Source organism: Salmo salar, chromosome 17 (genome assembly GCF_965601325.2).
Source record: "Salmo salar chromosome 17, fSalSal1, whole genome shotgun sequence".
NCBI classification, from domain to species: Eukaryota; Metazoa; Chordata; class Actinopteri; order Salmoniformes; family Salmonidae; genus Salmo; species Salmo salar.
The window spans coordinates 30,507,404-30,616,902 of record NC_138307.1 but is presented as its reverse complement, the minus strand read 5'-3'; the positions used below and the strand labels follow the sequence as shown (position 1 = coordinate 30,616,902).

At 42.1% G+C, this 109,499-nt stretch overlaps 5 protein-coding genes and 1 pseudogene across 11 annotated transcripts; 5 read left to right on the top strand and 1 right to left on the bottom strand.

The window, feature by feature from the left end:
• Positions 1-1,557: 1,557 nt before the first annotated feature.
• Positions 1,558-7,028, bottom strand: LOC145861468 (uncharacterized). Of its 2 annotated transcripts, XM_082964442.1 has the most exons (10): positions 6,448-7,026; positions 5,783-5,858; positions 5,541-5,648; positions 5,275-5,337; positions 5,085-5,174; positions 4,726-4,834; positions 4,263-4,426; positions 4,017-4,141; positions 3,755-3,850; positions 1,558-2,293 (listed from the first exon to the last, which is right to left on the bottom strand). In XM_082964442.1, exons 2-7 carry the CDS (start codon positions 5,786-5,788, stop codon positions 4,410-4,412), a joined length of 393 nt encoding a protein of 130 aa, XP_082820568.1. In that variant the 5' UTR covers positions 5,789-5,858; positions 6,448-7,026; the 3' UTR covers positions 1,558-2,293; positions 3,755-3,850; positions 4,017-4,141; positions 4,263-4,409. The 2 variants fall into 2 exon arrangements, with proteins under 2 accessions (XP_082820568.1, XP_082820569.1); XM_082964443.1 differs by lacking the exon at positions 5,085-5,174 and having other exon boundaries at positions 6,448-7,028.
• Positions 7,029-7,549: 521 nt separating this feature from the next.
• LOC106600652 (uncharacterized) lies at positions 7,550-29,081 on the top strand. 2 transcript variants are annotated; one of them, XM_082964430.1, is made up of 6 exons: positions 7,568-7,684; positions 8,623-8,856; positions 12,345-12,584; positions 27,809-28,057; positions 28,341-28,486; positions 28,854-29,081. In XM_082964430.1, exons 2-6 carry the CDS (start codon positions 8,754-8,756, stop codon positions 28,968-28,970), a joined length of 855 nt encoding a protein of 284 aa, XP_082820556.1. In that variant the 5' UTR covers positions 7,568-7,684; positions 8,623-8,753; the 3' UTR covers positions 28,971-29,081. The 2 variants fall into 2 exon arrangements, with proteins under 2 accessions (XP_082820557.1, XP_082820556.1); XM_082964431.1 differs by lacking the exon at positions 28,341-28,486 and having other exon boundaries at positions 7,550-7,684; positions 27,809-28,067; positions 28,854-28,990.
• A 152-nt stretch (positions 29,082-29,233) lies between these two features.
• LOC145861466 (uncharacterized) lies at positions 29,234-32,280 on the top strand. The gene has a single exon (XM_082964434.1). It carries the CDS (start codon positions 29,294-29,296, stop codon positions 30,113-30,115), a length of 822 nt encoding a protein of 273 aa, XP_082820560.1. The 5' UTR covers positions 29,234-29,293; the 3' UTR covers positions 30,116-32,280.
• Positions 32,281-47,548: 15,268 nt separating this feature from the next.
• Positions 47,549-66,343, top strand: LOC145861467 (uncharacterized). Of its 4 annotated transcripts, none has more exons than XM_082964440.1 (6): positions 47,555-47,657; positions 48,699-48,796; positions 49,165-49,394; positions 56,225-56,473; positions 60,022-60,105; positions 64,222-66,343. In XM_082964440.1, exons 3-6 carry the CDS (start codon positions 49,292-49,294, stop codon positions 64,347-64,349), a joined length of 564 nt encoding a protein of 187 aa, XP_082820566.1. In that variant the 5' UTR covers positions 47,555-47,657; positions 48,699-48,796; positions 49,165-49,291; the 3' UTR covers positions 64,350-66,343. The 4 variants fall into 4 exon arrangements, with proteins under 4 accessions (XP_082820564.1, XP_082820567.1, XP_082820566.1 ...); XM_082964439.1 differs by having other exon boundaries at positions 48,699-48,822; XM_082964438.1 differs by lacking the exon at positions 48,699-48,796 and having other exon boundaries at positions 47,549-47,657.
• LOC145850313 (uncharacterized) lies at positions 60,111-66,173 on the top strand (the record flags this gene model as incomplete). The annotated part of the gene is made up of 1 exon (XM_082964367.1): positions 60,111-66,173. A coding segment is annotated over one exon (1,083 nt), but the record flags the coding sequence as incomplete, so codon positions are not given.
• Positions 66,344-81,633: 15,290 nt separating the features above from the next.
• On the top strand, positions 81,634-86,382 carry LOC145861463 (uncharacterized; annotated as a pseudogene). The gene is made up of 2 exons (XR_014381278.1): positions 81,634-82,162; positions 85,221-86,382. The product of XR_014381278.1 is annotated as an uncharacterized LOC145861463 (transcript).
• The last annotated feature ends 23,117 nt before the right edge of the window (positions 86,383-109,499 follow it).

The following is a 109,499-nucleotide window of genomic DNA, read 5'->3' as shown; positions in this document are numbered from 1 at the left end:
TGGGTATTGGGAAAATTAGAGTATCATGTAGTAGCCTAAACCTGTCGATGTTACATTGAGCTGGGTGAATGGCATATGAATGATAGTCATCCAATATGCTGTTATAGAAATAAGGCCATGCTCATAAAAAAAAAAAGACCTGTCCTCCCTTGTCTTAAAGGCACAGACCGCCACTGGCATTTACTAATGGGCTTCTGAAACCGGAACTAGCAAGATGTCAGCCACCTTGAACAGGCGTATGCAACCGTGAGTAGATAAAGTTCAAAACAACGGTCGGCCATCTTGGAGGCTGTCTCTCGTTCTTATTATAACTCAATGCATTGCTGGCTTCCACCATTTTAATGTAGTCAACTGGGTGGGACTTCCATCTACATTGGCTGATCCCTCCTGACCCTGTTGGAGTCATCTCCAGCTGGCTCATCAGTAGGGATTATGCTGAGCCACGGGGCACCGGTCTATGGCCCGTGATGTAAACGGTGAACAGGCAAATGTGGCATGTGGCAAGGGCCCTTCACAAATAGCAACAGTAATCTGCACCTTTCGGTCATTTTGTCAACAAGGCAGCATGGTGCATCATCCAGAAACATCTCTTTTCCATCAAATATTTGTTTGAATTTCTTAAACCAGGTTTCATTGGGAAGGCAGATAAAGCTCTTTATCAAAATCAATAACTTTTTCATGTGAAAACACAGAATCCTACTCATTACTCCAAGTGCTAAATTACATCACTTTTGTTTGGAGCCAACTTAGCTGTGGGCTTTGAATGTGGCACCTGGCCAAAAACAAAACGAATGCCCTCAAATGTCACCCCATGCAAAACACGCCTATCTGGATCCCAGGCCAGATTAATCGAATCTCCTCAATGCCGCTGCGCATTCTGTCACAGACGCTAAAATGACACAGATACAAAGATGAGTCCTCTATCTATCTTTATGGCCGAGCACCATTGTTCAGAATCTGTGCTGTGAAGACGATGCTTTTTGTCTCCGCTTCTATTCATTACTACAGGTAGGTAATAGCACGTTTAAACTATCTAAAATCGACATAACATGTCATAACATGATAGGTTACAAATCCTTCAAGGGATTGCCAGGTTTCTTATGTTAAATATGTGTCGTGATGAAAACGATATTACAAGTCATATAGCTTGATATTTTGGGTTTGTCTGACTCAAGGTACACCATTTCGTCAAGGTAATATAAAAACATTCAATTTATTTGAGATTTCTGAGTTCGTTTTATGTTATTGGTTTTGTGTATTTAAAAAAAGTATCACGAGCTGGTAAAATGGCGGCGCCCGCTGTCTGCGTTTTAAAGTACAAATAGAAGACAATGGACCGATCATATATTTATGTAGTTGGTGCAGTATTTTAACTAATATACATGGATTCTAACTTGAACCATTATATATTTGTTTACAATTGTACAATTTATGCTCCCCGCATATATAAACCACTAACACAAGCTCGTAATTTTGATGACACCTGGGGAGCTTACTGCCTACTGTACATAGTAAAATGGTGCGCACCAAATTGTAGTTCACATTTTGCTGTGGAAAACGGCTGTGAGGATCTTTCTTCAATATTCATCAGATATGAACACAATTACAATCTTTAAAGAATACAAATCTCATTTAATCAATTGCATGTGGAAAAACGTTATCAAGCCAGCAGCAGATGAAACAGAACAAAACGAAGTCAAGTTCACTTATTTTGCCAGCTAGAAAGAAACGGACACAAATTTATTCAGAATCGGAGCAAGCAGCTCACCCAGCAAACTGTCTTTAAAAAGACGTTGAAAAGACGACTATGCCCGTTCGGTTTTGGTTGAAAGTGAAGGTTGAAAGTTGAAAATATGTATTTTTCATGTCGTTGAAAAGACGTCCATCTAGGCCCGTTTTGGTTGAAAGTTGAAATAAGTGTTTTTCAGGTCGTTCTTTTAACGACTTGCAAAGAACATAATTTAAATGTACTTGTAGCCGATACACATGGACGCAGTAACCCAAAAATGGTCAATCACACTACTCATTACATTACTCCAGTATTTGCACAAAACATTCAGTCAAAGAATACTATCTAGTACAGTGATAAGACAAAATACAGTTAAGTTCAAATTAATATAATTAATTATATCCATCAAAATGATAGATATATTTCGCTGCGTTAGCAACGACCCTATGTGATGGTGACGTGGAAACCATCACCTCAGGCTCTACCAGGAGCATGCTTGAGGTGGTCTGCCACAGCTCCGAACATCATGGTCAGTGGCCTTGCTGTTCCATTTCTTCACTGCAGCTGTAACACCAAAATAAACACAGTAAGTTATAGAAAATACTAATAGATATGGAGCATCTTACAGGTTCCCCACGGCACCTAAATCAGCATTCAGAGCTCATACCACCGGTTTATCACTAACCAATGGTGGCTATTTTGTGTTGTGCAGTAATAATGATCATTTATTACATTTATTCAGAATAATTTAGAAGTGGATAAATGTGTTTGCTTTTCCGTGTCTGTCAAAGACAAAAAGCAATTTACAAGATAAGTTTGGTTAAAGTTGTCCTTCTCAGGGGCTGATAGTTGATTATGGCCGGGCTCAAACTTGCACGCAGTGTAGAAAAGACGAGTGTAACCAATGTGAAACGGCTAGCTAGTCAGTGGTGGCGCGCGCGTACAACGTTTCAATCGGTGACGTCACTCGCTCTGAGACCTGAAGTAGTTGTTCCCCTTGCCCTGCAAGGGCCGCGGCTTTTGTAGCGCGATGGGTAACGATGCTTCGTGGGATTTGTTTATGTGTGCAGAGGGTCCTTGGTTCGAGCACAGGCTGGGGCGAGGAGAGGGACGGAAGTTAAACTGTTACACGAGGGCCTGTTTGAATGGCGCAAGTTGTCTCTTTCACTCCTCCCTAATAGACTATTATAATCACTTTTATTGGTATGCAGAGATCGCAAGTCTATTTTTTTTACTTGAAATGGGGGAATGTTTAGCCGACTGGTCGCTCAGGAGATAAAGGCAATGTCTGACGTATGGAAGACATTTCACTTGCGCTCATAGAAAGAGGAAGGAGCCAGCGCTGCATGTGCCAAACAAGTGCTGTATTCTGCTATATATATATATATATATATATATATATATATATATATATATATATAATTATTTTTTTGTCTTATTGCTTGGTACAGTGTAAACAACACAAAATTGTTGCTGTACCAGAGAGTTGATCTGTACTAATGAAAAAAAATGATAAAGCCTTTATTATTAAAGGCCATGGTATACTGTAGGCTAATTATTCAAGAGAATGCTTGACTGCATTTAAAATGCAGGACTAGTAGGCTGTGGCCAGAAAGCTGAACAAAACCAGCATAATGACATACTAGAGAGTCTAATGAAGAAAAATACATGGTAAAGCATTTATTAGGGCTAAAGCATAGCAAAATAAATAAAAACAGAATTTGATAAAATGTCAAGTTGGGCAGACCATTATACATTTTTAGAACTTGCTAGTCAATAGGTTAAAAGGCCATTGAGGTCACATGATCACCTCATTCAAAATTGCCAACCTCCTAAAACCATTCTTCTCAAAAAGAGACCACACAAATTACCACCATTCAAATGAATAATTGGTTTACAAGACAAAATAAGAATCTAGCCTATTAAAACAGACAGAGCAGGTCATTTTGATTGTGTGACCAGGGCTCAAACCACCCAGTTATTAATACAAAATATACTACAGAATAATGACATGTTTGTAGGTACCGTTGACAACAGAGTACACAGTTGTGTTTCCTTAGTCCCTGCTTTGCGTGATGGCCGTTGAAGTTGAACAAGGACATCAGGCCATTGGTAAAGAGCCTAAAAGTCAAGCACACATAGGATGTTCTTTGTGAATTGAACACTTTCAAACTGCTGAGGAGATAAGGCTCTTGGATTTACTGTATTTGTTGCAGACAGTTTGTATCACTAACGATACCTTTAAAATTACTTTCTTATTGGATCCATTCTAAAAGATATGACATACCTGTCCATGACCTTGTGGGCACAGTCCTTTGTGTCCTTACCACCAATTTTGCTTGACCTTCCAATCTGTGTCAAGAGACTGTTTGAAACCCTGGAAGTTATGCAGTAACCTCTGTCTCAGTAGGACTAATTAAAAAATAAAAATAAATCACAGGCATTGCTTGTAAGAGTGGAATTAACTAATTGTATCGCTTTAGGTAGTGTGAAAAATGTGTAAATGAAATGTCAAAATAAATGTCAATTTCACCATCAGATTCTATGCATCCACACTTTGGAGCTGCTTCTCTTGTTGCTCAAAGTCTTGCTCTGTCTCCATCATCTTGACATGGAACTCAAAGGGTCTTGGGGCTCTGATCTCCCAACACGTTTCACTTCCTCCAATATCTCCACCAATTTAGTTAGGACACACTTCTGAAATGAGAACATTTTGTTGACACTGTGGAAATATGGGGTTGTCACACGCAAGAGGATCCTGACAGACAAGTTGATTGCAAATAAAAGTGAAATTTTACTTGCAATAATACATGTAGTTCAACATTTCAATAATATTCTATATTCTAATAGATTCAGTGTTTAACTTTAACACAAGTTTCAATTTTGTAGTACATTTTGAGTCAGTCCACAAAATAGGTACCTTTTGAATTAGTGCATCACTTATACATAAAATATCAGAGAATCAAAAGGCACATTTCGTGGAACAATCCACTTACTGGCATTATTCATGGGAAAACAGCTCTGGTCTAGCAGAGGGAATGGGAGGGTGAGAGCTGCGATGCTCTTGGCTCCGTTGGGACTGGCAAATAGAAGTCCTGGATGAATCTGCAGAATTCAAAGCCAACTCAGTGTCAACCCAGAGGTAAACAGCAAAAATAAAAAGTAATTGATTTTTGTAAACCTACACACTACAATACATATTTTAAGGATAGTTTTAATCTTCAGTTATCAAGACTGAACATGATGTGTATAATTTCTGCTCATTGTAAAGAAACTAACACTGATGAGCGAATGTGTCCCAGTCGTGTGCATATTGTCTGTGTGTGCTCTTTAGTTACTACATAACTGCTCTCACGTTGTCTGGTTGAGTAACAGGATGGATATGGAAAACGTCTGTGCTCTCTGCTCTGGAGGTGGGACTGACTAGTAGAAGCCCTGGATAGTTCTGTAACATTGAAAACCAATGAATAAACCTTCCTTAGTAGTTGACTGGTTAGCTGATTAAGATTTCTGGACTTGTCTGGCAAGCTGTACTCTTGACCCACCGTGTGTGAAGTGAGATGGGGAAGGAGAGCATTTAGAACAGCCAGCTGAATCCCTGGATTGCCCTGAAACACAAATAAAAACCCAATTTGGGTGTGATCAGGACAACTTAAAAGCAAGGATTTGGATAGGAAAATGTACATGTACTGTATATCATGTGTGAACAATGATCCTGATAGGCAGAGATGCTTGACCCAATAAGGAAAATCACATTACGCTACCATGTGAAAGGTTTGACATTTCCCACTGACTCTTCAGTTTCTCTTACCCCGTCTTCGTGTGTCCCCGTTAAATTCATCCTGGGCTGGGGTAGAGGGAGAACAAGACCGGCTTTTCTGCCTTTTTTGGGACTGCCCAGGTGAACTTCTGGATAGTCCTGCAACAAACATTTAAGCACATGACACATACAGTAAATCATGCATGCAATGTTAGACGCATATCAAAACCCATAATGTATACATAAAATATCAGAGAATCAAAAGCACACATTTTGTGGAACAATCCACTTACTGGCATTATTCATGGGAAACAGCTCTGGTCTTGATCAGTTGTGGATGGATAATTATAATCTTCACTCTGTCATTTTCTGAAAAAAGTTCATAAAGGTAAATAGTAAAATTGTAGTAATGAATATAGTGAGAGCAAGTTTAACTACAGTTTGACCGGCTTCTTAGCTAGTTAATTTTGGTCAATTAATTTTGCAGTCATTCTCCTGTCTTATTTGTAACATATTCACGCCCTCTCTCCTGTGAGCTAACGTTCTTAGCTAGCTAGCTAACCCATACTACAGTTAGTTAGCAAACCAACCAGCTTCACGGTAGGTACCCAGAGAGTAACGTTGATGTTGGACTCTAGCTAGTTAATAAAAAAAAATGTTCTGTCAAAAAACAATGACTCCACACCGGTTACCAGAAAACATAGCTAACCGTAGTTAGCTAAACCGATACAGTAAGCTAGCTGTCAGTACAACTATTATATATGTTAGCCCTGCTTTCCTATCTAATTAACTAGTTAGCTAGCAACTAAGTTAGTGTTAACGTTAGCTAGCTAGCATGCAAGTATCCAGGCAGAGTTTCTTATGTTAGCATAAAGACAATAATAGTTTGCGACAGAAACTGATAATTAATATAACAACCTTATCAGATTACAAACGTTTTCAGAAATGTTGAACTTACAATTATCCGCGTGTCGTTGTGTTACAGTCTTGAGGAACAAACGTCGGGTGAATGACTCGCTCTTTCTGCTTCTCCCAGTTTTGAGGCATGACGGTTATACATTGTAATAAATTCCATTGTGATATTGTAAACTAAAGATTTGAAATTACAGGTCATGTTCAGTCATTCTGTCTATATCAGAACATCTAACAAGCCATTTTATTTTATTTTAAATCAATATATTTCATTACATTGTGTATATAAAAAAAAAGAATCAAACTTATACTACATTCAATATTGTATTCGTGTATCATGCATTTCAATGAGTACAAGCTGATCAGGCTGACTTTCGGCTATATTTGGATCAAAACAGACGGACAATTTTGGGCGAAATAAAGTCTATGATGAACGTCGCCACTGATGCCATGGAAAAACCAGCGTGAAATTTCCCTTTAACCTGTAGTTGTTGGCTTTATTCAATGCAGGATTCTACATGCAGGAGTTAGTCCGTAGCGGGGTGTGTCTGGTTTTAGGTAGGACATATAGCGAAGCGGAAGTGCTGTTCGAGTCTTATGGCTCCCAGTTGAGTAAAGTTGGTAAGATTGAATGGAAGACGGAGACAACGAAAAATGGAGCAAACAGACCAAAAGTTGTAAACAAACATTGGTTTCTTTTGGAGCGCGATTCATCAACAATTGTGTATTTTGGGAGATAATATGAGGTCAGGAAGATGGCAAAGGAGGCATGAGCAAAGGTTGAGTCAGTCAGAGTGACCAGTAGTGGTTTTGATTTGATTTCATGCGTCTCAGAAGAGTAGAAGGAGAGAGCATTGTTTTTCGGAGCAGGGCACCGATAAAATGTGTTATATCTGGAGTTTCGTTGGAAGAGTTTAGAGTGTCTGCCTACTCATGTGATGCTGTAAGATATGCATTGACAGCTATTGTGAATAAACCACAGCAGTTATGACATTGATAAAATAATGGCCATGTTTCAAGTGTGGTATTTATTAGGATCCCCATTAGCCGCTGCAAAAGTATCAGAATTGTTCACTTCTCTCATTGAATTCTCAAACCACGGCTTGGTCTGTTTTACAGGCGTTCTCTGAAGTCTCGCGTTGTTACGTCTCTGGGTTTAGAAACTGGTAGTGAGGAGAAGGCAGTTCCGCGCAGGCGCGCATCATTCTTCAGAATAAAGGATACGTCAGAATTGTGCAGTCGAAACGACAACTTCTGTGTCCATTTCAAATGTATTACTACTGGTATGTAATAGCACGTTCTAATACCGAAAGAACATGTCATAACATGCTAGGTAACAAATACGTCAAATATTATCACGTTTGGTAAAGGTTGTATGTGCTATTTTGTGTCAAATCGCGTGAGTGAACGTGATACCTTTTTTATTTACAAGTCACATAGAGACTTGGGGTTAGTCTGACTGGATGTATATCATTTCATTAAGGATACATTTATTTTCGATTTCTGGGTTCGTTTTACATGTCGTTTTTGGTTTTGTGTAAAATTCACGAGATGGTAAAATGGCGGTTCCCCCTCGGTCTGCATCAACGTACTTCAGTGCAGGCAGTGAGGGTGCAGCAGAGAGACAATTTTACGGCTGCACTACTGTTTTGGAGCTAAATGTAATGTTTATCAATTTTCTACATGTGTAATAATATTCAGAGACATTCAGTTTCTGTCTATCAATAAATGTTACTATGGTGTTAACGGAAATACTATTGGTTTTTGATTGGAATAATACAGTGAAGACAAGGTTATTCAGGAAAATAGTACATATTTCTTCATAAAACATACTGAAACCTTGTACTAAATGTTTTTTTGAGGCATTTATGTGAATTCAGGAGATCTACTATAGATTAAGTTCATTTAGAGTTGTGTAGCCTAATTTAAAGTGTATACTTGGTACTCTGCTCCAGTGAGCTCCTGTCCAAGTCAAGCACAGATCTCATTTCAGTAGATCTGGTAGCTAAGTATTGACAAAACATTAATTAATTCACATTAGACAGTCACCTCAAGTTTCTACTGTTTGAGCTCATGTTCGTCATATAGAATATTATCTCAACAGTATTGTGGAGCTCCTGCACCTAAATATAAACCATATTTTTAGAGAATAAAGAAAATCTTGACAGTTCTGGCACTAACTTTTGTGTCTGTTTCTCTTTATTAATACTGGCCGACTCAGATTAAGTCTGAGGCCGGTAACATCAACATCAACAAACCCAGCCTGCCTCTCTCCTTCCACACTGAGTCCAAACCTAGTCACTGGGTCCTGATTGTGACAGTGGAGCCCAGTTTGCACTGCAGGATCCAGAGATGGCATCAGTGAAGCTGGAAGACTGCAGTCAAACACTGGAGCTGAATGTCAACATTAAAGATGAAGAAGAGGAGGAGAAGATTGGGACATCTGTTTCTCATGGTAAGCACAGGTTCTATCTAACTAAGTTTGTGTTTTTCATTCCAACTTCCCACTGTGCATGAAAAGTTACTGTAGAACTGTTTTATTTATTTTATTTCACCTTTATTTAACCAGGTAGGCCAGTTGAGAACAAGTTATCATTTACTACTGCAACCTGGCCAAGATGAAGCAAAGCAGTGTGACAAAAACAACAGAGTTACACATGGGATAAACAAACGTACAGTCAATAACACAATAGAGAAATCTATATGCAGTGTGTGCAAATGTAGTAAGATTAGGGAGGTAAGGCAATAAATAGGCCGTAGTGGCGAAATAATTACAATTTAGCATTAACACTGGAGTGATAGATGTGCAAGTCGAGATACCGGGGTGCAAAAGAGCAAAAATAAATAACAATATGGGGATGAAGAAGTTGGGTGGGCTATTTACAGATGGGCTGTGTACAGGAGTGTCGTGGAAAATTGTCTTAAGAATAACACTTCTTACAAGAACTTGTAAATTCAATATAGACTTTAATACAGAGTAGTAAAGCCGAGCCGGTCCGCGGAACAACAACTGGCTTCCTTAGGCCCCGGCTCTGCTTTTATGCATATACAATACATAGGTCCATCCTTTATGTAAATGAAGTAAAACCCCCTATGCATTCTGCCACCTTTTTCTTTCAACCCAATTGATAACGCCCTCATCTGCTTTTAGCTCTAACATTGTAGTGGCTGGATAACGCCCATATCTGCTTTTAGCTCTAACATAGTAGGGGCTAGACTCTCCTCATATGGATATGAAAATAATGCATGCATTGCAGGCATACAGCTTGCCTGGCCTTTGCGTGGTTCCTGCTTGGGGATGTATAGCCATCTGTTATTTCCACTCAGGGCCTGCTGTCAGTCTCCTCTTTCGCTAGCTAATGTATTTCTATCTTTCTTTCCTCAGCAAGTCTACCTTTCTCCCACAGGAGCAGTAAGCTGCTCTGACAGCTGATGCTTAAAGTTAGTGAGGGAGATATGTCTCCAGCTTCAGTGATTTTTGCAATTCGTTCCAGTCATTGGCAGCATAGAACTGGAAGGACAGGTGGCCAAATGAGGAGTTGGCTTTGGGGATGACCAGTGAAATATACCTGCTGGAGCGCTTGCTACGGGTGGGTGTTGCTATGGTGACCAGTGAGCTGAGATAAGGTGGGGCTTTACCTAGCAAAGACTTATAGATGACCTGGAGCCAGTGGGTTTGGTGACCAATATGAAGCGAGGGTCAGCCAACGAGAGCATACAGGTCGCAGTGGTGGGTAGTATATGGGGCTTTGGTGACAAAACAGATGGCACTGTGATAGACTACATCCAATTTGCTGAGTAGAGTATTGGAGGCTATTTTGTAAATGACATCGCCGAAGTCAAGGATCGATAGGATAGTCAGTTTTACAAGGGTATGTTCGACAGTATGAGTGAAGGAGGCTTTGTTGCGAAATAGGAAGCCGACTCTAGATTTAATTTTGGTTTGGAGATGCTTAATGTGAGTCTAGAAGAAGAGTTTACAGTCTAACCAGACACCTAAAGTATTTGTAGTTGTCCACATATTCTAAGTCAGAACCGTCCAGTTGCACTACTGTTTTGATGCTAAATGTAATGATTATCGGTTTTCTACGTGTGTAATGATATTGACACATTCAGTTTGTCTTTATCTATAAACGTTACTATGGTGTGAACAGGAAATACAATTGTTTTTAAGTTAAACAGTGAATAAAAGGTTATTAACGAAAATAGCACATAGTGATGCCTAAAACAAACTGTAACCTTGTACTAAATGGTTTTTGAGTAATTTATGCATTTTTCTTCTATAGGTTAAATATTAGCTCAAAAGTATTGTGGAGCTCCTGCACCTAAATATAAACCATACTGGCACCCAAAATGTTTATCGGCAACTATTTCAGTCCAAGTCAAGCACTGAATTAGATAATTGAACAACAAAAAATATAATATATTTAACTTCTTGGGGCTATGTGGGACGCTAGCGTGCCACCCGTGGTGCACCCTATCAACAGCAGGTGCATTTCAAGAGCGGCAAATTTGAAACCAAATAAATGTCAAAATTCAAATTTTTCAAACATACAACTATCTTACACCCTTTGAAAGATCAACATCTCCTTAATCTAACCACGTTGTCCGATTTCAAAAAGGTTTTACGGCGAAAGCATAAAGTTAGATTATGTTAGGAGAGTACATTGACAATAGCTGTGTGTAATGTTTTGTCAATTCAAAGACAGGGTCACCAAAACCATAAAACCAGCTAAAATGATGCACTAACCTTTTACAATCTCCATCAGATGACACTCCTAGGACATTATGTTAGACAATGCATGCATTTTTAGTTCTATCAAGTTCATATTTATATCCAAAAACAGCGTTTTACTATGGCATTGATGTTGAGGAAATCGTTTCCCTCCAATAACCGGCAGTCAAGTCAGCACCACAAATTAAATAATTAAAATTAGAAAACATTGGTAAAATATTATATTGTCATTTAAAGAATTATAGATTTACATCTCTTGAACGCAATCAACTTGCCAGATTTAAAAATAACCTTACTGGGAAATCACACTTTGCAATAATCTGAGCACTGCGCCCAGAAAAATATGCTTTGCTATACAGACAAACGGCCATGTTGGAGAGATCTAAAATCGAAAATACTATGTAAATAATCCATTACCTTTGATTCTCTTCATCAGATGTCACTTCCCGGAATCCCAGGTCCATAACGAATGTAGTTTTGTTCAAAAAAGCTCATCATTTATATCCAAAAAGATCCGTGTTGTTAGCACATGATCTAAGCCAGCCGGACTTCTCGTCATGAACGAGGGGAAAAAATATATTTACGTTCGTTCAAACGTCAAACGTTGTATAGCATAAATCATTAGTGCCTTTTTTAACCAGAACATGAATAATATTCAAGGTGGACGAATGCATTCTCTTTTATAACGTATTGGAACGAGGGTACCCAACATGAACTCGCGCGCCAGAGTCTAATCGGCCATCACCGTTCCATGGCTCTTGTTCGGTCAGATCTCACAGTAAAAGACTCAAAACACTTTGTAAAGGCTGGTGACATCTAGTGGAAGCAATAGGAAGTGCCAAAACATTAATCAACCCCTGTGTGTTTCAATGGCATAGGCTTAAAGGTAATTCAACACATCAGGTATCCACTTCCTGTCAGAAAATGTCTCAGGGTTTTGCCTGCCAAATGAGTTCTGTTATACTCACAGACACCATTCAAACTGTTTTAGAAACTTTAGGGTGTTTTCTATCCATATATAATAAGTATATGCATATTCTAGTTACTGGGTAGGATTAGTAACCAGATTAAATCGGGTACGTTTTTTTATCCAGCCGTGAAAATACTGCCCCCTAGCCCCAACAGGTTAATAGAGAATAAAGACCTTTCCAGAACTGTCAAGAAAATAACTTTTGTGTCTGTTTCTCTTGTACTACTTGCCGACTCAGGTATGAGGACGGTCACATCAATAGTGAGGACAAACCCAGCCTGCCTCTCTCCTTCCACACTGACTCCAAACCTACAGTCACTGGGTCCTGATTGTGACAGTGGAGCCCAGTTTGCACTGCAGGATCTAGAGATGGCATCAGTGAAGCTGGAAGACTGCAGTCAAACACTAGAGCTGAATGTCAACATTAAAGATGATGAAGAAGAGGAGGAGGAGAAGATTGGGAAATCTGTTTCTCATGGTAAGAGCAGGTTCTATCTAAGTTTGTTGTTCATTCCAACTTCCCACTGTGCATGAAAAGTTGCAGTGGAACTGTTTCAATGAGAAGGTAGATGTTATTTCATGCTACTGACACTTGCATGGTTTGACACCAGTATTGCCAGCATTTGTTTTATTCACTGGGCTGTCTGGAGTGATCAGAGAGTAGACTAAAGAAGTGAAGTAAAACAGACAGTTTTTGGAAAGTTCTATGAAATTAGTCTGTAGTTACTAACCCTTGTGATAGTGAGTGGAGGATGATTTAGGTCATAATTATCTTTACTTATGAGATACTTTTAGAATAGTTTTATACTCCTTTTTGTATTGCACAGCCTACTTATATGAATAGGTACAGGTAGCCTAGTGGTTAAAGCGTTGGGACAGTAATCGAAAGGTTGCTGGATCGAATCCCTGAGCTGACAAGGTAAAAATAAACTTGGCAAAGAAAGAGACGACCTCTTACTGTCAACTGCGTTTATTTTCAGCAAACTTAACCTGTAAATATTTGTATGTAAAATAACAAGATTCAACAACTGAGACATAAACTGAACAAGTTCCACAGACATGTGACTAACAGAAATGTAATAATGTGTCCCTGAACAAGGCGGGGGGGGGGGGTCAAAATCAAAACCTTTAACCTCTATGGGCTATGTGCAAGCGTCCCACCCCTGGTACACCCTATCAACAACAGGTGAAATATCAAGAGCGCCAAATTTGAAAACAATTAAATGTCATAATTCAAATTTCTCAAACATACAACTATCTTACACCCTTTGAAAGATAAACATCTCCTTAATCTAACCACGTTGTCCGATTTCAAAAAGGCTTTACGGCGAAAGCATAAAGTTAGATTATGTTAGGAGAGTACATTGACAATAGCTGTGTGTAATGTTTTGTCAATTCAAAGACAGGCGTCACCAAAAGCAGAAAACCAGCTAAAATTATGCACTAACCTTTGACAATCTCCATCAGATGACACTCCTAGGACATTATGTTAGACAATACATGCATTTTTTGTTCTATCAAGTTCATATTTATATCCAAAAACAGCGTTTTACTATGGCGTTGATGTTGAGGAAATCGTTTCCCTCCAATAACCGCCAGTCAAGCAGCACAACAAATTAAATAATTACTATTCGAAAACATTGGTAAAATATTATATTGTCATTCAAAGAATTATAGATTTACATCTCTTGAACGCAACCGGATTGCCAGATTTAAAAATAACCTTACTGGGAAATCACACTTTGCAATAATCTGAGCACTGCGCCCAGAAAAATACGCTTTGCAATACAGACTAACCGCCATGTTGGAGAGATCGAAAATACTATGTAAATAATCCATTACCTTTGATTCTCTTCATCAGATGTCACTTCCAGGAATCCCAGGTCCATAACAAATGTAGTTTTGTTCGAAAAAGCGCATAATTTATGTCCAAAAAGCTCCGTGTTGTTAGCACATGATCTATGCCCGCCGGACTTCTCTTCATGAACGAGGGGGGAAAAAATATTTACGTTCGTTCAAACATGTCAAACGTTGTATAGCATAAATCATTAGTGCCTTTTTTAACCAGAACATGAATAATATTCAAGGCGGACGGTTGCATTCTCTTTTAAAACGTATTGGAACGAGAGTACCCAACATGAACTCGCGCGCCAGAGTCTAATCAGCCACCACCGTTCCAAGGCTCTTGTTCGGTCAGATCTCACAGTATAAGACTCAAAACACTTTAAAGACTGGTGACATCTAGTGGAAGCCATAGGAAGTGCTCAACAATTAATAAGCCCCTGTGTGTTTCAATGGCATAGGCTTAAAGGTAATTCAACACATCAGGTATCCACTTCCTGTCAGAATTTGTCTCAGGGTTTTGACTGCCATATGAGTTCTGTTATACTTACAGACACCATTCAAACAGTTTTAGAAAATTCAGAGTGTTTTCTATCCAAACCTGAACAATAATATGCATATTCTAGCTTCTGAGTTGGTGTAGGAGGCAGTTAAAAATGGGCACATATTTTTTTCAAAATTCTCAATACTGCCCCCTAGCCCCAAGAGGTTAACAGAGAAAATATATTATTTTGCAAGCGTTTCAAGGAACTGAAGCCGGTGGAAAGTTGGCTGCTGTAGAAAAGCTGGGGGCCTGCAAGAGGTGCTTGGTCTGTCATGGAGAAGATGATGAATGCAAAGAGACATACCTGTGCAGGAACAGAAAATGTAAAAAAGATCACCATTTCTTTCTATGCCTGACGGGAGACTTCAAGAGGAGTGACTCAGAAAGAAGACAATTCAATGTGAGAAGGCATACGCAGACTGAGGAGCAGGAGGAGTTTGTATCTATACTCTCCCCAGAGATGGCGGACAAATTCAAGAGAGCGTTCACCAACATCACCGCAAAGACAAACTGTGTTGAAAATATCCAGCTTGGAGAGATTGTGTCAAGTGCAGTAGAATAATTGCCAGTTATTCTAATGCTGCTCGAGGTAACTGCCAATGCAGGACAAAAAATTGGAACCCTGGTCGACTTGGCATCGGGCACAAATTATATCACCCACAGAGCTGCCAGGAGATTAAATCTTCGAAGTGAAAACATCACTTTAGTCGTACATGGAGTTGGGGGGGATGGCCATGAAGGTTAAAACCAGAAGATATCTCCTCAGAGTGAGGATCAAAATGCCTAGAGGCACAGAAAGAGCCCATGAGCTTGTCTGCTATGGTTTGAATGAAATTGCCAACATCCACAGAGTCATCAAACCTGAGCAACTCAAGAAGTTCTTCCCAGAAGTCAGTCTAGGAGATCTGAGGAGACCGGAGAGCATTGAGCTACTGATAAGCCACCGCGAAGGAAGACTTGCTCCGCAAAGAGTGAAGGTGATTGGAGGCCTTGTCTTATGGGAGAGCCCGCTAGGAAAGATTGTTGGTGGAGCACATCCAGATCTGTTTGAAGAAGTCGATATGGCCGCGCACAGGTCTGGAACGCACTTTGCTCGATCCATGAGAGCAACCGCTGTCAAGTATCAAGAGATAACAACTAAAACACAAGAGTTCACAGCTGAAACCAAAAGCACAGCTGCTCGCAGAGAGTTCTTGGATTGGTGGAAATGAGATAGCATTGGAGCAGCTTGCGAACCGAAGTGTGGAGGATGCCGGTGTGGCAATTGTCAACCAGGAGGCAAGGAAATGACTCTGAGTGAGGAAAGGGAGCTGGAGATCATAAGGAAAGGCCTCACCTACATCGAAGCAGATGCTCACAGCGATGAACCGCACTGGGACATAAAATACCCCTGGATTCGAGATCCAAGTTCCCTTCCCTACAACAGGAGTGGGGTTGAAGCCACCTTAAGAACAGAAAAACAACTCAAAAAAGAGCCAGAGTGGAAAATAGCATACACAGCTCAAGTGCATGAAATGGTGGAGAGAAGAGCAGCAAAGAAACTCACCAAGGAGATGATCGCCAGCTGGAAAGGACCAGTATGGTATGTCAGCCACTTGGTGGCGCCAAACCCACACTCTGTCACAACACCTGTGCGACTGGTATGGAACAGCAGCCAGAAGTTTAAAGGGGTCAGCATGAATGACCTGCTGCTGAAAGGGCCTGATGTCCTCAATCCCATCCGAGCAGTACTACTCAGGTTCAGAAGAGGTGTCCATGCTCCTCTTGGCGACATCAGGAAGATGTACAATTCGGTGTGGTTAGAAAACCTGGAGATGCATCTCCACAGATTTCTCTGGAGAAACACTTAGGAGGAAGAGATTGAAGAGTATGCCATCACCAGAGTCAACATTGGCGATCAACCAGCAGGGTGCATTGCACAACTGGCCATGATAGAGACAGCAAAACTGCCCATGTTCGCTCACCTGGAGGAGGAACATAGGATCCTTGAAGAGGATGCCTATGTCGATGACATCCTGACTTCCCATAATGACTTACAAAAGCTGGACAAGGACACCAAAAGAGTTGAAGAGATCCTGAGGACAGGCAGATTCTTCCTCAAACCCTGGGTCCGGTCAGGCCAAAGTGCGAGGCAGGAGATCGTACCAGGAGAACAAGGAGAGGTGTCAGGCACAGTACTTATTCTCCCAAACCAGATGAGGAAAGGAGACAATAAAGCCCTTGGAGTTGGATACCTTGTTGAAGAGGACAAACTGTAACTTATGACTTCAATCAATTTCTCAAGGAGGAAAAAGAAGATGAGTCGGATAAAATCTCCTTGAAGAAGAGGTGAGAGGGAAAACTCCAAACCCACTGACGAGAAGAGAACTGCTAAGCCAAGTAGCTAGCCTGTATGACCCAATAGGTCTCGTCGCCCCTGCCAAACAAAAGGGTGCCATTCTTGTCAGAAAGGCGTTTCAAGAAGCTGGAGGCAAAACTCTGACCCGAAACACGTGGGACAAACCTCTGTCTGAACAATTGAGAGAAGAAGCCATCAAACTGTTTGAGGAGTACACACGTCTTGGCCAAATCACCTTCCACAGAAGCCTCACACCAGTCAACTGGATTGGTAAACCTTGGGGAATAACATTCTCTGACAGAAGTGAGAATAGCTATGGAGCCAAAGTGTACTTCAGATGGGAAACCGAGCAAGGCATCCAAGTCAGGTTGGTTGAGTCCAAAGCAAAAGTCATACCTTTGGACCAAAAGGGGGAGGCAGTGAAAGCTGAAATCTGCGGTGCTGTCTGCGCAGCACGACTTCGAAAGTACGTTGAAAAACACAGTCGTATAGAAATTGAACGATGGCTCCATCTGCTGGACAGTCAAACTGTGGTGGGAGCTATCCAGAAAGACAGTTATGGGTATCAATCTTTCTTCGCGAACAGAGTTGGAGAGATCCAGAAATCCACATCCGTCGAAGACTGGTGGTGGATCCCGGGAGGCCTGAACAGTGCTGACATCATAACAAGAGGGGCAGCCCCGGAAGACCTCCAAGAAGATTCCATGTGGCAGAATGGACCAGCGTTCCTGCGGCAACCTGTGGAAGAGTGGCCACAGAAGTCAGCCAAAGAAATTGCAGCTAATGCCAAGGAAGGCATAAACAAACTTCAAAGAAAATATTTCTCTGCAGCACTGACCAGAGCGCAGGCCAAGAGAAACAAGAATGATGTACTTCCTGAAGTGGGAGATCAGAAGGAAAGTCAGAGTGATGCACAGCAAAGCAGGCAAAATAACCCAGATGAACCTAAGACTAAGATCCGAAGACCACCAGCTGGCTCTGCGGTAACAAAACTGATTGACATCAGGAAATTCAGCAGCCTGACCAGGCTGATCCGAGTCACTGCCTGGGTTTGGAGAGCTGCAACGAAATGGAAAGAAGTGTTGACCAAGAATTCAGCCTCAGATAAACCAAAGTGGGAGGACATTTTTTCAACAAACTGGAAGTCCAGAGGCAAACGAGCTGTACTCACTGGTGAGGAGTGTGAAGATGCACTAAGAGACCTGTTCCTTGCAGCTCAAGAAGGTATAACCTTTCAAGACACCACTCTCAACAGACTCGCTGTTTACAGAGAGGAAGAGACTGGGCTCTTGGTTTGTGGAGGGAGGTTCAAGGTCTTTGATGAGGACGAGTCTGCTGTACCAATTCTACCATATGAGGCATGGATATCCACTCTCCTAGCTCAAGAGGCCCATGATGCAAACCATAAAGAAATAGCAGGTACACTCCTCCGGATGAGGAAGAAAGCCTGGGTGATAAAAGGCCGGAAGCTGGCTAAAAAGAGAGTTGACAACTGTGTGGTGTGCAGAAAGGCTAGGGCCAGAAAGTGCCAACAGATCATGAGTGACCTTCCACCTGAGCGTATAACACCAGCCAGACCATTTGAGTACACAACAGTGGACTTAGTTGGACCATATGAAGTCAAGGATGAGGTGAGAAAGAAAGTCAAGCTCAAGATGTGGGGAATTGTCTTCTGCTGTATGGCATCCAGAGCTATACACACAGATGTTGTCAGTGACCAGTCAACTGAAGGCTTCTTACTGGCCTACCAAAGATTCACTTCACTGAGAGGGCATCCAAAGAAACTGTGGTCAGATCCTGGAAAGAACTTTGTGGGTGCCAGACCTGCCCTCAAAGAGCTCTACCACTTCCTGGATCAACAAATTACATCTGAGCTTGAAAATGAAGCTTCAAAGCATGGAACAGAGTGGAGCTGGAAGATCCACCCAGCAGACTCCCCTCACAGGAATGGTGCTGCAGAAGCAGCTGTTCGCACTGTGAAGCGGGCCTTGCACAATATGAGAGGAGAAGGACTCTTCACATGGAGTGAGTTTCAAACATTTATGTTCATGGCTGCTAACCTTGCCAATGAAAGGCCCATAGATGCCAGGACTCAGAGCAGGGAGGATTGCATAGAATACATCAGCCCTAATTCTCTTCTGCTTGGAAGGACTGGACCTAGGGGAGACTTAGGAAGCTTTGAGTTTGAAGACTACTCCTACAAACGGTTAAGAGTCATTCAAGCGGAAGTTAACTGGTTCTGGAGGAAGTGGAGTCAGTTGGCTGGACCTAACCTGTTTGTGAGGAGTAAGTGGCACACAAAGCAGCGAAACGTGACCGTTGGAGACGTCGTCTGGCTTGCAGACCAGAACGCTTTGAGGAGTCAGTATAAGCTTGGTAGGGTCGTCAATGTCAACGCTGACAAGGAGGGCATTGTGAGAGATGCAAATATACGAACCTTCCCAAGTTATCCCATCTCAACTTTGAAGCATGTTCATGGAGACAAAGCAAAGAAACGTTCAACCAAAATCCCTGCTACAATTCTTCACAGGGACGTCAGGCGTTTGGTTGTGTTATTACCTGTAGAAGAGCAGAAGTAAAGCCATCGAAGATGAAGCCAATGTGACCTTCTTGGGTTCAAGAACCAGGAGATCAAGTGGGAGGTGTTGCGTCAAAAGACAGGTATTCATATTCAAGGCATTCACATTTTCAACTGATTTCAAAGATAAAACACCAGCAGGGGGCGAAATAGTGTATGCATTGTGGAACCCATCATTAGCTTGTGTTTCCCTGGGGAACATATATACTGGTGCACCTTTGTGATAGCAGGTGGTGAAATGTTTGGTGAAAAGGCATTTCACTGGAAGTCCTTCATGGAAGAGGAGACTCTCAGTCATACACATTCAGCTCATTTAGGATTCTGGAGACTCAACCGGTAGGCACATGGACATTGTTGTGTAAAATTGTTGCCAGTTAGGTGTTTATTTGTGTTGGGAATTGAGACCAATTGTCTAATTTAGGATATAGTATAATTTAGAAAATATGACTACATTGAGATTATGTATTTAATTTGAAATGACCTTACTTGAAGTAATGTATATTTCTTTGTGTGTTTTGCCTTTAAAGGTTATCAACCTAATTAACTAACTAAAAACCGAACTAACTAACTGACTAAATAAATAAAAGAAGTCAGAAGAAAATTGAGTTGTCCCTTGCGTCCTTCAGTCCTTAAAGAGGCCTTTTTCAAGTTTGGGCAAAGAGCTGCAGTGTGAACCATACACAACTTGACAGTAACAGTCAGTATCTGGTATGGCCACCAGCTGCATTAAGTACTGCAGTGCATCTCCTCCTCATGAACTGCACCAGATTTGCCTGTTCTTGCTGTGAGATGTTACCCCACTCTTCCACCAAGGCACCTGCAAGATCCCGGCCATTTCCTGGGAGACTGTCCCTAGCCCTTACCCTCCGTTCCAACAGGTCCCAGACGTGCTCAATGGGATTGAGATCCGGGCTCTTCGCTAGCCATGGCAAAACACTGACATTCCTGTCTAGCAGGTGTGATGTTCGGATGTACCGATCCTGTTCAGGTGTTGTTACACGTGGTCTATTCCACAGGCCAAAATCAACATCCTCACCAATTCTATGTAAAGGAGATGTGTCCCAGAGGAGGCAGCTGCAGCTAGCCACTTCTCCAGTGCTTACTGTGTAAATTGGGAGGTGCTGGAACCAAAAGTGAGCCTGAGAGGGGGTGCGACCTGGGGGTCTCTGAGGTACCAGAACACATTAAATAAAATACCTTTTTATAATAAAGCATTGCATGCATTATCATGACTTTTGCATACTGGCATAATATAATTGTTTTATTTTATTTAACTAGGCAAGTCAGTTAAGAATAAATTCTTATTTACAATGACAGCCTATGGGACTCCCAATCGTGGCCGGATGTGATAGACTGGATTCGAACCAGAGACTGTTGTGATGCTTTTTGCACTGAGATGCAGTGCCTTAGACTGCTGTGCCACTCGGGAGCAGTGGAGTTGAACCGCTTACAGAAGTTACACACATTGAGTACATTTTTTGTAGCCTGGAGTCCAGGAAAAATGTGGCCTTTTACAAACGGATTTCATGCAGTTCTACATCATTTTAGATGACTGGGACTGATGACCAAAATGACAGGCTACTTTGACACTGAGAATCTGAGGTCTCTAATCCATCAATAGCCTAGGCCAGGTGTGAGGAGAAACACATTGTATAATATGAGGAGGAAGTTAGAGTCCTTAACAAGCTTTACAGTTTCACTGACTCACCCAATGATGTGCAGCTCACTCACTGGCCAAAAGCTCATCTTTCTCTTGCTTTACTTTGTAAAACAATGCTGTTCGCTCAATAAGCCTATTTGGAAGTTGAAAACTTGGTAACATACAGACAGATTAGTATTTTATTTTCAGCGGGATTCATTTGCTTTACAAACGGCGTTTTCCAGCAATTGTATTAGAAATATTGCTAAAGGCCTGTTTTGGCTGCATGCTGTTCACTGACAGATTTGCCACACGTTCCTGACTGTAGACATGCCTTGTGATTTGGCTACACACAATCCACAGCTAGGCTATTTTATTTAAATTAGCTATTGATCCTCTGTGGCTAAATACTCCTGGTGTAGTTTTGGGAATTATTTCATTTCTTTCTGAACAGACTGTAGAGTGCTGCAGCACCTCAACACACTTCCCGCAGCTATTATTCTATTAGGAAATAAATTATGTGTAATGCTGGAGAGATGAGTTGCCGGCTCATGTCTATAACAGCACAGAGAGAGAGAGATCATAGAAAGTGAATCTCATTCTAGTTCTGTGAGAGATACAGGCGTGCTTCTCTCTCACCACAGCAATGGCCACGCCTTGGTCTAAATAGGCTACAATGTTACATAAACCATAAACCTGGGACGGCCCAACATTAATACATTCTTAGAATATCAGGCACGTTTTCACATTACGTTTTTTAGGAGGCATGACAATTAGAAAGTCATTAGGATTTTTACATTGCAAACAGTGGATATTATTTTTCATGCCACTAGAGGTACAGTTTACATGCACTTAGGTTGCACTCATTAAAACTTGTTTTTCAACCACTCCACAAATTTCTTGTTAACAAACTATAGTTGGCCTCCCGGGTGGAGCAGTGGTCTCTGGTGGCACAGCCAGAGACCACTGGGTTCGAGCCCAGGCTCTGTCGCAGTCAGCCGCGACCGGGAGGTCCATGGGGCGGCGCACAATTGCCCCAGCGTCGTCCGGGTTAGGGAGGGTTTGGCCGGCAGGGATATCCTTGTCTCGTCGCGCACTAGCGACTCCTGTGTCGGGCCGGGCGCAGTGCACGTTGACCAGGTCGCCAGGTGTACGGTGTTTACTCCAACACATTGGTACGGCTGGCTTCCGGGTTGGATGTGCATTGTGTCAAGAAGCAGTGTGGCTTGGTTGGGTTGTGTTTCGGAGGACGCATGGCTCTCGACCGTCGCCTCTCCTGAGTCCGTACGGGAGTTGCAGCGATGAGACAAGACTGTAACTACTACCAATTGGATACCACGAAATTGGGGAGAAAAAAAGGGTTAAAATAAATACTTGTATTTTATTTTTTTTACTTTAGTTTTGGCAAGTCGGTTAGGATATCTACTTTGTGCATGAGACAAGTAAGTTTTCCAGCAATTGTTTAAAGACAGATTATTTCACTTATAATTCACTATCATAATTCCAGTGGGTCAGAAGTTTACATACACTAAATTGACTGTGCCTTTAAACAGCTTGGAGAAAATGATGTCATGGCTTTAGAAGCTTCTGATAGTGTAATTGACATCATTTGAGTCAATTGGTGGTGAGGCTGTGGATGTGTTTGAACACCTACCTTCAAACTCAGTGCCTCTTTGCTTGACATCATGGGAAAATCAAAAGAAATCAGCCAAGACCTCAGAAAAAAATTGTAGACTTCAAGTCTGGTTCATCCTTGGGAGCAATTTCCAAACGCCTGAAGGTACAACGTTCATCTGTACAAACAATAGTACGCAAGTATAAACACCATGAGCTTCCTGAGCTGTTATACCGCTCAGGAAGGAGACGCGTTCTGTCTCCTAGAGATGAACATTCCTCTGGTGTGAAAAGTGCAACTCAATCCCAGAACAACAGCAAAGGACCTTGTGAAGATGCTGGAGGAAACGGGTACAAAAGTATCTACATCCACAGTAAAACGAGTCCTATATCGACATTATCTGAAAGGCCGCTCAGCAAGAGGCGGCCTTTCAAAACCACCATAAAAAAGCCAGACTACGGTTTGCAACTGCACATGGGGACAAAGATCGTACTTTTTGGAGAAATGTCCTCTGGTCTGATGAAACAAAAATAGAACTGTTTTGCCATAATGACCATCGTTATGTTTGGAGGAAAAAGGGGGAGGCTTGCAAGCCGAAGAACATCATCCCAACCATGAAGCACGGGGGTCGGAGCATCATGCTGTAGGAGGGACTGGTGCACATCACAAAATAGATGGCATCATGAGGGTGGAAAATTATGTGGATATATTTAAGCAAAAAGGTCTTCCAAATGGACAATGACCCCGAGCATACTTCCAAAGTTGTGGCAAAATGGCTTAACCTCTCAAGGGTGCGTGGGACGGTAGCGTCCCACCTGGCCAACATCCGGTGAAATTGCAGAGCGCGAAATTCAAAAATCCTAAATTCAAATCTTTAACATTCTTGAAAATGTTATACATCAAAATAAAGCTTAACTTCTTGTTAATCCAGCCGCTGTGTCAGATTTGAAAAAGGCTTTACGGCGAAAGCAAACCATGCGATTATCTGAGGACAGCGCCCCGCATACAAAACCATTAAGAATATATTTCAACCAGGCAGGTGCACCACAAAAGTCAGAAATAGCGATATAATTAATGCCTTTGAAGATCATCTTCTGTTGGCACTCCAAAATGTCCCAGAAACATCACAAATTGTCCTTTTGTTCGATTATGTCCCAAAAATGGCCATTTATTTGGCGCGTTTGACTAAGAAATACACCGATTTAAACTCACCCAACATGCCTACGAAGTATCTAATAAGTTACATGTAAACTTGGTCCAAACATTTCAAACAATGTTCCTAATCCAACCTCAGGTACCCTAAAACGTAAATAATCAATACAATTTAAGACGGAATAAATTGTTACTAATACCGGATAAAAACAACATGGAGCACGCTCCTGTTCACGCTCACCAAAACAGTAGAGTCCACCTGGAGTGACACTGACAATGAATAGGACTACTTCATTTCTCAAAAGAAAAACATCATACAATTTCTAAAGACTGTTGACATCTAGTGGAAGCCATAGGAACTGCAACCAGGTTCCTAATAATAAGGGTATCCTATAGAAAACCATTGGAAAATCCTATGACCTCAATTTTGTTTTTCCTTGATGTTTTGTCCTCGGGGTTTCGCCTGACAAATCAGTTCTGTTATACTCACATTATTTTAACAGTTTTAGAAACTTTAGAGTGTTTTCTATCCACTTATTGTGGGACTAACTTATTGTGGGAAGCTTGTGTAAGGCTACCCAAAACATTTGACCCAAGTTAAACAATTTAAAGGCAATGCTACCAAATACTAATTGAGTGTATGTAAGCTTCTGACCCACTAGGAATGTGATGAAAGAAATAAAAGCTGAAATAAATTATTCTCTCTGCTATTATTCTGACGTTTCACATTTTTAAAATAAAGTGGTGATCCTAACTGAACTAAGACAGGGAATGTTTACTAGGATTAAATGTCAGAAATTGTGAAAAACTGAGTTTAATTGTATTTGGCCAAGGTGTATGTAAACTTCCAACTTCATCTGTAGTCTACCTGACCCTGGCAAATGGTTTCTGGAACAAAGACTGCAAAACTGAGAGGTGCTGGAGGATCCGGCTCAAATTAAGCACCGCCCTTCTCATATAATGAGGTAGGGCCATCCCAAGGATCCCTGAATGCATGGACGATTGCACCAAAGATAGGCCACAACCAGTTGTTTCCGATGGGAACAGATGAGTCATAGCGGGCAGAGCCAAGCACCAGCTACCGAGATCCAATTTGACGCGTTCTAGCACACATCTGCATATTTCTGTTAGGCACCGCCTCCTCTGAAACGCTCGTGTGCTATAACTCAATTCACCTTTACATTCCTTCTGAACAACGCAATTAAAAAAAATACCCTTTGCAAAAGTTAGTCTACAAAACTTAGTCCACTCTGTTCATAACAGATTTTAGTTTTGGGAACAGAACTATATTATGATCAGATGTTTCACTGATTAGAACATTTACAGAATGTCGGCCAAAATCCATCTCGTTCCATCTTCTCCCACTGCCGGCCAGTGGGCTTCCTCTCACTACCAGATTTGGTAGTGAGTGGAAACGCTAAGCGGATGCCTCACATTTATACATCTGGTGAAATATCTGTCTCATTGTTCTGTGGCTGCACTGTGGTAGTGGGGGAACAGGAAGTTCTGGGCAGGCAGGCATCATTCTTCAGAATAAAGAAACGGCAGAACTGTGATGTTAAGAAGATAACCCTGTTTGGGCTAGGGGGCAGTATTGAGAATTTTGGAAAAAATATGTGCCCATTTTTAACTGCCTCCTACACCAACTCAGAAGCTAGAATATGCATATTATTGTTCAGGTTTGGATAGAAAACACCCTAAAGTTTCTAAAACTGTTTGAATGGTGTCTGTGAGTATAACAGAACTCCTCTGGCAGGCAAAAACCTGACAAGGTTTCATGCAGGAAGTGGCCTGTCTGACAAGGAGTCGTGCGTCTTGCATCTGTTTATTGAAAAGTAAGGATCTTAGCTGTAACGTGACAATTCCCAGGGCTCCAATAGGCTCTCAGGACGCGGGAAAATCATGAAGGTTGACGAGGCAGCCTCAGGCTGAAACAGATTATCATCTTATTCAAGTGTCCCATTAGGTGACAATGGAGTGAGGCGCGTGCGCGATTAGCCCCCGTGGAGTATTTTAATTCGGCTGTTTAGTTTATTGCAGATTCCCGGTCGGAATATTATCGCTTTTCTACGAGATAAATGGCATAAAAATTGGTTTTAAACAGCGGTTGACATGCTTCGAAGTACGGTAATGGAATATTTAGACATTTTTTGTCACGCCATGCGCTATGCTCGTGACCATGGATTACCATTCTGATAGTGTCTAGAACTCACGAACAAAACGTCGCTGTTTGGATATAATGATGGATTATTTGGGACCAAACCTACATTTGTTATTGAAGAAGAAGTCCTGGGACTGCATTCTGACGAAGAACAAGAAAGGTAAGAACATTTTTCTTATAGGATATGTGATTTTGGTGAAGGCTGAACTGCGTGGGTGTCTAAATAACTAGCCCTGTGATGCCGGGCTATGTACTTAGAATATTGCAAAATGTGCTTCATCCGAAAAGCTATTTTAAAATCGGACATATCGAGTGCATAGAGGAGTAATGTATCTATAATTCTTAAAATAATTGTTATGCTTTTTGTGAACGTTTATCGTGAGTAATTTAGCAAACTGTTAGTAAATTCCCCGGAAGTTTGCGGGGGGTATGCTAGTTCTGAACGTCACATGCTAATGTAAAAAGCTGGTTTTTGATATAAATATGAACTTGATTGAACAAAACATGCATGTATTGTATAACATAATGTCCTAGGGTTGTCATCTGATGAAGATCATCAAAGGTGAGTGCTGCATTTAGCTGTCTTCTGGGTTTTGGTGACATTATATGCTGGCTTGAAAAATGGGTGTCTGATTATTTATGGCTTGGTACTCTGCTGACATAATCTAATGTTTTGCTTTCGTTGTAAAGCCTTTTTGAAATCGGACAGTGTGGTTAGATTAACGAGAGTCTTGTCTTTAAATAGCTGTAAAATAGTAATATGTTTGAGAAATTGAAGTAATAGGATTTTTAAGGTTTTGAAAATCGCGCCACAGGCTGCAAGTGGCTGTTACGTAGGTGGGACGAATTCGTCCCGCCTAGCCCAGAGAGGTTAAGAAGATAACATTTGTGTCAGTTTCTATTTATTAATACAGGTATGTAATAGCAGGGTTAAACTTCCTAATATCAAAAGAACACGTCATACCATGCTAGGTAACAAATCCGTTAAGGTATTATCACATTTGGTAAAGGGTTGATGTGTTATTTTTGTGTCAAAAAAGTGAAGAACGTGATAACTACTTTACAAGCCACATAGCTAGAGACTTTGGGATTGTCTGAGTGGATGTACATAATTTTCTCAATGTCATTTCATAAATAATCCATTTATTTGAGATTTCTGAGTTCGTTTTGCATGTTATTGGTTTTGTGTAAAATTCACAAGCTGGGAAAACCGCGGCGCCCACTCTGTCTCCGTCAAAGAGAGACAATTTTATGTAGTAATATTCAGACTCATTCAGTTTCTATCTTTGTCTATAAATGTTAATATGATGTGAACAGGAAATACAATTGGTTTTTGATTGACATAATACAGTGAAGACAAGGTTATTACATAGTGCTGCCTAAAACATACTGCAACCTTGTACTAAATGGTTTTTGAGTCATTTATTAATTTATGTCAATCCAATAAATCTACTATAGGTTAAGTTTAGTTACGTTGTGTAGTGTGTACTTTGTCTAATTTGAATAAATTCATGTTTTGTTGTCAATGCTTACCTACCTGATCTATTGACATGAGATGGACAGGAGCTCACTGGAGCTGAGAACCGGCACCTCAATTTTCTACTGCTTGAGCTCATGTTCTTATAGAATATTACCTCAACAGTATTGTGGAGCTCCTGCATCTAAATATAAACAGTACCGCGACCCAAAATGAGTATCGACAACTATTTCAGTCCAAGTCAAGCACTGATTTAGATAATTGAACAAGAAAAAATACAATATATTGTAATAGAGAATAATGTGCCAGAACTATCAAGACTAACTTTTTGTGTCTGTTATTCATTGTTACTACAGGACGACTAGAATTAAGTCTGAGGCCGGTAACATCAATAGCGAGGACAAACCCAGCCTGCCTCTCTCCTTCCACACTGAGTCCAAACCTACATTCACTGGGTCCTGATTGTGACAGTGGAGCCCAGTTTGCACTGCAGGATACAGAGATGGCATCAGTGAAGCTGGAAGACTGCAGTCAAACACTGGAGCTGAATGTCAACATTAAAGATGAAGAAGAGGCGGAGAAGATTGGGACATCTGTTTCTCATGGTAAAAGCAGGTTGTATCTGACGAAGTTTGCTGTTCATTCCAACTTCCCACTGTGCATGAAAAGTTGCAGTAGAACTGTTTCATGATGAACTGTTTCAATGAGAAGGTAGATGTTATTTCATGCTACTCAGACTTGCATACCAGTATTGCCAGCATTTTGTTTTATTCACTGGGTTATCTGGAGTGATCAGAGAGTAGACTAAAGAAGTGAAGTAGACAAACTGCCAGTGTTTTACAGTTATATGAAATTACTCTTCTTTTTTTTAACCTTTTTTTTATCTAGGCAAGTCAGTTAAGAACAAATTATTATTTACATTGACGGCCTACCCCCGGCCAAACCCGGACGATGCTGGGCCAATTGTGTGCCGCCCTATGGGACTCCCAATCACGGCCGGATGTGATACAGCCTCGTTACAAACCCTTGTCATAGTGAGTGGAGGATGATATGGCTCATAATGTTCACGACTTTTACCCACTTTTAGAATAGTTTTATTCCCTTTTGTATTGTACAGCCTACTGATATGAATACGTATGTCACCCGGTACAGCCAGAAGAGGACTGGCCACCCCTTTGAGCCTGGTTCCTCTCTACGTTTCTTCCAAGGTTCCTGCTTGCTAGGGAGTTTTTCGTTGCCACTTTGCTTCTACACCTGCATTGCTTGCTCTTTGGTGATTGAGGCTGGGTTTCTGTAAAGCACTTTGTGACAACTGCTGATGTAATAAGGGCTACATAAAATACATGTGATTGACATGTATATCACACCAACTGACTGGTTCTTCTGATGTTGTTCACACAGGAGACCATGTTGAGACTTTCTCTACATCCAGAGAGCAACAACAGGAAGATCACAGAGCTAAGAGGTCTCACCACTGCCCACATTGTGAGGAGGTTTTCCCATTTCTATCAAAGCTAAAAATACACCTCAAAATACACCCAGGAGAGAATCGGTATTCCTATACTGACGGTGGGAAGAATTTCACCACATCCAAGGCTCTGACAGTTCATCAGAGAGTGCACACAAGAGAGAAGACTTACTCCTGCTCTGACTGTGTAAAATGCTTCACAACATCAACTTGGCTAAAAGTTCATCAGAGAACACACACAGGAGAGAAGCCTTACTCCTGCTCTGATTGTATAAAATGCTTCACAACATCAGCTAAGCTAAAAGTTCATCAGAGAACACACACAGGAGAGAAGCCTTACTTCTGCTCTGCCTGTGGGGCGAGTTTCTCTCATATGTGCAACTTAAAACGACATGAACGTATACACACAGAGAAGCTTTACTCCTGCTCTGACTGTGCGGCGAGTTTCTCTCTACTGTGCAAATTAAAACGACATGAATGCATACACACAGGAGAGAAGCCTTACTCCTGCTCTGACTGTGGAAAGAGTTTCTCTCGACTGGGCCACTTAAAAACACATGAACAAAAACATACAGGAGAGAAGCCTTACTCCTGCTCTGACTGTGGAAAGAGTTTCTCTCTACTGGGCCACTTAAAAATACACCAACATATACATACTGGAGAGAAGCCTTACTCCTGCTCTGACTGTGGAAAGAGTTTCTCTCGACCGGGCCACTTAAAAACGCATGAACAAAAACATACAGGAGAGAAGCCTTACTCCTGCTCTGACTGTGGAAAATGCTTCACAACATCAACTGAGCTAAAAATTCATCAAAGAACACACACAGGAGAGAAGCCGTACTCCTGCTCTGAGTGTGTAAAATGCTTCCCAACATCAACTAGGCTAAAAGTTCATCAGAGAACACACACAGGAGAGAAGCCTTACATCTGCTCTGACTGTGCGGCGAGTTTCTCTCTACTGTGTAACTTAAAACGACATGAAAGTATACACACAGGAGAGAAGCCTTACTCCTGTTCTGACTGTGCGGCGAGTTTCTCTCTACTGTGTAACTTAAAACGACATGAACGTATACACACAGGAGAGAAGCCTTATCACTGCACTGACTGTGAGAAGAGATTCTACAGATTGGGCCATTTAAAAAGACACCAATGTATACATAAAGGAGAGAAGCCTCATTTCTCTAAGACCAGCTAAGATTAGACACTCCACTTAAGTATCATGTCATTAAAAAATTGGCAACGTTGAATTGGATCAAGTGAAGAAAGTGTAAAACACTATTGTAATCCTATAGTTTCTCACTGTGAGAGAACTGTGCAGAGGAAAGGGAGCGTTATAGCATGTTAGCCTCTCTTTACTTTACTGATCAGTGTGCACCTTGTCAGTTTTGTTAATCTCAATAACTTTACATTAGAAACTAACTTAGGGTTGAATATCCTCTGTGAGACGTCTCACAATGGAGTCTGATGGTTGACTGGGTGGTGCTGCTTCCCTCTGAAGTTTTCTGTGGGATTGAGCTGGTAGACACAACATACTCTGAGTGTACAAAACATTAAGGACACCATGACATAGACTGACCAGGTGAATCCAGGTGAAAAGCTATGGTCCTTAATGATGTATTTGTGGTGTATTTATTATGGATCCCCATTTGCTTTCATCAAAAAACAAGAAACTGCGGTGGGCTAAGGAATGAAAACACTGGACACTGGAAGAAAAAATATTTTATTTTCTTTAGGAATGTAGTGAAATAAAAGTAGAAGTTGTCAACAATATAAATAGTAAAGTACAGATACCCCCAAAAACGACTTAAGTAGTTCTTCAAAAAAAATGGACTTCATTACTTTACACAACTATATGCATCCATGCCGTGTGTCAGCATTGCAGGCTGGTGGTGTGATGGCTGGGGTGTGTTTTCAGGGCCCACATTGGGCCCCTTGATAAAAGATGAACAATGTTTGAATGCTACAGGATGTCTAAACATCATTGGCAATCAGGTGCATCTCTTCATGGCAGCAGTGTATCCATCTGCAAATAGATTTTTTCAGCAGGATTATGCCCCATGCCACAAGGCTTGTCCAGGAATGGTTCCAAGAACATGACAGTGAAATCATCTTACTGCAGTGGCCTGCCGAGTCACCAGATCTCAATCTGCATCTGTGGGAGGATATGGAACAAGCTGATGATGATCAGTTTTCAGCGTCAGTTTTGGTGGATTATTTTATATTACTATATAACTTGTGTTTAATGATAAACAGTCTATGAATCTACTTGTGTTTATTAAATTGTATTTTAATACTGGATGTATTATTTGAGTCATTGATGAATGTATTTGAATAACTGTATTGAAGTTAATTGATCTGGTGGCAGGTAGCCTGGCGGTTAAGAGTGTTGGGCCAGTAACTGAAAGGTCACTGGTTTGAATCCCAAGCTGACTAGGTGAAAAATCTGTCATTGTGCCCTTGAGCAAGGCAATTAACCCTTATTTGTCCAGTAAGTCGCTCTTATCCACAGATCTGCTAAATTACACAAATGTAATGAAAAATGTTTGTACATGAATTCATGCTCGGCAACCTCTCTTGTGTATAATTAAATGAAATAAACAGTTTGAAGTGAAATACTGTATATACAATACACAACATTACTGCTTTGTTGACCCTGTCCCTCTGGCCAGGGTAATAGTAAGCTGGATTTTGCAGCTGCTGTTGTTAGTAGCCTACAGTTTCCATACAATACAGCATGTCAGATCACAAATTATTAGGTGTATAGGCTTCTACATTTTTGAAAGAGTTTTTGCTTGTGTCTCTTAACTTTTCCTTGTGGTAAAAATTATGTGGGTAAAACAAAGTGTGAATTAAAAGTGTGAATCTCAGAGCATCGTAGCACCATTGGGTTCAGGAAATCCACTTTTTGGAAGCGAACCACTCGATTTCGTCCCTACGTTATATCGGCATCGAACATGTCACCCTCCCTAGGAGAGGGGGTGACACTGACAATTTATTAAAACGAGAGGCTGCCTGGATCTTTCATTTAAAGACCCTTGCTCCCTTCGGTCTCAACGTAGACTTTGATCTGAAGCCATTCTTGTGATTGTGCTATTCATTGTAAATGTTTGTAGGCCTATGTAGCAAAATTGTATCTATGATCGTATGCTCTCATTCATGTTTTTAGCATGTTATTTTTATATCTGAGAATAAACCAATGATATCGGCACACCTGGGCATGATTACAGACACCTGTGTGTGTCCTTTGACACTATATAAACTAGTGACCCAGAGTGTTTGTCATTATACCCTGATGAAGACAGCTTGTCTGTGGAAACGTTGTATATTAGGTAATTAAATGATTGCGTCTGAGCTTCTAAAGTGTGGGTCTCTCCTTTTTCGAGTGTTCTACTCTGCTAGCCAGCACCTCGCCTAAACAGGTGTGCGCTTCTATCGCTTCCAGGTCTCTGTAAGTCATGGATATAATATGTCTCTCTCTGTAAGTCATGGATATAATATGTATCTCTGTTTGTAAGTCATGGATATAATATGTCTCTCTCTGTTTGTAAGTCATGGATATAATATGTCTTTGTTTATAAGTCATGGATATAATATGTCTCTCTCTGTAAGTCATGGATATAATATATCTCTCTCTGTTTATAAGTCATGGATATAATATGTCTCTGTTTGTAAGTCATGGATATAATATGTCTCTGTAAGTCATGGATATAATATGTCTCTCTCTGTTTGTAAGTCATGGATATAATATGTCTCTCTCTGTTTATAAGTCATGGATATAATATGTCTCTCTCTGTTTATAAGTCATGGATATAACATGTCTCTCTCTGTTTGTAAGTCATGGATATAATATGTCTCTCTCTGGTTATAAATCATGGATATAATATGTCTCTCTCTGTTTATAAGTCATGGATATAATATGTCTCTGTTTGTAAGTCATGGATATAATATGTCTCTCTATGTTTATAAGTCATGGATATAATATGTCTCTCTGTAAGTCATGGATATAATATGTATCTCTGTGAGAACATGTTGACTGAAGTACAGTAGATGAATAAAGCTACAGTACTGTACACGGTGACAAAGCTGCGTATATTGAAAAAGCTTGTTAGTGCATAAGGTCAAATGTATCTCTGTGATGCTCATTTCAGGTATTTTTCTGCTTCACTGTTGTGGGAATTCATACACAGGACAAAGTCAATATTAAATGAATCACTTTGTCAGCAAGCTGGGGAGGTCACAGTCAAACGTAGATGCATAAGTACCGGTCTGAAGAAAACTTTAGAATGGCCTTCCTTACATAGTCTTGTATACTGCTATCTAAACCTACATCAACATTATTCATAGGATCGGTTCACACATGTGACTGGCTCCGTCTCTATCTTAACTTAAAGAACATATTCTGGGCGTTCGGCTAGATGTTCCTCCGGAGGGGGCCCTACCCCTCTCTTGACCAGACACAGGTAGGAACCAAGGCTTGTTTATTACACCAAAGATAAGATGCATTTCATTCATTACATTCCATCCTTTTGTCACTTGTGCGATAACAATAATTAAATGTTAAAGTAAGCATTTGGATTTGAGCTATTTCATAATAAATCATAATAAAGCTAAAATCTACAATCAAAAAGTTATAACCAACTGGAGTGTGTGTGTGTGTGTGTATAAAAAGAATACAGACATACATACATACATACATACATACACAAGGGATCTGTAGATTCAGAAGTGAATGCATCTCTGTGTTATCCATTGTTTCCATACCTTTTAGCAACAGTGGCACTGTATTCAGTCACATTAGAAGGGTGATTTGAGACAAAAGTACAACATTCATCACCAATGATTGCTCTGTTTCGCAGAGCTAACTTATGCAATGCTTTCATTTCCCAATTTAATTCTTCCAGGGCATTTCGAGTAGCATTGCCAATTTTCTCTCTGTGTCTAGAGATGTCTCGAATTTGATCTAACGCATATGCAACTCCATACCCAGGAAAAAACACTGCAAAGAACCTGGAGGCAGGCGCCTGAGTGTGAGTGATGCCAGCTAGAGATCTCTTATCTCTCCTCATTCCAGGAGGTCTGTAGTCTGTGAACGAAGCCTTCAGATCCCTCTCATTATTCTGAACGGTTCTTACAGCTGTCACCACAAACCCTACAGTACATGTCCCTCCCCAGTTCCATGGAATGCTCTAGTAAGCCATTTTTCCACACAACCAATAGGTTCCATTCGGAGCTCCTCTGAAAGGGATAATAACATTATAGACTGAAATACCATAACTAACATTATAAGGTTCCCCAGTGTCGGCATTGTACAATTCCATTCCAGTTCACCCAAATGATTTCCTCGGTTCTCCTCTAATACACCAAGGGGCTGTCATCACTCCTGCTACTGAAATGAGTGGGAATAAAGTATTATCTGGCCTAGCAAACGGCGGTGGGCCTGTATGCTTGTACAATGCAGAGAATGTCATGGGGTCAGGGTTAAGTGACATTGCCACTAAGAATGGTAAGGCCATTTGCATAGACAGATTTACCCCTATGAGAACTCCCATCAGCGGTAAACCTGCTCCTATCTTAACTGGCCCTAAACCCCAAACTCAACACCCTTTTGTCCAGATGTAAGATTAGCAACCTTTTCTGCTCTAGATGAAACAAATTGCCCTCATTGTTGTGATCATCTCTTTCCACGATGACCATCTGCTTCTGGGTCACTGCTCCGGACCAGCGTCGGTTCCTTTCGTTCAGGGCTCCTTCTACCCTCTGTCAGGTTCCCACAAGGGGACAACCTACTGTTCTCATTAGCACTCCTGTGCTAATGCAGAGGAGGGCCACATTGCACCACTGGAACTGGCGAGGGCCCATCGTCTTCTGGATCAGGAACTCGTCTGAAGTGCGACACGTGGATCCAGGTATCTCTCTCAGCAACCTTCACCGTGGTGGGGGTGGTCAGAAGAACTTGGTACGGGCCTCTCCAGGGGGGTCCTTTCAACTCTTTCTCCTGAAGTCCTTCACCACCACAAAATCACCTGTGTTAAAACAGTGTTCAGTTCCACCTGCTAGATCTGGCAAAGAAGCCTTCACCCGGGGGTAAAGAGTCTTAAGAATACTGTTAAGGTTGACACAATACTCAACCATGTCTTCCTCCATCCCTTGCAGGGACAACCTGTTCTGGGCGAAATGTGCATTTGTCATTCGCATAGGATGGCCAGTCAGCACCTCGTGTGGAGAGAGACCAGTGACTGTGGGATCTGCCTCTCATACTCATCAGTGCCAATGGAAGCACTTTCACCCATGTCAGCCTTGTTTCACCAATCAATTAGACTAATTTAGTTTTCAGAGATTGGTTCACCCTTTCGACCGCACCAGCAGATTGGGGATGATAGACACAATGAGTTCTCAAATCAATCTGCAAAGCCTCTGACAAGGATTGAAAAATCTTATTTACGAAATGCCGACCGTTGCCAGAATACATTTTTGACGGCAGACCCCATCTCCTAAGATGGCGCCGACAGAGATGGTCGCCTCGCTTCAAATCCTTAGGAAACTATGCAGTATTTTGTTTTTTTATGTATTATTTCTTACATCATTAGCCCAGAAAATCTTAAGTGTTATTACAGGTGCATCAAAGCTGGGACCAAGAGACTGAAAAACAGCTTCTATCTCAAGGCCATCAGACTGTTAAACAGCCATCACTAACACAGAGAGACTGCTGCCTACATACAAACTCAAATCATTGGCCACTTTAATAAATGGATCACTAGTAACTTTAAACAATGCCACTTTAATAATGTTTACATATTCTACATTACTCTCATATGTATATAGTGTATTTTATACCATCTATTGCATCTTGCCTATGCCGCTCGGCCATCGCTCATCCATATATTTATATGGACATATTCTTATTCCATCTATTTACATTTGTGTGTACAAGGTAGTTGTTGTGGAATTGATAGATTACTTGTTGCTGTCGGAACTAGAAACACAAGCATTTCGCTACACTTGCATTAACATCTACTAACCATGTGTATGTGACCAATTGTAACGGCTGTCTTCTGTAAAAATGGACCAAGGCGCAGCAGGTATGTGAATACTCATCTTTAATTAAAATAAAGGAGTAGAGCATCCACTGAACAATTCAAACAATATATAAGACAGGAACAGTTTTGCAGGCACACAACACGCAGTGCAAAAACAACTACCCACAAAACCAAGTGACAAACATACTCCTACATATATGACTCCCAATCAGGAACAACGATCCCCAGCTGTTCCTGATCAGGAGTCACAAGACCAACACAGAACAATCACACACACAAGACTGCCACGTCCTGACCCCAAAACTACAACAACAGCTCCATCTGCTGGTCAGGACGTGACAGTACCCCCCCCTCAAGGTGCAGACCCCGGAATGCACCTAACAACGAAAAAACACCAACAAACAAAATCCCCAACAAAACCCATAAACAATAACCCCTAAACAATAAGGGAGGGAAGGGAGGGTGGCTGCCGTCAACGACGGCACTGTGCTACACCCTCCCTCCCCAACCCACCTATCCTGGAGGTGGCTCCGGTGCAGGACGGCCCCTCGGGCCGGGCCGGGGGACAGGAGGGCCCCTCGGGCTGGGCCGGAAGGCATGCGGGCCACTCGGGCTGGGCCGGAAGGCATGCGGGCCACTCGGGCTGGGCCGGAAGGCATGCGGGCCACTCGGGCTGGGCCGGAAGGCATGCGGGCCACTCGGGCTGGGCCGGAAGGCATGCGGGCCACTCGGGCTGGGCCGGAAGGCATGCGGGCCACTCGGGCTGGGCCGGAAGGCAGGAGGACCACTCGGGCTGGGCCGGAGGGCATGCGGGCCACTCGGGCTGGGCCGGAAGGCATGCGGGCCACTCGGGCTGGGCCGGAAGGCATGCGGGCCACTCGGGCTGGGCCGGAAGGCATGCGGGCCACTCGGGCTGGGCCGGAAGGCATGCGGGCCACTCGGGCTGGGCCGGAAGGCATGCGGGCCACTCGGGCTGGGCCGGAGGGCAGGAGGACCACTCGGGCTGGGCCGGAGGGCAGGAGGACCACTCGGGCTGGGCCGGAGGGCAGGAGGACCACTCGGGCTGGGCCGGAGGGCAGGAGGACCACTCGGGCTGGACCGGAGGGCAGGAGGACCACTCGGGCTGGACCGGAGGGCAGGAGGACCACTCGGGCTGATCCTGACAGGCCGGGCACCCTGGCAGATCAGGGCAGGCGGGCACCTCTGGCAGAACCGGGCAGTCTGGCCACTCTGGCAGAACAGGGCAGTCCGGCCACTCTGGCAGAACAGGGCAGTCCGGCCACTCTGGCAGAACAGGGCAGTCCGGCCACTCTGGCAGAACAGGGCAGTCCGGCCACTCCGGCAGAACAGGGCAGTCCGGCCACTCCGGCAGTTCAGGGCAGTCCGGCCACTCCGGCAGAACAGGGCAGTCCGGCCACTCCGGCAGTTCAGGGCAGTCCGGCCACTCCGGCAGTTCAGGGCAGTCCGGCCACTCCGGCAGTTCAGGGCAGTTCGGCCACTCCGGCAGTTCAGGGCAGTCCGGCCACTCCGGCAGTTCAGGGCAGTCCGGCCACTCCGGCAGTTCAGGGCAGTCCGGCCACTCCGGCAGTTCAGGGCAGTCCGGCCACTCCGGCAGTTCAGGGCAGTCCGGCCACTCCGGCAGTTCAGGGCAGTCCGGCCACTCCGGCAGTTCAGGGCAGTCCGGCCACTCCGGCAGTTCAGGGCAGTCCGGCCACTCCGGCAGTTCAGCGCAGTCCGGCCACTCCGGCAGTTCAGCGCAGTCCGGCCACTCCGGCAGTTCAGCGCAGTCCGGCCACTCCGGCGACTGTTGACTGGCGGGCAGCTCCGACGACTGTTGACTGGCGGGCAGCTCCGACGACTGTTGACTGGCGGGCAGCTCCGACGACTGTTGACTGGCGGGCAGCTCCGACGACTGTTGACTGGCGGGCAGCTCCGACGACTGTTGACTGGCGGGCAGCTCCGACGACTGTTGACTGGCGGGCAGCTCCGACGACTGTTGACTGGCGGGCAGCTCTGACGACTGTTGACTGGCGGGCAACTCTGGTGACTGTTGACTGGCGGGCAGCTCTGGTGACTGTTGACTGGCGGGCAGCTCTGATGACGACTGTTGACTCCTGATGCGTGGGGCAGGTATTGGACGTACCAGCCTGGAGACACGCACCTCCATGCTAGTGTGTCTAGCGGGAAACACCGGACCGAAAGGGCGCACTGGCGGTCTTGAGTGCAGGGTTGGCATCACCCCTTCCGGCTCGATGCTCCCCTTGCCCTGGCACCTGCGGGGCGCTGGTACTGGGCGCACTGGGCTGTGCGTCCGTATAGGCGAGATGGTGCGCACCTCAGCGTAACATGGCGCCCTCCACCTCGTACGCACCTCCCTGTAGTCACGGGTAGCTGGCTTACGGCTCTTCCCTGGCCTGGCCAAACTACCCGTGTGCCCCCCCAAAAAAAATTCTTGGGGCTGCCTCTCGGGTTCCCTTAGCTCCCTTAACTTGTCCGCCCAGAATTTTCTTTCGTCCTGCCAGGTCCATTCTTCCATTTTCTTCTCCTGTGGCTTCCTCCTCTTCTGCTGCTTGGTCCTTTGGTGGGTAGTTCTGTAACGGCTGTCTTCTGTAAAAATGGACCAAGGCGCAGCAGGTATGTGAATACTCATCTTTAATTAAAATAAAGGAGTAGAGCATCCACTGAACAATTCAAACAATATATAAGACAGGAACAGTTTTGCAGGCACACAACACGCAGTGCAAAAACAACTACCCACAAAACCAAGTGACAAACATACTCCTACATATATGACTCCCAATCAGGAACAACGATCCCCAGCTGTTCCTGATCAGGAGTCACAAGACCAACACAGAACAATCACACACACAAGACTGCCACGTCCTGACCCCAAAACTACAACAACAGCTCCATCTGCTGGTCAGGACGTGACACCAATAAAATGTTATTTGATTTGATCTCTCTCATGAGTGCATTCGCCACAACAGCCGCTGTGGCTCTCCTGCAAGGCAAAGCTTCAATCCATTTAGAAAATATGTCAACAACCACCAAACAATAATTATTCCTCCACAAGGATCAACTCAATTAAGTGCTCGAAGGGTCCTTCAGGCCTTGGATGGGATGCGGGGGATATTGAAAGGCCGCGTCCATCATTGTTAGTCAAACAAATCAAACATTTCTTGCAGAAATGTTCTGCAAAAACAGTAAAACCTACTGTACACCGATATTTATTTACAAGATCCACCATTCCTCCTTTAGACACATGATCCTGACCATGTGACAATTTTGTGAGGAAGTGGAATGTACAACGGGGCATGGCAGGTCTGCTCCACTCATCCAGCCATACACCCGAGGCGTCCTTATGACAGCACCCAGCCCACTTGTGTTTATCTGAAGCATCAGCCGTAGCCTGTAAAGCAACGATATCATTAACAGAGAAAAAGTTGGTGGGAGCTGGAACTATTGCCATCTGTAGGAGGGGGCCTGATACTTTATCACTGAGGTTAATGAGGGGAGTTGAACAACCTCCAACAGACAGCACACAAGCTTACTGTGAACAATTTGTTTTCCAGAGAAAGTCAAAAACCCTCTATTCTTCCATAATGTTCCAAAATCATGCACTACAACGCATATCTACTGTCGGTGTATATGTTAACAGAGCTATCTTTAACCAAAATACAAGCTTTAGTCAAACCAAATAATTATGCTGCTTGAGCAGACAAGTGCGATGGGAGCCTTGCAAACTCCATTGTCTCTAAACTTGTCACAACAGCGTTACCAACTAATAGGGTCTTATTTACCATTACACTGAGCAGACCCTTCTACAAAAAACTCAAAATCCAGATTTTCTAATGGGGTGTCTCAAGTCCAACCTAGGCCTACAGTCAATCTCAATAGCCAGTCACAGCCCTCATAAAACAAAAACATGTAAAACTAGTTATAATTATAAAACAAATAGCACTATTAATATCAGTTTAAAAAGCTTCTATGAAAATCTATATCAATCAGAATGAAATAACAGTTGGACTGATCTACAGCCTTCTTAGACTCAACTATCAGCAAAAAAAGAATCAAAGAAATCACCAAAAAGTAAATATTAGACACTGTTAAACATTCGCGTGAAGAAAAGCACCAGGTATGGAAAGCACCAGCTTTCCCATAGAATTTTATTTGACATTCTGGGACAAAGTAGCGGCCCAATTTACTCCAATGACAACACGTTATGTATCAAACAATTTCAGTTATATTAAATTCAGGAAAATCTGGAGAGTCCCCTACTGATTATAGACCCACAAGTTTAATAAACTGTGATGATCAAATAATAAAGCTTATAAGAATGGCAAAAGTATTACCAGACTTAACATATCTATCAAACAGAGTTTATTAAAAATAGACAAGCAAAAACACATTTCAGTTTAATACAATATGCAAAAAAACTATATAGATTTATCAAAAATGGTGGTTGATGCCGAAAAGGCTTTTGACTGTCTTGAAGGGCCTTTTCTATTCAAAACTTTGGAAACTTAAAATTTGAGCAGAAAAAAGAAATGTTCTAAAAAGATTGTATTAATGTCAGAAAGCTAAAATATACACAAATATATTATCTGATTAAATAGTTGTATAAAGGAGCACAAGACAGGGATGTCCCCTCTCCCTCCTGTTTGCGCAGGCAGTTGAACCGCTTGCAGAAAGAATTAGACAGGACCCAAACGTAACAGGTATCAGTATTGGTAAACGTGAATATAAAATAAACTTATTTACAGATGATCTCCTGATATACCTGACCAATATTGGACCACAAAATGGGAAATACTTTGGATGCTTAATAGGTGACAACAAATAACAAAACACTATAGATAACTTTATTCCATTACTTAACAATATGACAGCAGATGTAATTAAATGGAATAATCTTCCCAATCTGACAGGTAGAATAAACCTCTAAAGAATGGCATGGCTCCCAAAGTTTTAGTATTTATTCTCCATAATAGCAATTACCCCACATTCTTTAAAAAGTATACTCTGTCATAAGACTGTATATGGACAAATAAAATTCATAGAATAAAAAGGAAAGTTTCACATCTTCCTAAATCTGAGGGTAGTTTTAACCTTCCAGATTTGGAATTGTATCAACTCACTACTCAGGGCTTTTACTTGCGAAATATAGTTAAATGCACTAAAGAGGAACAATGGGTGCCTGGTTCATATTGAAGATGTGCATGTTCATCCCCAGAATATTTTACGTGTTTATATTCAAAAGCTAAGAACATTAATAACTTCATAGTTAAGAACACTATAACAATATGGAAGAAGATGAAACGTATTCTACAAGAAACAATATCACTCCCTAGAAACCACAAGAATTAGTGGACACTGTTAATTAGTGGAATGTTACAAATACATGAAACATGGTTTCCAGGTGTTTAATGCCATTCCATTTGCTCCGTTCCGGACAATATTATGAGCCGTTCTGTCCTCAGCAGCCTCCTGTGCTAGAAACACAACCCCCTGTATATAGCCTTGTTATTGTTATTTTATTGTGTTACTTTATTTTATTTTATACTTTTATTTTATTTAGTCAATATTTTCTTAACTCTATTTCTTGAACTGCATTGTTGGCTAAGGGCTTGTAAGTAAGCTTTTCACGGTAAGGTGCCTGTTGTATTCGGCACATGTGACGAATCAAATTTGATTTGATTTATGGAACAATCCCTGGATAGCGTTTCAGAATTCATCGATAAATTGGTCCACATGGAAAACTAAAGGCATAGAAACTGTAAAAGACTTGGTAATAGGAAATACATGTATCTTGGTGACAGCTCTAAAAAGCAATTTTGGAATGACCAATGTAGATATTTTCAAATACACTCAACTTAAAGGTTTTATATCACAATGTTGATTTGAAATCTTTTGGACATCACAGCAATCTTGAGGGAGTTCTATTTGAGTCAGAAAATGATATTAATATGATAGATAAGCTATACAAAACCTTGCAGAAAACCTATACAACTGACAATCTCTTAGAAAAAACTACTGAACCAAGATTTAACAATAACTGATATTGAAGTTGGAAAAAACAGAAAATCCCATCAACGGGATGAGTCACTATTATGTAGGTGGATGGAAATGATCCAGACATTATGTTTAATATAATAATAATAAACTACATTCATCAATCTGACTCCATTACTATGTGAATGCTATAGACCTATAATCGTATCCAGTGGGCATAGCCAAGGTTGCGAACCTTTCGTCACCACTCAGAATAAGATGCAAGTGTCTAGGTTTAGCGTTATGCAATTATTAAGAGGCTGAGGAACAAGGAGCTAATATCTTACAATCTATGTCTTAGCATTAAATTAAGTTAACCTTAGAGCAGAGATGCACAGTTAGACTGAGCATATATGCTATTTGCAGTGCATTCTGAAAGCAATCTAACCGCACGTATTTCCTGACTCCCTGTGCCTATGTTACAATAATCTTGGCAAAGGAGAAATGCTCACTAACAGGGATGTTGCACAACATTTGAGAGAAATAAGCTTTTTGTGAGTGTGGAACATTTGACAGAGCGGCAAAGATTACTGTTTGATTTGAAATGGGAGCTCCTCCCTCCCTGCTTTTTCCCATTGACGTGACGTGGGCATTTCCCGGTTCAACCTCGGCCAGTGTAATAAAACTCCCTCAATGAAAGTGCACTCAGTGAGAGCACACAATTGAAAACAAAATTATGAATACACTTGGTTTGACTGCACAATGTTATTTCAATATGGTTCAATAAGGATAGAGGATAGATTAGTGAAACAGGGAGCAACCAAAATGGCGGTCTAGTGAGGTGACCAAACAATCGTGCCACTACATGGGACATTCATTCTTGTATTGAGGTGGCCTTCCAACTTGCAAACCCTTTCAACACCCCATTGTTAAAGCTTAATATCAAATCCAATCAAATTTTATTTGTCACGTACACATGGTTAGCAGATGTTAATGCGAGTGTAGCGAAATGCTTGTGCTTCTAGTTCCGACCATGCAGTAATGTCTAACAAGTAATCTAACCTAACAATTTCACAACAACTACCTTATACACACAAGTGTAAAGGAATGAATAAGAATATGTACATAAAAATATATGAATGAGCGATGGCTGAACGGCATAGGCAAGATGCAGTAGATGGTATAGAGTACAGTATATACATATGAGATGAGTAATGTAGGGTATGTAAACATTATATAAAGTGGCATTGTTTAAAGTGGCTGGTGATACATTTATTACATCAATTATTTCATTATTAAAGTGGCTAGAGATGAGTCAGTATGTTGGCAGCAGCCACTCAATGTTAGTTATGGCTGTTTAACAGTCTGATGGCCTTGAGATAGAAGCTGTTTTTCAGTCTCTCGGTCCCCGCTTTGATGCACCTGGACTGACCTCGCCTTCTGGATGATAACGGGGTGAGCAGGCAGTGGCTCGGGTGGTTGTTGTCCTTGATGATCTTTTTGGCCTTCCTGTGACATCGGGTGGTGTAGGTGTCCTGGAGGGCAGGTAGTTTGCCCCCGGTGATGCGTTGTGCAGACCTCAATACCCTCTGGAGCGCCTTACGGTTGTGAGTGGAGCAGTTGCCGTACCAGACGGTGATACAGCCCGACAGGATGCTCTCGATTGTGCATCTGTAAAAGTTTGTGAATGTATTTGGTGACAAGCCAAATTTCTTCAGCCGCCTGAGGTAGAAGAGGCGCTGCTGCGCCTTCTTCACCACGCTGTCTGTGTGGGTGGACCATTTCAGTTTGTCCGTGATGTGTACGCCGAGGAACTTAAAACTTTCCACCTTCTCCACTACTGTCCCGTCGATGTGGATAGGAGGCTGCTCCCTCTGCTGTTTCCTGAAGTCCACGATCATCTCCTTTGTTTTGTTGACATTGAGTGTGAGGTTATTTTCCTGACACCACACTCCGAGGGCCCTCACCTCCTCCCTGTAGGCCGTCTCATCGTTGTTGGTAATCAAGCCTACCACTGTAGGGTCGTCTGCAAACTTGATGATTGAGTTGGAGGCGTGCATGGCCACGCAGTCATGGGTGAACAGGGAGTGCATGAGAGGGTTGAGAACGTACTCTTGTGGGGCCCCAGTGTTGAGGATCAGCGGGGTGGAGATGTTGTTAACTACCCTCACCACCTGGGGGCAGCTCGTCAGGAAGTCCAGGACCCAGTTGCACAGGGTGGGGTTGAGACCCAGGGTCTCGAGCTTAATGACAAGTTTGGAGGGTACTATGGTGTTAAATGCTGAGCTGTAGTCGATGAACAGCATTCTTACATAGGTATTCCTCTTGTCCAGATGGGTTAGGGCAGTGTGCAGTGTGATTGCGATTGCGTTGTCTGTGGACCTATTGGGGCGGTAAGCAAATTGGAGTGGGTCTAGGGTGTCAGGTAGGGTGGAGATGATATGATCCTTGACTAGTCTCTCAAAGCACTTCATGATGACAGAAGTGAGTGCTACGGGGCGATAGTCATTTAGCTCAGTTACCTTCGCTTTCTTGGGAACAGGAACAATGGTGGCCCTCTTGAAGCATGTGGGAACAGCAGACTGGTATAAGGATTGATGGAATATGTCCGTAAACACACCAGCCAGCTGGTCTGCGCATGCTCTGAGGATGCGGCTGGGGATGCTGTCTGGGCCGGCAGCCTTGCGAGGGTTAACACGTTTAAATGTTTTACTCACGTTGGCTGCAGTGAAGGAGAGCCCGCAGGTTTTGGTAGTGGGCCGTGTCAGTGGCACTGTACTGTCCTCAAAGCGAGCAAAGAAGTTGTTTAGTTTGTCTGGGAGCAAGACATCGTGGTCCGCGACGGGGCTGGATTTCCTTTTGTAGTCCGTGATTGACTGTAGACCCTGCCACATACCTCTCGTGTCTGAGCCGTTGAATTGCAACTCTACTTTGTCTCTGTATTGACACTTAGCTTGTTTGATTGCCTTGCGGAGGAATAGCTACACTGTTTGTATTCGGTAATGTTTCCGGTCACCTTGCCTAGTGGTTAGAGCGTTGGACTAGTAACCGAAAGGTTGCAAGTTCAAATCCCTGAGCTGCCAAGATACAAATATGTCGTTCTGCCCCTGAACAGGCAGTTAACCCACTGTTCCTAGGCCGTCATTGAAAATAAGAATTTGTTCTTAACTGACTTGCCTATTTATATAAAGGTAAAATATTTTTTTTTATAAAAAAGCAGTGGTTCACGCTTTCAGTTTTGCGCGAATGCTGCCATCAATTCATGGTTTCTGGTTGGGGAATGTTTTAATAGACGCTGTGGGTACAACATCACCAATGCACTTGCTAATAAACTCACTCACCGAATCAGCGTATTCATCAATGTTCATGTCCGACGCTATGCGGAACATATCCCAGTCCACGTGATCGAAGCAATCTTGAAGCGTGGAATCCGATTGGTCGGACCAGCGTTGAACAGACCTGAGCACGGGCTTTTCCTGTTTTAGTGTCTGTCTATAGGCTGGGAGCAACAAAATGGAGTCGTGGTCAAATTTTCCGAAAGGATGGCGGGGGAGGGCTTTATATGCGTCGCAGAAGTTAGAATAACAATGATCCAGGGTTTTGCCAGCCGGGTCGCGCATTCGATATGCTGATAAAATTTAGGGAGCCTTGTTTTCAGATTAGCCTTGTTAAAATCCCCAGCTACAATAAATGCAGCCTCAGGATGTGTGGTTTCCAGTTTACATAGAGTCAAATGAAGTTCTTTTAGGGCCGTCGATGTGTCTGCTTGTGGGGGAATATACACGACTGTGATTATAAACAAAGAGAATTCTCTTGGTAGATAATGTGGTTAGCATTTGATTGTAAGGAATTCTAGGTCAGGTGAACAAAAGGACTTGAGTTCCTGTATGTTGTTATGATCACACCACGTCTCGTTAATAATAAGGCATACACCCCCTCTCTTCTTCTTACCAGAGAGATGTTTGTTTCTGTCGGTGCGATGTGTGAAGAAGCCAGGTGGCTGTACTGACTCTGATGACGTATTCCGAGTGAGCCATGTTTCCGTGAAACAAAGAACGTTACAATCTCTGATGTCTCTCTGGGAGGCAACCCTTGCTCGGATTTCGTCTACCTTGTTGTCAAGAGACTGGACATTAGCAAGTAGTATGCTCGGGATCGGTGTGCGATGTGCCCGTCTACGGAGCCTGACCAGAAGACCGCTCCGTCTGCCCCTTCTATACTGTACTGCTGGGACTATATTGAGGGTCAGGCTGTTGAAATGCAGTTGATTATGTAAATAGTATTGTAGAACTGTGGTACTGATGGTCCATTCGAGGGTGAGTCATTGATATGAATGCTCAGAGTGAAAGAGCTGTGAACTCACCTGTGATGGTCCACATCTACCACAACATTTCCTATTGTGTTAGTAAGCACCACAGCATTTTAGGCAGCCATTGTTCAAAATGTGTTCATACATACAGTAACAATGAGAGGGGGTGTAGCATGCACAGGGGAGGACCAGGAAGTTGATCTCAGATTCTATTCAGAGTTGACAGATTGACAGTGAGGACAAACCCAGCCTGCCTCTCTCTTTCCACACTCTAAATCTACAGTCACTGCGTCCTGATTGTGACAGTGGAGCCTAGTTTGCACTGCAGGATCCAGAGATGGCATCAGTAGACAGGTTTCCATTGACCCAGGTTTATTAGACAAAATAACCTACAGGAAAAAAATCTGGAAACATTGCAGAACCACAGTGACATTACGTGGAGGTGTAAGAATGGCGCTGCTAAGATCAGAGATTCATCTCCTGAGTACATACTGTACCTAGTCCCCTGAATACCAATCAAGTAATCTTACATACAGGACTTCAAGTTGTAAAATAGTAAACTACTCCTTTAATGGAGTGGTAGGCTCTATGAAAGGATGTTTCACACAAAAAACTTTATTGTAGTATTTTGTTCATTAGTACACTGCAATCACGTTTTCAACAACTTTCAGTACAAAGCAAAAAGTGTGATGATGATGATGATATGAAAATGACAAATTATTATTGCATCATCACACTTTTTTACTATGTACTGCAGTGTACCCTAATCCTGGTCCAGGGGACCCAAAGGGGTGTGCTTTTTTGTTTTTGCCCTAACACTCACACACTGGATTCAACTAAGCAACTCAAGCCTTTGAACTGAATAAGGTATGTGAGTGCTAGGGCAAAAACATACATGTACACCCCTTTGGGACCAGGATTGGGGAACACTGGTGTACTGAAAGTCTTCCATCATGAGAACTTCACTGCTGACGTGCACATTATTGGGATTGTATACAGGGTGAAGAAACCAATGTGTACATTTGTAATTTGATTGAACTATCCCTTTAATTAGAGTTCCTTTGGAGTTACATTTAGTTAGACATGCATTTGCTCTAAGCATGTGCTATAAATAAATATTAATTTATTTTTTAAAGAAAACTGCTTTTGTCATCTCTTAAAGAATTTTTTACTTAAGTACTTTAGTTTACACCACTGAGGAGGCGACGGCAGCAGCATCTATCCCCTTCTCATGTAATGGGGTAAGGGTCATCCCAAGGATCCCAGAATGCACTACTGTGGTAGTAGAGGACAGGAAGTACCCGGCAGGCGTGCGCCATTCTTCAGAATAAAGAAAGCGCCGGAACGGTGCAGTCAAGAAAATAACCGTTGTGTGTTTCCGTTTCAATTTACTACTACAGGTATGTAATAGCGCGTTTAAATCTTACAATATCGAAAGAACATGTCATTCCATGCTAGGTAACAAATCCATTAAGGTATTATCACGTTTGGTAAAGGTTTGATGTGTAATTTCTGTGTCAAACCGAGTGAAGAACGTGGTAAACTATTTTACAAGTCACATAGCTAGAGACTTTGGGTTTGTCTGAGTGGATGTAAATTTTTCTCAAGGTCATTTCATAAAGAATCCATTTATTTGAGATTTTTTGTTGCATGATATTGGTTTTGTGTACAATTAACGAGCTGGTAAAATGGCGGCGCCCACTCGGTCTGTTACTACAGTGTGAACGGGAAATACAGTCGTTTTTTGATTGGAATGATACAATAAAGACGCGGTTGTTCAGGAAAATAGTAACAATGCTGCCTAAAACAAACCGTGACCTTGTAATGTACTACATGTTTTTTGTTTGTCAATTTTATGTGAATTTATCAAATCTACTATAAAGTGCTCTTACGTTGTGTTTAATGTGTTTAACAATAGCGGAGCAATATACAGAGTCAATATGTGGGGGAACCGGTGTCGAGGTAATTGTGTACATGTAGGTAGAGTTATTAAAGTGGTTATGCATAGATAAGAGAGTAGTAGTAGTAGTAGCAGCAGCGTGCGTGGGGGCAATGCAAATAGTCTGGGTAGCCATTTGATTAGCTGTTCAAGAGTCTTATGGCTTCTGGGTAGAAGTTGTTTAGAAGCCTCTTGGTCCTAGACTTGGTGCTCTGGTACTGCTTGCTGTCCGGTAGCAGAGAGAACAGTCTATGACTAGGGTGGCTGGAGTCTTTGACAATTGTAGGGCCTTCCTCCACCTCTGCCTGGTATAGAGGTCCTGGAATGAAGGAAGCTTGGCCCCTGTGATGTACTGGGCTGTACATACTACCCTCGGTAGTGCCTTGCAGTAAGAGGCCAAGCAGTTGCCATACCAGGCAGTGATGCAACCAGTCAGGATGCTCTCGATGGTGCAGCTGTAGAACTTTTTGAGGATCTGAGGACCCATGTCAAATCTTTTCAGTCTCCACAACTGTCTTGGTGTGCTTGGACCATGTTAGTTTGTTGGTGATGTGGACTCCAAGGAACTTGAAGCTCTCAACCTGCTCCACTACAGCCCTGGTGTAGTACAATTCGATCTTAGTCCTGTTAGTCCTGTATTTGTTGTCAATGCTTAGCTACCTGATCTACTGAAATGAGATCAGTGCTTGATTTGGACAGGAGCTCACCGGAGCAGAGTACTTACATTACTACTGCTTGAGATCATGTTCCTCTTATGGAATATTAGCTCAACATTATTGTGTAGCCCCTGCCCCTAAATATAAACAGTACCGGCACCCAAAATGAGCACGGGCACCTATTTCAGTCCAAGTCAAGCACTGAATTAGATAATTGAACAAGAAATATAATATATTTTTAGGGAATAAAGTGCCTGAACTGTCAAGGCTAACTTTTTGTCTGTTTTTCTTTATTACTACTGACTGACTCAGATTAAGTCTGAGGCCGGTAACATCAACAGTGACGACAAACCCAGCCTGCCTCTCCTTCCACACGGAGTCCAAACCACTGGGTCCTGATTGTGACAGTGGAGCCCAGTTTGCACAGCAGGATCCAGAAATGGCATCAGTGAAGCGGGAAGACTGCAGTCAAACACTGGAGCTGAATGTCAAAATTAAAGATGATGAAGAGCAGGAGGAGATTGGGACATCTGTTTCTCATGGTAAGAGCAGGTTCTAACTAAGTTTGTTATTCATTCCAACTTCCCACTGTGCATGAAAAGTTGCTGTAGAACTGTTTCATTATTAACTGTTTCAATGAGAAGGTAGATGTTATTTTATGGTACTGAGGCTTGCATGGTTTGACACCAGTATTGTCAGAATTTGTTTTATTCACTGGGCTATCTGGAGTGCTCAGAATATTTTTTTTATAAATGTTTTATTTCACCTTTATTTAACCAGGTAGGCCAGTTGAGAACAAGTTCTCATTTACAACTGCGACCTGGCCAAGATAAAGCAAAGCAGTCCGACACAAACAACAGAGTTACACATGGAATAAACAAACCTACAGTCAATAACACAATAGAAAAGTCTATATACAGTGTGTGCAAATGAGGTACGATTAGGGAGGTAAGGCAATAAATAGGCCGTAGAGGCGAAGTAATTACAATTTAGCAATTAACCTCTCTGGGGTATGTGGGACACACTATTCAACAGCCAGTGAAATAGCAGGGCGGCAAATTCAAAACAACAACAAATCTCATAATTCAAATTTCTCAAACATACAACTATTTTATCCCATTTTAAAGATACACTTCTCGTTAATCCAACCACATTGTCCGATTTCAAAAAGGCTTTACGGCGAAAGCGTAACATTAGATTATGTTAGGACATAAACTTCACAAGAAAAACCACACAGACATTTTCCAAGCATGGACATGCATCACAAAAACCAAAAATACAGCTAAAATATTCACTAACCTTTGATGATCTTCATCAGATGACACTCCTAGGACATCATGTTATACAATACATGTATGTTTTGCTCGATAAAGTTCATATTTATATCCAAAAACATCATTTTACATTGACACGGGATGTTCAGAAAATGTATTCCCACCAAAACAGCCGGTGAATGTGCACATCAATTTACAAAAATACTCATCATAAACGTTGATTAAATTTACAACAGTTATTGAAAGAATTATAGATACACTTCTCCTTAATGCTATCGTTGTGTTAGATTTTAAAATAGCTTTTCGGCGAAAGCACATTTGTCAATATTCTGAGTACAGAGCTCAATCATCAAAGCAAGCTATACAGTTACCCGCCAAGTTCTGGAGTCAACTAAACTCAGAATTAGTATTATAAATATTCTCTTACCTTTGCTGATCTTGGTCGGAATGCACTACCAGGACTCCTACTTCCACAAGAAATGTTATTTTTGTTCGAAATACTCCATATTTATGTCCAAATACCTCCGTTTTGTTCGTGCTTACAGATCACTATCCAAAAGGCATAACGCGTGTGCGTAAAATAAGAAAGAAAAAGTCAAATAGTTCCATTACTGTTCGTAGAAACATGTCAAACGATATTTACAATCAATCCTTAAGGTCTTTTTTAAATTAAAATGTCGATAATATTCCAACCGGACAATAGCGTATTCATTCCAGGAGGAAAAGAATGAGCGGCGTGCCAAACGTGAACGCCCAGTAAACAACTCCCTGCTCCCAGGCAGTCCACTGATAAACTGAGCTCCTGTTCTTTGCCCAGTAACAGGAGACGCATGAAAGACGTTTCTAAAGGCTGTTGACAGCCAATGGAAGCCCTAAGAAGTGCAAAATAACCCCACAGACACTGTAGTTTGAATAAGGATTAGATAGAACTACAAATCACTTCCTGGTTGGATTTTTTTCTCAGGTTTTTGCCTGCCATATGAGTTCTGTTATACTCACAGACATCATTCAAACAGTTTTAGAAACTTCAGAGTGTTTCCTATCCAAATCTGCCAATAATATGCATATCTTAGTTTCTGGGAGTGAGTAGGAGGCAGTTTACTCTGGGCACGTCAGTCATCCAAGCAACTCAATACTGCCACCATCCATAAGAAGGTAACTTGTCTTTCGAAGACTGTGGAAAGGCAGGGTAGGATAGATATAGCTCTGTAACAGTTTGGGTCTAGAGTGTCTCCCCCTTTGAAGAGTGGGATGACCGCGGCAACTTTCCAATCTTTGGGGATCACAGACGATACAAAAGAGAGGTTGAACAGGCTAGTAATAGGGGTTGCAACAATTGCAGTGGATAATTTTAGAAAGAGAGGGTCCTGATTGTCTAGCCCAGCTGATTTGTAGAGGTACAGATTTTGCGGATCTTTCAGAACATCAGCGATCTGGATTTAGGTGAAGGAGAAATGGGGAGGCTTGAGGAAGTTGCTGTGGGGGGTGCAGGGGGTTTGACCGGGGTAGGGGTAGCCAGGTGGTAGTAGATTTAAAGAAGTGAAGTAGACAAACTGCCAGTGTTTTTTGAAAGTTCTATGAGTGAAGGAAAAGCAGCCAAAAAGTGCTCAGCATATGTGGGAACTCCTTCAAGACTTTTGGAAAAGCATTCCTCATGAAGCTGGTTGAGAGAATGCAAAGCTGACATCAAGGCAAAGGGTGACTATTTGAAGATTCTCAAATAAAAGTCTAAATATACTTTATTTAAAAAAATAAAGTAGTCCTGGGAGTGCATTCTGACGAAGAACAGCAAAGGTAATCCAATATTTCTTATAGTAAATCTGAGTTTGGTGAGTGCCAAACTTGGTGGGTGTCAAAATAGCTAGCCATGATGGCCGGGCTATCTACTCAGAATATTGCAAAATGTGCTTTCACCGAAAAGCTATTTTAAAATCGGACACCGCGATTGCATAAAGGACTTCTGTATCTATAATTCTTAAAATAATTTGTTTTTTGTGAACGTTTTATCGTGAGTAATTTAGTAAATTCACCGGAAGTGTTTGGTGGGTATGCTAGTTCTGAACGTCACATGCTAATGTAAAAAGCTGGTTTTTGATATAAATATGAACTTGATTGAACAAAACATGCATGTATTGTATAACATAATGTCCTAGGAGTGTCATCTGATGATCATCAAAGGTTAGTGCTGCATTTAGCTGTGGTTTTGGTTTTTGTGACATTATATGCTAGCTTGAAAAATGGGTGTGTGATTATTTCTGGCTGGGTACTCTGCTGACATAATCTAATGTTTTGCTTTCGCTGTAAAGCCTTTTTCAAATCGGACAGTGTGGTTAGATAAAGGAGAGTCTTGTCTTTAAAATGGTGTAAAATAGTCATATGTTTGAAAAATTGAAGTTTTTGGATTTCTGAGGTGTTAGTAATTCGCGCCACGCATTAGATATTAGATATTATCATTAGATATTGGCGAGGTGTTCCACTAGCGGCACATCTAGATGTAAGAGGATAAGGTGGGCTTTTTAGCATTTATAGCCATGGTTGTCAATTGTATTGCAGAAATGGACAATTTATTGCTCTCAAATTTTGTACACAAATTTGTGTACATCCCTTAGTGAGATTTTCTCCTTTGCAAAGATAATCCATCCACCTGACAGTTGTGGCATATCAAGAAGCTGATTGAATGGCATGATCATCATTACACAGATGCATCTTGTGTTGGTGACAAGAGTAGCTGAGTAGGTCCTGCCTTGGCAGCAGCTAATGGGGATCCCTAATAAATACAAAAATGCCACAGTCTCAAGTTGAGGGAGCATGCTATTGGCAAGCTGACTGCAGGAATTTCCACCAGAGCTGTTGCCAGATAATTTAATGTTAATTTCTCTACCATAAACCGCCTCCAATGTTGTTTTAGAGAATTTGTCAGTAGGCTCAACCAGCCTCACATCTGCAGACTGCCGTGTATGGCGTTGTGTGGTTTGCTGATGTCCATGTTGTGAACAGAGTGCCCCATGGTGGTATCAGGGTTATGGTATGGGCTGGCATAAGCTACAGACAACCAACACAATTGCATTTTATCGATGGCAATTTGAATGCACAGAGATCCCATCACAAGATCCTGAGGGCCATTGTCCTGCCATTCATCCGCCGCCATCACCTCATGTTTCAGCATGACAATGCACAGCTCCATGTCGCAAGGATCTGTACACAATTGAAAATGCTGAAAATGACCCAATTCTTCCATGGCCTGCATACTCAGATATGTCACCCTTTTTGAGCATGTTTGGGATAGACGTGTACGACAGCTTGTTCCAATTCCCGCCAATATCCTGGAATTTTGCACAGCCATTGAAGAGGAGTGGGACAACATTCCACAGGCCACAATCAACATCCTCACCAATTCTATGTTAAGGAGATGTGTCCCGGAATAGGCAGCGGCAGCTACCCACTTCTCCAGTGCTTAATGTGTAAATTGGGAGGTGCTGGAACCAAAAGTGAGCCCAAGAGATGGTGACCTGGGGGTCTCTGAGGTACCAGAACACATAAAATACCTTTATAATAAAGCATTGCATGCATTATCATGGCTTTAGTGTACTGGCATAGAGCAGTGGTGTGGAGACGCTTGCAGAAGTTGCACGCATGGAGTACATTTATTGTAGCCTGGAGTCCTGGAAAAATGTTGCCTTTTCATGCAATTCTTCATAATTTTAGATGACTGGAGACTTTCGCAGAATCTTTTTTAATGCCTCACAAATGACAGGCTACTTTGACACTGACAAACTGAGAATCTGAGATCAATAAAAACAACCTTGTCTCTAATCCATCAATAGCCTAGGCCAGGTGTGAGGAGAAACACATTGTACAATATGAGGAGGAAGTTATAGTCCTAAACAAGCTTTCCAGTTTCACTGACTCACCCAATGATGTGCAGCTCACTCACCGGCCAAAAGCTTCTCTCTCTTGTTTTACAAAGTAAAACAGTGCTGATCACTCAATAGGCCTATTTGGAAGTTGATAACTTGGTAACATACAGACAGATTAGTATTTTCTTTTCAGCAGGATCCATTTGCTTTACAACCTGTGTTTTCCACCAATTGTATTATAAATATTGCTGTTTTGGCTGCATGCTGTTCACTGACAGATTTGCCACACGTTCCCAACTGTAGGCATGTCTTGTGATTTGGCTACACACAATCCACAGCTAGGCTATTTAAAAAATAAATAGCTATTGATCCTCTATGGCTAAATTATAGTCTTACTCCTGGTGTAGTATTGGGTATTACTTAATTTCTCAGACTGCTGTTCTATTCTATTAGGAAATAAATGAAGTGCAATGCTGGAGAGATGAGTTGCCGGCTCATGTCTATAACAGCACAGAGAGAGAGAGAGAGAGAGAATAGAAAGTGAATCTCATTTTAGTTCTGTGAGAGATACAGGCGTGCTTCTCTCTCACCACAGCAATGGCCACGCCTTGGTCTAAATAGGCTACAATGTTGCACAAACCATTAACCTGGGACGGCCCAACATTAATACTTTCTTAGATCAGGCATTTCTTCACATTACGTTTTTTAGGAGGCATGACAATTACAGAGGAATCTAAATGTAATTACTCTGCTTTTATTAGGATTTTTACATTGCAAACAGTGGCAATCATTTTTCATGCTATGAGGTAGTCTACCTGATACTGGCAAATGGGTTCTGGAATGAAAGACTACAAAACTGAGAGATGCCGGAGGATCTGGCTAAAATTAAGCACCGCTCTTCTCATATAATGGGGTAGGGCGATCCCAAGGATCCCTGAATGCACGGACGGTTGCGCCAAAGATTTTATAACTAAACCAAGATGTACCACAGCTGGACGCTTCCAATGGGAACAGTTGAGTCAGTGGACAATACCGAGCATGAGCTAGTGAGATCCTATTGGTGTGTTCTAGCACATATCTGCATATTTCTGTTAGGGAATGCCACTGTGAAGCGTTCGTGTGCAAAAACTCAATTCGCGTTCCTTCTAAACAATGCACTTTTTTTTTTTTTTTTTTTTTTTGCAAAGGGTAAATTCTCTACAAATCTTAGTCCACTCTGTTCACAACTGATTTTAGTTTTGGGAACAGAACTGTATTAAGATCAGATTTTTCATTGATTAGAACATTTGCAGAATGTCGGCCAAAATCCATCTCGTTCCATCTTCTCCCACTGCCGGCCAGTGGGCTTCCTCTCACTACCCTATTTGGTAGTGCGTGGAAACGCAAAGCGAATGCTTCACATTTATATATCCGGTGAAATATCTGTCTCATTGTTCTATCTGTGGCTGCACTGTGGTAGTGGGGGAACAGGAAGTTCCAGGCAGGCACGCACCATTCTTCAGAATAAAGAAAGCGCCGGAACTGTGCAGTCTGTTTCTGTATGACTACAGGTATGAAAGAACATGTCATACCATGATAGGTAACAAATCTGTTAAATTACATCAAACCTGATAATACCTTTTCTGTCAAACAGTGAACGTGATAACTATTTTACAAAGTCCCATAGCTAGAAACTTTGGGTTTGTCTGAATGGATGTACATTTCCTGAAGGTAATTTAATAATCAATTTATTTCGGAGTTCATTTAGCATGTTGGTTTTGTGTAAAATTCATGACCTGGTAAAATGGCGGCGCCCACCCTGTCTGCGTCAACGGACTTCAGTGCGGGTGCATCAGAGAGAGACAATTTCACGGTCTCACAAACAGTAACCTTGTACTATATGGTTTTGTGCATTTATGTGAATTTGTGAAATCGGTTATAAGTTAAGCGCACTTATTTAAAGGGTCTAATTTGGATGAATTTGTGTTTTGTTGTCAATGCTTACCTACCAGATCTATTGAAATGAGAACAGTGCTTGACAGTGTCTACTGTTTGAGCTCATGTTCCTCTTATAGAATATTAGTTAAACAGTATTGTGGGGCTCCTGCACCTAAATATAAACAGTACCGGCACCTATTTCAGTCCAAGTCATGTGGTGAATTAGATAATTGAACAAGAAGCAATATAATATATTTTTAGAGAATAAAGAATGTACCGGAACTGTCAAGACAATAACTTGTCTGTTTCTCATTGTTACTACAGGCCGACTCAGAGTAAGTCTGAGTCCAGTAACATCAACAGTGACGTCAGACCCAGCCTGCCTCTCTCCTTCCACACTGAGTCCAAACCTACAGTCACTGGGTCCTGATTGTGACAGTGGAGCCCAGTTTACACTGCAGGATCCAGAGGTGGCATCAGTGAAGCTGGAAGACTGCAGTCAAACACTGGAGCTGAATGTCAACATTAAAGATGAAGAAGAGGAGGAGAAGATTGGGAAATCTGTTTCTCATGGTAAGCACAGGTTCTGTCTAAGTGTGTTGTTCGCTCCAACTTCCCACTGTGCATGAAAAGTTGCAGTAGAACTGTTTCATGATGAACTGTTTCAATGAGAAGCTAGATGTTTTTTCATGCTACTCAGACTTGCATGGTTTGACACCAGTATTGCCAACATTTGTTTTGTTCACTGGGCTATCTGGAGTGATCAGAGAGTAGACTAAAGAAGTGAAGTAGACAAACTGCCAGTGTTTTTTTAAATGTCTATGAAATGAGTCTGTGTAGGTACTGTTGTGGAAATATTGAAACAAGTATTTCTAAGATACCGGAGCTTGTGAATTCAAATAGACTTTATTACAAAAGTAACAAAGCCAAGCAATTCCATGGAAGAACTGATTCTCATTACTCAGCTTTTATACAGTTTTACCCTTACATGACATTGTCACTCCACTTTATTTAAATGATTAATACCTTCTAGCCTTGGCCACCCTAATCTTGCTGCCTTTCTTATTGGCTCAGACATTAGGTCATAGATTCTATTGGTGGCGTGGCACAGACATGTACACTCCTACTGCAGGTCTATTGGTGCCTATAACTGATTAGCTAATGTTCCTGTCCAAAGGTCTTCACAAGTTCAGGCTGATGTTGTCTATGTATGATTAACCCATGTGCATGTCCAGTAGCCTTCACAAGATCAGATATGGCCCAGACCAGTCACGTCTGTGTTGGTCTACCTTGCCTCACCCACACGGATTCTGCTTACTGTTTTTTATATGTCTAATGGTTAACTCGATATTGATCCAGCTCTGTACATTCAAATGGGCTCAGCCTTCATTCTGCTTACACATGTCTAATATTTAACCTTATATCGAATCTACTTCAAAGAGAACAGTATCGGTACTGAAAATCACCAGATGACTCAATTCTCTAACATTACTAACCCTTGTGATAGTGAGTAGAGAATGACACGCCCCTTTTTAGCTTTCAACTCTTACCCACTTAGAGTAGTTTTATTCCCCTTTTGTGTTGTACAGCCTACTGATATGAATACATACACTACCGTTCAACAGTTTGGGGTCACTTAGAAATGTCCTTGTTTTGAAATAAAAGCACTTTTTTTTGTCCAATGAAATATAAAATTGATCAGAAAAACAGTAGACATTGTTTTGTAATGTTGCAAATGACTATTGTAGCTGGAAACTGCTTTAAAAAAAAATAAATAATAGTAATTATATTGAAAATCTACATAGGACAGCGGAGTCAATCACCACCTTCCGGAGACACCTGAAACCCCACCTCTTCAAGGAATACCTGGGTTAGGATAAGGTAATCCTTCTAACCCCCCCCCTTAAAAGATTTAGATGCACTATTGTAAAGTGGTTGTTCCACTGGATATTATAGGTGAATGCACCAATTTGTAAGTCGCTCTGGATAAGAGCGTCTGCTAAATGGCTAAAATGTAAATGTAAAAAAATGTGTACAGAGGCCCATAATCAGCAACCATCACTCCTGTGTTCCAATGTATTGTGTTAGCTAATCCAAGTGTATCATTTAAAAGTTTTCTAATGATCAATTAGCCTTTTTAAAATGATAAACTTGGATTAGCTAACACAACGTGCCATTGGGACACAGGAGTGATGGTTGCTGATAATGGGCCTCTGTACGCCTATGTAGATATTCCATAAAAAATCTGCCGTTTCCAGCCACGATAGTCATTTACAACATTAACAATGTCTACACTGTTTCTGATCAATTTGATATTTTATTTTACAAAAAAATAGCTTTTCTTTCAAAACAAGGACATTTAAAAGTGACCCAAAACTTTTTTTTAAATGTAGTGTATGTCACCCGGTACAGCCAGAAGAGGACTGGCCACCCCTTTGAGCCTGGTTCCTCTGTTACTTCCTAGGTTCGTGCATTCTAGGAAGTTTGTCATAACCACTGTGCTTCTGCATTGCACGCTCTTTTGTGATTTTAGGCTGGATTTCTGTAAAGCACTTTGGCAACTGCTGATGTAGAAAGGGCTTCGTAAAATAAATTTGACATGTACAGTACCAGTCAAAAGTTTGGACACCTACTCATTCAAGGGTTTTTCTTTCTGCATTGTAGAATAATAGTGAGGACATCAAAACTATGAAACAACATATATGGAATCGTGTAGTAACCAAAAAAGTGTTAAACAAATCAATATATTTGAGATTCTTCAAAGTAGCCACCCTTTGCCTTGACAGCTTTGCCAACGCTTGGCATTCTCTCATCCAGCTTCATAAGGTTGTCACCCGGAATGCATTTCAATTAACAGGTGTGCCTTTGTAAAAGTTAATTTGTGGAATATTTTTTCCTTAATGCGTGTGAGCCAATCAGTTGGGTTGTGACAAGGTAGGGGTGGTATACAGAAGATGGCCCTATTTGGTAAAAGACCAAGACCATATTATGGCAAGAACAGCTCAAATAAGCAAAGTGAAATGAAATTCCATCATTACTTTAAGACCTGAAGCTCAGTCAATCTGGAACATTTCAAGAACTTTGACAAGCGTTATGATGAAACTGGCTTTCGTGAGGATCGCCACAGGAATGGAGGACCCAGAGTTACCTCTAATTGACTTATCCCTTGCAGCAGAGTTACCAGCCTCAGAAATTGCAGCCCAAATAAATGCTTCAGAGTTCAAGTAACAGACACATCAACTGTTCAGAGTAGACTGTGTGACTTAGAGACATGGTCGGATTGATGCAAAGAAACCACTACTAAAGCACACCAATAAGAAGATACTTGCTTGGGCTAAGAAACACGAGCAATGGACATTAGACCTGTGGAAATCTGTCCTTTGGTCTGATGAGTCCAAGTTTCAAATTTTTGCTTCCAACCGCCGTGTCTTTGTGAGACGCAGAGTAGGTTACCAGATGATCTCTGCATGTGTATTTCCTACCGTGAAGCATGGAGGAGGTGTGATGTTGTGGGGGTGCTTTGCTGGTGACTGTCTGATTTACTTAAAATTCAAGGCACATGTAACCAGCATTCTGCAGCGATACGCCATTCCAGCTGGTTTGGGCTTAGTGGGACTCATTTGTTTTTCAACAAGATAAACCAACACACCTCCAGGCTGTGTAAGGGCTATTTGACCAAGAAGGAGAGTGATGGAGTGCTGCATCAGATGACCTGGCCTCCACAATCACCAGACCATAACCCAATTGAGATTGTTTAGGATGAGTTGGATTGCAGAGTGAAGGAAAAGCAGCCAACAATTGCTCAGCATGCGTGTGAACTTCAAGACTGTTGGAAAAGCATTCCTGGTGAAGCTGGTTCAGAGAGTGCCAAGAGTGTGCCAAGCTGTCAAGGCAAGGGGTGACTACTTTCAAGAATCTAAACTACAAGCTATTTTGATTTAACACTTTTGGGGGTTACATGATTCCATATGTGTTATTCCATAGTTTTGATGTTTTCTCTTATTATTCAATGTAGAAAATAGTAAAAATAAAGAGAACCCCTTGAATGAGTAGGTGTGTCCAAACTTTTGACTGGTACTGTATATTACGCCGACTGAGTGGTTCTTCTGATGTTCACACAGGAGATCATGTTGAGACATTATCTACATCCAGAGAGCAACAGCAGGAAGATCATAGAGCTAAGAGGTCTCACCACTGCCCACACTGTGAGGAGATTTTCCCATTTCTATCAAAGCTAAAAATCCACCTACAAATACATACAGGAGAGAATCTGTATTTCTGCAATGACTGTGGGAAGAGATTCAAAACATCAGGGATTCTGACAGTTCACCAGAGAGTACACACAGGAGAGAAGCCTTACTCTTGCTCTGACTGTGGAAAATGCTTCCCAACATCAACTGAGCTAAAAGTTCACCAGAGAACACACACTGGAGAAAAGCCTTACTCCTGCTCTGACTGTGGAAAATGCTTCACACAATCATCAGAGGTAAAAGTTCATCAAAGAACACACACAGGAGAGAAGCCTTACTCCTGTTCTGACTGTGGAAAGAGTTTCTCTCAACCGAGCCACCTAAAACAACATGAACGTATACACACAGGAGAGAAGCCTTACTCCTGCTCTGACTGTGGGGCGAATTTCTCTCAACTGGTCCACTTAAAACGTCACCAAGGTATACATAAAGGAGAGAAGCCTTACTCCTGCTCTGACTGTGGAAAGAGTTTCGCTCACTCGAGCTACCTAAAACAACATGAACGTATACACAGAGGAGAGAAGCCTTACTCCTGCTCTGACTGTGGAAAGAGTTTCGCTCACTCGAGCTACCTAAAACAACATGAACGTATACACAGAGGAGAGAAGCCTTACTCCTGCTCTGACTGTGGAAAATTATTCATAACGTCAACTGTTCTAAAAGTTCACCGGAGAACACACACTGGAGAAAGGCCTTACTTTTGCTCTGACTGTAGGGCGAGTTTCTCTCAATCGAGCCACCTAAAACAACATGAACGTATACACACAGGAGAGAAGCCTTACTCCTGCTCTGACTGTGGAAAATGCTTCACACAATCATCAGAGGTAAAAGTTCATCAAAGAACACACACAGGAGAGAAGCCTTACTCCTGTTCTGACTGTGGAAGGAGTTTCTCTCGACTGAGCAACCTAAAACAACATGAACGTATACACACAGGAGAGAAGCCTTACTCCTGCTCTGACTGTGGAAAATGCTTCACACAATCATCTGAGCTAAAAGTTCACCAGAGAACACACCGGAGAGAAGCCTTACTCCTGTTCTGACTGTAGGGTGAGTTTCTCTCAAATGGGCCAGTTAAAAAGACACCAAGGTGTACATAATAGTAGCCTCATCAGTTCTCTCAGACCAGCTAAGATTAGTCACTAAAATAATTGGCAACATTGAGTTGGATCAAATGAAGAAAGTGTAGAACACTATTGTAATCCTATTGTTTCTCACTGTGAGAACAATGCAGAGGAAAGGGAGCGTCATAGAATGTTAGCCTCTTTTTACTGATCAGTGTACATCTTGTCAGTTTTGCGGTGTTTTTTTAGCCCACGTCCGTAGACACATCCCTGCTCTACTAGTACTGCACCTGTCGACGACACAAGTTGTTCTGCTTCCACGAGCACATCCAATGCTAGCATCAGTAATTCTACATTTGTTGTTTGCCCAGCTAGCATGGACACTGCGGCTGCATCAGAATCACAACTGTCAGCGCTACTGCCTGCTTACTCGGGAAAGCACCAAACAACAGACAGGGATGTTGGACCATCGAAGAGGTGCAAATATGATGAGACCTACATTGATTTGGGGTTCACTTATATTGGGAATAGTGCCTTTCCTCAGCCACAGTGTGTTTATATCTCACAACTCGATGAAACCTTCACTCTTGCGCAGACATTTAGAAACAAAACATGCCAATTTGAAAAATAAGCCACAGGAGTTTTTTGAGCAAGAGTTGAGACTACTTTCGAGTAGTAAGACATGTATAAAAGCAACAGATACCATTAATAAGAAGGGGCTCGAAGCGTCTTATATGGTGAGCTACCGAGTGGCTAGGACAGGCAAGCCCCATACTATTGTGGAGGACTTAATTCTTCCTGCTTCCGTGGATATGACTGCGACAATGCTGGGGGAAAAAGCCAAAAAAGCTATACTGTTTCATGATGCATCAGTGACATGGCAGATGTTTTGAAACAATTACTGCTTTGCGTACAAGCCAGTGAATTCTATGCGTTACAGCTTGATGAGTCAACAGACATGGCGGGCCTGGCACAGCTCCTGGTATATGTCCGTTACGTTTTTGGGGGGGTCCTCTTCTGCAAACCACTTGAAACCGGGACAACAGGGTATCTTTTTAAAGTACTGGACAGCTTTGTGACATCAAATGGATTTTGGTGGTCAAGATGTTGGTATCTGTACTGATGGCGCAAAAGCCATGACAGGGCGACATAGTGAAGTGGTAACACGCGTGCAAGCAGTTGCTCCCAACGTTACTTGGGTACACTGCAGCATCCACCGAGAGGCTCCTGCTGCCAAGGGAATGCTTGACAGTTTGAAAGACGTTTTGGACACTACAGTGAAAATGGTTAACTTTGTTAACAAGGACAACACACAGGTCTTTCCATCATTGTATGATTTTGTTTGTCTGAAAATGAACTCAAGCTTACGGACAATGTCAAATGTGATCTAGCGAAGCACCTGAGTGAGTTTGGTGTGTAAGTACGCAGATACTTTCTTGAAACGGATGACACAAACTGGATTCGTTACCTTTTTCATGCCCTGCCTCCAGTAAACTTACCGATATCTGAACAAGAGCCTCATCAAAATTGCAACAAGCGGTTCTGTGAAAATGTAATTTAATCAGAAGTTGCTGCCAGATTTCTGGATTGGGCTGCGCTCAGAGTATCCTGCCTTGGCAAATTGTGCTGTTAAGACACTGATGCCCTTTGCAACCACGTACCTATGTGAGAGTGGATTCTTGGCCCTCACTAGCATAAAAACTAAATACAGACACAGACTGTGTGGAAAATGATTTAAGACCGACTCTCTCCAATACAACCCAACATTGCAGAGTTATGTGCATCCTTCCTTTCAAGCACACCAATCTCATTAACCTGTGGTGAGTTATTCACAATTTTCAATGAGCAAGTAAGGTTTTATATGTAAAATGGCTAAATAAAGAGCAAAATTGATTATTTGTGCCCTGGTCCTATTCGAGCTCTTTGTCACTTCCAACGAGCCTGGTTTTGACAAACTCAAGCCTGTGTGACAGGCTAACAATATTTCAGAGTGTGCTGACCCTGGTACGTAGCTGGAGGTTGAATGTTTGAAGAGGTACGGGACTATAAACATTTTGGGTAACGCTGGTCTAGATAATCCCAGTTCCTGCTGTGTCATGCTGATGGGATACTAGGGTATGGAGAAAACCATGAGTGAATGCATCCATGCCGTGTGTCAGCATTGCAGGCTGGTAGTGTGATGGTGTGTTTTCATGGCACACAATGGGCTCCTTGATAAATTGGAGAAACGTTTTAATGCCACAGGATGTCTAAACATCATTGCCAATCAGGTGCATCCCTTCATGGCAGCAATGTATCCAGCTGCAAATGGATTTTTTCAGCAGGATTATGCCCCATGCCACAAGGCTTGTCCAGGAATGGTTCCATGGAAACCGTGACAGGGAATTCAGCTTTCTGCAGTGGCCTGCCGAGTCACCAGATCTCAATCCAATTGTGCATCTGTGGGAGGATATGGAACGAGCTATTCGGAGTAGATATCCACTCCCAGCCAACCCGACACAATTGTGGGAAGCATTGACGTCATCGTGGCCCAGCATCCCTGTGGGTTTCTTTCCACACCAGGTGGAGTCCATGGTCTGACGAATTGAGGCTGTTCTGAGGACAAAGGGGATTCCAACTCAATATTAGGAAGGTGTTCCTAATGTTTTGTATACTCAGTGCCAAAGGAAAGTATTCAGACACCTGGACTTTTTCCACATTTTGTTACGTTACAGCCTTATAATAAAATTGATTAAATTAAAAAAGTCCTCAATCTACACACAGTAGCCCATATTGACAACTTGAAAAGTTTTTTTAGGGGGCAAATAATAAGTATTCATACCGTTTGCTATGAGACTCAATTCTTCTCAGGTGCATCCTGTTTCCTTGATTGGAGTCCACTTTGTAAATTCAATTCAAACAGGCACACACCTGTCTATATAAGGTCCCACAGTTGACAGTGCATATCAGAGCATGGTGAAACATGGTGGTGGCATCATCATGCTGTGGGTTTGTTTTTCAACGGCAGGGACTGGGAGACTAGTCAGGATCGAGGGGAAATTTGAACGGAGCAAAGTACAGAGATCCTTGATGACAACCTGCTCCAGAGTGCTCAGGACCTCACTGGTCCACCTTCCAACAGGACAACGACCCTAAGCACACAGCTAAGTCGATGCTTACAAATATTTTTGAAAAACCTGTTTTTTGCATTGTAATTTTGGGATGTGTGTAGATTTGAGAAAAAAAACGATTTAATACATTTTATAATGATGCTGTAATGTAACAGAAGGTGGAAAAAGTCAAGGGGTTTGAATACTTTTTGAATGCACTGTATCAGATAAAGATGATGTGGTGATCAGTTTTCAGCATTAGTTTCGGTGGATTATTTTTATATTACCAAACATGTTTTGTTTAATGATAAACAGGCTATGAATTGACTAGTTATTATTAATTTGTATTTTATTGCTAGATTCATTGTTCTAGTCATTGATTAATTAATTTTAATAACTGTTGAAGTTAATTGATATTAATTTGTTCTGGGCAACATCTGCTCTTGAGGATAATTTTAAATGAAATAGTGTCTATATATGAACCAAATTGATTTGATCCCATTCTCACAAACAAATGGCCTACACTGTGTATATACAATTGTTGACATCCGATGGTCATTTTTATGGTGGGTTGCAAAATGCAGGATCCTTCCAAGTTGAACCTACCAGAGGGGGACTCATGACTAGCCTGTGAGGATCAGGTTACAGTGGATTCCGGTTCTACAGAGATATCTCTCCCTCCCGAAGAGGGGGAGAAGTATAGAGGGATTGATTGATTGGGGGGGGGGGGGGGGGTTTATGACCTCACGCCCATCATAAGGCAACAGCCCAACTCCATTCTGTTCTCTAATGTGAGAGACTGGAATGTCTGTGTGCCTTTGGAAGAGTTTACAGCTCAAAACTACAGAACATCAAATAAATTGACTTTGGGACATGTATATTTGATCAGCCAAATGGTGTAAACAATGATGGATGGAATATGAATGTCTATTTTATGTTCTTAAAAGTTAGTTGAGGATGTTATAACGAAAACATTAACTTGAAGAGTTTTCATGATGTATATGTGATGTTTACATACTTTGTGTAGAGAATATGCAGATGAAAGAGAATATTTTGGTGATGATAAGACTGATTTTAGTTGTCTAAACGAGATCATAGTAAATCCTAATGCCTTGCCTTGTAACTAGCTACACCTAGGAAACCCAGAGAGTGTGTCATAAAGATGGAAACGCCCCTTTCTACTCTACGGTATAAAACATGAGTTAAGAATTTACATATACGACTAGTCGTGACCCTGAAACGCAACACGAGGTTGAAGACAAAGTAAATCTCTGAACAATCAAGTTTATGGTGGAGCTATTCTAAGTTCTGTATCTAGGAAGTTGAATTTAAGCAGAACCATCCGGCTATTCTTTTCAAGTCACCGGTTGTCTACACGGCCCTCTTACCCACGCCGGGAGCATCGGCACGGCTGATTAGCCTCCTCATAAGCCCACTCTCACAGAATGAGTCCAAGGAAACTGACAACTAAGAGAAAGGACATTGTGACATCGTTTGGGAAGTCAGAGACTTACACCTGAAGACAAATGAACAAGGCGTTGGCCAAACCTTTCCCACTAAGCGGAACTAGACCCACAAAGAGATACCTAACAGAGACCGTAAATACATGCATTACACTTTTTACCCATAACCGGGGCAGTTCAGGGCAAGGTGTTAGTGCTGAAACTAAGCATAGTTTACAAATGTATCCAAGTGTTGAATTTCTCTCTTGCGCGCTCTCTCTCAATCTCTCTCTGTAAATCTCCATCTTGTGTTGGTCCACTAGGGACCTGTTGCCATTGTATGAAGTTTTAACCAATAACCTAGACTGTTTGTGTATATTTATCTTATGTTATCATTTAACTGGTTAGTAAATAAATAATCAACTCAATTTGTGTGGTACGGAATAATTAGTGAGACCCGGGTTTGTGCAGGTTTACTAATTATGCGACATTCAGAATGAGACTGAGGAAATGAATTAATTGGTGACTGCTATGAAATCTATATGTTTTGAGTTAATTCGGGAAATGTTAACGCATTAAACAAACTTTTCCCGTGGTGCTTCAGGTTACTGAGTTAATTGTTACAGGATTAATTTAATCACGTAATAATAAACAGTTAATTATTCAATTAATAGCATGTCATCACATTAATGACAACGTCATGACATATTGATGCCGCTGTGCGAGGAATCTAAGATAAAACTTGGCCTCACTGTTGAATTCAGTCCATAGGAATTGTGTAGCAAGTTACTCATACACCAATCAGGATTATTGTTGAGAGTGGCGTGTGTGTGGTTTTTCTTTTTCACCAAGATACTAGTGGAGCAAGATTGACTCGTGTTGTATATCTGACACAAATCAGTGTGTAGGGGATTTACTGAATGCTATGAGCTAGGGCGTATGTACCACCCGATGCAGGCATTCTGAGAAAAATAATAGTTGGGCCCAATGGAGTGTTATTTCTGTCTATCGCGTTCAGGAGCGAGTAATTAATTTCTTGAGCGTGGACATAGGGCCAGCCGATTAAAATTTGAGTAGATATTGGCTTGACCAAGTTAGTAATTATCTCTCTGTCTCGCGTTTTCATTGGTGCGAGTAGACCAACGGCGTATTTGTGTTTTACGCACGTTCCGGTTAATCGCAAAAAATATTGCTGAAAGATTGAACGTGAGACGTCACTTAGTAAACCCGTTCTCTTGTTGGAGGGGACTTTTGTTGTGCGGAGTCTCACTTTCCAGCACAAGTGAAGCTAAGCATTGCACCAAATGCTAAGCTAACAAGGGGGACAGCCATTTTTGTTTAACCCTTTGCTCAAAGTGAAATCCCTTGCCGTGCGGGAATCCCATGTGATTTCAGCTTGCGCTATCAGTGACCTCTGGTGCTGAAGAATCGCCAGTAATTGTTTTTAAATAATTTGGGTTACACTGTATGATATGATTTTCACCTTTCTACATGAACTTAGATTAAGTATCGTTTTCAGGTTAATTTAAAGTTTAATTTTCAAATAGCCTAGACAGGTATGATTCATCAATAACATTATTTAAATTAAACAATTACATTTACGAGCTCATTAGGGCCAACTCCCACATTACTGATCTGGTATTGTTGGAAGTCCTGCCTTTGCTAGAATCCAGTGGGATTTCAGCTTTCAGGGATAAGTGGTGGTGATGAATAGCAAGTAATTACATTTTTTTACATTTTTATAGTTTCTTTCTTGTGACAGCAACCATATGCTCAAATCAAATTTTATTGGGTCACATACACATGGTTAGCAGATGTTAATGCGAGTGTAGCGACATGCTTGTGCTTCTAGTTCCGACAGTGCAGTAATATTTAACAAGTAATCTAACAATTCCACAACTACCTAATACAGACAAATCTAAAGGGATGGAATAAGAATATGTCCATATAAATATATGGATGAGCGGCATAGGCAAGATGCAATTGATGGTATAAGATACAGTATAAACATATGAGATGAGTATTGTAAGATATGTTAACATTATTAAAGTGGCATTATTTAGTGTCTAGTGATCCATTTATTAAAGTGGCCAATGATTTGAGTCTGTATGTAGGCAGCAGCCTCTGTTAGTGATGGTTTTTCAGTCTCTCAGTCCCAGCTTTGATGCACCCGTACTGACCTTGCCTTCTGGATGGTAGCAGGGTTAACAGGCAGTGGTTTGGGTGGTTGTTGTCCTTGATCTTTTTGGTCGTCCTGTGACATCGGGTGCTGTAGGTGTCCTGGAGGGTAGGTAGTTTGCCCCCGGTGATATGTTGTGCAGACCGCACCACCCGCTAGAGAGCCTTGTGGTTGAGGGTGGTGCAGTTGCCGTACCAGGCAGTGCTACAGCCCGACAGGATGCTCTCAATTGTGCATCTGTAAAAGTTGGTCAGGGTTTTAGGTGACAAGCCAAATTTCTTCCATTTCCTGAGGTTGAAGAGGCGCTGTTGCCGAGGAACTTAAACTTTCCACCTTCTCCACTACTGTCCTGTCGAGTGGGGGGGGGGGGGTGCTCCCTCTGCTGTTTCCTGAAGTCCACGATCATCTCCTTTGTTTTGTTGACGTTGAGTGAGAGTTTGTTGCTCACGTTTGGTTGGATACAGTACAGCGTTGTAGCAATCTCAACTGATTGGATATCACTGTCTCGTTGACGATTTAAAGCCGACAAAGACAACCTACTGGTAGCCGAGGAACTGCGTTTGAGAACAGATTAATTGAAAGATCTGGCTTAGACTTATGATAAAGAACGTGAACAAACTCTTGACCAAGTCCATATTCTACAGGAACAATTCGTTTTAGCCCAAAATATATACGATGAAGTCCACGCAAATCTAGATGAATCTGATGAGCTAGCTAAAAACAGGGGCGAGCAACTTGATGCCCTACACTCAAAGCAATAATGTTCTATTGCAAAAGCTGCATACCAAAGACGTTCAGTTAATGAACACATTTACCAAGTTGGATGACAAAACAGCGGAACTCCTTGAAGTCGCTGATTTAATGAACGATGAGAAAGCCCAGGTGAGAAAGTTGGAAAACGTGATCTCTAAGCAAAAGGAGGACATCACATCACTTAATCTCTTGCTTCGCACTCGAGACCTTTCCCTGAAAACCATGACAGATAAGTATGAGGCGGAGCAAGTGCGACACCTACGTGTTTAAGATAAACACCATCTCCTAGGTGGACTCTGCGATACAGCAGAATACCACCCTTAGGTATCATCTGGAGGAACTCCAGAACAGTCACGCGCTATCACGGGACTACCTAACCGAGCAACCTAGCTCACAACCGGAGCTCAGGGAACGAAGGAATGTAGACGACAGGAGATTTCAGACTTCACCTCTCTTAACCTCTTGGGGCTAGGTGGGACGCTAGCGTGCCACCTGTGGTGCACTCCATCAACAGCAGGTGCATTTCAAGAGCGGCAAATTTGAATCCAAATAAATGTCAAAATTCTAATTTTTCAAAAATACAACTATGTTACACCATTTGAAAGATAAACATCTCCTTAATCTAACCACGTTTTACGATTTCAAAAAGGTTTTACGGCGAAAGCATAAATTTAGAGTATGTTAGGACAGTACATTTACAAGAGTTGTGTGTAATGTTTTGTCAAGTCAAAGACAGGGTCACCAAAACCATAAAACCAGCTAAAATGATACACTAACCTTTTACAATCTCCATCAGATGACACTCCTAGGACATTATGTTAGACAATGCATGCATTTTTAGTTCTATCAAGTTCATATTTATATACAAAAACAGCGTTTTACTATGGCATTGATGTTGAGGAAATCGTTTCCCTCCAATAACCGGCAGTCAAGTCAGCGTCACAAATTAAATAATTAAAATTAGAAAACATTGGTAAAATATTATATTGTCATTTAAAGAATTATAGATTTACATCTTTTGAACGCAATCAACTTGCCAGATTTAAAAATAACCTTACTGGGAAATCACACTTTGCAATAATCTGAGCACTGTGCCCAGAAAAATACGCGTTGCGATACAGACTAGACGTCATGTTGGGGAGATCTAAAATCGAAAATACTATGTAAATAATCCATTACCTTTGATTCTCTTCATCAGATGTCACTTCCAGGTATCACAGGTCCATAACGAATGTAGTTTTGTTCAAAAAAGCTCATCATTTATGTCCAAAAATCTCCGTCTCGTTAGCACATGATGTAAGCCAGCCGGACTTCTCGTCATGAACGAGGGGAAAAAATATATTTCCGTTCGTTCAAACATGTCAAACGTTGTATAGCATAAATCATTAGGGCCTTTTTTAACCAGAACATGAATAATATTCAAGGTGGACGAATGCATAGCCTTTTATAACGTATTGGAACGAGGGTACCCAACATGAAGTAGCGCGCCAGGTGTCTAATGGGACATCACCGTTCCATGGCTCTTGTTCGGTCAGATCTCCCTCCAGAAGACTCAAAACACTTTGTAAAGGCTGGTGACATCTAGTGGAAGCAATAGGAAGTGCCAAAATATTCCTAAACCCCTGTGTTTTTCAATGGGATAGGTTTAAAGTCAATACAACACATCAGGTATCCACTTCCTGTCAGAAAATGTCTCAGGGTTTTGCCTGCCAAATGAGTTCTGTTATACTCACAGACACCATTCAAACAGTTTTGGAAACTTTAGAGTGTTTTCTATCCATATATAATAAGTATATGCATATTCTAGTTACTGGGTAGGATTAGTAACCAGATTAAATCGGGTACATTTTTTTTATCCAGACGTGCAAATGCTGCCCCCTAGACCCAACAGGTTAAGGGTCCCTCAGTCTTTTCCTCTTGACCATTCGGCCCACAGTAACCCGGCGCCCCCTCGCCAACATAACCAAAGCTTGGCTTTTCGTCCCACAATTCCCCACAGGAGGGTGCAGATGCTCCCCGCGCACTTGGCAGGGATCGCCTTGACAAAATCGTCAAACTTCCGCATCTTTGACCCCGGTCCAGGAAAGCCAAACGACACTGAGACGTTCTTAGCAGACATAGAGGACACCTTGGATGACTACCCTAATGCTACATATATCGACAGGCTTTACCTGTTGAAGCTAACGTCCAACAGACGTGACAAGGTTCACCCGTCTACAACAGCAACACGTGCAAAACGACTACGCTAAACTTGCCACGGCTTTGAAAATAGAATTCAGCGGTTCTGAGACTCGCAAACATGATAGCTCGTTGGCTAACAATGTCAAACAAGCACGAAATAAACACTCACAAGCCTACTATCATTGTTCAGCTTACTTTGGCATGCTCACTGAAACAGGAATAGAAGTGCTATTGCCTTTCAAACAACTGTTTCTGTCGAACATGTATCCCAACTTCATTAACTTCTTGGACCCTACTGCCCACATTGCCAAAGGGCCCTTTGCCAATTTCGTCACTTCTAGAGCTTGCGAGCACAGCTAAGAGACCGGAATTTGATTTTCGAGCTCGATCCAGATCGACTGGGTCGGCCTAGTTGCCAGGTCGGCCAGATGCGAGAATTATCTCCTCACAGTGACTTGCGCATTGACAAAGTAGATGGAGTGCCTGCCCGCAAACCAATGACACAGCGGAAAGCACGGCCATTCTTTTGCTCAACCACATTTTCAGTCGTTTCAGCCTGCCAGGAGAAACCGTTGACAGCAACAGAGGAACTCACTTTTCGGCAGCTGTAATGACCGAACTGTGGTGGCTCCTGGGAATCAAAGCTAAACTCCACATCGCGTACCACCCTAGGAGCTCTGGCAGGCTAGAAATGAGCAACCAGACAATTGTCAGAATCCTGAGGAAATATGTGGCAGCCAACCACAAAGATTGAGACCTCAAACTCCCACTGGTACTGATTGCGATCAGAGCCACACGCAACAGGTCTACGGGAATAACACCAATCGAGATGATGAAGGGCCGGCAAATGACACTTCCACTGCATCTCCTGTACCAACCGGGAGATGTCGCCGCAGCCACCGCCTACACGGCTCATCAACACGTGACGGACTTGCGAACCCACCTCCAAACTACCTTTGCGTACGCTCAAGGAAAGTTGGAAAGAAGTGCAGAAGGTGACAAGACCCATTACGACAAAAAGGCATCAGGTGTTCGAGGTCAGATTATATGTGGTACTACATATACACCAAACCCGCAGGCATCGCGGCAAAGTTCTTGCCCCACTGGACGGGGCCACACGAGATTGTGGTGAAACTGTCACCTGTAGCTTATCAAATCAGGATTGGTCGACAATCCACCATGTTAGTGGGTCCACAGGAAACAAATTGTTTTATACTCCCCCATGTCAGCCAGCACCGAATAGACAGAAACCTAGCAAAGTCAGAGGTACTAAGAAAATTCTTAAATGACCTCAGCTGATCCCTTCCAGGAGATCAGTATGTTGCAGGACAATATCAACAGTGACAACGAATGTACACTACCGTTCAACAGTTTGGGGTCACTTATAAATGTCCTTGTTTTTTAAAGAAAAGCACTTTTTTTCCATTTAAAATAACATCAAATTGATCAAAAATACAGTGTAGACATTGTTAATGTTGTCAATGACTATTGTAGCTGGAAACGGCAGATTTTTTTTATGGAATATCTACATAGGCTTACAGAGGCCCATCATTAGCAACCATCACTCCTGTGTTCCAATGGCACGTTGTGTTAGCTAATCAAAGTTTATCATTTTAAAAGGTGAATTGATCATTAGAAAACCCTTTTGCAATTATGTTAGCACAGCTGAAAACTGTTGTTCTGATTAAAGAAGCATTAAAACTGGCCTTCTTTAGACTAGTTGAGTACCTGGAGCATCAGCATTTGTGTGTTCGATTACAGGCTCAAAATGGCCAGAAACAAAACTTTCTTCTGAAACTCATCAGTCTATTCTTGTTCTGAGAAATGAAGGCTATTCCATGTGAGAAATTGCCAAGAAACTGAAGATCTCGTACAACGCTATGTACTACTCCCTTTGACAGAACAGCATAAACTGGCTCTAACCAGAATAGAAAGAGGAGTGGGAGGTCCTGGTGCACAACTGGGCAAGAGGACAAGTACATTGGAGTGTCTCGTTTGAGAAACAGATGCCTCACAAGTCCTCAATTGGCAGCTTCATTAAATAGTACCCGCAAAACACCAGTCTCATTGTCAACAGTGAAGAGGCGACTCCGGGATGTTGGCCTTCTAGGAAGAGTTCCAATGTCTGTTATTTTGCCCATCTTAATCTTTTCTTTTTATGAGCCAGTCTCAGATATGGCTCAGCATCCCGGAGTCGCCTCTTCACTGTTGACGTTGAGACTGGTCAAGTATTCATAAAATGTTTTTGTTTTTTTACATGGCTAAAAGAGAAATAATATAATATATATTGTTTACAGGAAACTCATTCTACAAATATAGATGAGGTTGAGTGTAAAAAGGACTGGGAGGGAGAAATATATTTTTGTCATGGTCAAAGAAACTCAAAAGGGGTGATTATACTAATTAATACAAATTTTTATCCGATTGTGCAAATAGATCCGTAAGGAAGATGGATTATTTTAAATATGCTATTGGACCAAAAACAGATCTGGCTAATTAATCTATATGGGCCAAACAATGATGATCTACACTTTTTCAAAAATATATGTAATAATCTATTGAGCTCACAAGCAACGAAATCTATTATGGTGGGAGATTATAATATGGTTTTAACTACCTCAATGGATCGTAAAGGAAATCATTCTACAAACTATCACCCTCAAGCATTTAAGGAGATTACAAAGATCATGGATACATTAGAACTAGTGGATATATGGAGGTTGAAAATCCCTGACCTAGTGAGTTATACATGGAGGAGGCTTAATCAAGCTAGCCGTCTTGATTACTTCCTAGTCTTGTTCTTGCTGGCATCAAAAGTATTAATAGGAGACCGAATGCGATCGGACCACCATCTAATTGGCCTCCATATAGCTCTTTCAGAATTTCCACGTGGACAGGGATATTGGAAATGTAATCAAAGCCTATTGGATGACCAATTTGTTCTTAACTAAGACAATATAATTCATAATTTACTTTTTGTACAACGTAGGTACAGCAGATCCTCTTATTGTATACAACACTTTCAATATACTTTTAGAGGCCATTCAATACAATACTCATCATTAAAACAAAAGCAGTTTAGGTCTAAAGAGATTAGACTAATAAAGGAAATAGAGGAAGTAACAGAGCAGGTAGATGGTAATGTAAACTATTATAGAGGCACAAAATATGTTAGTGGAAAAACAAAAAGAACTGGAGGTACTTATTCAAGAACGATCAAGTGTAATGTATTACAAAAATAAAGCGAATTGGATGGAAAATGGGGGGATATGCACACAATTTTTCTTGAATCTTCAACACAGAAATTCTAACAGAAAGACTTTACAGAAACTCATTAAAATTATGGAGTTTTCCATGATTCACCAAATTATATTTTGAAAGAGGAAGCAAAAATATTTTAAGCAAATGTTTTCTTTTCAGTCTCCTATATTTCCACTGTTAACTGTAAGGATTTATTTTATAATAATAATAATGTAAAATTAACACATTTACAGAAAGACCGGTGTGAAGGCCAACTTACAGAAGAGGAACTTTGAGGCAATAATATCTTTTCAGTCTGGAAAAAACACCAGGGCTTGACACTATACCAGTAGAGGGATATCAGACCTTTTTGATGTACTCAAAGATCCATTATTAGCATATTTTAATTACTTTTATACAAACGGTAGACTTTCAGGTCCTCAACAAGGTCTGATTTCATTACTACTAAAACAGGACCCAGGTGGTAAGTATAAAGATCCTGTCCATTTAAAAAAATGGAGACCTCTAACACCTCAATGATGTGATGTGAAAATCTTGTCGAAATGCATAGCATAGAATAATAGAATAAAAAAGGTTATAACAGCTATTGTTCATCCTGATCAGACAGGTTATTTATATGGACGATATATTGGAGATAATATACAACAATTACTTGAAACAATTGAACATTATGAAACATTTTAAGATAGCAGGTCTGGTCTTCATAGCAGATTTTGAAAAGGTATTTGATAAAGTACGATTACAATTTATATATAAATGCCTGGAATACTTTAATTTTGGTGAATCTCTTATACAATGGGTTAAAGTTATGTACAGCAATCCCAGATGTAAACAATGGTTACTTCTCAAAGTATTGAGCTTTTAGAGGAGTAAAACAAGGCTGTTCGTTGTCTCCATATCTATTTATCATGGCCATTGAAATGCTAGCTATTAAAATGACATCCAACAAGAACATCAAGGTGTTAGAAATCCAGCGGATAAAAACAAAAGTGTCAATGTATGCTGATGACTCCAATTTTTTCTTAAATCCGCAATCTGGATCCCTGCACAGTCTCATTGAAGATCTTGATCACTTTTCTAGCACCTCTGGATTAAAACCTAATTATGACAAGGGTACCATATTACGTATTGGATCATTAAAAAAATGTGTTGACACTACCTTGTAGTTTACCAATAAAATGGGCGAATGGTGAAGTAGACATACTTGGTATTCACATCTCAAAAAATATAAATTCATTTACCACAATTAATTTAAATAGAAAGTTAGCAAAAATAGATACAATTCTGCAACCATGGAGAGGTAAATACTTGTCTAGTTATGGAATAATTACATTGATTAACTCTCTGGTCCATCACAGTTTACTTACTTACTAATAGCATTGCCTACTCCAGATGATTTGTTTTTAAAATCATATGAGCAAAAAAACCATTTCATTTTATTTGGAATGCTAAGCCAGACACAATTAAATGTGCCTATTTATATAATTAATATGAGTTTGGGGGGCTACAATTATTAAATATTAAAACTTTAAACCTCTCACTAAAAGCTTCACTCATACATAAGTTATACTTAAACCCAAAATGCTTCTCCAGTATATTAAGAAAAGCTCATCCTTTGTTCAAAAATTGCTTTTTTGCCTTCATACAGATTACAACTTCTCATTTCCGACTAATTGAAAATTAAATTTTGTTTAAAGTATCACCCTTTCTTTAAACAAGCCATACAAAGCTGGTTACAATTTCAATTTATCCTCCAGAAAAGATAGAACAAATATTACAACAAATGTAATGGTTAAACTCAAATATATTGATTAATAAAAAACATTCTTTATGGAAAAATGTTTAAAATGGTATTATATTTATTAATGATATTATGAATAGAAAGTGAGGAGTTATATCACATATGCAGTTGTCGAAAATATATGGGAATATCTTCTCAATCCAAACTTACAACCAACTGATTGCAGCACTACCACAAAAATGGAGGAGGCAAGTGGAAAAGGGAGAAAGTAGGGAACTTGTTTGCCTGCCATATATTAAAGATACAAATTGGCTGAAAGGAATTGGTATAAATAGAAAAATATACCAGTTTCATCTGAGGACAAAAATGTTGACAGCTGCGCCATACATGTTGCAAAATAAATGGGAGGAAATGTTCGATATACCAATTCCATGGCACATGGTTTATGAACTGGTACAAAAAACTACAGTTGACTCAACACTTAGTTTTTCAATTTAAATTATTATATAAAAGTATTGCCACTAACAGAGTGCTATATATATGGGGAATACAACAATCTCAGCTCTGTCGATTTTGTTGCGAAGAGACAGAATCAATAGATCACTTATTCTGGTATTGCCCCTATGTAGCTTGTTTCTAGTCACAGGTTCAGGAATGGTTAAAAAACCACAACATGCACTTAAAATTAACCTTACAAATAGCAGTGTTGGGCGATCTGGAAAGCCATAGGCAATCAATAAATAATACAATAATACTCGTAGGAAAGGTTTTCATCTTTAGCTCACAATCAGTGGATAATATACGATTAAAAAGATTCTAACATTTTGTAAAACATCACAGCACAATTGATAAATATATGGCACATGGAAACCAAGGGCAGTCTATGGTGAGAGTGGCTGAGGGTTGGTTTTAAAGAGTTTGTTTGGTAATGTATTGTTGTTATATATAAAAGTAGCATGTATGTTAAATAGATTTTTTAAATGATTTGGGAAAATGTATGTATATGTAGCAAAAAAGCTGTAAAAAAAAAAATAGGGGTTAAAAAATAAAGAATTATAGAAATTACTCAAATATGGCTGACTGAGGATAATAACAAAAAAATTGCAATTAAACATTGTTTTTATTCAAATAAATTATAGCCATAGCTCTAGTTTTTCTCATCTTCAGGTTCACCCTCTCAAACTGAACAGGACATCAGTAGGCTTAGTCCATGCACACAGATATTTTGTATTTCTGCAGCCTCGCCTCCTGAAGTGCCATCGTACACAAAAAACTGGAAAGAAAGTACATTTTCTTATAAATATAACTTTGCACTGTTTGTCTCCGAGCATGATCTTGGTATAGCCTAGGCCTATAGTATAGTCTATGGATCATGTTGGAAGAGAGAAGAAACCTCTGTGAGGAGGGCCGGAGGGGTCCACCCCAACGACACTAACCACAGTCCTATCTCACACACCTCTCCACTCACGCTGCTCTGAACAGGCAGGGCCATGACAAAACCAGTAAAAAGAACAGACCTAGGTCCTCTGAGAAATAGACTGATTGTTTATCTTATAAGTGGTGACTCGGCCTAGTTGGAAGGTATAAATATGTCATTGTGTGACTTGTATGTTATATTAGCAGCTGACGTATCCAGTAGGTTGAATAAATCTGGTGTGTGCTTTTACGAGTTGTCAATCTGAGTTTCTCCTCTGTTCGTTCAGAACTTAACAATCCTTTTATTGAGACCACACTTGGCACACTTGATATTGCACACCCAGCAGCGAATCAGGGAGGAAGGGCATCATGAGATATAATAAGCAACTAATTCTCAAACCCTGAGCAATGTGACATTTGATTGATTGCAAATTACATGACACTCCCTGAACTAAATGTAAAAATACTAAACCCTCCCCTTGACTGAAATCTAAAAAGAATGACACTCCCTCATTTTCCTCCAGGTAACAATTATGTAAATTTCACCTCTCCCTAAGCGACTGTTGTTTAATGATATACATACTTTGAAACTACTACATATGTTTATTAAATTGTCTTTTAAAACTAGATGTATTATTTTCATCCTTGATGAGGAAGAATGTGTTTGGATAACTGCATGTAACTTGATTGATCCGCTAATGAAAAATAAATATTCTACTGCTCAGCCTATGGGTTATCTATACAAAAAATGTGTTTGTTTAATTGATAGCATGCGAAATAATTTAAATGTCTATGTATCTACTCAATACATGTCACTACACCTCTACATGCCAATTAGCTAGCCCCCAGTATGTTCTACAATGCATACAAATAATGTTTTGCAGTATAAAGGACATTTTTCATATTTAAATAAATGTGAAATAAAACGAATGTATTTGTAATTTAAAAAAATAATATTTTTTGTGTTTTCTATGGTGCCAAAGTCCAGGGACAATATTACTACCACAATTCAAGTATGACCTTCTTAATATTGGCCAATGGAACCAGAGAGGAAGCTTGTGTTACCCTTTCCATGCCCCATTGTTCAGAGTGGAAGAGCTGTGAACTCACCTGTGATGGTCCACATCTACTACAACCTTTCCTATTGTGTTAGTAACCAACACAGCATTTTAGGAAGCCATTGTTCAAAATGTGTTCATACGTAAGATTACAATGGGAGGGGGTGTGGCATGCACAGGGGAGGACCAGGAGGTTGATTTCAGACGTCTATTTAGGACTGGGATCCTATCCAGAGTTGACAGATTGACAGTGAGGACAAACCCAGCCTGCCTCTCCTTCCACACTGAGTCCAAACCTACAGTCACTGGGTCCTGATTGTGACAGTGGAGCCCAGTTTGCACTGCAGGATCGAAAGTTTGTATCAGTGAAACTGGAAGACTGCAGTCAAACAATGGAGCTGAATGTCATCATTAAAGATGAAGAGGAGGAGAACATTGGGAAATCTTTTATTCATGGTAAAACCAGGTTCTAGCTTTAAATGCTATTCATGAATTAAACCTCTAAGTTATGACCCAGTCTATTGCTATGTTGAATTATGACATTACACATCACTGAAGAACTTCCAACTGTACAAATGTAGTTATGAAAGTTCAATCAGTAAGGCTGGTCTGAATGGTTTGTTACTTCATTCATCTAGTAAACTCTATGGTGCAGTTCCGCTGACACAGATTAAGCCTAATCCTTGAATAAATTCCACTTTTAAATTGTACTAACTGAAATGGCTTTTCTCAGACATGGTTTAAAATAGTCTCAGACTTGTCCTAGTCTAGATTTAAAATCAGTATTATTTAATCTAGATCTAACTAGTGGGGAACCATGAGGGCCTTCAGAGAAGGTTAAGGCTTGATAAAAATGTATATATTTTTAAAAATAAAATTTCGTTTAAATTTGTATTTCGTTTTAATAATTGTAATAATTTTCTGATTTCATCTCTTCAGTTGTTGTTGGAAAGAGAAGGGTTAACACTGAAGAGAAAAAAAATATCCAATCAGGATTTTCTTTGGTGGTCTCTGGGTAGAAAAATCTAGCTAGCTCAGCCAGCCATAAGCAAGAGTCTTTGGTAACAGCATATATAGAGTGTGTCTGAAAGTGGGCGTGTTGACTGAAGTGGGAGGATCAACAGAGGTGGGTGTATGGAAAGTGAATCAGCTAATTGAGAAGATTTGTTGCCACTCAAGACCGTTTTGTGTGGCTGATTTGATTGTTGCACAACCAGTTGATTGTTTGACAACTGTAGCATTTTATCTAAGCAAAACCCTAACCTTTTTCCTAACCTTAACCTCATTATCCTAACCTGCCACGTTAATTATCCTAACCATTTTCCTAATCCTAACTTCATTCTCCAAACCGGCCACGTGAATTATCCCAACCTGCTAGGTTAGTTCTCTTAACCTGCTATGTAAACATTACGCTGATCAGCATGTACCTGGGTATGGCTGGTCTGAACAATAATGGAGTGCTGATGTTAAAATTCCACCTTTCCAGAAACAAGTCTCTCACCGTTGTCGCTTGTTATAGACCCCCTTCAGCCCACAGCTGTGCCCTGGACACCATATGTGAATTGATTACCCCTCATCTATCTTCAGAGTTCGTACTGTTAGGTGATCTCAACTGGGACATGCTTAACACCCCGGCCGTCCTACAATCTAAGCTAGATGCCCTCAATCTCACACAAATGATCAAGGAACCTACCAGGTGCAACTCTAAATCCGTAACCATGGGCACCCTCTTAGGTATCATCCTGACCAATTTGTCCTCTAAATACACCTCTGCTGTCTTCAATCAGGGTCTCAGCGATCATTTCCTCATTGCCTGCGTGCGTAATGGGTCCGCGGTTAAACGACCACCCCTCATCACTGTCAAACGCTCCCTAAAACACTTCAGCGAGTAGGCCTTTCTAATCGACCTGGCCGGGGTATCCTGGAAGGATATTGACCTCATCACGTCAGTAGAGGATGCCTGGTTGCTCTTTAAAAGTGCTTTCCTATCCATCTTAAATAAGCATGCGCCATTCAAAAAATATAGAACTAAGAACAGATATAACCCTTGGTTCACCCCAGACTTGACTGCCCTTAACCAGCACAAAAACATCCTGTGGCGTTCTGCATTAGCATCGAATAGCCACCGCGATATGCAACTTTTTCAGGGAAGTTAGGAACCAATATATTCAGTCAGTTAGGAAAGCTAAGGCTAGCTTTTTCAAACAGAAATTTTATACATTTTATTATGAACGCATTAGATTGACGGTAACAGTAGTCAGATTAGGCTACAGGTAAAACAAATGTTAAAAAACACTGTCTGTTGTTGACAAGCATATTCAGTTAATATTCATATTTAATTCAGTGATTGAAATGATGAGCCCATCCCTCAGTAGCCTATTCCAGCAGGCTACTGGGAAACAAGCACTTCTTATTGAGGAATTGCCTCGCATTCATGTTGAACAAATTAGTCTGGAAATCTGAAGTAAGCAAGCTGCTAAATCGTTCAGTTTACATCTTGCCTACATCTTGTCTAGGCTACTGTAGACTATCTGAAATTATATGTAGGTCTATCAGGCTACCTGCCTTTATCCAAGCAAACTATGTCAAAATGTAATTAGAAACATAAACCCAGATTTTTTACTGTTGCCTATGTCTTTTGAAATGACAAGTCAATCTCGCAAATAGGTCATTTATAACGGCTGTAGTCTTACAATCTGGCACATAATAACTGCACAATTTCCATAAATTAGCCTAACATTCGTTTTTTTTTAAATGTTCATCCAAATGTTTCTTGCTCAGAGATTTCGAGATCCTCTGCCAGCTTTCATCTCTCAAACTCTCCTTTCGGATTTATCTATTGTTATGCACATGCGCAAAGGGTATTTATTTACAATAATGAACCTGATTCAAGCCCAGAATGCTGATTGGCTGAAAGCCGTAATATATCAGACCATATACCAGGGGTATGACAAAACATTACTTTTTACTGTTCTAATTACGTTGGTAACCAGTTTATAATAGCAATAAGGCATCCTTGGGGTTTGTGGTATGTGGCCAGGCACTCCGCGTTGCGTTGTGGTTAAGAACAGCCCTTAACCGTGGTATGTTGCCCATATACCATACCCCCTTGTGCCTTATTGCTTAGTCAAGTCGACATTCATTGATAGAAAATGATCTGGTGAGTTTAATAAAGGTGTTATGTAAAGGTCGTATAAAATGTGTTATATCTGGAGTTTCCTCGGACAATGAGGTTCATCTTCTTATGCAGAAGATTCCTGAGTGTTTGGAGCACTAAACCGTGTGTAGATGGAAAGAAGGAGGAAAGTCAATCGGTTTTACTGATGTTGGAAGAAGAGTATCAACCTACTAATCTTTTTGGTATTTATTAGGTTCCCCATTAGCCGCTGCAAAAGCATCAGAATTGTTCACTTCTTTCATTAACTTCTCAAACCCCGGCTTGGTCTGATTCCCAAGCGTTCTCGCAAGTCTCGCGTTGTTGCGTCTCTTGGTTTAGGAACTCTGTGGCTGTTGTGGGGGAACAGGAATTTCCGGCCAGGCGCGCATCATTCTTCATAACAAAGAAAGCGCTAGAATTGTGCAGTAGAGACGATTACTTTTGTCTCCGTTTCAAATTGATTGCTACAGGTATGTAATAGCATGTTTAAACTTTCTAATATCGAAAGAACATGTCATAAAAAAACGTTAAGGTATTATCACGTTTAGTTAAGGTTTTATGTTCTATTTTTGTGTCAAACTGAGTGAGTGAAGAACGCAGTCAAACACTGGAGCTGAATGTCAACATTAAAGATGAAGAAGAGGAGAAGATTGGGAAATCTCTTTCTCATGGTAAGCACAGTTTCTATCTAACTAAGTTTGTTATTCATTCCAACTTCTCACTGTGTATGAAAAGTTGCAGTAGAACTGTTTCATGATGAACTGTTTCAATGAGAAGGTAGATGTTTTTCCTGTGTTGCTCAGTTGGTAGATCATGATCCTCTCATCGCCAGGGTTGTGGGTTCGATTCCCATGGGGGACCAGTACGAAAAAAGTATTAATGTATGCACTCATTACTGTAAGTTGCTATGGATATGAGCGTCTGCTAAATGACTAATGTAAATTTGCAGTACGTGAGGAGATAAAGAACATTCCTTTCTTCATTACATCTGTCACATTATTATGTAGTTTACGGTAGTCCCCCCAGTCACGTGGTGTTTGATGACAAACACACAACGAGAAGAGACCGGAGCCTTGTGAGTCAGTTACTGTTGTGCAGCATGCGCCATCTAATTACAGTATGGAATTCACAACTAAATGTTTGCCAGCTAAATATCTTACAACTGTTAAGTTAACAGTCTACAATGTGTTAAATGCTCTGCAGTTGTCTATTTGGTTTGCTAATTTAGTAGCTAGTTAGCTACCTAGCTAAGTGGTTAGCTTCTTCTAAAATCAAGCATTCGCTTGGTAACAGCAGAGAATGCCCTCCTGGATCAAGAGCCCTGCAGGCTAATATTCGTTTGGGGGTGCAGCAAACTGAGTAGTGTTTTTCAGTTACCTGTATATTTGTATAGTTTGTCAGACTCTACACAAAATGTTCGCAATGCGCTCATTAGCATTTAGTATTCTCTATGAGGATTCCTTAGTGCTTGTTAGCATTTTGATAGCATTCTGCTGAGTGACTTTTTAAACAGCTGTAGTCAACTTGTGCTCTAGGTAATAGATAAAGCACCTCGCGTTCATAAATTTGCCCGTTTAGATAATTTTTCATAATGTACTAGTTTCCCAAAACAGTGGTCTGAGCCAGTAACGTGTGTCAAACGGTGGCTATAAAATATATTTTGATTTAACACTTTTCTTTTTGGTTACTACATGATTCCATATGTGTTATTTCATAGTTTGTCTTCACTATTATTCTACAATGTAGAAAAATATAAAAAATAAAGAAACCCTCGAATGAGTAGGTGTTCTGAAACCTTTTACCGGTAGTGTATATCTGCAGAAATAAGACCGATCCTGCTTGTGTTGCCTGTTTGTTTCTAATAGCCTACTGATTCCGTGAGCACAAAGCCTCACGCAACATGTCGGATAAACAATTAAAAAAATTCAGCTGTTTTTTTTAATCTTTGCTATGCTGTAATAAAGGCTTAACCAAACGTTTCAACAGACTCAGTTATGCTTATAATTTATTTAGTGTTGTTTATATTGTTCCAAATAGTCACAACATTTTTCTTGTAATCTAACAGCACCTGTTTGGCACACATAATATGCACAGTGTTTGCTCCGTACCTTCTTTTTCTTGATCTCCAGAATGTTCCACAACTAGTCACATTTATTCCACACATCTGACTTCCCCTTTACCTCCTGAGCAACCAGTAAACATTCTCCCGTTTCGAGTTTGTCACGTCCTCTGCAACCATTTTGCTGTTACAGTATTCTGAGTTTGTTATAACCAATTTATTGATGTGATTATGATATGATGTAGGTTTGGCCCTATTGGTCAGGTGCATGTGATGTATACATGGGTCACAAAGAGAGCAAAAGTTGAGGCAATAGATAATGTTTTTCCTTAACAAATGAGGGATTTCAGCAACAGAACTTTTCAGTCAGAAATGTCTGTAATTATGTTGCAGCTTCAGCAATATGGACAGTGTGATGAACACTGTTGATGTTCTGTGGTGGTCGCTACAGCAGGGAAGAGAGAGAGACAACAGGTGCTAGTCTTTTTGTTGTTGTAAGTCTGAGCACAATCGTATCAATTGCGGTCGAACTCCCTCTAGCCATTTGTGTGTTTTAGTTTAAGCGCAGTTTGATTAAATAATTATCAGACAAGCTCAGTGCATGTGGTTGATTTGATTAAAACACGTGTCTATATATGGAGAAATAGATGTTACATTTTTTTCGACCCATCGATTGGTGGAAAGAACAGACTACTCTTGGTGCCCTAATGGACTGTGCAAGGTGTTTTTTGAAATGTATTTTTATTTCACCTTTATTTAAACAGGTAGGGTAGTTGAGAACAAGTTTTCATTTACAACTGCGACCTGGCCAAGATAAAGCAAAGCAGTGCGACACAAACAACAACACAGAGTTACACATGGAATAAACAAGCGTACAGTCAACACAATAGAAAAAAAGAAAGTCTATATACAGTGTGTGCAAATGGCGTGAGGAGGTAAGACAAATATATAGGCCATAGTAGCGAAGTAATTACAATTTAGCAAATTAACACTGGCGTGATATATTAGCAGATGATGATGTGCAAGTAGAAATACTGGTGTGCAAAAGAGCAGAAAAGTAAATAAAAACAATATGGGGATGAGGTAGGTAGATTGCGTGGGCTATTTACAGATGGGCTATGTACAGCTGCAGCGATCGGTTAGCTGCTCAGATAGCTGATGTTTAAAGTTAGTGAGGGAAATATAAGTATCCAGCTTCAGCGATTTTTGCAATTCGTTCCAGTCATTGAAAGTATTCTACAGAGAGGCTGGCCCATGTTGACTCAAAAGCTTCCCACAGTTGTCAAGTTTGATGGATGTCCTTTGGTTGGTGGACCGTTCTTGATACATAAGGGAAAATGTTCAGCATGAAAAACCCAGCAGCATTACAGTTCTAGACACAAACCGGTGCACCTGGCACCTATGATCATACCCTGTTCAAAGGCACTTAAATCTGTTTTCTTGCCCATTCACCCTCTAAATGGCAGACATTCGATCCAAATGATCTCAAGCCTTAAAAATCTTTCTTTAACCCGTCTCCTTCCCTTCATGTACACCGATATGAAGTGGATTTAACAAGTGACATCAATAAGGGATCATAGCAGTCACCTGGTCAATCTGTCATGGAAAGAGCAGGTGTTCATAATATTTTGTACCACTGACTTTTTTTTCTTCTGCTGCTGTTCACACAGGTCATGTTGAGACATTCTCTACATCCAGAGAGCAACAGCAGGAAGAGAGCTAAGAGGTCTCACCACTGCCCACATTGTGAGGAGATTTTCCCATTTCTATCAAAGCTAAAAATACACCTAAAAATACACACAGGAGAGAATCTGTATTCCTGTACTGACTGTGGGAAAAGATTCACATCATCACATTCTCTGACAGTTCATCAGAGTGCACACAGGAGAGAAGCCTTACTCCTGCTCTGACTGTGGGGGGAGATTCTCTCGACGGAGCCACTTAAAAAGACACCAACATATACACACAGGAGAGAAGCCTTACTTCTGCTCTGACTGTGGGAAGAGTTTCTCCCTATTAGATAGCTTAAAAGCACATGCATGTATACATATTGGAGAAAAGCCTTACTCTTGCTCTGGCTGTGGGAAGAGGTTCTCTCAACGGAGCAACTTAAAAATACACCAACGTTTACATACAGGAGAAAAGCCTTATTCCTGCTCGGACTGTGAAAAGAGTTTCTCCCAATTGGATAAGTTAAATAGTCACCAGCGAATACATACAGGAGAGAAGCCTTACTTCTGCTCTGACTTTGGGACTTGTTTCAGCCAAATTGATACCTTAAAATGTCACCAGCGAATACATATAGGAGAGAAGCCTTACTCTTGCTCTGACTGTGGGCAGAGCTTCTCTCAACACAGCAGCTTAAAGGAACACCAACGTATACACACCGGAGAGAAGCCTTACTCCTGCTCTGAATGTGGGATGAGTTTCTCTCTACAGGACAGCTTGAAATCACACCAACGTATACACACAGGAGAGAAGCCTTACTTCTGCTCTGACTGTGGAAAGAATTTCTCTCGACACAGCAGCTTAAAGAAACACCAACGTATACACACAGGAGAGAAGCCTTACCTCTGCTTTGAATGTGGGAAGAGTTTTACAACATCAAGTGCTCTGACAGTTCATCAGGGAGTGCACACAGGAGAGAAGCCATACTCCTGCTCTGACTGTGGGGGAGTTACTCTCGACTGGGAAACTTAGAAACACACCATCGTACACATACGGGAGAGAAGCCTTACTCTTGTTCTGACTGTGGTAAATGCTTCACAACATCAAGTGCTCTGACAGTTCATCAGAAAACACACACAGGAGAGAAGCACACCAACGGATACACACAAGCCAAGACTTTTGCAGATTAAAATCTTACGTTTTCAGTGGATTGGCAATGGACCCATTTTAAAGTATCCTTTTTTGGTAACAAAAGGAGAGAAGCTTCATCAGTTCTCTCAGACCAGCAAAGATTAAAGTCACTTCATCACTTAATTCTCATTAAAGAAGTGGTAAGTGAATTGGATCAAATGAAGAAAGTGTAGAACACTACTGTAATCCTATTGTTTCTCACTGTGAGAGAACTGTGCAGAGGAAAAGGAGCATTACAGAATGTTAGCCTCTTTTTACTGATCAGTGTGCATCTTGTCAGTTTTGGTGTGTTTTGTTAGCTTCTACTGCAAAGATATTGAGATGTCCTTGGATTGGCCCTTAGTGTTGAATATCCTCTTAGGTTTCTCTTGTTGAAACAATGGAGTCTGATGGTTGACTGTGTAGTACTGCTTCCCTCTGCAGTTTTCTGTGGGAATGAGCTAGTCGACACAGCATGTATGAGATAGAGATGGTGTGATGATCAGTTTTCAGCATATATATGCCTTACTCCTTGTTTTTCTATTGGTAACCCAATAGAAAAACAAGTGAAAATATATAAAATGCAGCTACTTGGCTGTTATTCTAGCAACACGGTTTCACGTGACTGTTAGCCATAGTTGGCTAGCTAGCAAGCAAGCAAGGGATAAGAAACGACTTGGTCGCATCTGTAGATACAGAATAATAATACTTTGACTGGATCGAGTCTCTGGCAACCTATCCAATAGAATGAACGGACATCTTTTCTCAGCCAATCAAAATCATGAATCAGTGTGATTTTATGGATATATACAAAGAAATGTTGATAGAAAAACAGGTAAAACGACATGAAATGCAGCTAGTTTGCTGTGTTACCAGCGTCAGTTTGAAATGATTGTGTTTGCTGTGTAGATGGCTAGCTGTGTAGATGGCTAGCTAACAGTGTCCTGACTAGCTTCTCTGAACAGTGTCCTGACCAGAGAGCACATTTTCTGTGCCATGCGAAATCCAAAACAGCTTAAACAAATGCAGATGTTTGACCAGTTTTTTTATTTAATTGGTAACCCATTGTATAAAAGCAAATGTTCCCTAGAGGTTTTGGACAACTTTTTTTTTTGCATGGCTTTGCTGATCTATGGTACTCTTACCTATGACTGCAGCACAGCCATGCTAAACAATTGTTTTAGTATAGTCTAATGTGATGTGCCATCTGTAAATACGAATACATTTGTTTAAATTGCGAGACTAGTTGGTTTAGCCACAGAAAAAGACAGCAACCTTCCCGCTAGTCATGGTTGGCTGAGATAATAAGTGGGCTGGACATGCCTAGAGATGAGTTTGTATTGGTCTGCGATATAGCACGTATTGCGTAGTACTTCTGCGTAAGTGTTGCTCTCCACTTTTCTGGAGGACTGAGTTTTGAAATCAGAGGAATTAGAGTATGATAGCAAAGGAGATGGAGAAAACACGTCTCTGGATTACATCTTCAAACTAAGGGCAAACATGGCATCTGTGACAGGGAGACGCATCCATCCATGATGTATACGGGTAAGATAATGTAGCTAGCTAGACTTTCAGATATTACATGTTTCTAATTTTGACAGTGGTTTAATTTCAAGCTAAAGTGGCTTGAAATTAGGCTATAATGTTAGCTAGCTAACAATGAACCTGGTTGGTTAGCTACCTGCAGATTCATGCAGGGTAGTAATGTCATGAGTTGGGATTATGGTTAATTGTTTACCTAGCTAGCTACATGTCTTAACCTCTATGGGCTAGGTGGGACGCTTGCGTCCCACCTACGTAACAGCCACTGGCAGCCTGTGGCGCGATTTTCAAAACCTTAAAAATCCTATTACTTCAATTTCTCAAACATATGACTATTTTACAGCTATTTAAAGACAAGACTCTCGTTAATCTAACCACACTGTCCGATTTCAAAAAGGCTTTACAACGAAAACAAAACATTAGATTATGTCAGCAGAGTACCAAGCCAGAAATAATCAGACACCCATTTTTCAAGTCAGCATATAATGTCACCAAAACCCAGAAGACAGCTAAATGCAGCACTCACCTTTGATGATCTTCATCAGATGACAACCCTAGGACATTATGTTATACAATACATGCATGTTTTGTTCAATCAAGTTCATATTTATATCAAAAACCAGCTTTTTACATTAGCATGTGACGTTCAGAACTAGCATACCCCCCGCAAACTTCCGGGGAATTCGCTAACATTTTACTAAATTACTCACGATAAACGTTCACAAAAAGCATAACAATTATTTTAAGAATTATAGATACAGACCTCCTCTATGCACTCGATATGTCCGATTTTAAAATAGCTTTTTGGTGAAAGCACATTTTGCAATATTCTAAGTACATAGCCCAGGCATCACGGGCTCGCTATTTAGACACCCGGCAAGTTTAGCACTCACCATAATCATATTTACTATTATAAAAGTTTGATTACCTTTTGTTGTCTTCGTCAGAATGCACACCCAGGACTGCTACTTCAATAACAAATGTTGGTTTGGTCCAAAATAATCCATCGTTATATCCGAATAGCGGCGTTTTGTTCGTGCGTTCCAGACACTATCCGAAATAGTAAAGAAGTGTCGCGCGCATGGCGCAATTCGTGACAATAAAATTCTAAATATTCCATTACCGTACTTCAAAGCATGTCAACCGCTGTTTAAAATCAATTTTTACGCCATTTTTCTCGTAGAAAAGCGATAATATTCCGACAGGGAATCTCCTTTTCGGCAAACAGAGGAAAAAATCCCAAAGGCAGGGGCGGTCGGGTCAGGCGCATAAACCCAGTGTCCCTTGATCGGCCACTTGAGAAAGGCGATAATGTGTTTCAGCCTGGGGCTGGAATGACGACATTCTGTTTTTTCCCGGGCTCTGAGCGCCTATGGACGACGTGGGAAGTGTCACGTTAGAGCAGAGATCCTTAGTAAATGATAGAGATGGAAAAGAAGTTCAAGAAATGGTCAGACAGGCCACTTCCTGTAAAGGAATCTCTCAGGTTTTGACCTGCCATTTGAGTTCTGTTATACTCACAGACACCATTCAAACAGTTTTAGAAAATTTAGGGTGTTTTCTATCCATATGTAATAAGTATATGCATATTCTAGTTACTGGGTAGGAGTGGTAACCAGATTAAATCGGGTATGTTTTTTATCCAGCCGTGTCAATACTGCCCCCTAGCCCTAACAGGTTAACAAAAGACTCCACTATGCAAGTAACCATTTCAGTTGCATTTGTAATTTCAGTCTGAGTATGCCAGAGTGCAGAATAACTGATGAATTTATGAACGCTCAACACAGTTGAATATGGCCGGTCTCAGTAAATGTCTGCAAAAAAGCGTAAATAAATTGTTGCCAGCGGCACAGTTAGTCATCAACGCTCAGGATAACATGACAACAGCCTAACCAGCTCTGCTAGGGGGAGTAAAATGGTCAGTTGGGTGTCCTCTCATTTGTTTCTGGAAGTAGCTAGCAAGCAAGCCAATGTTAGCCATTTAGCTGTGGGGCTAAAGCTTAAGAGGGTGTGAACAATGCTGAATGGGTGTAAGCAAAGATGAGCTCTCCAGTAGGTACCAAAACATTCAAAAGACATTTTCTCAAAAGTGAGGTTACAAGTATCAAGTTTATGGCTGAGCTGGCCGCCCGGCCAAACTAAGATATTGGGGGAGAAGGACCTTTGTCAGGGAGGTGACCAAGAACCACTCTGACAGACCTCCAGAATTCTTCTGTGGAGATGGGAGAACCTTCCAGAAGGACAACCATCTCTGCAGCACTCCACCAATCAGGCCTTTATGGTAGAGTGGCCAGACGGAAGCCACTCCTCAGTAAAAAGCACATGACAGCCCGCTTGGAGTTTGCCAGAAGGCACCTAAAGGACTCTGACCATGAGAAACAAGATTCTCTGGTCTGAAGAAACCAAGATTGAACTCTTTGGCCTGAATGCCAAGCTTCACGTCTGGAGGAAACCTGGCACCATCCCTACGGTGAAGCGTGGTGGAAGCAGCATCATGCTGTGGGGATGTTTTTCAGCGGCAGGGACTGGGAGACTAGTCAGGATCAAGGGAAAGATGAACAGAGAAAAGTACAGAGATCCTTGATGAAAACCTGCTCCAGAGCGCTCAAGACCTCCAACTGGAGCGAAGGATCACCTTCCAACAGGACAACACAGGAGTGGCTTCAGAACAAGTCTCAATGTCATTGAGTGGCCCAGCCAGAGCCCGGACTTGAACCCGATCGAACATCTTTGGAGAGACCTGAAAATATCTGTGCTGCGACGCTCCCCATCCAACCTGACGGAGCTTGAGAGGTCCCGTGTGGCTCAGTTGGTAGAGCATGGTGTTTGCAACGCCAGGGTTGTGGGTTTGTTTCCCACGGGGGACCAGTACGGAAAACATTTTATGAAATGTATGCATTCACTACTGTAAGTCACTCTGGATAAGAGTGTCTGCTAAATGACTAAAATGTAAATTTAAAAATGAGAGGATCTGCAGATAAGAATGGGAGAAATTCACCAAATACAGGTGTGCCAAGCTTGTAGCGTCATAACCAGGAAAACTTGAGGCTGTAATCACTGCCGAAGATGCTTCAACAGAGTAAAGGGTCTTAATACTTTCTAAGAATTAGTTTTTTTTACAAACATTTCTAAAAACCCGTTTTTGCTTTGTCATTATGGGGTATTGTGTGTAGATTACTTAACGTAACAAAATGTGGAAAAAGTCATGGTGTCTGAATACTTTCTGTATGCACTGTGTGTGTATATATGAATGTGATGTGGTAGCCTACTTCTTTTAGTTAAGAAAGTCAACACAGTATTAACATTATTAATAATGGGTAATGCATAATAAGCTAATAACTTATAGCCTCTGTCTCTTGTGCAATACGCACCTGTGCTCCACTGGCCTCTCCTTAAACCCTCCTTAGCTCTTGGACTCGCATTTCTTCTACTAACAGACTATTGGAAGAGAGAAGCAAGCTCTTTTTTTGCTGAATATTAATTACAGCAGCCAATCGAACTCATGGGTAGTTTTAAAGAGGGAACGCTCAATGGTGGTAGAATATATAGCAGTTATTGATTCAGACCCAAAACCATTCAATCTTCGTGAAGAGAAAGCCGTCTGCATCTTATTGTATTCCTATATTATTGTAGTCCTATATTATCTTATTGTAGTCCTATATTATATTGTAGTCCTATATTATTCAAGCATGTCATTACAATAATAAAGATGAGGACAACAGGACTTATTTAACTGTTGAAAGTCAGGAAGGAATGAAGCAACCATAGAAAAAGGAGGTAGGCTAATAACATGAGGGGAAATATTATGAAATCCATATGCATCTACCTACTAATTATACAAATGTAAAATAGTCCCTAGTATATTTCAAAATGATTATCACATTTGCTAGCTTATAATTGTAACTTTGTAGGTCGCATGTCCTGCACCAGATTGGCATGTACTTAGGTCATCTTATCAATACAGACTGATTATCTTAGAGGGGGTGAGTGGTGACTCGGCCTAGTTGGAAGGTATAATAATGTACTTGTATGTTGTATTTGCATCTGAAGCATCCAGCGGGTTGAATAAATCTGGTTTGTGCTTTTACTAGTTGTCCATCTGAGTTTATACTCTGTTCGTTCAGAACTTAACAATAATTTAATTGAGACTACACTTGGTACACTTGATATTGCTCACCCAGCAGAGAATCAGGGATGAGGCATCATGAGATATAATAAGCAACTAATTCTCAAACCCTGAGCAATATGACATTTAATTGATTCCAAATGACATGACCCTCCCCTGAACTAAATTTACAAATTAATAAACCCTCCCTCATTTTTCTCCAGGTAACAATTGTCAATTTCGATCTCTCCCTAAGCGACTTTTGTTTTAATGATATACATACTTTGAAACTGTTTATTAAATTGTCTTTTAAAACTACATTTATTTTCGTCATTGATGATGAATGTATTTGGGTAACTGCATTGAATTTGAATATTCTACATTAATTTGTGCTGCTCAGTCAATGGGTTATCTATGCAGAAAATGTTTTTGTTTAATTGATAGACATTTAAATGATTTAGCATGCTATCTACTCAATACATGTCAGTACACCTCTACATGCCAATTCGCTAGCCTCCTTTCATATTTAAATAAAAGTGAAATAAAACAAATATATTATTTTTTAAATAATTGTAAAGTGTTTTCTATGGTGCAAAAGTATGACCCACTTACTATTGGGGAATGGAACCAGAAAGGAAGCTTGTGTTACCCTTTCCATGCCCCATTGTTCAGAGTGGAAGAGCTGTGAACTCACCTGTGATGGCCCACATCTATCACAACCTTTCCTATTGTGTTCGTAAGCACCACAGCATTTTAGGAAGCCATTTATCAAAATGTGTTCATGCATACAGTACAATGAGAGGGGGTGGAATGCACAGGGGAGGACCAGGAGGTTGAGCTCAGACCTCTATTTTGGATTAGCATCCTATCCAGAGTTTCCAGATTACCACTGAGTACAAACCCAGACTGCCTCTCTCCTTCCACACTGAGTACAAACCTACAGTCACTGGGTCCTGATTGTGACAGTGGAGCCCAGTCTGCACTGCGGGATCCAGAGATGGCGTCACTGAAGCTGGAAGACTGCAGTCAAACACTGGAGCTGAATGTCATCATTAAAGATGAAGAAGAGAAGGAGAAGATGGTCCGGATTCCGACAGGATTTTGAGAAGGTCACTGAAAAGACCCTTGCCGACAAATGGGGAGCTCAGAACGCATTTGAAGACACTCGGGGAAGGAAGGCAAGGCATCATTTTGATGAGCTATGCGGGGACGAGCAACTGTCTGATGGGGACCACAAACTATGGGACCACGCAGTCACCTAGAGATAAACATACTTTGGTGCGAAAAGTGCAAATCAATCCCAGAACAACAGCAAAGGACCTTGTGAAGATGCTGGAGGTAACAGGTACAAAAGTATCTATATTCACAGTAAAACGAGTCCTATATCGACATAACCTGAAAGGCCGCTCAGCAAGGAAGAAGCCACTGCTCCAGAACCGCCATAAAAAAGCCAGACTACGGTTTGCAACTGTACATGGGGACAAAGATTGTACTTTTTGGAGAAATGTCCTCTGGTCTGATGAAACAAAAATAGAACTGTTTGGCCATAATGACCATCGTTATGTTTGGAGGAAAAGGGGGGAGCTGAAGAACAACATCCCAACCGTGAAGAACGGGGGTGGCAGCATCATGTTGTGGGGGTGCTTTGCTGCAGCAGGGACTGGTGCACTTCACAAAATAGATGGCATCATGAGGGAGGATAATTATGTAGATATATTGAAGCAACATCTCAAGACATCAGTCAGGAATTGAAAGCTTGGTCGCAAATGGGTCTTCCAAATGGACAATGACCCCAAGCATACTTCCAAAGTTGTGGCAAAATGGCTTAAGGACAACAAAGTCAAGGTATTGGAGTGGCCATCACAAAGCCCTGACCTCAATCCTATAGAACATTTCTGGGCAGAACTGAAAAAGTATGTGCGAGCAAGGAGGCCTACAAGCCTGACTCAGTTACACCAGCTCTGTCAGGAGGAATGGGCCAAAATTCACCCAACTTATTGTGGGAAGCTTGTGGAAGGCTACCCAAAATATTTGACCCAAGTTAAACAATTTAAAGGCAATGCTACCAAATACTAATTGCGTGTATGTAAACTTCTGACCCAACTGGGAAATGTGATGAAAGAAATAAAAGCTGAAATAAATCATTCTCTCTACTATTATTCTGACATTCACATTCTTAAAATAAAGTGGTGATCCTAACTGGCCTAAAATAGGGAATCTTTACTAGGATTAAATGTCAGGAATTGAGTTTAAATGTATTTGGTGTATAAGGTGTATGTAAACTTCCGACTTCAACTGTATGTATTCATGTCAGTAGGCTGTGCAATACAAAACGGGAATAAAACTATTCTAAAAGTGGGTAAGAGTTGAAAGCTAAAAAGGGGCAAAAGTTGTGAAAATTGAGCTATATCATCATCCACTCAGTATCATAAGGGTTAGTAACTACACAGACTCATTTCATATCATCCTCCACTCACTATCACAAGGGTTACTAACTACAAAGACTCATTTCATATCATCCACTCAGTATCACAAGGGTTACTAACTACAAAGACTAATTTCATAGAACTTAAAAAAACTGGCAATTTTTCTACTTAAATTTTTTGGTCGATTCTCTGAGCACTCCAGACAGCTCCGTGAATAAACAAATGCTGACAATACTGGTGTCATCCCTGCAAGACTCAGTAGCATGAAATAACATTACCTTCTCATTGTAACAGTTCATCATCAAACAGTTCTACTGCAAATTTTCATGCCCAGTGGGAAGTTGGAACGAACAACACAAGCTTTGTTGTGCAGTGTGGAGTTTCTCAGCGATGTGATGTCAGAACGACAGAATTCAACCTAGCAATAGACTGGGTCATGTCATGACTTGCCCTTTTGGGTGAGGATCATAGGCGCCAGATCCCCTCACCCTTCCCCCCCCCTCTTTCGCTCTCTCCCACCAGTTTTATGGTCCCCTTAACATGTGTCTTGAGGTCGACATCAATTCTTACTGACCTCCAGGCATTGACCTGGAAATGATCTGATGACGTCAGACTCATTCTGAACAGGTTGCAGCCTACCAGGATACTTGGTTTTCCTTCCCTTGGCATGTGCACTTGTGTAAGCAAACGTACAACGGAACATTTAATGAGGATTTATGCTAGGATAACGTAAAACTTGTTAGCCTCTCTAGGCTAGGCGGGACGAATTCGTCCCACCTACGTAACAGCCACTGCTATCCTGTGGCGCGATTTTCAAAACCTTAAATCCTATTACTTCAATTTCTCAAACATATGACTATTTTACAGCCATTTAAAGACAAGACTCTCGTTAATCTAACCACACTGTCCGATTTCAAAAAGGCTTTACAACGAAAGCAAAACATTAGATTATGTCAGCAGAGTACCAAGCCAGAAATAATCAGACACCCATTTTTCAAGCCAGCATATAATGTCACCAAAACCCAGAAGACAGCTAAATGCAGCACTCACCTTTGATGATCTTCATCAGATGACAACCCTAGGACATTATGTTATACAATACATGCATGTTTTGTTCAATCAAGTTCATATTTATATCAAAAACCAGCTTTTTACATTAGCATGTGACGTTCAGAACTAGCATACCCCCCGCAAACTTCCGGGGAATTCGCTAACATTTTACTAAATTACTCACGATAAACGTTCACAAAAAGCATAACAATTATTTTAAGAATTATAGATACAGACCTCCTCTATGCACTCGATATGTCCGATTTTAAAATAGCTTTTTGGTGAAAGCACATTTTGCAATATTCTAAGTACATAGCCCAGGCATCACGGGCTCGCTATTTAGACACCCGGCAAGTTTAGCACTCACCATAATCATATTTACTATTATAAAAGTTTGATTACCTTTTGTTGTCTTCGTCAGAATACACACCCAGGACTGCTACTTCAATAACAAATGTTGGTTTGGTCCAAAATAATCCATCGTTATATCCGAATAGCGGCGTTTTGTTCGTGCGTTCCAGACACTATCCGAAATAGTAAAGAAGTGTCGCGCGCATGGCGCAATTCGTGACAATAAAATTCTAAATATTCCATTACCGTACTTCAAAGCATGTCAACCGCTGTTTAAAATCAATTTTTACGACATTTTTCTCGTAGAAAAGCGATAATATTCCGACAGGGAATCTCCTTTTCGGCAAACAGAGGAAAAAATCCCAAAGGCGGGGGCGGTCGGGGTCACGCGCATAAGCCAGTGTCCCTTGATCGGCCACTTGAGAAAGGCGATAATGTGTTTCAGCCTGGGGCTGGAATGACGACATTCTGTTTTTTCCCGGGCTCTGAGAGCCTATGGAAGATGTGGGAAGTGTCACGTTAGAGCAGAGATCCTTAGTAAATGATAGAGATGGAAAACAAGTTCAAGAAATGGTCAGACAGGCCACTTCCTGTAAAGGAATCTCTCAGGTTTTGACCTGCCATTTGAGTTCTGTTATACTCACAGACACCATTCAAACAGTTTTAGAAAATTTAGGGTGTTTTCTATCCATATGTAATAAGTATATGCATATTCTAGTTACTGGGTAGGAGTGGTAACCAGATTAAATCGGGTATGTTTTTTATCCAGCCGTGTCAATACTGCCCCCTATCCTAAACAGGTTAAGGATCGGTGTCCCGTCTACGGGACAGTTGTTCCCTAATTCATAATGTGTTAACAACGTGGTTTTTAGCGGGGGGGGGGGGGGGGGGGGGGAAATGAAGGTACATATAAGTGTCTTATATGGGCAGAAAGGTTAAATTATTGTTATCAAACTGCATTGTCCAATTTACAGTAGCTATTACAGCAAAAAAATGCCATGCTATTGTTTGAGGAGAGTGCAGAACAACAAAACACTTTTTTCACCGCGACAGGTTTGATACATTCACATCTGAAGGTAAAATATTTACTTACATTCTGAAATCTTGCTCTGATTTGTCATCCTAAGGGTCCCAGAGATAACATGTAGTGATGTTTTATTAGATAAAATCCTTTTTCATATCCTAAAAAGGTCCATATAGCATGCACGATCGAATTTGTATTTCCACTCATTCAACTTGCAAAGAAAGAAATCTGTGAAAATCAAATGCTAAACGTTGTTTCAACCAGTCAAATTACATTTGTGTTTATTCCTCAGACACTCAAAAAAGTTACCAGCCTTTGCTAGATCAGTCTGCATTCAGTCAATCCACTGGGAAACCAGTTTTAGCCAGGATGGCATCATGGCCATACGGCATCATTGCGCGCCGATGACACGGCCGGTGTTCACTTGATTGACTGTGTCTTTGTCAAATTACCACCTATCGTTTTGAAACAAAGCTAGCTAGATAGCCAATAAGCTGTGCTTTACAAGAGCAGGTGGAAACCCTTTGTCCGTCACACAATCTTTCAGCTAACCTAGCACGCCAGGAGGCTAGTTCCGTTTGGACATTTATGCAAGAACATGTCGAAGCGCGTTACGCATATCTGTGAGTTATGAAAACTAAGTGTTTTGCAAATTTTGAACTTACAATATGGCTACTAATATTGGAAAAGCTAAATCAAAGTCCAGGTATACAGATTGTGGAAGATATTCTAGCGGAAATCCATCGGGAAAGTAGACGCTAACATTACCTTAGACTGGTAAGTGAAATACGAGTCTTTATATTCTTTTATATTGTAAATCCAAAAGCCACAACATGTCAAAGTCAACATCCAATACACATTGGACTCCCAACTGGCGCAGTTTTCTAACACACTGCAGTACCTGGTTCGAATCCAGGCTGCATCACGTCCGGCCGTTATTGGGAGTCCCATAGGGCAGCGCAGAATTGGCCCAGCGTCGTCCGGGTTTGGCCAGGGTAGGCCGTCATTGTAAATAAGAATTTGGACTGACATGCCTAATTAAATGAAGGTTCATTTTAAAAATAAATAAATAAATAGGTACACAACCTTCACCACAGTGTTCTCCACTCAATATAATATATGTTTATAGATGTGCTGTTGTATATTTGATGTATTGCTCAAATAAAGGTTCAATATAATAAGTAATAAAGTTGAGTTCTTACTGATTTTGTTTTAGTAATAAAGACTGGCTTCAAAGAGATCACATTCTAGTCCTCCATCCCCCACTTAGTCTGACTGCTGCTCTCTCTGGCTCCACAACAAACCCCGCCCAGCCATCAAGAGGTGTGAATACCTAGCCAGCCTACAAGTACATGGTAAGTGCTTTACAGCTGAAAGGGACTTTAGACCAGCAGCACAATCTTGTGTATAGGGCGTGTTGTAAGCAGGGGCGAAAATCTGATATCAACTTTGGAGGGGACAATTACATGAAATTTTCTCAAGAGCAATTCCTGAGGGGGACACCAAAAGTAGTGCTGTAACACATAGCCTACATTGTAATATGGTAAATGTATATTGAGGAACCAAAGAAATAAGGTGTTTGCCGTACTCCTAACTACCGGTACCCAAAACTACACAACTAATCACAACAGCAATACCATTGCCTTTAACAAATCTTAGTTCAGTCACCAGTTTAAGTTGAGAGTGGGGGTATCCATGGCATTTTCCAATTATGTTCCTATTTTACAAGTCAAAAAAATGGAGAACCTTTCATAATGTTGCCAAACAAAGACTCAACAAACTTACCTGAGACTCCCTGTCTCTGCCAGTCTTTCCCTGCATATCTGTCCCCAACTCTGCTGTCTGTGTGCCATCTGTTGCCTGCTCTGCCTAATGACATCATTGTGAAACATTTCCATTAGAATTTAATTTCTTTCTTATGAACATTTTATCAACTAGTCTTTGAGATATTAGGCTACTAGGGTTCTTACTTTGCGTTTTGGTGTACTGAAAAATACTCTGATGTCCGTCTTTTATTTTTCTGCCATTTTTCTACCTGGCTGGCTGGCTACACACACACACAGTGTGTAGGTTATTTACAGTAGGAGATGGGCTTCTATCATCTTATCTTTTATCATTCTATTTGGGCTTCGATCTAAAAGGTAGCTAGCAAATGTGAAACGGATTAAAATGACAAGAGTTGACAGCTGTATGAGTTCACCATTTACACAACATATGCTGCAACCTTTTGTAATTTTAATAGTTTTTTTCATATTGGCTGGCTTCCAACAATAGCTGAATTTGCAAAGCTAGCGAGCACCAATTCCGTTTCAGTGGTGTTTGCTATAATCTTTGCTACCCGGGTTAAATAAAGGTGAAATAAAATAAATAAATAAAAGTTCCCTTGCGACAATTTAGCTTTTGCAACGAGACCATTAAATATATTTAAGACAATGGTAGAAGAGAGTGTAGTTATGTTCAGTTTGGACTTCAGTTTTTCGCTAACCTTATCACAGGGACTTTGAAGCACTAACTTACATCATCTGCATGCTGATCTTGGAATAAATTGACGATAGCAAAGATTCCATCTTTGACGAGGCCACATAAATGGAATAGGTACTAGCTAGCTTAATAGTTAATATTTGCCCGCTAGCTCTGCATATTCAGCTAGTGTGTGTGCGTGATTGACTGGATTAACCTCACGTCAGTTACGTTCATTGAGTGCCTTTCAGACAGTGGATACCACCCCTCTGTTACCTTGCCAACTAAGGAACTGGCAGTGGATCAAACCATTGTGAGGCAAAGGGAGGGGGGGGTCGCAATCTTTTGAAACTTAAAAACGCGCTATTAAGTGTCTATAATCAGCACAATTGCTTTCATTGCGTATTATTAATATTATTTAAATTACATAGTTATGTTTCAGTGATATATTGGGGGGGGACAAATCATATTTTTCCCAGGATGGGGGGGTCGTGTCCCCCCCGTCCCCCCCGGGATTTCCGCCCCTGTAAGTACAGTCATTGTAAATAATGTGTGCATTATAAATTTTTCTTTACTTTGTGTTTGTGGTGTGTTACCTTATGAAATTAGATCAGTGTTGGCTGCTAACTTGGTCATTATCTTAAATATTTCACCTATGTGTTTGGAGAGGGGCTGGAGGTGAGGAAAGAGACTGTCTGTAATGGTACTCTTATCTTTATATTGTGGAATAGGGTGCCATTTTGGATTCAACCGTAGTTCATTCTGGTAATAATTATGAGGTGTTCCCCATCTCTCCTTGCAGCCATTCGATGAGACGGGCCGTAAAACCAGCACTATGATGAGCATCATCGGGATGCGTCTGTTGTCCACTCTGGATAATGGGACAGGGTCCGCTCCTGCTGAGGACGTCCTGGATGAAGGAGGGCATCGAGAACAGCCCCGAGATACTACAGGTGATAACATTTAACCTCTCATTCTGGAAGGAGAGGGAGGTAGTTAGAGAGGGAGGGAGGTAGATAGGGATGTAGAGAACACCTCTGTGTTTGGAGACATTGGATCAGCATTCTTGTTGGCTCTCCTGTTAGTACATTTTATGTAGGGAAGCTAATGATCCATAATGTTTTGACATTCCTGGGAGTGTGTAAACTTGTATTTTTTTTTAGCATAGCATTTTTGTATGTTTTCTATAGTTATATTCTGAAAATGTATCAATTTACCAATTCGGCCACTTGGGTACATTTGGGCAAATCGTGAAGGACACCTGGGTGATTTCATACTAAATGTCATGTAGCTTGCTTAGTCTTCAAGTTATCGGTCTGAAACTTTGCACATACACTGCTGCCCTCTTGTGGACACCATCTAAATTACAACTAGAGTCATGGCTAGATTTGGGCCCTTTCTGTTGCATTTCAAAGATGGTGGTACCAGATCTATTGTGTTATATTCTCCTACATTCAATTCACATTTCCATAAACGTAAGTGTGTCCTTTCAAATGGTACCAAGAATATGCATATCCTTGCTTCAGGGCCTTAGCTACAGGCAGTTAGATTTGGGTATGTCATTTTAGGCAGCCAGGACCATAGCCGCTCCGGCCTAGCTCTCACTGCAGTCCAGTGTCATGGATGGACATCGTTGAAGTTTGGCCTCGAGTAATTTAGGAGAGCAACTTTATGAAGGCCTCCTCACAATGGCCTTATCATACAAGGCTCTACAGAAACAAAATACATGCTATTTATATTATTCACATTATTTGCATTGATGATGTATTGAAGTCAAGTGGTTCAACATTCAAATGCAGTTTGATGTACCACACAGGACAGCTTGGAAAAAGCGACGGTTGGTGGAACTCTGGCGCCACCAAGTGGACAATTGCTTCTGTTCCGTTGTGGCAGCAACGCTACCAGATATTTGATACAAGATCAAATGTTATGTCAATATTATCTCCAAATTGTTTTACCTCCCCACCGTGATATATTATTATTACAATTTAGCTGTTAATATGGTTTTAATTTAACCATTTCTGATTGGAGGGCGGATGACCACGTGACTTTAGAAGCTATCAATTTGTTAGTTTCTAACAGTGAAACATGGTTATTCCTGACGTTGATCAACTCCCAATCCATGCCACCATTTACTTAAAGCATTATCTTTTTTTATAGAAAAAAGCATACAGAGCTCATTTTGGTGTAACCATCGTCGAATTTGACGTGTCGGAGAACGGCCACTTCCTCCCGAAACCATTGTGGATATCGCTTCTTGGCCTTTTGGCTAAGGTCAGGTTCGGTACTACAACCCCTTCAGTCAGAAGTCGATGGCCGGAAGGCGTAAGAGAGAAATCCAGTTCTAATTGTTGCGGTAAGAACGTAGATTTACGGCCATTTTCCGTGAGGAGATGGCCAATAATAGCAGCGCTGGGTCGGTCCCCAGGACCGGACTGAAGAATATGATCCGATTTGCTTGGAAGAAGGAAGAGGAAATGAGAATGCCAAGGGATTCGTTTGGAAGAGCCATGCTGATGGGGGCCCTGAAGCCAAGAGTGCCTGAAGTGATGTGTCTGCAGGGAAATGCTATGGAGGAGGCATACGACGTAACAATACACATAGAAGGTATGTGCGACGTCGTAATGAATAGAGTCAAGGTGGCGGCTGAGGAGAGGCCATTATCCTTGTTTAACATAACATGCCTGTCAAAAACAAACTTCGGGACTATCAATGTACACGTGTACAATCCGCATGTTGCGGACATCGCAATAGGGGCTTTCCTGAGTAGGTTTTGTGATGTGACGTCGGGGGTGAGGTACGTGAAGGACTCGTTGGGGTTCTGGAACGGCCGCCGCCAGTTCCAGGTTCTGCTGAGGCCAGATAAAGGAGGTTTTGATGGTTTGCTCCATCCCCCGGGGCCTTTTCACTGGGCTCAGATAGGGGGATGCTTTTCTACACCCGCCAGCCCCCGTTCTGCAAGAAATGCAGGGAATATGGGCCCGTTACAGCCGCCTGCAGTGCAAGGAGGTGTCTTTTTTGTTAGTCTGGGGAACATGAGGCAAAGGACTGTAGGGAGCCGAAGGAGTGCCACGGGTGTGGTAGTAGGTTGCACCTGTTCCGGGACTGCCCGTCCCGTCGGCATTCATATGCCGAGGCGGCGACAGGGAGGAAGGAAGGAAGGAAGGAGGAGATTCTGTGGGGAAAAAAGACCCTGGGTCCAGGGAGGAGGACCCAGAGAGGAAGGAGCAGGAGAGACCATCCTCACCCACACCCACTCCACGTGCCAGGGACGGGAAGGAGATGGCATCAGGGCCGTCAGTGAAAGGAGGTGAGGGGTCCGCTATCCAGCAGCTGGAGGTGGAGGAGGCGGGTGGCAGAATGGAGGAGATGGGCTCATCACTTGATGGTGTGGAGGGGCTTGGGGCCCTGGTAGAAAATCTTCCAGTGTTGGGGTCAAGGGCAGGGGAGTGGGCCTCGGACTCCGGTGTGCTGCTCGAGCCCGGGCAGGATGGGAAGGAACCGTCAGCCGGGAGGGCGATCCCGGAGCTGGAGACGGACCCCTATGTCGGCAAGAAGAGGACGAAGCGGAAGGGTGAGGGGCAGAATGAGGTGGGAGGCTTAGGGGAGGGGGCGGGCAAGCATGTGATGGGGGTTAAAGACAGTGACGCTGATGTGTCCTCGCAGGACTCATCCTCCCTTTACCCCTAGTGAAAATGGACATGACGACCTCCACTCTATCTCTGCCTCCTGGGGATGGAGAGTCGCAGGGCTGTTCAGGGAAGCCGGAAACCTCCGTCCCCAACCCTTTCCCGGTGTCATGGGCAGATGACATGGGGGTCATAGAGGCAGGGGGAAACAGGGTGTCCCTAGTTGGGTGCGAGCAGGTGGCCTCATCTGAGGAGGACCTGTATTTGTCAGACAGGGGGAGCATTTTTGCATCCTTGTCGGAGGAGATGGAGCAGGGTAGCATCGGGTGAGCCTCCTGTTGTTGTTTTTGTTGTTAGTAGGTTTATTTGATGTTTTCATTATGGATAAAATTACTTTTGTTAGTTTAAATGTAAGGGGTTTGAGGGATAGGATAAAAAGAAGGGTGGTTTTTAGTTATTTAGAGGGTGTGGGGTTTGATTTTTGTTTTTTTACAGGAGGTTCACCTAAGGGATGTGGGGGATGTTGTGAGGTTTAAGAGGGAGTGGGATAAGGGGGAATCAGTTTGGGCTATAGGGGGGTTCACTCTTCGGGGGTAGGGATTTTGTTTGGGAATAGGAAGGTAAAGGTTGAGGGTACTTTTGTTGTTATGCAGGGGAGGGTTTTGGGGGTGGATGTCACATTAAGGGATTGTAGGTATAGATTAGTTGGGGTGTACGGGCCACAGGTGGCGGCAGACAGGAGGGAGATGGTGGACTGTCTGGCGCCCCTGTGTGTCACAAATAGGCAGTTGGTGATAGGGGGGATTTTAATATAGATTTAGGGGTAGGGGGGACAGCAGTGCAGGCGCCATCACCGGGCTAATGACTTGCCATGGTCTGGTTGATGGAGGCCTGCACACTGCTCCGACAATGGCTGGTCCCACTTGGCGCAACTCCAGGGGGGGTTGCGCAGAGGCTTGACTATATTTTTCTATCCAGGTCCTTGGGTCAGTTGTCTGGTTGCCTGTCTTCTTTTCAGATCACGACGGGGTGCTCCTGCAGGTGAGTTCTCCAGTCTGCCTCTTCGGTAGGGGGTTTTGGAAATTAGATCGGGATGTGCTGGATGAGCAAGCTTTCGTTAATGCCTTTATTGGTGTGTTTCGGGAGCTTGAAGGCCTCCGGTCCATGTGCGAGGGGGTGTAAGAGTTGTGGGACGTAGTCAAGGTAAGGATTAGGGTCTTTATTATAGGATATTGTAAGAGGAGAAAAAGGGAGGAAAGGAGGGAGGTGGATCATATCCAAAGGTTTGTCACAATTTGACCTAGGAGAGCTGTGTTTTCTCTGTTTAGTTAGGTCAGGGTGTGATAGATGGGTGGGCAGTCTATGTTTTGTTTTTCTATGTTTTGGCCGGGTATGGTTTCCAATCAGAGGCAGCTGTCTATCGTTGTCTCTGATTGGAAGCCATACTTAGGCAGCCTTTTTTCCCCTTGGTTTTCGTGGGTAGTTGTTTTCTATTTCGTTTGTGTAACCTGACAGAACTGTTGGTTGTCGTTTCGTTCGATTTCATTAAAATACAATATGAGCACTCAACACGCTGCGCCTTGGTCCCCTCTATACGACGCCCGTTACAGAACTACCCACCACGATTGGATCAAGCGGCGTGCCCGGCCAGAGATGGATACCTGGTCGATGAAGGAGTGGACCGAAAGGAGAAACTGGACTTGGGGCCAGGTAATAGACAGGTATCGTAGCCTACCGGGGAAGAACGAGAGGCAGCCCCCAAAATATTTTTGGGGGGGCACACGGGTAGTTTGGCTGGGCCAGGGGTGAGACCTGAGCCAACTCCCCGTGCTTATTGTGGTGAGCATGTGCCTGCCTCTCGCACTCTCCCTCCGGTGCACCTCCATAGCCCAGTACGTCCTGTGCCTGCTCCTCGCACTCTCCTCCAGTGCGCCTCCATAGCCCAGTACGTCCTGTGCCTGCTCCTCGCACTCTCCCTCCAGTGCGCCTCCATAGCCCAGTACGGCTGGTGCCTGCCCTGAGCACCCGGGCCTCAGTGCGTCTCTCCAGTCTGGTGAGACCTGTTCCAGCTCCACGAGAAAAGCCTCCAGTGATAATCTATGGTCTGAAGCTTGTAGAGATGATGCATGGCATGAAGCCTCCAGAGGTAATCCATGGCCCGGAGCCTGTAGGGATAATCCATGGCAAGAAGCCTGTAGGGATTATCCATGGTCCGGAGCCTGTAGGGATAATCCATGGGAAGAAGCCTGTAGGGATGATCCATGGCCCGGAGCCTGTAGAGATGATCCATGGCACGAAGCCTCCAGTGATGATCCATGGCGCGGAACCTGTATTGATGATCCAAGGCATGGAGCATGCAACAAAGGTCCCTAGTCCGGAACCTCCAGCAACGCACCTCAGTCCGGAGCCTCCAGCGATGCTCCTCAGTCCGGAGCCCCCAGCGACGCTTCTCAGTCCGGAGCCCCCAGCGACGCTTCTCAGTCCGGAGCCTCCAGCGACGCTCCCCAATCCGGAGCCTCCAGCGACGCTCCCCAGCCCGGAGCCTCCAGCGACGCTCCCCAGTCCGGTGCCTCCAGCGACGCTCCCCAGTCCGGAGCCTCCAGCGGCGGTCCGCAGCCCGGAGCCTCCAGCGGCGGTCCGCAGCCCGGAGCCTCCAGCGGCGGTCCGCAGCCCGGAGCCTCCAGCGGCGGTCCGCAGCCCGGAGCCTCCAGCGGCGGTCCGCAGCCCGGAGCCTCCAGCGGCGGTCCGCAGCCCGGAGCCTCCAGCGGCGGCGGTTGGCATTCCAAAGCCTCCGGCGATGATCCACGGTCTGGTTCCTCCAGACACACAGAAGCGGGGGGATCAACGGGCGGTGGGGGTGCTACGCCCTGAACCAGAGCCGCCGCCAATTATAGATGCCCACCCGGACCCTCCCCTATAGGTTCAGGTTTGTGGCCGGGAGTCCGCACCTTTGGGGGGGGGGTACTCTCACGCTCTGACTTAGGAGAGCTGTGTTTTCTCTGTGTAGTTAGGTCAGGGTGTGATAGGTGGGTGGGCATTCTATGTTTTGTTTTTCTATGTTTTGGCCGGGTATGGTTTTCAATCAGAGGCAGCTGTCTATCGTTGTCTCTGATTGGAAGCCATACTTAGGCAGCCTTTTTCCCCCTTGGTTTTCGTGGGTAGTTGTTTTCCGTTTTGTTGTCTGTTGCCTGACGGAACTGTTTGCTGTCGTTTTGTTTCTTTGTAAAAGTGTTTAGTTTTCATTAAAGAATAATCATGAGAACTCAACACGCCGCGCCTTGGTCCCCTCTATACGACGCACGTTACAAGGTTGCTCGAACTCGAGTATGAGGCAGGCAACCTCGGCGGGTCGGTCGACTGGGAGAGATCCACTGCCCTGAAGGCGCAACTCAGGGAGCTGCAGGAGTGGAAGGCTCGAGGTTTCCTGGAGCGTGCACATAGCGGCTTTTTAGAACATAACGAGACTTGTTCTTTAAGTCGGTTAGGGACAGACAGAGTAGGAAAGTAATGTACGGGGTTAGGGAAGAAAATGGTAGTGTAGCTAAAGAGCCGGAGGAGATGGTCAGAGCGACCACTAACCATTTCTGAGGTTTCTTTAAGGAGGGGGAAGTAGATGTAGAGCAGGGAAATGTGTTTTTAGAACACTTGTCCCGGCAATTGCTGTTGGACATTAGAGAAGCGATGGAGGCTCAGATCTCCCTCGAAGAGGTTGAGAGCGCCCTCAGGAGGATAGGAAAAGGGAAGGTGCCTGGGATGGATGGGCTGCCGGCTGAGTTTTACCTCAAGTTTTGGGGGATACTCGGACCGGTGGTCCTCGAAGTCTTGAAAGCCATCCTCGAGACGGGGGTCCCGGGGGGATCAATGGCCGTCAGTGTGCTGTCACTTCTTTACAAGAAGGGGGATGCCACAGACCATGGCAACTGGCGGCCATTGACCATGCTGTATGTAGACTACAAGCTGCTTGCAAAGGTCCTAGTGGATCGGTTGCGCACAGCTCTTCCCTACGTCGTTCATGAGGATCAAACGTGCGGGGTAGAGGGCCGATCTATTAGGTGGAACCTGCAGTTGATTAGGGACTCCATCGCTTGGGTAGAAGATAGAGGTCTGCCTTTAATGGTAGCAGCGCTAGATCAGGCGAAAGCCTTTGATCGCGTGATAGGTATTTTCTTTTCAGGGTGTTAGGTAGATTAGGATTTGGGGAGAAGTTTATAGTATGGATCCGTACTTTATATGTCGGAGCGGGGTGCCGGGTTAGCGTAAGCGGTCACATGGGTGATGTTTTTGACCTCTCGTCAGGGGTCAGGCAGGGGTGCCCGCTCTCGGCTCTCCTCTTCGTTCTGTACATGGAGTCTCTGGGGGCTATCATTAGGGCAGACACAGGGGTGGAGGGCTTGTTAATCACGGGAAGTGGCGGGCTGCGCGTTAAGGTGACGCAGTACGCCGACGACACTTCCTTGCTGCTTTGCAAGGACTGGTGCCTGACAAGGTCCCTTGCCATTTTTGGGGACTTTACCCGAGCATCGGGAGCGGTTAACCCCGCAAAGTCTTCCGTTAAGTTTTTTGGAAGATGGCGTGGTGGGATGGATGTGCCCGGAGGGTTATCTCTCTGTAACAGGGCCCTGAAGATTCGCAGGGTTCATTTTGAGACCCCTGGCTCAGCGACGCTGAACTGGACCATGGGCAACGCAGTGGTACAGAGGAAGCTAGCGATGTGGAGGGCTAGGTCGTTGTCTTTTATAGGCAAGGTCCTGGTCCTCAAGGGGGATGTATTAAATCTCTTTTATATTTGGTGTACATCTACCCATTGCCGGCTTGTCTGAGGAGGCCTCTAGTGAGGCTAGTGTTTCAGTTCATGTGGGGTGGCAGGTACGAGTGGGTCGCCAGGGCACGCATGCTCTGCCCCATCAGGGAGGGAGGTCGGGGGGTACCACATCTCCCCCTCAAGCTGCACACAATTTTTGTTTATTTTTTGTTGACAGAGCTTGCTCATCCGGTAATACACCCGTCCGGTTACCTCCTGTGGGTGTTCTTCTCATACCAGGCGAGAAGTGTAATGGTGTGGTCTAACATGGGTCCTCGGGCGGAGCAGCTGCCGTGGCACTTTGGTCATGCGGCCAAGTGGCTGCGTTTACACCCCGAGGTTGAAGTTGCCCGAGTAGGTTTAGACCACAAGCACCTGTACGAGGAGGTCAGACAGGGAGGATGTCCGGCGCCTGTAGTGGGTATCCCGGCAGTGGTCTGGGAGGGAGTGCAGGCGCGGGGTCTGGACAACAGGCTTAAGGACATGAATTGGTTGAGCCTCCACAAGTGTTTGCCGGTACGTTCCGGCATAGCTTGGCGCAATCCCCCACCTGTCCAAAACCATCGTGTGGCGGGGAGGAGACAGTGCGCCATGCTTTTTGGGACTGTGCCTTTGCCGGAGTAGTATGGGCGAGGGCACGGGTGTTGTTAGGTAGGGTAAAAGGAGATTTTATTTTGACGTGGGTTAGGTGTAGGGAGGTGTAGGGAGAGCGAGGGGGACAGTAAGGGATAGATTTCGGCTCTGGCTTCTCATAAGCCTCTTTAAATGGGGGCTGTGGGAAGCCAGACAGAACATGGTAAAGACAGGGAGAGATTGGGGGGTGGAGGGGATAGTGAGAAGGGTGGAAGAACATTTGAGGGGGAGGATGAAGATGGAGGAGAGGAAGTGGGGCAGCATGCTGCCCGGGAGAGGTGGAAGGGGGGTTTAGGGCTGTGGTAAAGGGAATAGGGAAAGGGAATAGGTTAGGGATGGGGAGATAGGGAAAGGTAGGGATTTAGGTATCTAGTTTATGTGGGTATTAAGGGGGAAGGAAGGTGCTCCCCTGAGTTTTAATTTGGGGGTTAGTTTGTTTTGTGATTTCAAATGCCTTGTTTTGAGTTTATTGGTATTGATGAGTATGATTGTTGATGGTTTGTTTATTATGCTTATGTTTTTGGGCAGTAATAAAATCTTTTAATCATCTGTTCTGAAGGATCCCGATGGGATCTGGACAGGGGCCTGGAGGGTCACTGTCCAGCAGAGGGAGGACCCTGGGGGCTATGGTGGGTTGAAAGCCATCCCATCCACCATAGTCCTCGGAGAGAACAGGAGCCATGTTCACTACCAGGACCAGCCAAGCTGTGCCGTAAGTGTGGTGAACATGGCCACCTAGCAGAAGCCTGTTAAAAGGTGGTCTGCATAAAGTGCCGGTAGGTGAGTGCACCCCGTCGTTGTAAATGTTCATTTTTACCAGGTAAGTTGACTGAGAACACATTCTCATTTACAGCAACAACCTGGGGAATAGTTACAGGGGAGAGCAGGGGGATGAATGAGCCAATTGTAAGCTGGGGATGATTAGGTGACAGCTTGGGAATTTAGCCTAGCCAGGACACCAGGGTTAACACCCCTACTCTTACTATATGTCCCATGGGATCTTTAATGACCTCAGAGAGTCAGGACACCCATTTAACATCCCACCCAAAAGACAGCACCCTACACAAGGCACTGTCCCCAATCACTGCCT

Coding starts and splice junctions, on each gene's coding strand:
- LOC145861468 (XM_082964442.1), bottom strand. Junction 5,338..5,540: donor CGGGGACACACGAAGACGGG/GTAAGAGAAACT, acceptor TTTGTGTTTCAG/GGCAATCCAGGGATTCAGCT. Junction 5,175..5,274: donor CCCATCTCACTTCACACACG/GTGGGTCAAGAG, acceptor TCAATGTTACAG/AACTATCCAGGGCTTCTACT.
- LOC106600652 (XM_082964430.1), top strand. CDS start 8,754: ATGGCATCAGTGAAGCTGGAAGACTGCAGTCAAACACTGGAGCTGAAT. Junction 28,058..28,340: donor TGGGACATCTGTTTCTCATG/GTAAAAGCAGGT, acceptor TTTTTTATCTAG/GCAAGTCAGTTAAGAACAAA. Junction 28,487..28,853: donor CGTTACAAACCCTTGTCATA/GTGAGTGGAGGA, acceptor TTGTTCACACAG/GAGACCATGTTGAGACTTTC.
- LOC145861466 (XM_082964434.1), top strand. CDS start 29,294: ATGTGCAACTTAAAACGACATGAACGTATACACACAGAGAAGCTTTAC.
- LOC145861467 (XM_082964438.1), top strand. CDS start 49,292: ATGGCATCAGTGAAGCGGGAAGACTGCAGTCAAACACTGGAGCTGAAT. Junction 49,395..56,224: donor TGGGACATCTGTTTCTCATG/GTAAGAGCAGGT, acceptor TTGTTACTACAG/GCCGACTCAGAGTAAGTCTG. Junction 60,106..64,221: donor GTCTCACCACTGCCCACACT/GTGAGGAGATTT, acceptor TTTCAACGGCAG/GGACTGGGAGACTAGTCAGG.